Consider the following 137,618-nt stretch of genomic DNA (forward strand, 5'->3'; position numbering starts at 1 on the left):
TGAGAATGGAAAAGTGAAAGGTTGAAAAGTGAACATGAAAAATAAAATAAAAGGAAGGAAAGACAAAAAGGAAACTTGTTAAGTCCTAGAATAGATGAAACAGAAGAATCCAACCACAGATCCCTTAAAATCAGAGGATTTAAATTTTGGCTGCATGTTAAAATCACCTGAGATCAAAAACAAAGAAACCATTCTTTTTTATGGCTGAGTAATATTCCATTGTGTATATATACCACATCTTTATCTATTCATCTATTCATGGACACTTAGGTTGTTTCCATTCCTTGACTATTGTAAATAATGCTGTACTAAACAGAGGGGTGTGTATATCTTTTCAAATTAGTGTTTTCATTTTCTTTGGGTAAATATTCAGAAGTGGAATTATTATATTGTATGGTACTTCTATTTTTTATTTTTTGAGGAACCTCCATATTATTTTCCATAGTAGCTGTATCAATTTACATTGTCACCAACAGTCACAAGGTTTCCCTTTTCTCCACATCCTTGCCAACACCTGTTGTTTCTTGTGTCATTAATTTTAGCCATTCTGACCAGTGTGACATGATATCTCATTGTAGTTTTGATTTGTATTTCCCTATGATTAGTGAGGTAGAGCATCTTTTCATGTGCCTTTTGGTCATCTGGATGTCTTCTTTGGAAAAATGTCTGTTCAGCTCCTCTGCCCATGTTTTAATCAAATTATTTTGTTTTGGTTTTTTTTTTTTTTGGTGTTGTATCAGTTCTTTATATATTTTGAATATTAACCCCTTATCAGATACATAATTTGTAAATATTTTTCTCCATTTAGTATGTTGTCTTGTTTTTTTGATTGTTTCCTTTGCTGTGTCAAAGCTTTTTAGTTTGAAGTAGTACCAATTGTTTATTTTTGGTTTTGTTTCTTTTGCCTGATACAGAATCATACAGCTAAGGTTGATGTATAAGAGATTACTGCCTATGTTTTCTTTTAGGAGTTTTGTGGTTCAGGTCTTTCATTTAGGTCTTTAATCCATTTTGAGTTTATTTTTGTGTATGATATAAGAAAGTGGTCCTCTTTTATGCTTTTGTGTGTACCTGTCTAGTTTTCCCAGAACGATTTATTGAAGACAGTCTTTTCCCCATTGTATATTCTTGCCTCTTTTGCCATAGACTGACCATATAAGCATATGTTTATGTCTGGGCTCTCTATTCTGTTCCATTGTTCCATATGTCTGGTTTTTTTTGTTTGTTTGTTTTTTGGTGGTTTTTTTTTTTTTTTTTTTGCCAGTACCATATTGTTTTGATTACTACAGCTTTGTAGTATGTCCTGAAATCTCGGGTTGTGATACTTCCAGCTTTGCCATTTGCCACAATATGAATGGACCTAGAAAGTAGTATGCTAAGTGCAATAAGCCAGACAAAGACAAATACCATATGATCTCACTTATATGTGGAATCTAAACAGCAAAACAAACAACAACAACAAAAGAGAGAGAAACAGACTCATAAATATAGAGAACTAACTGGTGGTTGCCAAAGGATGGGAGGGGGGATGGGCCAAATGGGTGAAGGGGATTAAGAGGTTCAAACTTCATTGTAAAATAAATAAGTCACAGGGATGAAAAGTACAGCATAAGGAATATAGTCGATAATACTGTAATATACTTACCGTGGTGAGCATTTCTTAATGTGTATAATTGTTGAATCACTATTTGTACACCTGAAACTAGTCTAATATGCTTAAATTATGCTTCAATTGCTTCAATTAATATGCTTCAACTATGCTTCAATTTAAAATTAAAAAAAAAAAAACAGTACCGAGTTTCCACACAGAAATTCTGATTTAACTGATCTGGATTTGGTTTGAGGTATCTGATTTTTATAAAAATTTCCCATATGATTCAAATGGGCCGTAGGCTGAGAACCACCACCTTGAAGGGACAAAGACACTGTTGAAGAGGTAATAGGGACACAATCATTGTAAATATACAAAGTCAATCTCATGACTCTTATGCCCCTCCAACCCCTACTTTGTGCTACTCTGATAATTGGTATCCTTGTGATCAGGGGAATAGGTAGAAATGCATACTTGTAAGAGAAAGTGACTGAAAATGAATGGAAAAGGAAGAAGAAACAAAAGGAAATCTAGCTGAGTACTGAACAAAGATCTGGAGGGGTACCTGGCTGGCTCAGTCAGTTAAGTGTCTGACTTTGGCTCAGGTCATGATCTCACTGTTCATGAGTTCAAGCTCCATGTCCAGCTCTGTGCTGATGGCTTGGAGCCTGGACCTGCTTCAGATTCTGTGTCTCCCTGTCTCTCTGTCCCTCCCCCACTCGTTCTCTCTCTCTCTCTCTCTCTCACACACACACACACAAATAAATAAATAAAAATGTAAAAAAATTTAATAAAAAAAATGTAAAAAAACGATCTGAATTGCTCTTGAAGTCTTTGGAATTAGACTCAACACTTTTTTAATGAGCATTTGGTCGATAAGGTCTGCAAGAGGAAGGAACAGAACAAATGTGCCTAAGAGAGAACATATGGCTGGATCTGGGAATTCCTTTTACCTCATTGGGGATAAACCCAACAGACTAGATGACACTTATTCATGATCTCTATTGCCCTGACTTGGGGTGGAATATAATTTTCTATTTGATTTTGGACAAGCTCTTAAGGAAAATAACGACACTGCTCCATGTTTGTTGAGGACTGGGTTGGCATGGAGACTCAGTATGGGAATAGATTGAGGATCCGCTCCAAGAATCATCATTGAGTGAGCCAAAGGTTCTTACTTCAATGAATGGGATGAAAATAAACACTGCAATAAATGGAAGTCCCCTAAATTTCATCTTCTCAAGGAAAACAAAAATTAGTGGTATAGATGACATATTAGCAACCCCCCTTAAAGAAACCTATAGCAAATTTAGAACTAGAAAAAAAATTAAGTTTACCTTCATTCATCAGCTGTTCTTCATTTATATCATTTAATTACCATTTTAAAAAATAACTGGTCGTGAATGACACTGTATGGTGCAATGGTAAGAGTTGGACTTTGAAGTCAAACACACCTGCATATAAATTTCAGGTTACTAGGTGTGTATTCTGATGTTGACTTCATTGGGTTGTTGCCAGGATTAAATGAGATAAAGATATACAGATATTGTGCCTGGTGCATAGCTAGTGCTCAATAAAATTAATCAGCAGTTACAGTAGTAGCACTAGTAATAGAAGTATTAATACTAATTAATAACCTTTCTGAACATCACTTTCTTCATCTGTAAAGTGAGAAAAAAAAGACTCACCTTGTAAGGGTTTTGAAAATAAACATGCAAATGAAATAATTTATTTAAAATACCCAGGCCAGCATCTGGCTCAAAGTAGATATTCAATTAATATTGTCATTGGTGAGCTATTCTTTGCCCAAGACTTCATGATGTTTCCTTACTGATCCCTGCCTCCACTCATCAGACATGTCCTCAGAATCTCTGCATGTCAGATATTTGACCAATGGGCCATAGTTATTTTTCTACCATGCGGCATGTGACATGCAATTAGAAATGTATATCATCCTAATAATACAGCAGATAAGAAAGTCAGTTTGGTTTGGTCTGCACTCTGAGTTCTCTGTCCCTGATTCCTTTGGTACTCTTTCCCCTCACTGGCACTCTTTAGCTGTTGCCAACCCCCTTTAAGTCACTGCTTAAACATAAGTATTTTTATCTGAGGAAAGGAAGCAGGATTATTTCTTAAGACAAAGTCCCCAGCAAAATACAGCACCATTTCTTAATAAAAACCCTCAAGAAAGTTGGGATAGAAGGAACATACCTTAACATCATAAAAGCCATATATGAAAAGCCCACAGCTAATATCACCCTCAATGGGGAAAAACTGAGAGCTTTCCCCCTGAGATCAGGAACACGACAGGGATGTCCACTCTCACCACTGTTGTTTAACATAGTGTTGGAAGTGCTAGCACCAGCAATCAGACAACAAAAGGAAATCAAAGGCATCAAAATTGGCAATGATTAAGTCAAGCTTTCAGTTTTTGCAGATGACATGACATTATACAGGGAAAACCTGATAGACTCCACCAAAAGTCTGCTAAAACTGATACATGAATTTAGCAAAGTCTCAGGATATAAAATCAATATACAGAAATCAGTTGCATTTCTATACACCAATAATGAAGCAACAGAAAGAGAAACCAAGAAATTGATCCCATTTACGATTGCACCAAGAACCATAAAATACCTAGGAATAAACCTAACCAAGATGTAATAGATCTGTATGCTGAAAACTATAGAAAACTTATGAAAGAAGTTGAATAAGACACAAAGAAATGGAAATACACTCCATGCTCATGGATTGGAAGAATAAATATTGCTAAAATGTCAATACTATCCAAAGCAATCTACACATCCAATGCAATCCCAATCAAAATTGCACCAGCATTCTTCTCAGAGCTAGAACAAACAATCATAAAATTTGAATGGAACCACAAAAGACCCTGAATAGCCAAAGTGATGCTGAAAAAGAAAACCAAAGCGGGAGGCATCACAATCCCGGACTTTAGCCTCTACTATAAAGCTGTAATCAGCAAGACAGTATGGTATTGGCACAAAAACAGGCCAATGGAATAAAATAGACCAATTGGAATTGGACCAATGGAATAAAATAGAGAACCCAGAATTGGATCCACAAATGTATGGCCAACTAATCTTTGACAAAGCAGGAAAGAGTATCCAATGGAAAAAAGACAGTATCTTTAACAAATGGTGCTGAGAGAACTGGACAGCAACATGCAGAAGAATGAACCTGGGCCACTTTTTTACACTGTACACAAAAATAAACTCAAAATGGATGAAAGACCTAAACGTGAGACAGGAAACCATCAAAACCCTAGAGGAGAAAACAGGCAACAACCTCTTTGACCTGAGCTGCAGCAAACTCTTACTTGCTACATGTCTGAAGGCAAAGGAAATAAAAGCAAAAATGAAGTATTGGAACCTCATCAAGATAAAAAGTTTCTGCACTGCAAAGGAAACAATCAACAAACTGAAAGGCAACTGATGGAATGGAAGAATATATTTGCAAATGACAGATTAGATAAAGGCTTAGTATCCAAAATCTATAAAGAACTTACCAAATTCCACACCCAAAAAACAAATAATCCTGTAAAGAGATGGGCAGAAGACATGAGTAGACACTCTGCCACAGAAGACATCCAGATGGCCAACAGACACATGAAAAGATGCTCAGCATCACTCACATCATCAGGGAAATACAAATTAAAACCGCATTGAGGTACCATCTCACACCAGTCAGAGTAGGTAAAATTAACAACTCAGGAAACAACAGATGTTGGTGAGGATATGGAGAAATGGGAACCCTCTTGCACTGTTGGTGGGAATGCAAACTGGTGCAGCCACTCTAGAAAACAGTCTGGAGGTTCCTCAAAAAATTAAAAATAGAATTATCCTATGACACAGCAATAGCACTACTAGGAATTTATCAAAAGGACACAGGAGTGCTGATTCATAGGGGCACATGTATCCCAATGTCCATAGTAGCACCATCATGGAAAGATTCACTAATTATGGAAAGAGCCCAAATGTTCGTCAACTGATGAATGGATAAAGAAGATGTGGTTTATATATACAATGGAATACTACTTGGCAATGAGAAAGAATGAAATCTTGCCATTTGCAACAGTGTGGATGGAACTGGAGGGTATTATGCTAAGTGAAATAAGTCAGGCAAAGATATCATATGTTTTCACTCATATGTGGAATTTGAGAAACTTAACAGAAGACCATGGGGGAAGGAAACAGGGAAAAATAGTTTCAAACAGAGAGGAAGGCAAACCGTAAGAGACTCTTAAATACAGAGAACACACTGATGGTTGATTGGATGGGAGAGAGGGGAAAATGGGTGATGAGCATTGAGGAGGGCACTTGTTGGGATGAGTACTGGGTGTTGTATGTAAGCGATAAATCATGTGGATCTACTCCTGAACCCAAGAGCACACTGTATACACTGTATGTTAGCTAACTTGACAAAAAATTGTATGTAATAAATAAATACATAAATTAATTTAAAAAGACAAAATCCTTAGGGTAGTCACATTAGGAGACCTAGTTAGTCTTTTTGCTTGGACATGGAAGTAACAGCCCAAAAAACAGGTACAACAGGGAAGAACCAAACTCCTGGTCCCCTGAAACACAGGATGAGCCACGTGGTATCAGGCAGCTGGTGAAAAATGGAGACCACTTCTTGTTTTGTAGCTTATTTATAAAGCCCAAGTAACCTCCATCTTGTTGAAGGGGACCTTGAATCTTTGTAATAGAACTGATCCCAGCTTTGATTAAATACCTTTACTGTGAATTTATAAAGCACCTGAATTTATAAAATGTGGCTGTTGCAAAGCCAAATTGTGCAGAGAAATCTGACTCATGATGACAAACCCAACCAAGCACAGAAGAAACAATCATTTCCTATTCCACTCAGGTTGCTGAGGTTGCTATCTTTTTCATTTATCTTAAATTTCTTTTGGCTTTAATGCTAATTGTTTCAAATAAGGAGTGAATATAGAATAAACATGGCCTTTTTTTAAATTAGCTATTAAATCCTATAGGACTAACGTTTCCATTTTCCATTTCCTGTCTTCTGTCCCAGTTAAACACAATTATGAAATGATGTACAGCTTGATTCAATCAGCTCACTCAAAAGATATATATATATATATATATATATATCTTTTTTTCTGGATAGTAAACTAAAATATATTCATTGTGAAGGAAATGTAGAAACTCCACAAAGGCCAAAGAAGAAAGAAAAGTCTCTCACTGCCCCACCAGAGAAATAAACAGTATTAATATGTTGGTGAAGACTACTCCTACACTTTCATATGCATTTGTATGTTTTATCCAATCAGGACGATAATATACATATTGCTTTTATGATCACACTGTAAAGTCATTCAATTTCTTTCTCCATATGATTTTTAATGACTGTATAGTTTTTTCCAAGTGGTTAATTTAGATAACCAATCTCTAATTGTTGACCATTTGGGTTGTTTTGAGGTATTTTCACTATTTTAACACTTCAGGGAACATTCCTGTACACACATTTGGGCACAACCATGATTATTTCTCAAGGATAAATTCCTAGGAGGAAAGTTTCTGTACAAATGGCATGTTTATTTTAAAAGGTAATTTTTTTTTTTACTTTGTAGAACCATCACAACTACAACAAAATGACGATTCTGGTAATTATTTTTCAAATGACTGATTTGCCAAGTAGTCAGTAAGTTCTAACATTTTAGCTTCCAGTCTCTACCTCTCTCACTGTCTTTCATGTCTGAAGGAAATGTAAAAATCTTTTGTCAAGAACATGTGTCTATGTTTTTAGTTTGGGAAACATGGTGGCCATAACCACATGCCATGAAAGTAAAATGTTCAGTAAAGTCCCATATATTTGCACATCTAACACAGAGTCGAAGCTCAAAAACTTCTTCTTGAATAAATGAATGAAGGAATGGTTATCTGGTAAGGATTACATCAATTTGCATCCCCACCAATGAGAGGAACTTACACCTTATAACTTCAGTCAGCCAACTTTTGGGCAAAAATTCTATGTATTCCATGTATCCTCAATTGTTTAAGAAAATATATTTTAATTAAGCAATAAAGCTATCTAAAGGAATCACTCAGTCTCACCAAAGTTAAAAAGCATGTGATGTTAATTTATATACTCTGTTTCATTCTAGAACAGCACTGACCAACAGAAATATGATGTAAGCCACTTATATAATTTTAAAATTTTTAGTAGCCACATTAAAAACAAATAAGAGCTGATTGGAATTAATTTTAATAATATATTTTATTTGATCCAGTATGTCTAAAATATTATCACTTCAACATGTAGTAAATAAATATAGAAAATGTTAAAATTTTACATTCTCTTCTTCATACTAAGTCTTCAAAATCTAGCGTTTTATACTTATAGCACACCACAACTCAGACACTAAATTTTCATCATAAATACTTGACCCATGTTTAGATTTCATAACATTTACAGTTGTTCCATACCCAAAGTGTTCCAAATACTCGCAACTCAAGTTGTTCCAAATATACTACAAAGTTTTCCAAAAACTAAATCAAGTATCAGTTTTTTTATTTTAATTTAAATAAAACAAAAATCAGTTCCTCAGTAGTCATTTTTCAAATGCTCAGTAGCCAAACATGGCTACTGGCTGCTATACTGGACAGCATTGCAGAGGCCAGCCCTTTAAGTGAGTATGGCCTATTAGCATTTAACAAGTTATCATATAAATTAGATCTTATTATCCCTGTTTTCAGATAAGGACATGGAGGCTCTGAGAAGTTATCTTTTGTGTAAGATCACACAGCTAGGAATTCGTTAAGATTCAAATCTAGGCATGCAGACCCCAGAGGCTGAATCCTTTCCCCCATCCCACCAGCTGGAAAAATAGCAAAATGGAACATCTGTGTTAGGTGTGCAAATATCTAGGACTTTCCAAGACACTTTGCTTTCATGGCATATGGTTATGGCTACCATGTTACCCAAATTAAAAACAGAGACACATGGTTCTGACAAAAGATTTTTGCACCTCTTTCAGGTATGAAGACAGTGAGAGAGACATAGTTTGGAAATGAAAATATTGGAATTTGATGACATTTCAATAGTTTGTGGCAGTTGTTTCCAACTTCTTTTAAGCAGAAGAACCCTTTTGTCCCTGAGATCTTAGATAGAACCCCAATATATAAAATCAACAAATGTGAAGCTGCCCTATGAAATCATAGGTAAGGGCCCCCAGAGGATCAACAGCCACTCCACATGCCCCCTGTCACTCCCTCCCCTTACCATAGCAGCCCCTGAGGCAACACCCCAGAACCTTAGGACCCCATGAAATGGCATTTATAAACAACTTTCAGAAAGGACTTCTGCTTTCAGAAAGATAGAGTGGGTGTACTTTGCCCTATTTCACCCACTAAGTAAAGCTTAAAACTGTTGGACATTATATATAAAACAAATATAAGGAGACTCAGAAAAGTAGAGAAGAAGGTAGACAAGCTAGTGATCTTGAGGCCTGAAAAACAACATGGTGGTGAGTTCCTGGTTTTTTGCTTTTGGTTTTTGCTTCAACTATATCAATTTAGGTACTGGGGAATCTGGCAAACTGGAACTCCAATGGGCATGAACCAAAAGAAGCCCCCAAGGAAAGCCTACCTTCTCTAACCAAAGAAAGGATCCCAAAATGGACAACCAAGAAGGACAGAAAACTTTTAGACAATAACCACTCTACCCCAGATAAACACCAGAGAAAACACTGCAGCCTCCATGCCCATCTTCATCAGCAAAGGCCAAGTGGGAAATCCATACTTCTACACTCGCCAGGCTGTAAACAAGGACCACAAGTCCCCCAACAGGCTGTTATCAGAGAAGGCCAAATGAGGAGCCAGGACTTTCATCTCTGCTGGGCAGTAAAAAGGCTCACCAACCTTCTGGTGTCAGTGGAGACCATGTGGGGAACCTGGACTTCCACTTCTACCTGTCAGTAATGAGGCACCACCCCTTCCCCATTGGAGTTGTGTCAAAGCGGGCCTAGCAAAGAGTTAAGGCTTTTACCACCACCCAGTGGTAATGAGGCCTCCCACCCATGATGTCAGTGGAATGTATGTGGGGAGCAGTAAAGAGGCATTCTTGTTCCTCCCAGCCAGGGTGGTATTGGCAGAGGCCCGGTGGGAAAGGAACATAACTCCCACCTCAACCTAGCAGTAATGAGGAGGCCTCTCCACCCAGGTGTGAATGGAAGCCAAAGGATAAACTGGATCTCTACCCCCACCTAGCAGTAACAAGGCAGCACACCTCTCTTCTCCCTGCCAGAGTGATATCAAAAGAGGTCAGCTAAAACAGAAACTTCAAATAAGATCCACCATTTCATTACATAATACCAAACATATCCAAGTTTCAACAGAGAATCACCTGTCACACCAAGAACCAGAAAATCTCAACTTGAAAAAGACAGTCAACAGACACCATCACTGAAATGACACAGATGTTAGGATTATCTGACAAGGATTTTTTTTTAAGTTTATTTATTTATTTTGATAGTGGAGTAGGGGCAAAGAGAGAGGGCAAGAGAGAGAATCTCAAGCAGGCTCCGCACTGACAGCACAGAGTCTGATACGGGGCTCAAACCCACAAAGCCATGAGATCATGACTTGAGCCTAAACCAAGAGTCGAACGCTTCACCAACTGAGCCACCCAGGCACCCCTGACAAGGATTTTAAGCCAGCCATAATAAAAATCATTCAATGAACAATTATGAACATGCTTTAAATGAATGAAAAATTAGAAAGTGTCAGCAAAGTAAGAGAAGACATAAAGAAGAAACAAATGGAAATTTTAGAAGTGAAAATACACTAACCAATATTAAAAATTCACTGGATGAGCTCAACAGCAGAATGTAAAAGATGTACAAGAGAACTGGTGAACTGGAAGACAGAATGGTAAAAAAATTACTCAATCTGAACAGCAGAGAGAAAGTCTACTAAAAAAAATTAATGATAGAACCCGAGGAACCTGTGGGACTATAACAAATAATCTCATATTCATATCATCAGAGTCTAAAAAGGGAGGAGAAAAGTCAGGCTTAAGAAATATTTGAAGAAATAATGGCTAAAACTTTTCCAAATTTAGCAAGACACAAGCAGATTCAAGAAGCTGAGCAAACCCCAAATGGGAATTTCACACAAAGACACATCATAGTCAAACTTCTGAAAATAAAAGACAATGGAAAAATCATGAAAATAGCCAATAAAGAAATGACACATTACCTACAGGGGTAAAACAATTCAAATGACAGAAAATTTCTCATAAAAAACTGGGCAGGTCAAAAGATTTCTCAAGTGCTGGAGAAAAAAATGAACTGCCAATCCAGAATTCTACATCCAATGAAAATAAACTTCAAGAATAAAGGAAGAAATAAAGATATTCTCAGATCAAGGAAAACAAAAGAGAATGTGTCACTAGCAGACCCATGCTAAAATAACGATGAAAGGAAATTCTCTAAACAGAAAGGAAATGATAAAATGAATCTTGGAACATCAGGGAGGAAGTAAGAATAATTGAAAGGATAAAAATATGGGTAAATAAAATAGACCTTTCTTCTTCTCTTGAGTTTTCCAAGCTTTGTGTGACAGTTGAACCAAAAATTATAATGCTGTCTGGTGCAGTTCTCAATGTGTGTAGAAGAAATATTTAAGACAATTATATTATAAATGGAAGAGGGTAAAGGGAGTTAAAGAGAAGTAAGATTTCTATACTTCACACAGACTGGTGAAATGTTGATACTAGCAGACTATAATAAGTTATGTATATGTAATGTACATATTAAAGCAACCATTTAAAAAGTTATTCAGAGAGATATACTATGAAACACAATACATCAAACACAAATAAATCACAAAAACATAAATAACTCAAAATGGAATTCTAAAGAATATTCAAGTAACCCACAGGAAAACAGGAAAAAACAAAACAGAGTAAACAGAACAAAAAATAGTGACAATACCAACTTCTTTCAAGGGTGTAGAGTAAGTGGATCTCTCTTACACTGCTGGTACGAATGAAAAACTGTACAGCCCTGCTAGAAAATACTTCCACAGTTTCTTAAAAAACTAAACATATATTTACCTTATGACCCAGCAATCTCACTCCTGGGCATTTATCATAGAGAAATGGAGACTTAAAACTACACAAAAACCTGTGTATGATTTTTCATAGCAGCTTTATTTGTAATAACCAAAACCCAGAAACAATTAAAATGTTCTAAATAGGTGACTGGTTAAACTGTGGTACCTCCATACCATGGAATACTACTTAGCAATAAAAAGAAACAAACTCTCAATATACACAACAATTTGGGGCGCCTGGGTGGCTCAGTTGGTTAAGCATCCGACTTCGGCTCAGGTTATGATCTCACGGTTTATGAGTTTGAGCCCTGTATTGGGCTCTGTGCTGACAGCTCAGACCTTGGAACCTGCTTCAGATTCTGTGTCTCCCTCTCTCTCTTCCCCTCCCCTGCTCATGCTCTGTCTTTCAAAAATAAATGTTAATACACACACACACACACACACACACACACACACACCAATTTGGATGGATCTCAAGGGCACTATGCTGAGTGAAAAAGGCGATCTCAAAAGGTCACAGTCTGTATGATTCCATTTATGTAACATTCTCAAGATGACAAAAGGATAGAGATGGGAAACAGCTTAGTGATTGCCAAGGGTTAGGATGGAGTGGGGAGCGTGGTGAGTAGAACCATATAGGGATAGTATGGGGGAAATCTTTGAGGTGATGGAACAGTTCTGTATCTTGATTGTGGTTCTTCCAGTTGATCATTATTTCAAAATAAAAAGTAGAAAAAAAACAGAAGTCAGACTGAACCATTATCAAATGGTGGAAAGAATGTGGAGTAACTGTAACTTTCATGTGCCTTGTAGAGGAGTATAAATTGATATAATCACTTTGGTAAACAGTTTGGCCATTCCTACTAAAGCTAAGTGTGTGTGTGTGTGTGTGTGTGTGTGTGTGTGTTTACTCTCAGAGTAAACCTTTTGGCTTGAGATAAACACACACACACACACACACACACACACACACACAGATACCTTTTAGTTTGACAACTCCACCCCTCAATATATATTCAAGTGAAATGAGATCATATGTCCACCAAAAGATGTGTAAAAGAATGCTCATGGTACTTTTATTCATAATATCTCCAAATTAGAAATAATTCAAATATCCATGAACATTAAAATGGATGAGCAAACTGAATTATATTCATACAATGGAAATGAGACAGTCATAAAAAGAACAGACTACTGTTACACACAACCACATAGAGGAATGTTAGAGACATTTTGCTATGAAAAGAAGCCAGACACAAAAGAACACACATTGTATGATTCTATTCAGCTGAAATTCAAGAACTAACAGAACGCAACTGATACAGATGGTAGAGGTCAGAACATTGATTATCTCAGGAGATGGGTATGGTTATTGACTTAGAGAGGGCATGAAGGAACCTTCTCAGGCTATGGAAATGATCTATATCTTATTCTGGGTGGGGTCTACATGGGTGTATACCTTTGTAGAAATTCATCAAGCTGTACACTTAAGATCGTAGCACTTTAGTTTATGCAAGGAAAACCTCAATAAAAAGTAGCAAACAAACAAGAAATGACAAACCAAATCACTAGTATTGGGAGATTGTTCTGCAGTGTCCAGGCTATTGAGTCACTGTGAATGGGGCCTAAAGCGAGGAGCTGTGTGTGATGGACACAGACACACCTTCCTGTGCTTTGGGGCCTGTAGCATGGAATGCCCTTCCCACCTCTGCCACCTCCCCTAGTGGAATCACATAAGCCCCAAATCTGGTGTCTCTGACTCTTCAACCCAAGCAGTGGTTATGTTTTAGTACATTTACGTACCTTTTTAAAAATGTTTATTTATTCTGAGAGATAGAGCATTGTGTGGTGGGGAGAGGCAGAGAGAGAGGGAGAGAGAGAATCCCAGGCAGGCTCCACACTGTCAGCACAGAGCCTGACACAGGGCTCAGCCTCATGAACCATGAGATCATGATCTGAGCCAAAACCAAGTCAGACACTTGACCAACTGAGCCACCCAGGTGCCCCAATTTACTTACCTTTACTAAAGAAGTTATCATATCTTGAGTAAAAATCTGCAAATATTTGCAGAGAGATATGTGGCACAGTGCTTAGCCATGTGGGCTGTGGAATCAGATTATATTGCCTGGGTTTGAATTCTTATTCTGTCACCTACTAACCTTACTGTGGGCAAGACTTAAATTCTGTAGCTTTTCACTTTCCACCTTACAGTGGGTATGATATCCAGTAAACTCCAAATTAAAGATAGGTGAAATAGGTGTAATATGCCAGTCTCTCACTCTTAGGGACAAGAAGCAAATCTGATTCATTCCTGTGTCCCTAACAATCCAATGCTTGCCACACAGCAAATGATCAGGATAGCCTAATGGTTAAAAGAAAAGACCTGGAGCCACAGAGACTTGGGCTAACATAGTACTAGAAGTCTTAGCCTCAGCAATTAGACAACAAAGAGAAATAAAAGGCATCCAAATCAGCAAGGAAGAAATAAAACTTTCCGTATTAAAAGATGACATGATAGTCTATATAGAAAACCCAAAGACTCCACCAAAAAATTGCTAGAACTGATACACAAATTCTGCAAAGTCGCAGGATACAAAATCAATGTACAGAAATCTGTTGCATTTGTATACACCAATAATGAAGCAGCAGAAAGAGAAATCAAGGAATTGATCCCATTCACAATTAGACCAAAACCACAGGATCCCTAGGAATAAACCTAACCAAAGAGGCAGAAGATCTGTACTTTGAAAACTCTAGAACACGTAGGAAAGAAATTGAAGAGGACACAAAGAAATGGAAAGACATTCCATGCTCACAGATTGGAAGAACAAACAATGTTAAAATGTCTATACTACCCAAAGCAATCTACACATATAATGCAATCCCTATCAAAATACCACCAGCATTTTTCACAGACCTCAAACAAATAATCCTAAAAGTGGTATGGAACCACAAAAGACCCCAAATATCCAAAGTAATCCTAAAAAAAAAAAAAGAAAGAAAATCAAGAAGCATCATGATTCCAGGCTTCAAGCTATATTACAAAGTCAACAAGAGAGTATGGTCCTGGCACAAAAACAGACACACAGATCAATGGAACAGAATAGAAAACACAGAAATGGACCCATAACTGTATGACCAACTCATCTTTGACAAAGCAGGAAAGAATATCCAATGGAAAAAAGATAGTCTCTTCAACAAATTGTGATGGGAGTGGGGGCTCCTGGGTGGCTCAGTTAGTTGAGCACTGATTTTGGCTCAGGTCATAATCTCACAATTGGTGAGTTTGAGCCCTGCGTCAAGCTCTGTGCTGACAGCTCAGAGCCTGGAGCGTACTTTGGATCCTGTGTTTCCCTCTTTCCCTGCCCCTCCCTGTTCATGCTTTGTCTCTATCTCAAAAATAAAATAAACATAAAAAAATTTTTTAAATGTTGTTGGAAAAACTGGATGGCAAAATGCAGTAGAATGAAACTGGACCACTTTCTTACACCATACACAAAAATAAATTCAAAATGGATGAAATACCTAGATGTGAGACAGGAAGCCATCAAATCCTAGAGGAGAACACAGGCAGCAACCTCTTTGACCTCGGCCATAGCAACTTCTTACTAGACACATTGCCAAAGGCAAGAGAAACAAAAGCAAATATGAACTGTTGGGACTTCATGAAGATAAAAAGCTTCTGCACAGTGAAAGAAACAATCAACAAAACTAAAAGGTAGCCTACAGAATGAGAGAAGACACCTACAAATGATATATCTGATAAAGAGCTAGTATCCAAAATCTATAAAGAACTGATCAAACTCAACACCCAAATAACAAATAATCCAGTAGAGAGGGGCAGAAAACATGAATAGACATTTTTACAAAGAAGACATTCACATAGCTAATGGACACATTAAAGGTGCTCAACATCACTCATCATCAGGGAAATACAAATCAAAACCACAGTGAGATACCACCTCACACCTGTCAGAATGACTAAAATTAACACAAGAAACAACAGGTGTTGGTGAGGATGCGGAGAAAGCATCTGTTGGTGGGAATGCAAAGTGGTGCAGCCAATCTGTAGAACAGTTTGGAGGTTCCTCGAAAAGCTAAAAATAAAACTACCCTACAATCCAGAAACTGTACTACTAGGTATTTACCCAAAGGAAACAAAAATACAGATTTGAAGGGACACATGCACCTCGATGTTTACAGCAGCATTATCAACAATAGACAACCTATGGAAAGAGCCCATATTTCCATCGATTGATGAATGGATAAAGAATATGTGGGGTGTGTGTGTGTGTATAATATATATGTGTGTATAATATACACACACACAATGGCATATTACTTAGCTATCAAAAAAATGAAATCTTGCCACTTTCAACGACGTGGATAGAGCTAGAGTGTATTATGCTAAGCAAAATAAGATACATACCACATGATTTCACTCATATGTGGAATTTAAGAAACAAAACAGACGAACATATGGGAAGGGAAAAAAAAGAGAGAGGAAAACATACCATAAGAGAGTCTTAATGATAGAGAACAAACTGAGGGTTGATGGAGGGATGTGGGAGGAGGGGGATAGGCTGGATGGGTGATGGATATTAAGGAGGGCACTTGTGATGAGCACTGGGTGCTGTAGGTAAGTGATGAATCACTGCTGAATTCTACTCCTGAAACCAACATTGCACCATATGTTAACTAACTAGAATTTAAATAAAAATTCGAAAAGAAAAAAAAGCCAGCTCTACCACTTACCAGCTGTGTGGCTTTGGGCATATAACTAAACCTGTCCTTTTTTAAAGCTTTTTTTAATGTTTATTTTTGAGATAGAGAGAGAGAGCTAACACAAGTCGGGGAGGGGCAGAAAGAGGGAGACAGAGGATCTGAAGCAGGCCTCACGCTGTGAGCAGAGAGCCCCATGCGGGGCTCGAACCCACAAACTGTGAGATCATGAACTGAGCTGAAACCAAGAGTTGGATGCTTAACTAAGACACCCAGGTGCCCATAAACCTCTCTGATATCAATCTCCTTCTCATTGATTATAAAATAAGAGAACAAAATGACAATTCATAGAAAATGCTCAGCACAGTATCTAGTGCATAGTAGAAGCTCAAAAATATTAACCTTAAAATAAATATTTAACTGAATTGAACCATCACGAGATTGTAGTTGAATCTACAGTATGAACAACTATACTTCTCTGAGTAATCTGAACCTAAAGTCTGTGTGGGTTTAGAAGAAAATATTTGCCCGCAGAGTATCCATCATAGCTGAAATGGATAATGTATTATTAAGGGGAGAGAAACTTCTTTTACTTCAGACTCGGCCTCTGTGTGGAGAGGAGATGTAAAGTGTCCCTTCCACTGGAGCAAGATGGGTGGGCCAGAAGGAGGGGGACAAAGAGCTGTCCTTTCCATCCCCTCCTTGTGGATACAGGCAAACTACTGGAGGCTAGTGTGTGGCACTGGGCCCACTGAGGGGTATTGATTTGTTCTTTCCAGGAAGAAATGCACATTAGTCATTTTTTAATAGGCTGTCTTGTTCTGGAAGGCAACTCCTGTGGCTTTGAAATAATGCACTTGTGTGGTTTAGGTATTGCTTGCTTTGGAGGGAAGGTATGCTGTTTTGATTAAGTGGGTACACAGGAGACCTCTGTTCTCGGTCCCATGATTAATGGAGGAAATGTCCTTAGTCCTGTTCTCTGCCTGTTCCTTGCTTGACTCTTATGTATCCCATCTCCCCAGAGCTCGCTATGACAAATAACTTGTTCTATGGTGCTCTCTTCTCCCATTCAGTCAAGTGTGTCATTCTACATGCGGAGTTGAAAAGTTCCTAGTCCAGTATCACTTGCCTGGCACTGGTCACTTTCCTAAACACTTCTGCATCACCATATTATTTTGTCCTCACGACAAAAACCCAGTGAGGTCACATACTGACCTGTTCCACTGCCAAGGAAAGTAAGGCACAGGCAGTAGAAAATGGAGGACAGAAAGAATGAGAGATAGCCACCCTGAAGAAGGAGGAGCCATGGAGACATTTAGGACCTAATTGATCATTTATTACATAGTCATACTGTATAGCAGATGGTGCTTTTTCTACTAAGAAAAATAGATATATTGAACACTAGGAATGTCAGATACTTAAAAACACTTTTCCCAAAATGCACTGGCACAACTTTATAGAATAGGGATTCCAAAAAATTGTACTAAATATAATTTCCTATATCTGTGAGTTTATTCATTAATTATCTCTATAAATACCTACTGCATGCCTCTTCAGTATAAGACACACTGGAGAAATGGACAAATGAAGAAAACCATGTGACCTCAAGAAGATTATCATACACAGTAGAGGAGATTTTAAGGTACATAAATAAAACCGAGTATGGCAAGTGACTTTAGGTTTTCAGAGGAGGGAGAGGCCTATGAAAGTAGCAAGCAGTCCTGGGGAGCTTTTCATAAAAGGCAGTGTGAGCCTTTATGAAAGGCTGTGAGGAGTTCAGAATTGCATGCATGAAGAGGGTATGAGACCCCACCAGAGAAAGGAGCTGCCATAAATGAACGCATCAGAAGCCGGAAAGCACAGGCCTTTCTCCAAGTGTCAGAATGACTACAGCTGGGCCTGTTACTAGTGAGGCGTATTTTAGAATGCTTCAGAGAAGGAACATGAAGTAACTTCTCTCATAATGTGGGTTCTGCCCACTTGGTTTATGCGTTGTGCAAATTCAGAGCAGCGTTTGTGTGCTTTCTGAAAGCACTGGTGCAATTCTCTGCAGCAGGGATGTGGCAGAGGAAACTCTCCTAATCATATATGGATGTTAGTTTTAGTATAAATTAGTCCCAGTGAAGCTCACAAATAGGGCCTGATTGGACTTTGCACCTTCTGACTCTAGAAATTATTTGGTCTAGAAGGCTGCTTTGAAAACCACCTGGGGTTTCCAGCCAAGCAGGTTTTGTACCCTCCAAGATGTGTGTTGCCTTGTTTGGTGAGCCTGAATGTGGATAGCTGTACAGTTCTGGGCTGACAGCTCACCTACTCTGGATTTGTCCCAGGCAGCTGTTCTCCTGGCTGTCTTTGCTAGATGACCTTTTCTATTGTTGCTTCTACTCGAAGGATAAACCTGGAAATGAGGTGTAAACTCCCTTCCCAGCAGGCTGTAGGACCGGGGGATTAGGATGCCACCTGGTCTATGCCCTCACAGAATTACTGACCTCAGGGCCTGGAATGACCTCTGCAGTTATTTTTAAGCCAAGTAGTTGAAAATTAGTCATCACCTAGAATTTAGTATGTGTTTCTTGGCTTCCTAACAGAACACTGTGCTCAGTACATATGTAATATATTTACCCTTGGATGCAACATATAATAAAATAGTGCTGTTTTGTAATAGTTACTCATATTATAGTCCAGGATGATGGATCATCTTGAGCTTTAGATGCTCACTTTGGTCTCAAAAGGAAATTGATTCAAAGATCTTTTCCCACAGGTGTGCTTGGGTCAGGATGGGCCCTTATCTAGATGCCCTCCCTCACAAACCAAGATCCAACAGGGTTTTATCCTATATCAGCAAGAGGGATACAAGAGGTCTTCTAGCTTAGGGGGAGTGTCCACAGGATCAAGACTTGTTAATTTCCAGGTCCTATATTGCCTTCAGGATGACTAGTTTGGCCCCCGACCCCTACTCTGCCCAGCTACTTGGCTCCTGTGGATTCTTTGGTTCTTTACTACAAAGTCACTATTTGACACTCTGTCTCTTGCCTTCCTGGCTAGTCAGTCCCTCTGGTTGTCAGCTCTATTATACCTTCCCTGGAGCTCCTACAGTCTTTCCACAAAGGGACCATTTACCCAGCTCCTGACCCCTGGTTCTGTCTTCACCATGGACCTAACTAAATCTCAGCATCTTATAGGAGAACCACATGGCCCATTTCTTCCCAACCTTTTTTTCTCCTTCATATGGTTCTGATCCTTGCCTCAGCCCTGTAGACATGGCTACATGTCTTATCTTTGCAAACCTCCACTGCCTGTGTTGGTAAATGACACCATGTCTACATGTAAAATCTTTATGACTCAGCATCCCCACTCCTAGGTATCTATCTAAAAGAACTGATGGGGGGTGGCACCTGGGTGGCTCAGTCAGTTAAGTGTCCAACTCTTGATTTCAGCTTGGGTCATGATCTCATGGATCATGAGTTCAAGCCCTACATTAGGCTCTGCACTAACAGCGTAGAACTTTCTTGGGATTCTCTGTCTCCCTTTCTCTCTCTGCCCCTTCTCTCTCTCTCTCTCTCTCTCTCTCTCTCTCTCTCTCTCTCTCAAATAAATAAAAACATTTTATAAAAATAATAAATAAATAAATAAATAAATAAATAAATAACTGATGGGGCGCCTGGTGACTCACTCAGTTAAGCATCCAAGCCTTGATTTCAGCTCAGGTCATGATCTTGCATGCAGTTCGTGTGTTCCAGCCCTGCATTGGGCTGTGCTCTGACAGCACGGAGCCTACTTGGGATTCCCTGCCTCCCTCTCTCTTTGCACCTCCCCCACTTGTGCACATGCATGTATGCATGTACACATACTCTCTCTCTCAAAATAAATAAACATTAAAAAATCAAAAAATAGAAGAACTGAAAGTAGGGACTTCAACAGATTTCTATACGTGAATGATCATAGCAGCACTATTCACAACAACCAAAAAGTAGGAACAACTCAAGTGTCCATGGACAGATGAATGAATAAACAAAATGTAGTCTATACATACAATGTAATATTATTCACCCATAAAAAAGAAAGAAGTTCTGACGTGTTATAACATGGATGAACTTTGAAAACACTATGGTGAGTGAAAGAAGCCAGACACAAAGGAAAAATATATTGTATGATCGCACCTATATGAAATATCTAGAATAGGCATATTCATAGATATAGGAAGTAGAGGGGTGCCTGGGTGTAGTTCAGTCAAACATCCAACTCTTGATCTCGGCTCAGGTCATGATCTCATGGTTTGTGAGTTCAAGCCCTATGTCACCCTCTGCACTAATAGTGTGGAACCTGCTTGGTATTCTATCTCTCCCTCTCTCTACCCCTCCTCTGCTAACTCACACACACACACATGTTTTTTTTCTCTCTCTCTCTTTCTCTCTCTCTCTCAAATAAATAAACTTTAAAAAAAAAAAAAAGAAAGAAAGAGCGGGGCACCCAGGTGTTGGGTTAAGCACCTGACTTCGGCTCAGGTCATGATCTCATGGTTCATGACTTAAAGCCCCACATCAGGCTCCATGCTGTTAGCACAGAGCCCACATTGGATCCTCCATCCCCCTCTCTCTCTCTGTCCATCTCTCTCTCTCTTTCTCTCTGTCTCTCAAAAATAAATAAATAAATAAACGTTAAAAATAAAAGAAAAAGAAATAGGAAGCATAATAGAGGTTACCAGGGTTGGGGGAGGAGGGAATGAGGAGCTGTTGTTTAATGGGTATAGTTTATACTGGGGATGATGAAAAGTTTTGGTGATGGGTACACAGGATTGTGAATGTTATTAATGCCAATGAAATGTACACTTAAAAATGATTAACATGACAAATACTATGCACATTTTACCACAACTTTAAAAACTATTCTTAAAAAAGTCTCTATTAGCAGCCCAGTATGAGTTACCCCAAAAGGGCTTTCTTCTTTTGGTGCCCTGCACCCACTTTGCCTCTCAGTACATTTGTGGAGAGTAGTTGGCACATAGAAGTGCACAGATATGAAAAACAGATGAGCTTAACTAAGGATAGAATTGACCATATACTAAAGGCCTCGCCATTTCCAGCAGAGTTTATTCAGCAGGACTGCCACAGCCTTGCAGAGTTACAAAGACAAATGTACTCATAAGGGAAAGAGTCAAGGCCTACATCTCTTAAGAGAGCAGAGAAGAGCGGCAGAGTAAATTTAAAAGGAGAGGAGGTACCTTGCATATCCCAGAAAGCAGGAACACAGAGTTCACAGCCCCACTCTCATTCTTCAAGCTTCCTTCTGTATCAGCACAATCATAGGAGAAACCTTGTCCCTGAACAGCCATTCTGTTCCTGGCACCATTGCTTCCCCAAGAGGGCAGTGTCTCTGGAATTTGTCCAAGAGCAAAATGGATTTTTAGGGATCAAAGACTTAATTCACATAAAAAGCAAGGTTTACAGCTGGGAAGAATTACTATGTAGTGCTTTTTTCCTCTCCTTTCTGTAATTTATTTCTGGCGTGTTAGAAAGCCCTAGGGGAAAATTAATGTGATTTGTTCAAAATTAAGACTGGCTCCAGTGAAATTTTCATTATACTCCCCAAACCTCAAAATTAAAAAGACACCATGAGTACTTATAGAAATGTCCCTCAGTGCTCTAAATAATTTCTTTAAGGTGTACTCTGTAATTTTTATTGTGTCCCTGAGTTTAAAATTCACTTCCTAAAATATGTGAATGACAGTATCAGGCAAAGGATGGACACTCCATTTTGTACACAGAAAACAGAAACCTAGGAATGAACAGTAGCAGCCTGCTTTGATTTGTTTGTGGGAGAGGCGGGACTAGAGCCAAAACCTCCTAATTCTTAAAATCCAGGCCTCTTTTCAGAAATACTGTTCTGAACAGATATAATGCAGGGATTAAGATCAGGTTTCTTGGCTAAGGTCAAAATGACAAGTCAGCAGCATGAAAAATTCTGAGGAGTGAGGGATAAAGCACCCTGAACTCAAAATCTTCAGGATGGAGAGGAGCAGTTTCTAGACCTTAACTTTCCAAGCTGTGTGGGTCCCAGCCAGTGTGGGCCTAGCTACAAGACATGATGGGATATTGCCTCAGCCAAAGGCCTATCAGGGAAGCATGAGTAAGGCAGAACTGGGCAGGACTGGGACTAAGGGATCTGACCTTGCCTTGGGTGGCCTGTAGTTTAAATCAAAATGTTCTAAATAATAGGGAAGCCTTAGGTCTAGAAGGGCATCAACACAGTGAATGGGACACCATGGCAGGAATATCTGAGTAGATTCTGCATGTGAGAACAGGTAAGCAGGGCATCCTTGGGTCTCAGCCAGTGGCTGAAGATAGTCAACTCCAGCACCTTGGAGAGAGAGATAAATGTAAAAGCTGGTAAAGCTATCAAAGCCTGGTCAAACAAGGGCCTGTCTCCTGGCCAAAGGGTACACAAATCAGGAGAAAAGACAGCAGTTCAGGTACACAAACTAGACACACAGGGTGAGAGTTAAAGCATAATTTGGAAATACTTCTAGCTATAAGTAACAGAAAAACAGCTAACAGTGGCTTAAACCTTAAGAGCATTTATTGTTTAAGCAGTCCCAAAATTCGTTCAGGAGCTCAACAAGGACATAGAGATTTCAGGTTTTTTCCATCCTTCCCTTCTACCATTCCTCAGCAGATTGGCCTTTCTGCCCTTGGCCTTGCTACCCAATGGTCACAAAATGGTTGCCACAGCTATAAGCATTATGTCCTCAAATAACTGTCCCCAGAGGCAGAAAGTAGGGGAATATATTTCTCAGAAGAGTTCTCCTTATGTCTCATTGGCCAGAGCTGTATCACATGACTACCTACAAAACCATGTAGTATTTGAGTATGTACTTCTACAGTGTGAGGTAGGAAAAGGAAAAAGAGGAACAGTTATAGGATAACCAGCCAACAGTACCTGCCACAGTGTGGCAGAGAGACTTCAGGTTGATGGGATATGCTGGGGCCCAGGGTCTCCCCACCAAGCATCCCAGACACCAGACCCCGATTTCCTAGTAAGGATGGGGCTACTAATACTCTTGTTCAGATGGCACAGGGCCTGTATGAGACTAAATCTTTGGTTCAAGGTCTTTAGCACAGACATATGTTTTGGAACAATCCCCTTAACCTAAAACTGTGTGTGTAAAATACCCTCTTCATATAAGATATAATGGCAAAGTCCATCATTTATGCCCTTCCAGGAGCCTGGCTGCTGCCACCAATTCTCTGTCCATCTTTACACCCATGTCAGGAACTGCCAAGCCTGCCCTGCCCCCACCCGGTGACAAAGTGTAGTGAAACTGCCCCCTAAGACTCTGGCCTCCTTGGGTGGCCTTTGGGAAGCCAGGACCTCAAATTAGTGCCTATAATAGGCTTTCTAGATGTCTTGGCAACTGAGTGTTCTTTTATTTTATTTATTTATTTATTTTTAATATATGAAATTTATGTCAAATTGGTTTCCATACAACACCCAGTGCTCATCCCAAAAGATGCCCTCTTCAATACCCATCACCCACCCTCCCCTCCCTCCCACCCCCCATCAACCCTCGGCAACTGAGTGTTCTGATAAACCAGATGGACCCTCTCCTGGAAGATGTAATTCCAAATCACAGCAACTGTAACCAGAGGCAATGATGGCTAATTAGTGACAGCTAACACTTATGTAGCATTTACTATGAGCCAGGAACAGTATGTTCTATCCCCTTTATATGCCCAAACTCATTTAACCCTCATAACAACCCTGTGAGTAGGTAGTTATCATCATACCCATTTTATACATGAGGAAACTGAGGCACAGAGAGGTTAAGGAACTCACTCAAGGTCACACAGTTAATAAATGGCAGAGCCAGGATTTGCAGTAGCACAGCCTAGCCCCAGAATCCATGCTCTTAACCACTACACTGCCTCTTATCCAAGTAAACTTTGCAGTGCTTTGAACCAAACATTGCAAAAATGCAGCTCACAGAGACAGTAGGAAGCATATGGATGAAGAAAGAATGCTGGGCACTGTCATTCATTCATTCATTTTCCCCCAGGGTCTGGTGACTTTACCCAGTACTATTGTGGTAGGTTGTGGTGGCACCCACTGGGCAGTGAGGGCCACTCCATCTCAACAGTGGCACACTGTGTTAGTGAGAAACCTAAGTGGGGGTGCCTGGGTGGCTCAGTTTAAGCGTCCAGCTCTTGATTTTGGCTCAGGTCATGATCTCACAGTTTGTGAATTCGAGCCCTGTGTCGAGCTCTGTGCTGACAGCATGGAGCCTGCTTGGGATTCTCCCTCTCTCCCTCTCTCTGTCCCTCTCCTGCTCGTGCACTGTCTCTCAAAATAAATAAATAAACAAACAAACAAATAAATAAATAAATAAATAAATAAACTTAAAAAAGAAAACAAGAAACCTAAATGGAGAGTATCTAATCCAAATATTTGTGTAAAGAGCAGTCTCTGTAGCTAGGCTACTCTGGGCCAGGCAAGATCAGACACAGCCTCTGTTAGAATGTAGTTGTCACTTGGGTTATACTTAACATTCCCACATAATAGAGTCTTTGTGAACTTTTTATGATACATAAACAAAACATCTTGTTTCTCATGCAGTTACTTCAAAGAGATTTTATGGCTGCCTGCCTAATGCTGACATGAAATTGCTTTTGTCTTAACTGCCAGAGTCATGAGGTAACAATATTTGAAACACAAAGCTTGCTCCTGTTTTAATTGCTTTGTGACTTTTTTTATCCATGAAGTACCAAATGTAAAATTCATTTTAAAAAGGTTTGTTTATATATACAGATTTCCTCCAGGGCTCCTTTTTAAAGGGCACTCACAACTTTATAAAATATATAAAATTTGAGTTAAAATATGCAGACTGTTTCATGACCTTGGGTTTGGGGGTTGCAATGATGAAAGTCAATCACCCTCTGACTTTGGCAGAACCTTTAGGTAACTCGGCCTCTGTTGAAGGGAATACCAAAATTCTAAATGCTCAAAAATAATATTTCACCTAAATCTGGTGTTTGGGATTTGCTTCTAGATAATGTGTTAATTATAGGGCAAGTATATAATATTTTCAACCAAAGTGTGACTCCCTAATGACATCATCTACTTCTGGAGCCACCATTACCTCACCTTAAGCTGATTCACTTTAATTACACGATGGGTGACATTAATGACATAATGTGAGAAATAATCACCAATGAATACCCTAATTCAGCCTCTTCATTTAAACATTGGTTATGAAAAAATAAGCTATATAGAATGAGGACTTTGTTTTGCACTGCTAAAGTGGAAACTGAAATTTAATATTTAGGATACAGTCCAAAAGCCACCATCTTAAAAGTTCCTTCTGCCTCTGATTAGGGATCTTCTTGTGAGAGGGTCGGCCACATGGAATGGTACCAAGTAAGAACCTTCTAAGGGTCAGTTACAGAGCTAACTCTTAGGATTGGCCCTAAGCAAATGTATGAAGGTCAGGAAATTTTGCCTGTCTGCAGCCCCTTTTCTTGGCTTGGCCCCCTTCCCCTCACTCTCCCACATCTCTCTCTTGCTTTCTCTCTAGTGGAGGAAGGGATAATCAGGGAAGGCCTCAACATCACTGTCTTGACTAAACTCTTGGCTCTTATGTTCCAGTTATCCAGGTTGATTAGATCTATGTTCCAGTTATCCATGTTGCTCAGGCAACCCAGACTCAGAGGAAACGAATTTGTAGCAGCATTCTAAATTAATAGCTTTCAGGAGAAAGGCAGTTTTCAGGCTGACCAGTGGATAATACATTCCCTCACTTGCAAGACAGCCTGCTTACAAGGCAGAAGAAAACTGCAATAGTCAGAATAGCTAAGTTAGCCTGTGGTAACAAACAGCTCCAAAACTCAGTGGCTTACAACCAGCAAAAAATATTGCTCACTCACACCAGATGTCTAGCACAGCTCTGCTCCTTGCCATATTCACGCAGACTGTTGAGGCAGAAGGAAAAGAGAAATCATGAGCCACAGGGAAAGGGTACTGAAGAGAAAGAAAAAAAGGGACTATTTGGGGGAACAGTAATACAATCTGCCACAAGTACATGAAATATCTCAGAAGACCCCTAAGCTTAGAGTCAAAAAATGGGGTTCCCCTTCCAGCTCTGCTGCCTAACAAACTCTTGACCTTGGACAACTCACTTCACCCCTCTGAGCTTCATTTTACAATTAGGAAAATAAGGAGACTGAATTCCATAACTCTCAAGGCTCAAGGTAGCTTCCAGCTTGGAGACTTGAGGTTCCTGATTGCTAAAATAGGGATCCTTTTACCAGCCAGAGCCTTCAGTACTCTGCCAGAGTTTTTCTCTAAAAACTCTAAACTTTTCTGACTCTATCAGAAGGTACCTTATTTGGGCTATAAAAAGCCTGATGTCCCAACTGGGAGTCCATTTCTGAACCCCAGAACACAGAAAATGATTCATGTGATCTGTTCTCAATTCTCCCAAGGAGAACTAAGAACAAGTACCATTCTAGATGTACAAGAAAGAAGTTAATTCATTACATACAATGGATGCAAATGTACCAGGGTCTAATTCCCTCTTGGAACTCTCTTCTGATTATCACCTGGGTCTGTTCTTTGGATTTGAAGGAGCTCAGCTCAAGCTTCCCCAAATCTTGTGCAAAATTCAATGCTGTCCCCAAATGTCTGCAAATAGCTAGGAGCTCATGACTTCCTGACTTCTTCTTAGTAGAAAGTCTAGGTCTTGCGGAGTCTCACTCATACATTTCTCCCTATTCTGTCATCTCATCTCTGTCCAGGTGAGAAAGGCCTTTTCCTTCATCTAGTTGAGGGAAATTAGCTACCCCCAAAGCAAAAGAACTCTATGTTACATGTCCCAACAGTTAAAAACCCAACAAACAAAATAGATCCTTAATGCTTCATTCCCTCAACGTTAAATCTCTTGGTTCTTAGTGAATACTGCAGTTCTCTTTTTTTTAAGATTTTACATTTTAAGCAATCTCTATGCCCCAATGTGGGGCTCGAACTAATAACCCCAGATCAAGAGTCACATGCTCTATCAACAGAGCCAAAAAGACATCGCTGCAATTCTCTTTCTTTTTTAAGTAGTCACCTGAATCTTTTCCCCAGTGAACGCTCATTCTGTTTACTTTGACTCCCTTTTCAAAACGTGTACTTGAATTGCTTTTCAAAATTGCATAAATTTTTTTATGAATACAAGAGTCTCCATTCCCTGTGGATCCCAACACAGTTGCTGGAAGGGTAGGGGCATTGTCTTGGACACACACATAAATAAGGGAAGTGGTAGAGCTGATGTATTGAGAACCGAGGCAAAGTGACACGTGACTCTGGCTTGTAGGTGCTCTCCTCCTTTCTCCTTACATGAGTATTTTTAGTAAATGTCAGGTGTTGCTATTTCAAAAACTTTTGAGACTGTGGTCTCATTTCCACATCAGTTTCAACAGAAAACATTCCAAAAAGGCCTAAGTTTATAGTAAATACTGACTACTGGATGACCTTGTTCTCAAAGTTATCCACCTGCTCACTGCCAGGAATTTCTCATGAACTCAGCCTATGGCCCAATGCCCAATGCCTTGCCCACTCTTGCTCTCAACTTCATGTCCACCCTGGGCCTTGCTTCCTCACTCACTCTGTATTTCTTCTTCTCCTTTCTCCTGTCTTCACTCACTCCAGGAATTCTCATCCATCCTTCTGTAGGCAATTTTGCCAGTACCTGTGTTGTCTCCTTTTGCTCTGTCCATGTGCTTCGTCTTCCATCCCCCAAGCAGCCTCTCAAAGGATTTGAGGCCCTTCCCTAAATTCTGGTAGCAGCTGATATAATCAAATGTTCACCCTTCTGTGCTGCCTTAATACTGCAGGTTGGGTTTGATCAACCTTAGTAACCATGTCTCCCGGTTTCCTATCAGTGATCTTAGCCTCCCAGTATCTGGGAACTGGGCTTCCTGTCTATTTTGGTTCTCTCTTGTTGCATACAACATACTCCATAAACCTAGGGGCTTAAACAACCATTTACTTCTTTTTCACCAGTCCCTTGATTGACTGAGCTCAGCTGGGTGATTCTCCTACTCCACATGACATCAGCTAGGATTGTAGTCATCTGGGGCCTAGCTGAACTGGAACATTCAGGATGGCATACTCACATGGCTGGCAGCAAATTCTGGTTGTTTGCAGGGATGTCAACTGGGGCTATTGACCACTGTACCTCAGTTCTCCTTTATGTGGCCTTGCCATGTGGCTCAAGCTTCTCATACCATGGTGACCGGGTTATGGGAGGAACTGTGTCAGGAATGCACAATGCAAGAGGAAGAAGCATAAGCTGGTAGTTCTATGAATGACTGGACTCAGAATTCCCAGAATGTCAGCATGAAGCCCGTCTCAAGGCAAGCCCAAATTCACAGGGAGGGAAAAGAAGCTCTACCCTGATGTAGAGAGTGGCATGTGTGTAAAGGCAGGGGGGAAGATATTATCGGGGCCATCTTTGGAGACTAGCTAGCACACTATCTACTACTCCCAGGCACTCAGTGCCCACTTCCCCAATACATGCTGTCAGATCACTGTGATAACTAGATTTTGTAAAATCTTCTACTTATCTGATATAGCCCTACCATACTGACATTTCAAATCTTGGGCTATCCAAAGATAGTCATATTCTATTAGTCCTTTCCTTGTAAACCTTTTGGTTTGAAATTTTCTTTGCAAAGCTCCTAGAATTTTTTTGCTACTCCTGCTCTTATATTTAGACCCTTGACTATATCATTTAGGATCCAATCTGGAAAGCAGAGCCCAAACTAGTTACTTTATAGAGTAATTTAATACAGGGATTTAGTAAAGCAGGTTACTGGAGACCTGGAAACATAAAATGGGAACAATGAGGTAACACAACCACAATTAACTGCAAGAAATAGCCGGCTGAAGAAACAAAGGGAAGAAGTCAGTTCCCAGAGTCTACAGGCCCAGAGGAGAGGTCCCATGGAGCTGGGACTCAGACTGGAGGGGTGGAGGGTGCTGGGATGGCTGGTTCCTCAGAAGCATGGGAAGATGCCACTGTTGACAAAGTGTGGAGTGTAGTTGCTCGCTCATGCTGGCCACAGGAAGGAGCAGTCTCTCTCCAGCGCCCCTACAGCAGAGCCTAGCAGGGACAGCTGGCAAAACAAATGTTTGCAGAGTCCCCCACCCCAGCATCACAAAAAGCATGGAATTGAGGAACAATGGCTTAATAACCTGCACTCTGCTTTACTGTGAGTGGCAGGGGTTTTATTGAGTTATTTTATTTCCATGAATGATGTTTATAATATCATTTATGGAGATTAGTGGCAGGGGGGGTGGAGTACAGGAATTGCTACAGGAATGAAAATGTACTTTAATCTACACCCCAGGGGCAGTTAGTGAACCCTGAAGGGCTCTCATCAGTGAACCACATTCCAGGGTAGCTATGTGAATCTGAATATTCCCTAGGGCTTTTATATTAACTCAACAGATGTTAGAAATAATTGCTCATTGCTGAAATGAGTGGTGTTGGAGGTATATGAGGGGTCAGAAAGACTATATGAGCCTCATGACTCTTACATAAATAAGAAAATAAGAATCTACTAAACCGAGCTGCCTAACGTGTACATACACCATTCTATTTGATCTGGTGTCCGCTCCTTTCAAAAAGGACAGTGGGGCCTGATCTCATTAAAAGGCCTGGTCATCTGTCTTCAGAACAGTGCTGGGTCTGCCTTGGGTTAAACATTTGGGACCAGGTGCTTGTCAGAATGCCTAAGGAACCGAGAGTGAGGTCACTGAACTCACAGTAACAATTTGTCTGTTTGGTGACTATTCACTCTAAGTACTTGTATGTTTAGCAAAATTAGGTTTGCTTTTACAGTGATATTCACCTGGTTGTGGGGGAGGAGATCTATAACTCTCATCTGTCTCTGATCACTAAGTATTTCCTTATAGTAACCAAAAGCCCTGATGATGACTGAACAGTCACACTGGTTCAGGTTCCTTTACAAGAACTCTAACAGTTCTTGGTGGTGGTAGCAGCAATACCCATGAGAGAACCCCAAGGAGGTCAGATTTAGGTGAGTCAGAGAACCATGGTCAGCAGATCATCCATCTGTGAAAGTTCTCCCGGGACCTCTTCCTGGAACCCTGGAAATGTGTACATTGAGAAGCCATTTCTTCACCTTGTAATCCACAATCTTCCAGTCCTCCAGATCCAGGAACAGCCCCTCCCTCTAGCCTCAGCCATTTCTCCCTCACTTCCACTCCTCACCCAGGCCCTATCCTGCTGGGCTCCTCTCTCTGGCCACTAAAACAATTCCCACCTGCACTTTGAGAGGTTCACTGTCCTGTGAATAATGAACTGGGAAGAGGGGAAGTCTCCAAGGCCACTGTGAAGTTCAAGCAGCTGCCCTGAGAATTTCATGACAACTTTTGAAATAATTGGGAGATAAAGTGTCACAAGACAAAGGATGGGAGATGTTTTGGAAAAGATTAATCATACAATCTAGAGTTCTCCACATCTCTGCTTGGACATGTGAAGTGTTTCCACAGTCTCTTTATAACCACCTCCTACTGCTCCCAAACACACACGAACCCACTCTTCCAAAGAGATTACTGATCTCATCTGGGAAACAATTCAGTGTTGCCAGTCATACCCTTAAATTAGCTAAGAAAAAAAATCATGCTACATTTATAAAGGACCAAGCTTTATATAAGAAGAAATTCAGAAAATAGAAAAAATAAATAAATGCATGGGTCTGTACTGTAACCTAGGATGATTTGGGCCCTTTGGGGGAAACTATTTGGCAGCTTTGGTTATGATTTCTGTTCTACTGTTTGGCCAGGATGGGATTTTTCAAGGCATTCATGCAGCTCATTAAATATGTTATTATGTTGGCTTATGTATCTCTTTCAATTTAAGAACTTAGCCCTTAGAAAACATTTGCCTGAAATGAATCCAAGTAGTTTAAACCTCAGAAGCAAATCCATTTTGACTAATAAAATACTAATTCTCTAAATAAGCAAGACGGTTTTTCTTAAATGAGAATCTAATTGTGAAATCCTATATCCTTAAATTTAGCAAATTACTAACATAGACATTTCTAAGCCTATGCGACTTGGATCAGATTTCTCATCATCAGAAAAAGGAATAATTTCTCTATCATCAGAATTTGAAATGAGCTGCAAGAACACAGACCTCAGCTGGCAATCACCTCTCGAAGTAAACAAACCCATATGCTGGGACCTGGAAGATTTGGGTCTTCCATGACTTCCACCATCCTCCCTATGTACACCCAACACCCACCAGCCAATCACTTTCAGATCCTTAATTGGCCTCTTTGCCCTTCATTGGGGACTAGGAATAGCTCCTGTCCTTAATGAAATTTTCTTCCTCCAATTCCAGAGACAAAGCATTAGTGCACATATTTTCATGTAGAGCAGGTAGTCAGGTGTGACTGATCTACTCTCCCAGCCCTCAAGCCAGAATTGCATAAATTGACACACTCTAAAAGAGAAAATTAGCATGTAACATCTGGGTCTCTTCACTCAGAAATGCATCAATTAAGAATTAGTCTTCTGGCTCTAAACAAATAACTTAGAGCAGTGTATCTTAAAAAGGCAGATCCCACCATTCCCTCCTAGGGAAGATGCTTTGTCCCTTGGCATACAGTCGGCCACAAGAGCTGATCAATATTCTGGCTGCATCCTTTGAACTGTTGCAAACATTATCAGCCCAGTTCTATCTTTTTATTACAGCCACAGGACAAAGTCTTTCTTCAAACTAGTAGAGTCACCTATAGGCTGCCTTGCAATTTAGTATGTAGATGGCAAAAGTCTAACAAAGGGGAGATTTGTGTAATGAAAATAAGCAGCAGAGACCAGAGACGAATTTGAAAAAATGAAAATGCCATATACACATTTCATTACCTTGAGTCTTTTGGACAATACGTATACCTTAGACTTTTCAGAATAAATTACTTTGAGCAGACCCTCAAGCCAAATTGTATTCTCAGTTGTTTGTTCTCACTTAGGTATACATTCGTTGACTAAAAACAAAATGACTACTTACTATATGCAAGGCGCTAAGTGTATTAGTTGCTGGGGACAGGTTCATGATATAGTTACAGTTTCCAACCTCGTGAAGGTCCTAGTCAATCATGGGACACAGTCAATTACATAAGAAAAAGCAATGTCTTGTGGTAAAGGTTCTGATAAAATCAAGTGCTGGAGCTTTGGCAATGCAGGCAAGGAGTAACTAGTTCATCCTACAGGAGGTGCCATTTACACTGGCAGCCAGGAGAGGTGAATCCCCTGTGGTGAGTGGGAGCAGGGAGGTAGGGGTGAGAAAGAGAGACAGAAGAGTGCCATCAGGAGAAGGCAGTAGCATGGATGAAGCCTTGCAAGTGAGATACATCATGCCCTATTATTGCACCTGATCATCCCCTGATCATCAAAAGACTGAGGAGAATGCAGTGAGAGAAGTGGAGAAGCTGCAAGAGAAGAAGATGGAAAAGTAAGAAAACGGATTGTGAAGCATTTACAACTGGACCCAAAAGTCAAAGGAAAGTGAGGTTGATTGGATTGTTGCTCCCAGTTCTTCACTTCCTTCATGTTATAGAGAAAGGACTCAAAAAAAAAAAATCACAAATGAGAGAGGAAAGATCACAACCAACAGCACGAAATTACAAACAATTATAAGAGAATTTTATGAAAAGTTATTTGCCAATAAACTGGGCAATCTGGAAGAAATGGACAAATTCCTAGAAACATATAAACTACCCACATTGAAACAGGAATAGAAAATTTTAACAGAACCATAATCAGCAAAGAAGTTGAATCAGTAATCAAAAATCTCCCAACAAACAAAAGTCCAGGACCAGATGGCTTCCCAAGGGAATTCTAACATTTAAAGAAGAATTGAGGGGCACCTGGGTGGCTCAGGAGGTTAAGCCTCCGACTTTGGCTCAGGTCATGATCTCTTGGTTTGTGGGTTCAAGCCCTTCATCAGGCTTTATGCTGACAGCTCAGAGCCTGGAGCCTGCTTCTGACTCCATGTCTCCCTCTCTCTTCCCCTCCCCTGCTCACACTCTGTCTCTTTCTCAAAAATAAACATTTTTAAAAAAATAAGAACTGATAACCAGGACACCTGGGTGCCTCGGTCAGTTAAGCGTCTTTTTTTTTTTTTTTTTAAGATCGATTGACTGATTGATTGATTGAAAGGGAGTGCAAACGAGGAAGGAACAGAGAGAAAAGGAAAGAGAGAGAATTCCAAACAGACTCCACACGGTCAGTATGGAGCCCAATGTGAGGTTTGAACCCACAAACCAAACTGTGAGATCATGACCTAAGCCAAAATCAAGTGTTGGATGCTCAACTGCCTGAGCCACTCTGGCACCCCTAGCAACCAACACTTGATTTTGGTTCAGGTAATGACCTCACTGTTAGTGATATTGAGCCGCATTGGACTGTACACTGACAGGGCAGAGGCTGCTTAGGATTCTCTCTCTCTCCCTCTCTCTCTCTGCTCCTCCCCCACTCAGGCACATGCATGCACACACACGCACGCAGGCTATCTCTCTCTCAAAATACATAAACTTTTTTTAAAAAAAAGAAGAGTTAATATCTGTTCTTCTCCAACTGTACCAAAAAAAATAGAAATGGAAGGAAAACTTCCAAACCCTTTCTACGAGGCCAGCATTACTATGACTCCAAAACCAGACAAAGACCTCACTAAAAAAAGGAGAATTACAGGCCAATCTCCCTGGTGAACATGGGAGGCAGAAATTCTCAACAAGAGGCTAGCAAATCCAACCCAACAATACATTAAAAGAATCATTTACCATGATCAAGTGGGACTTATTCCTGGGCTGCAAGAGTGGTTCAGTATTTACAAATCAATCAACGTGATACACCACATGAAAAAAAGAAAGGATAAGAACCATATGATCCTCTCAATAGATGCAGAAGAAGCATTTGAAAAAGTACAGCATCCATTCTTGATAAAAACCGTCAACAAAGTAGGGATAAAGGCCATATACAAAAGACCCACAGCTAGCATCATCCTCAATGGGGAAAAACTGAGAGCTTTTCCTCTACAGTCAGGAAGAAGACAGGGATGACCACTCTCAGTGTTGTTATTTAATATAGAACTGGAAGTCTTAGCTTCAGCAATCAGACGACAAAAAGAAATAAAAGGCATTCAAACCAGCAAGGAAGAAATAAAACTTTCAGTATTCAAAGATGACATGATAGTCTATATAGAAAACCCAAAAGACTCACCAAAAAAAATGCTAGAACTGGATACACAAATTCAACAAAGTCACAGGATACAAAATCAATGTACAGAAATCTCTTGCATTTCTATACACCAATAATGAAGCAGCAGAAAGAGAAATCAAGGAATTGATCCCATTTACAATTGCACCAAAAAACATAGGATCCCTAGGAATAAACCTAACCAAAGAGGCAGAAGATCTGTGCTCTGAAAACTCTAGAACACGTAAGAAAGAAATTAAGGAGGGCACAAAGAAATGGAAATACATTCCATTCTCATGGATTGGAAGAACAAACATTGTTAAAATGTCTATACTAGCCAAAGCAATCTACACGTACAATGCAATCCCTATCAAAATACCACCAGCATTTTTCACAGAGCTAGAACAAACAATCCTAAAGTTGGTATGGAACCACAAAAGACCCCAAATAGCCAAAGAAATCCTGAAAAAGAAAAGCAAAGCTGGAGGCATCACAATTCCAGACTTCAAGCTATATTATAAAGCTATAGTCATCAAGACAGTATGGTCCTGGCACAAAAACAGACACATAGATCAATGGAACAGAACAGAAAACCCAGAAATGACCCACAACTATATGGCCAACTCATCTTTGACAAAGCAGAAAAGAATATCCAATGGAAAAAAAAACAGTCACTTCAACAAATGGTGTTGGGAAAACTGGATGGCAACATGCAGAACAATGAAACTGGATCACTTTCTTACACCATACACAAAAATAAATTCAAAATGGATGAAATACCTACATGTGAGACAGGAAACCATCAAAATCCTAGAGAAGAAGGAACGTAGGCAGCAACTTCTTACTAGACACATCACTGGAAACAATCACTCTTTATCCTTTCATTAGTTGATGGACATTTGGGCTCTTTCCATAGGTTGGCTATTGTTGACAATGCTGCTATGAACACTGAGGTGCATGTACCCCTTTAAATCTGTATTTTTGTATCCTTTGGGTAAATACCTCCTAGTGCAATTGCTGTATCATAGGATAGTTCCATTTTTAACTTTTTGAGGAATCTCCATACTGTTTTCTACAGTGGTTGCACCAGTTTGCATTCCCACCAACAGTACAAGAGGGTTCCAATTTCTCCGCATCCTCACCAACACCTGTTGTTTCTTATGTTGTTAATTTTAGCCATTCTGACAGGTGTGAGGTGGTATCTCATCATGGTTTTGACTTGTATTTCCCTGATGATGAGTGATGTTGAGTATCTTTTCAAGTGTCTATTGGCCATCTGGATGTCATCTTTGGAAAAATGTCTGTTCAGGTCCTCCATTTTTAATCACATTGTTTGGTTGTGTGGTTTTGGTTTGTTTGTTTGTTTGTTTCTGGTTTGAGTTATATAAATTCTTTATATATTTTGGATATTAAACCCTTATCAGATATATCATTTGGAAATATCTCCTCCCATTCAGTACGTTGCTTTTTTGTTTTGTTGATGATTTCCTTTACTGTGCAAAAGCTTTTTAATGCTTTTTATTTTGATGTAGTCCCAGTAATTTATTTTTGCTTTTATTTCTCTTACCTTAGGAGACATATCTAGAAAAATGTTGCTATGGCCGATGTCAAAGAAATTACTACCTGTGTTTTCTTTTCTTTTTTTTTTTTTTTTTTAAGATTTTAAAAAGGGTCACCTCAATGGCTTGGTCAGTTGGGTGTCCTGCTCTTGATTTCAGCTCAGGTCCTGATCTCACAGTTCGTGGGTTTGAGCCCTGTGTTAGGCTCTGTGCTGACAGTGTGGAGCCTGCTTGGAATTCTCTCTCTCCCTCTCTCTCTGCCCCTCCCTCTGCTCACATGCACGCACTCTCTCTCAAAATAAATAAAACATATTTTTAAATATTTAAAGATTTAAAAAATGTAAGTAATCTCTGCACTCACCATGGGGCTCAAACTCACGACCCCAAGATCAAGAGTCATATGCTTTACTAACTTAGCCAGACAGGTGTCCCCTTCCTGTGTTTTCTTCTAGGATTTATATGGTTTCAGGTCTCACATTTAGGTCTTAATTTTGAGCTTATTTTTGTGTGTGGTTTTAATAAGTGGTCTAGTTTCATTCTTTTACATGTAGCCACCCAGTTTTCCCAGCACCCTTTAGTGAAGAGACTATCTTTTCCCCACAATGAAATCAGGTTTTATTAGCCTGACATAATTTCAGCATTTGAGGTATCAGGCATTTTGGATATTTGTTGACACTTCTCTCCCTAGGACAGTGCACAGAAAGGCACTACCCATGTTTACCTAGCGCACCCTGCTTTTTTCTATGGCTCCATTACTGACCAGTTCTTGTTTTTGATTGACACTTGGGTTTCCAAAAAGCTTTTCAAGACAATTCCCTACCTCAAAGCCATGTAGCTCTCCCACGTGGAATGTTTAAATCCAGAAAGGTTAAATAGGCCAATGCAGTTTTTAAAAACAATCTGCAAGTGAAGTATTAATGCTAAATAAATTAAAATTTGGATGGCTCTTCTTATAAAGCCAATTGTAGTACTACAGTGCTGACACACTGATTTTCATTTGGGGTTTTACCTCCATGACAAAGCATTAGGGAAAATGTCACAGCTGTCTGTTTGAACAATCTTTAGTCTTCCAAATGAACCACAAATTAATAAATAATTCTGTTAGTGATGTATTCACCCTTACATCTCCTCCAACTTACCCCTAATTGACTAAGCAGTTGCAAGATAAAATTGCATGGTACTGAATAAAATGTAAGCATAAGCATGTAAATAATATCACCATAGATCACCATTCTTGTCAAACTTAGCCTGTCTACATTTACCCATGCATTTACTGCTCTACAGTTTACTGGAACAGACTAGCAGCTTTCAATAGGCAGTTGCTTTAGAATCACCTGATAGGGTGGGAATGGCAGTATCTTGCAACTTTCTACATTCTAACTGGAACGGGAAGTCCTTTCATATTTACTAAAAACCCTTGATTGGCTTATTAGTATTTCTGCTACAATTGGTACATGATTTCCAGCATAAATTGTTGCTTCTCTTTTGAGGTATCTGTACTCCTTAGATGTCTGGTTATTTTGGCCTATGAACTGATATTCCCATGGAGGTACTGGCTGCTTGACCTCATATCTACAGGTAATGGCTGAAGGCCAGCCCCTAATCTGGGTCAACTCCAGAGTGCAAGGGAAGCAGCAAGAGGGAGTACTCCCTATATGCAAGTTCTTACACAAGGTTCTAACTATATTATATGCTAGGGATAGGGTGGCAAAAGAGTCACCTGTTCACTCTCACCCTATTGAGCAAATTCTCAGACTAGGGGTACACCTTTGAACCCTTAGAGTAGTGGCACTTGGAGAAGGCAGTCACTATGCAGGGAGCAGGGTGATTGCCTAAGGTTAGACAGTCCATCTTGTCTCAGCCATTCAGCACCCCAGGAACACCTGGTCTCTGCTTAACTTACTTCCACAGTCCCCTACAATCATGGTTTTGTCTCACTTGATTGTGCCCCTCATGAGAAGTCCTGCATTTGCTATTTCCAAGAGCCCTGAAAATGTTCCAGTCTGCAACTATTTCTTAAACTAATTTCCTAGTTTGGGGCTGTCAGACCATAGAATATAAATTCAGACTGAAAACTACCCTGAGGAAAGTCGATGATTATTTATTCCCATGGATATATTTGTAAGTACATATGTGTGTGCGTGGGGGGTGGGGTATGTGTATTCTCCACCCCCACCCCCACTCAAAGCTCAGACAAGGGTAGACAAGCTTCTTTGTTTTCTACCTCAGCTGACGGATGGCTTTGCTTTCTACTCCACTGTGGCCCTCTCAAGAGTCCCAAGTTTATACAAGGTTCTTAGTTCTAGTTCCCCATTTTGTCTGGTCCCAGACCCTTTTCTCTGGACCTGAAAAGTTGTTAAAACCAACTTGGTTGCAAAGGTAGGAGTTCTGTCTTCCTCTTCTGGGGGAAACAGTGTCAGCAGCTGCTTACCATATGAAACTATAGGTCTAGCTCTGATTTTGGCCTCGAAGTATTTTCCTTACTATGCATTTAAAATGATACTTGCCTTCTACAGGTGCTTGGGTGGCTCAGTTGGTTAAGTGTCTGACTCTTGGTTTTGGCTCAGGTCATGATCTCACAGTTCATGAGATCGACCCCCCATGTCAGGCTCCACATTGCACTTAGTATTCTCTCTCCCCCTATCTGCCCCTCCCCTGCTTTTGCTCTCTCTCTCAAAATAAATAAATAAACATTAAAAAATAAAAATGGTTAAAAAATGATACTTGCCTTCTAAAAAATAATAGACTTTAAGAAGGGGAGGCACGGGGCACCTGGGTGATTCAGTCAGTTAAGCGTCCAGCTTTGGCTAAGGTCATGATCTCACGGTTCATGAGTTCAAGCCCCACGTCAGGCTCTGTGCTGACAGTGCAAAGCCTGCTTGGGATTCTCTCTCCCACTCTCTCTGCTCTTTCCCCATTTGAGCTCGCTCTCTCTCTCTCTCTCTCTCTCTCTCAAAGTAAATAAACTTTAAAAAATAAAATAAAATAAAATAAAATAAAATAAAATAAAATAAAAATAAAGGGGCGGGGCTGGCTGGCTTAGTCAGAAGAGCATGTGATTCTTGATCTCAGAGTTATGAGTTTGAGCCCCACGTTGGGTGTAGTAGAGATTACTGAAAAAATAAACTTTTTAAAAATGTTTACTTATTTATTTTGAGAGAGAGAGAAAGAGAGGGAGAAAGAGAATCCCAAGCAGGTTCTGCACTGTCAGTGCAGAGCCTGATGCAGGGCTCAATCTCATGAGTTGTGAGATCATGACCTGAGCAGAAATCAAGAGTTGGACACTTAACCGACTGAGCCACCCAGGTGCCCCCCAAAAATAAATAAACTTTTGAAAAAAGATACTTGCCTTATTTTATCCAGCACTTCTAGGTGTTCTATAGAAGAAGGGCTTTCAGATTATCCAAACTGCCACATGACACAAAAGGGAGGTCCTATGGGAGGCTAAAAAACATATAAACACAAACATGTCCATGCTTCAGCCTCAGAGAGTCCCAGCCTTGCATCCAGCCAGGGCCCAGGACCAGGAGTATTCTGTTTTTTGTTTAGTCTTAAATTTTTTTTAATGTTTATTTATTTTTGAAAGAGAGAGAGACAGAGACAGAGCATGAGTGGGGGAGGGGCAGAAACAGAGACTGAATCTGAAACAGGCTCCAGGCTCTGAGCTGTCAGCACAGAGCCCAATGCAGGGCTCAAACTCGGGAATGGTGAGATCATGACCTGAGCCGAAGTCGTACACTAACTGACTGAGCCACCCAGGCAGCCCAGGACCAGGGGTATTTTGAAGATGCACCATCCTCCAAGTGATTCTGATAGGTGTCTCCCCTTAAAAACCACTGGAACAGAAAATAATAAGCCTGTATCATTATAGCATGTAAGGAGACTGTTAACATTTTGTTGGAAAATAATCTCTGCCTATTTTTCAAAGGAAATGAAACCTTTATTGCATCTACAAAGATAAAATGCTTTTGCTACAGATGACTGCCTTTTGATGGTTAGTTCATTTTATAACTAATGGGATGCAGAAGAGTTTGCTGGAATTATGTATTATTATAGTGGACAATTCCATTTTCCGAAGGGATAATAAAAAATAGATGCTTGCATAATGTTTCCTGCATGAAAACTTTGCTTGGCCAAAATTTTGCTGAGTTCTGAAAACATTTAAAAATTTTTGCATCATTTGCTTTGGCCTGTCCATATGCTAAAAACCAGTATCAGAGATTTTGACCTTTGGCAGTTTTGTAGTTGAATAGATAATAATTCAGCAATTTTTAATTGTGTCACTGATAAGATAACTGAATAATGAAAAATTTTCAGTGCCAAGTACAACTGTCTAGTTTGCAGTTCTCACCAAAACCCATTAAATCCAAATGGATAAAATTTCCATTGTGAATACTGTACATATTATACAAGATTTGTCCAGAACGTACAAGCTAAATTTTTAAAGTCACCTATCAGAATTATAATTACTATTGACACAACATTTGCTTTGTGTAAAGGTGATAAAAATAGAAAGTTTTAAAATTAGCTTTCTGCAAATTTCTCAGTTATCAAAAAAATATTAGAAAATAAATGGAGGGGCACCTGGTTGGCTCAGTTGGTAGAGCATATGGCTCTTGATCTTAGGGTTGTGAGTTTGAGCTCCACCTTAGGTGTAGAGATTACTTTAAAAAAAATAAAATCTTGGGCTGCCTGGGTGGCTTAGTTGGTTAAGCGTCCAACTTTGGATCAGGTTATGATCTCAAAGTTCGTGGGTTTGAGCCCCACATCAGCTCTGTGCTGACAGCTCAGAGCCTGGAGCCTGCTTCAGATTCTGTGTCTCCCTCTCTCTCTGCCCCTGCCCCACTCATGCTCTGTGTCCCTCCTGCCCTTCCTCCCTCCCTCTCTCCCTCTCTCAAAAATAAACATTAAAAAATCAATAAATTAATAAAATCTTTTTTTAATTTTATTTTTTATTTTTTTTAATTTATATCCAAATTAGTTATCATATAGTGAAACAATGATTTCAGGAGTAGATCCCTTAATGCCCCTTACCCATTTATCCCATCCCCCCTCCCACAACCCCTCCAGTAACCCTCAGTTTGTTCTCCATATTTATGAGTCTCTTCTGTTTTGTCCCCCTCCATGTTTTTATATTATTTTTGTTTCCCTTCCCTTATGTTCATCTGTTTTGTCTCTTAAAGTCCTCATATGAGTGAAGTCATATGATTTTTGTCTTTCTCTAACTGACTAATTTCACTTAGCATAATACCCTCCAGTTCCATCCACGTAGTTGCAAATGACAAGATTTCATTCTTTTTGATTGCTGTGTAATACTCCATTGTGTGTGTGTGTGTGTGTGTGTGTGTGTGTGTGTGTATCACATGTTCTTTATCCATTCATCCATCGATGGACATTTGGGCTTTTTCCATACTTTGGCTATTGTGGATAGTGCTGCTCTAAACATGGGGGTGCATGTGTCCCTTCGAAACAGCACACCTGTATCCCATGGATAAATGCCTAGTAGTGCAATTGCTGTGTCATAGGGTAGTTCTATTTTTAGTTTTTTGAGGAACCTCCATACTGTTTTCCAGAGTGGCTGCACCAGCTTGCATTCCCATAAAATCTTTTTTGAAAACGAAAAAAAGAATTTTCTTCTCAGTTATTTTGACAACCCTCATTATAATATCTAAGTGTCTCCTTGCCCAACTTGAAGCAATCAAAAGTCCATATTCTGTATACCATGATAGTTTTTTTTTAAAGATTTTATTTTTAAGTAATCTCTATACCCAACGTGGGGCTCAAACTCACACCACCAAAATCAAGAGCCACGCACTCTACTGACTGAGCCAGGCAGGTACCTCCTGATAAGTTTTATATGAGGTATCTCATTTATTTCTTGAAAAAACCCCCTGCTCATACTATCCACATTTTATAAATGAGAAATGAAGTAATGTGTAAGATTGCACAATTGATAGGTGGTAGAGTATTGATTTGAACCTAGAGCTTGTATGTTTAAGAAAACTGCACTGTCTCTCAAAGTAAAAAAACTAAAAAGCGTCCACATAGAAGCAGCATCTTGTGTCCTTCTCGAACCTCTGTCACGTACAGCCTAATTGCCTCCAGTCCAGCCTCCACCATGTCCATCAGAATGACCCAGACCTCTGACAAGGTGTCCACCTCCAGCCCCCGGGGCCGTCAGCAGCCACTCATACACATGAGTGCACCTGGCGCCTGCATCAACTCTTCAGCCTTCTCCTGTATGAGCAGCAATAGCAGCTTCTGGGGTGGCCTGGGCACCAGCATGTGTATGGTCGGGGGTACAGCAGGGCCAGGGTTATGGGGCACATCATGCCTGTCTCCGTGAACCAGAGCCTACTGAGCCTCCTTAAGCTGGAGGTAGACCCTGACATCCAGGCTGTGAGCACCCAGGAGAAGGAGCAGAACAAGACCCTCAACAACAAGTTTGCCTCCTTCATCGGCAAGGTGAGGCACTTGGAGCAGAGCAAAATTCCGGAGACCAAGTGGAGCCTCCTGCAGCAGCAGAAAACAGCTCGGAGCAACACGGACAACATGTTCAAGAGCGACATCAACAACCCTGGGCGGCAACTGGACACATTGGGCCCGGAGAAGCTGAAGCCAGAGGTAAAGCTTGGCAACATGCAGGGACTGGTGGAGGACTTCAAGAATAAGTACAAGGAGATCAAAGAGTGTGCAGACATGGAGAATGAATTTGTCCTAATCAAGAAGGATGCAGACAAAGCTTACACGAACAAGGTAGACCTGGAGTCTCACCTGGAAGGGCTCACCAACAAGATTACTATCTTAAGGCAGCTGTATGAAGAGGAGATTCATGAGCTACAGTTTCAGATCTCAGACACGTCCATGGTCCTGTCCACAGACAATAGCTGTTCCCTGAAACTGGAAAGCATTATCGCCACGGTCAAGGTTCAATATGAGGACATTGCCAACCACAGACCAGCTGAGGCCTAGACCACATATCAGATCAAGTATGAGGAGCTGCAGATATTGGCTGAGAAGCACAGGGATGACTGCCATCATACAAAGACGGAGATTTCCAAGATGAGCCAGAATATCAGTCAACTCCAGGCTGAGATTGGGGGCCTCAAAGGCCAGAGGGCTTCCCTGGAGGCCTCCATTGCTGATGCAGAGCAGCATGGGGAGCTGGTGATTAAGGACACTAATGCCAAGCTGGCCAAGCTGGAGGCTCCCCTGCAGCAAGGCAAGCAGGATATGGTGTGGCAGCTGTGGGAGTACCACAAGCCCATGAATGTTAAGCGGGACCTGGAGATCGGGATCGCCACCTATACTGCAAGCTGCTGGAGGGCAAGGAGAGCCAGCTGGAGTGTGGGATGCAGAACATAATTACTCAGGTGGGCTGAGCTCAGCCTATGGGGGCCTTAGAAGCCCTGGCCTCAACTACAGCCTGGGCTCTTTCCAGTCCAGCTTCAGATGTGGAAGGGCTCCAGTTTCCTCATCCAAGTCAGCTCCTCCAAGGCCGTGGTTGTGAAGATCAAGACCCATGATAGGAAGCTGATGTACAAATCATCTGATGTCCTGTCCAAATGAACAGTCACTGTAGTCCCTCCCACCCACCCACCCCACTCCTGAGGCTGCCATAGAGCCTTTGGGGGAAGAAGCTGTGCATGGGGAGCATCAGGAATAGGAGACCCACTAAGGCTCACCCTGGGCCTCAGCCTACCCTTGGGGTAGTCTGCTGCCCTGGGTACTCCCTCTTGCCCATGCCCCCAGCTAAAATCCAATCTCAAATAAAGCCTCAGATGGCTCTTCTAACCCCCCTAAATTTTTTTAAATAAATGAATACATAAAATAAAAACCTAAAAAGCGAAAACACACAAATGGGAAACAAACTTAAAGAACAACCTAGGATCACAATGTTTAACATCAAGTTTCATTGGCTTGACCCTTCCAAATATATGCTAAATCCAACAACCTCTCACCCCCACTGCCTCTCACTGGGACACTGCAATCAGGGACCTCAGTGGTTCACAGAGCACAGTGTGGTCTTGGGATCAGCAGCATGAGCATCACCTGGGAACTGGTTAGAAATGCAGATTCTCTACCCCCTCTGCCACCCGAGACCTGATTATTCAGAAACTCTGGGGGATGGGAGTGGTGAGCTGTGTTTTAACAAGTTCTCCAGAGGCCTCTAGTACATAGTCAAGTTTAACGACTGGCCTAACAGAAAGATGCAGTAGTCTGTTCTTCTGACAGTTCTGCCAACTTTAGCCAGTCTTTACTGAACCATCCGTCTTTTAAGAGCTACTCTTCTGTCTTTACTGAATAAAAATTTACCTTCAAGACCACAGTGATCTTCTTCAGTTCTTCTCAAGTATGTGCTTACTTCAACAGCTGAACTAAATCTGCACAAATCCAAAACCTCAGACCTCCTGTGACCCTGAGAATTTCCGAGGCTTCGTGTACCAGTCTATGCACAGAATTCTTTTTTTCTTAAGTTTATTTACTTACTTTGAGAGAGAAAGAGACAGAAACAGAGAGAGCGCATGCACATGCGCACAAGTTGGGGAGGGGCAGAGAGAAAGGGAGAGAGAAAATCTGAATCAGGCTCCATGCTGTCAGCACAGAGCCCAACATGGGGCTCGATCTTACAAACTGTGAGATCATGACTTGGGCCAAAATCAAGAGTGAGATGCTTAACTGACTGAGCCACCCAAGTGCCCCTGCACAGAATTCTTTATACTGAAGCAGAGTTTAACAATGAAAATAGTTAAAAAGGACTTCTATTCTCTGCTTGTGCCCCTCAATGAACATTAAAGGTGACTACAATTTATTTTTGCGACAGAGAGAGACAGAGCATGAACGGGGGAGGGGCAGAGAGAGAGGGAGACACAGAATCTGAAACAGGCTCCAGGCTCCGAGCCATCAGCCCAGAGCCCGACGCGGGGCTCGAACTCACGGACCGCGAGATCGTGACCTGGCTGAAGTCGGACGCTTAACCGACTGCGCCACCCAGGCGCCCCAAAGGTGACTACAATTAAAGGACCAAAACTTTCAACTCCTTGTATGTCAATAATATCTCAACACAGCTTGAAGAAATGTTTTAAATATCAAGTCTGGCAAGGATATGGAGCAACTAGAACTCTCTCACATTGCTGGTAGGAATGTACATTGGTACATCCACCTTGGAAAAATATTTAACAACAAAGACTAAAGACACAGGTATGTCCATTCTATGACCCAGTAATTCCATACATGGACATACACCCAACATAAGTGAGTGATTATATCTACCAGCACATACATATATACAAGAATTGTCATAGCATTTATAATAGACAAACACTGGAAACACTCAAATGTCTGTCAAGTATACAACAGATAAATAATTTGTGGAATACTGCAAATAAACTGATTTTAATAAAAAAAAAATGAGGGGTGCCTGGGTGGCTCAGTTGGTTAAGCGGCCAACTTCAGTTGAGGTCATGTTCTCATGGTTTGTGAGTTAGAGCCCAGCATCGGGCTCTGGGCTGACATCTCAGAGCCTGGAGCCTGCTTTGGATTCTGTGCCTCCATCTCTCTCTGTTCCTCCCCCACTCACACTCTGTCTCTCTCTCTCAAAAATAAATAAAGATTTAAAAAATTTAAAAAATAATAAAAATTAAAAAATAACCTGCTTTTGTCACTTGCAACAATATTGGTGTCTTAAAGATGTAATGTTGAGTGAAATAAAGCATACAAGAAAGAGTATATATGATTCCATTTTTATGAAGTTAAGAAAACACACAAAAACTAATGTGTGGTGATAGAAGAAACTTAGAAGAGTGATAACTTCTTAGGGAGTGGACTGAGAAGGGGATGAGGAAGACATGTGGGATGTTCTTTATCTTGAGCTTCATGATAGTAGACATATGTAAAAAGTCATCAAGCTCGATTCTTAAGATTTGTGCACTTGACTATACATGAGTAACATCTCAAAATAAAGGAAAAACATGAAATTAAAGAAGAATATTAAAGGGGATCTGAATCATAACTATAGAAATAGCGCTAAGAGTCAGCTTTCCTCTGCTCTCCAGTTCACTAACCAGACTCCCAAACTCTCTCTGACATCCAGCACACAGTTTTTCCTTTCTGTCTCCCTTCTTTCAACCTTAATCCCAGGTTTAACTTGGCTTTTCACTAAATCTTTTCTTCTTGCTCAGCACCACCTCTCAGGTCCATCTCTTTCTAAGTCTATCTTGCTCTCCCAATTCTGCATCCTGAAAGATCTCAAACAGGAGAGCAAAGATAAAATTCTCTTTGCTAGATAGCTATGGAGAGAGAAGTAGAGAATGCTCAGCCAGTCATGTATCTCATCTTCTCACACACTCTTAGTTATGAAGTTAATTAAACTTTCCTAGGGAAATGGTACCACTGAGTAATTATTACTCTTTAATGAGAGTGTATACCCATACAAATAACAGACTCTTCACTTAAAATGCAGTAAGCTTTGACCTTGTTCTTAGCAGTATCTACTAGCCTATACGAGGAATTCCATGCAGCATGTTTTTTGCTGAAGATTATAAAGCTGAAATTGGGAAACAGCAGGGCTTCTGGAGAATGGCAGAAAAGCTAAATTGCAAATTCCTAAAATATGAATATTGGCAGCACATGTCAACTTTAAAAGGAACTGGTCATGAGCACAGAGGACAGAAATAATCAATAGCACTTCCCTGGTGTAACTCGCCAATGTTAAATTTATAGTCTCTGACCATTTTTTTTCTCACCCTAGGATCTGAGAATACCTGAGGTTCAGCAGATATATTCTTAAAGATCTGCAGTAACTTATCCCTTTAGAAAAGGCCCATAGGAGGCTACCAGGGGCTGAGAGGAGTGGAGAATAAGAAGCTATTATTTAATGGTTTCAGAGTTTCTATTTGCGATGATGAAAAAGTTCTAGAAATAGTGATGATGGTTATATACCATTGTGACTACAGTTAATGCCACTGAATTGTACACTTTAAAGTGCTTGAAACAGGGATGCCTGGGTGACTCAGTCAGTTAAGTGGCCGACTCTTGTTTTCAGTTCAGGTGATGGTCTCACAGTTCATTAGTTCGAGCCCCACATCAGGCTCTGTGTTGACATTGTGGCACCTGCTTGGATGCTCTCTCTCTCAAAATAAGTAAAATTTTTAAAAAAGAATTTAAAATGGTTGACACTGTAATTTTTATGTTATGTATATTTTGCCACAGTTTTTAAAAAGGTCTGTAGGGACTTCCAATTCCAGTAATATGGCATATTAGCTATCCTGAAAATGTTCCTAGGACAAAAATACATGAAAGGTTAGAAAAGTCTTTTAAATATTTAATAAATGCATGGTTGAGGTAGTGGAAAGTAAGTGAAATCCTCAGAGGTTTAAAAAAAATTCAAGATGAGGGGCACCTGGCTGGCTCAGTCAGAAGAGCATGCAACTCTTGATCTAGGGGTCTTGAGTTCAAGCCCCACGTTGGACATAGAGATTACTTCAAAATAAAATCTTTAAAAAAAAATTCAGGATGATAAAAGGTAAATTCAGTGAGGGGGCTAAGCTCTAAAACTGGCAGCTGCCCTGATGTCATCTGCTGACCTTAGCTATTTTAATGGACCTTCATTAGAGACAGAAGATAATGCCCAGAGATGTGGAAACTGGGCCTCAGTGAGTGAACTAGACATGACCAATCATCCCCAGAGTGTTACCTTGAAGAAGAAACTTCGGCCTTCGCTATAGATGGAGGAGAAAAAAAATCTCTCGTGAAATTTTTTTTCTTAAATTTTTTTAATGTTTATTCTTGAGAGAGAGACAGACAGAGCATGAATGGGGGAGGAGCAGAGAGAGAGGGAGACACAGAATCCAAAGCAGGCTCCAGGCTCTAAGCTGTCAGCACAGAGCCTGATGGGGGACTCAAACCCATGAATGATGAGATCATGACCTGATCCAAAGTCGGATGGTTAACCAACTGAACCACCCAGGCACCTCTCTCATGGAATTTTCTGATTACAAACTGGCCTCCAAGCTTTGGAGCCTATAAGTCTTGATAATTCCTATTGCTCCTAGATTAGACTTCTTTCCCACCATCTTTTTTTAAAATGTGAAAAATCATAATAGATAAATTTTTTAGGTACAACTTCCCTAATTCATTCACCTGTTGTTCATATAACATATTTTCCAGACACATTTTCCAACAGTCTTCCTTTGGGTACTTTCTGGTGTGTTCCAGTATCCTCTTAAGGAATCATGGCCATGATGGGAAATAGTTACACAGATTTGGCTCAACCTGTACAGAGTAGAGTAGGACTATTACTGCTTGTGATTGGTGTAATACTTATCTACTACTGGATAACAAATAACTCTAAAATTTAGTGGCCTGAAACAACATTTATGATCTCACAGTTTCTGTGGGTCAGGAATCTGGGTGCAACTTAGCTGGGTCCTCTTGCTCAGGGTCTCTCACAAGAAGGCAGTCAAGTCATTAGGTGAATGGCAGTCATCTCAAGGCTCAGCAGGGGAAGAATCTGCTTCCAAACTCACTCATGCACTTGTGGATAATATTCAGTTTCTTCAGGCTGTTGGTCTAAAGGCCTCAGTTCCTCACTAGCCGTTGACCAGAAGCTGCCCCCAGTTCCTTGCCTCTCAACAGGATAGCCTGTAACACAATAGCTTGCCTCATTAGAATAAGCAGGTGAGAAGAGCCTGAGAGAGAGAGAGAGAGAGAGAATAAGGAAGATGGAAGTCATGGTCTTTTATGACCCCTCATTTTTGCAGTCTTCTATTTATCAGAAGCATATCACTAGTCCTAGCCCACACACAAAGGGAGGATTACACAAGGCATGATTACCAAGAGGCAATGATCACTGGGAGCCATTTCAGAAGCAGCCTACCACAACTGGACATCACACTTCTAATCCACCTAACTGGGACCTTAAAAAGCTGTACATTAATGATTTGGATTTAAGTAAACCATCAGGTTAGTGGGGCTCTTAGGTACTTGGCAAAAGTAAATGTCAATCCCCTCTGGAGGAACTTACGTTAAGCTGAGGCATTAATTACTTCCACCAGATAGAATTACAACAAATAGGAGTTTGCAATAAAAAAGGAGAAAAAAAACACACTACCATAAGCAATAATTAGCAGACACAGAGGATCAGAACTGCCAATGTTATAGCTACTGGAATCATCAGATACACAATATATAATAAACATGTTTAATATGTAGAATTGAAAATATAGCTAAGGAAGAGAAAGTTAAAAAAGCAAACCAGATTTGAAACAAAAACAAATATAATTTCTAGAAATTAAAAATAAAATAATTAAAATTGTAAAATCAATAGACTGGTCAGAACAACAGATTAAACACAACTGAAGTAAGAAATAATGAACTCAGGGGCATCTGGGTGGCTCAGTCAGTTGAGCGTCCGACTCTTGACTTCAGCTCAGGTCATGATCTCACGGTTCATGGGTTCTAGTGCCACGTCAGGCTCTGGGCTGACAGCATGGAGCCTGCTTGGGATTCTCAATCTCTCCCTCTCTCTCTCTGCCCCTCCCCTGTTGGAGTGCATTTTCTCTCTCTCAAAATAAATAAATAAACTTTTTTAAAAAATGAACTGCAAGATGGATTTCAAGAAACTACTCAGAATGCAGGAAGATAAAGACATGGGAAATATTAAAGAGAGGGGAAAAGACATGGAGGATAAAAAGCAATTACATCTAATGGGACTTTCAACATGGGGGGGGGAAAGCAAGGTAAAAAGAACATTCAAAGTAAGAATGGCTAAGAATTTGCCATGTTTGATAAAGATGACAAATCCTAAAATTCAACAAGCTGAATAGTGCTGGGTACCTACCTAGCCTTCAGCTCCACATTCATCCTTCTATCCCTGGCAAAGTAGCACTGGGATTGGGTGTTTGTAAAATGCTTTTCCAGGCTCCTTTAGCAGGTGGCTTCCTCCTGGATTCTACCAATAAGAGGCACTGGTACCTAATCATAAGTAGGAAGAGGGTAATAGCAGAAGTTTTTCTCATACTTGCTCTCTTCCTTTTTCTCCTTCTGGCCACAAGCGCTTAGCGATATTTCCTCCAACCATCCAGCCCAACCATTCATGAGATGGTGGATCCCTCCCCCACCCCCCAAGGTTCTGGTAGCATAACCTCCTCCCTTTGGTGCCTTGAACCCTAGGGATAGGCTAGCTACTTTATGCTTTCTAATCTCCCAGCTACTTCACCTTTGTTCCGCTTTCAACCTTCCACTATATATGTAGCCAATTCCCTTATAAAATCCTCTCTCTTTTGAAGTACCTAGGATGGTTTCTGTTTTCCTGCCTGGACTCTGACCGATATGCTAACAAATGGCAAGCAAGTTAAATAAAAAGAAATGCGCATCTAGACACGCCAAAGTGGAACACTAGAAGGAAGACAGACTACCTAAAACAAGAGACAAAGTGATGCCAGACTTCTCAACAGCAACAATGGAAACCAGAAAATAAGTAACATTCTCAAAATGCTGAATGAAAACAAGTTTGAAACTAGAATTATATGCCCTATGAAACTATAATCTAAACTAAGAGGGAAATCAAGATATTTTCAGACAAGCAGTAAGAGATTACTCTTACAGCCTGCTGCGTTAAATAACAGGGATGCACTGAAGTTTGTTTAAACTTTGAAACTTGGGGTTTGGGATGTTGTTTCCCCCTGGGACTTGCCTTTAGAAGTCCAAAAGGCTGAAGTGCAGCAAAAGATAACACTCCAGAATATACTTCTTCAGCATATTGATTATTTTAAACTATTTTTTAAGAAGCAGCAGATACAGGAGAAGCTCTGAAACTGAACAGAAGTTACCCTTTGAAAGAAACAGTTACAAGGCAAATCTCCATTTGTAGGGTTGTCTCCCTCTCTGTACCAGGAAGAGGAGGATGATTCTCAATCTTTAGAAACTCTTATCAGTGCAGAAGGCAACAACTTAAATCTGCTTAACAACCTTACCTTTGTTTATTGTGCTTTTCCTGGTAACCTCCCATAACTGGCTCCCCCCACCAACATCTTTTATCTTTAGCTGAAGATGATATTTAAAATGGTAGCCTGGTTCAGCTGCAGACTAGCCAAGGCCACCAGCATCATTTCAAACAACTTCTGACTGGAGAGGATCGTGGGTGTGAGATGTTTGTCATAAATAAATAACAAAAATAGCAAAAAAATAAAAATAAATAAAGTGATAGCCTGGGCCATTTCAAGGAGTTACTCAGTTTTCCTGGATCTTTCCCATGTATATAGGAGGTATACACATTATTAAACTTCTGTTTGCTTTTCTCCTGTTAATCTTTTATTGGGGGGGGGGGGGGCGGGGCTCTTAGCCAAGCACCTAGAAGGGTAGGGAAAATTATTTTTCCTCTCCTATATGGCCAAATGCCTACTTCAACATCATTTCTGGAACCTCTAAAAATTTGCACAACCAGTGATCATATGATGGAGTAGATATCATCATATATAATTTGTGAAACAATGTCAATAACATGCATAAGGTGTGTCACTTGAATGTATTGAAAATATTCACTTTCTTTTTTATTTATTTAAACAAAAATTTTTAACGTTTATTTTTGAGAGACAAAGCGTGAATGGGGCAGGGGCAGAGAGAGAGGGAGACACAGAATCCAAAGTAGGCTCCAGGCTCTGAGCTCTCAGCACAGAGCCTGATGTGGGGCTTGAACCCACGAACTATGAGATCATGACCTGAACCAAAGCCGGACACTTAACCAACTTAGCCACCCAGGCACCCCAATATTCACTTTCAAACATACACAGATTCTAAAATAACTTGAGGTGAAAAGATTTTTTATGTATTTTCTAAGGTTAAATCCATCACTTGATTAACAAATGTATACCCATTACTGAAGAGTAAAATGCTGTGATAATTATAATTTTTAAAACTATTAAGCTTATGTAGAAAACCAGTTAAGAATCTACATTGCTTGGCTTTTGCTAGGTTATGCTGTGGCAACAAACTCTAAAACTCTAACAACTGTATTTAATTTTTTGTTCTTCACGTCCACTTAGGTTACAAGCCTTACAAGAAAAAAGCGTCACTAAGCAATTCTTCACATCTTACAGGAAATCAGTTTGCCACTTCAAAATTTCACAAGTAGGAAAAATTCCAAAGTCATGTTCAACAGCATCCTTGATAAATCATCTTCAATTTATATATAAAAATAATATAAAGTATATGAAGAATAAAGAAAGTATTAAAGCAAAATGAGATCTCAAAACCACATTTTATTGCCACTTATTAAATTTCAAAATAATAGGCTTCTTGAGAAAGCTTTAGGAAGAGAATTCCTTATAGTTCTATGCTTAGGGAAGCTAATAGTAAAAGAAAAATCTTATTGACAATATTACTATAGACCACAGGTCAGCATGCTTTTTCTTTTAAGGACCAGGTAACATTTTAGGCTTTGCAGGCCATTAGGTGTCTGTCACAACTATTCAACTCTGTTGTGGTGCAAAACTACCAGGGATAATACACAAACAGAGGAGGATGGCTGTGTTCCAATAAAACTTTATTTACAAAACTGGCAGTGGGCTAGATTTGAGCCTTAGGCTATAATTTGACATCTCCTACTAGATACTATGAACTATTTTCAGTAGTTGAAGATGAAGGATTTTTTTGTATTTGCTGAATCTATAAATGCTAGTTTTTTAAGTTCCTTCTAAAAAATGTGTTCTCAAAAAAGTCCTCGAGTAGTATTCTGCTGTAGATGGAAAGGCCATGATACTGTTAAATGTGCTACTTTATCTAGGACATGAGACGTTTGGATATGCAGAAACAACTACAGGTCATATTTAAGTCTGATGAAATGATAGTTTAATAATGAATTAAACTCTGCTGCTGTTCGGTTGTTCAGAGACTGCTGAGGCCTCACGCAGCTATCAACACAATACATTCTGACTGAAGAGCTACTTATAGGATGGAAAATCAGTTTTACAATGTGCCAACTATTATTAATAATAGAACAGACATGCTAAAGGCTGAGAGTGATTTAGGAATCAGAAGTATACAATGTTTTGTTCAATCACACTTTAGTGCTATAATCAGAAAGCAGTTATCACTGTCTATAAGCAGAAGGATAGTGAGCCACTTCCTCATACTTCAGTCAAAGACAAAAGTACACGATGTCCAAAGACTTTGGAATTGCCTTGTCATACATTTGACAAGATGTTGAAACAACATGGAATAGCAGCCACTACATGTTTAAAAGCCATCCTGAACAAAACCAAACTAATATGCTTTTTAGATGGAAGCAATATATCTTATTAAAACTGCTTGCCGAGAAAGTACTTTGCTTGCTGGAACCTGAGGAAGAAGTAACCAAACTGATGCTTTCAGAGTACAAGTACTTCTTACATGATAGCTGCTGAAAAGATTCTCTTCTCACTCCAGAAAGATGCAGACACTCATGTACATGAAATGAAAATGAAATGCAGATGGAAAAACCTAGATGACTGGTTTCTTGAAAGCCAATTATATTGCTCTATTTGGACATTTTTAGAGCCAAGGTTTATAAGGACAAACATTATTTACATGACTGTAAAGCAGCAATTGCTGGCAAAAAATCTACATATATTAGGAATAAAACATAAGTGAAGGCAGCACTTTCAGAATAGATTCATAAAATATTTTCTTCAACTGGTACTAGAAACTTCCATTTGTGGGACTGCTTCAACCAAACTGCACCACCTTCAGGAACCATACCAGGACTAAGATTTAAAATGAAGAAGTCTTTGCCTTAGTTGGTTTCTATTAAAGAGAAAGGGAAGGCTTAATAAATTGTGTGGCCGCATCAATACTAGCAGTACCCCATAATGGCAGCACTAGGCAAACATTATGTGCGATTATACCCTCCATAGGTGAAAGTGAATATCTACTTCCGTGGTAGATAATGCTACTGTTTATTTCCAGGTATCCTTCTCTCCTTCCAGGTGATTACACTCCCTCTACCCTTTACATTAAGCACAACTATTTGACTACTTTTGGCTAATGAAACATGAGTGGAAGTAATGTGTGCACCTCTGGGCTGTAGCACTTCACTGCCAGGGGTAGCTACTCTAGTCTTCTCTTTCTCTGTTGTAGTGAACTCTGAAGCTCATTGTGAGATGTGAGCATGATAAAATGATGGAGTATCCATCAGCGCGCCAGCCCATGATGGATACATAGCACAAACAAAAAATAGTTCTTTGTTGTTTTTAGCCCCTGGGATTTTGGAATTTGTTACCCAAGCATGATAACCTAGCTCATTCTGACTAGTATAATTTAGTGTCATAAATGCACAGTGTAATGACCTGAGAAGCAAACTATCAGCTCACACTGATAAGAAATAAATATTCCACTGGGGCGCCTGGGTGGCTCAGGTCATGATCTCACAGCTCCTGAGTTCGAGCCCCACATCGGGCTCTGTGCTGACAGCTCAGAGCCTGGAGTCTGCTTTAGATTCTGTGTCTCCCTCTCTTTCTACCCCTGCTCCGCTCATGCTCTGTCTCTCTCTGTCTCAAAAATAAATAAACATTAAAAAAAATTTTTTAATAAATAAATAAATATTCCAGGGTGCCTGGGTGGCTCAGTCGGTTAAGAGTCCGACTTCGGCTCAGGTCATGATCTCACGGTCCATGGGTTCCAGTCCCGCATCAGGCTCTGTGCTGGCAGCTCAGAGCTTGGAGCTGCATCGGATTCTGTGTCTCCCTTTCCCTGCCCCTCCCTTCTCATGCTCTCTCTCTCTCTCTCTCTCTCTCTCTCTCAAAAATAAATAGGCATTAAAAAAATTTTTTTTAATTCCAGCATAAAACGTCAAACTTTATTTAAAAATCTGAATACTAATGTTTTTAATAATAAATTTATAATAATATTTGTAAATTAATATCTAATGCTATATTTCATGATGATTCTGGTATCTGAGAAGTTCATTATATGATTATATATTTTGCTTCAGCCAAATATTGATTTTTAATTTGAGGCTATTTTGCATTCAGCCAAAATAAAAATCTAGTGCCCCCTCTAAAAATAATATAATAAATTAAAATTGTATGAATAAAAGTTTGGCTCTGTGTCCTTTATTTAAAATTGTTACCTGACAGGGGCCTCTGGCTGGCTCAGTTAGTAGAGCATGTGACTCGATATTGGAGTTGTGAGCCCAAACACCACATTAGCTGTAGAGCTTCCTTAAATATATACACACATACATACATACATACATAACTGAAAGAAACCCGAAATGATCTGTAAATTATGTCACAAATTTATTTGAAGGAAAAAAATACCTTGATCTTATGGAATTCAGGCAGTTTTTAGCCTCCATCTTGCATCCTCTAGCTGGTCTCTTCAGCTGCCACCAGCTGGCTTCCACTACTGATAAGTTCCAGAAACCAGCAGGAGTCAATTCAATGTTTTGTTTTGACTGCTGGGTCCCTGTTGAGAACACCAAGTCAGCTGAATAAGTAAATTTTTAGGGTGGGAACAGAAAAACACAATCAACTCATTTCCAACATATTTTGGGTAATCAGATGGCCACACAGTAGCCGGTACTTGTCCCAGCAAGGAGCCTAGACAAGGCTTCAGCCTCACAAAAAGATCTTAAATTAATATTCTTTTCCAAGGGAAGAACAGTGTTAAAAACTACAGTCATTATGTAAGAATGAACAAAGGTCAGCTCAAACACAACAGCCTACCTACAGTCTTTGTGTAGTTTTAAGCATTAATAACTTCAGAATTACTAATTCTACAAACTTAAAACATCATTTGAAAGTAAAAATACCTAAATTTCTTTCATGCTTTAGTCTTGGGAATTTTTGAAGAATAAATGTATTTCAATTTTTTGTTTCAATGTTTGTTATCTTCAGTTGATAGACTAAAGAACTTGAAATTTAAAGTTATTCAAAATTCACAAAATGAAATAAATGTAAAAGAAATTTAAATAAACTTTCAAGTGATGGTTTTTACAAGTTTACAGCAATTATACTTCTGAAATTATCAAAACCTAAAACTGCACTAAGACTGTCAGGGCACCTGTACATGGAAAACTGTGTGGTCACAGAGTGCTTGAATATAAACTTTCATAATTTACACCCAGTTATGTCCAAAATAAGTTGAAATATTTTGTAACAACACATATCCATACATATATGCAAAGAAATGTAAAACTGAGTCATAAGATCTCTTGAAGCTAGGACATGGTGTTAAATCATTAAAACTTTAGGAAAAGGATAGAAAAATAAGACAAATTAGTAGCAATATCTGTAATACAGCTTTCTAGTATTATACTACCATTTTTTTTCTTTGGGGGCTGTTGAGGGTCCATTTTTATTTGGGATACTTGTTATTAAATACTATTATGTTCTCGATACTAGTACTGGTATTATTATTGCTAATGATGCTTTTCCAGAAAAGTTAACTTACAAAGACATGAACATTAAGAGAGAATGCAGAAAAACACTCTATGAGTTTTCCTTCCCATTAGAAGTCATCCAGTTCAGTGATTCTCAATCTTGCCTGCACAGTGGAATGACCTAAGGAGCTTAAAAAAATACTGACCCTTGGGTCCCACTCTGAGATTGATTCAATTAGTCTAGGCTGCAAAAAGGCATCTGAAATTTTAAAAGCCCTGCGATGATCCTTTTATACAGTCAAAGGCTCAGCACCACTACTCTAGGTCAATATATAATCATATATAGATAGGCATAAAAATCTGTGCAAATATTCAGAGCTCCAATTTTTAAAACATAGCACCAATCTCAAATTATATTATGGAAGGGGTTGCTAAATGAACCTAATCTAATCAACATGGATGAATCTCAAAAATACTACGTTGAGCTAAATAAGCCAAACACCAAATTGTATACTGATTGTATGCCTCTAGTTACATAAAGTTTAAATAAATTAGAACGGGGGTAAGGGGGCAAGTACTGACTCGGAAGGGACACGAAGGAAATTTCTGAGATGAAAATGTTCTCTGTGTTGATTAGGATAGACAGATAAATAGTTATCAAAACTAATAGAAATGGACAGTTGAGACCTGCATTATGGTTTAGCTATATGTAAATTACACTTCAATTTTAAAAAATAGAAGAAACACAATTAATTTAAATCTGGATACCTAGGACAGGGTTTAAGAGGCGAAGATGATTATTACTTCAGATGACCCCAACCTCTCACTAGCTTAAAAGGAATGGCATTTGTTTCCTTTATCCCAAGAAATTTTCCACTTTCCCTTGTTATTATTTTTCTTAGTCCGTTATTTAAAAATGTATTGTTTAATTTCCACATATTTGTGGATTTACCAAGTTTTCTTCTATTATTGATTTCCAAATTTAGATTGTGGTCAGATAATATACTTTGTACTCCTTCAGTCTCTTTAAATAATTGAGAATTATTTTATGGCTCAACATGTTGTCTTAGAGAATGTTTCATGTGCACTTAAGAAGAATGTGTATTCTGTTGTTGAACATAGTGATCTAAATATGTCTATTAGATATAGTTGGTTTACAGTGTTGTTCAAGTTTTCTATTTCCCTAATCTTCTAATTATGGTTTTAATTATTGCTGTATTATTAAAAATGAAGTATTGATGTCTCAAAATATTATTTTTGAATTGTCTGTTCTTCAGTTCTGTTGATTTCTGCCTCACATGCTTGTTAAGTAAATATACATTTATAATTCTTAGATATTCTTGAATGATTGACTTTTTATCATCATAAAATGTCCTTTGTATCTATTAATAATTTTGTCAGAAATCCTATTCCATTTGGAAAAAAAAAAAAAAAAAAAGGAATGGCAAACCCAAGGCCAGAACCAGAGAGTATAGAGAGCCAACAGCAGGGAGGGCCAAAGCCTAAGAAATCGCTAGACGGCTGGCAGCAGGAGCCCAGCAAACACCCAGACCTCAGCGCCCCAGTGTCCCATGAAAATAAGCCCCCGCGCCCTTTTCCGGTGCGTACAAGTCCGTCTGTGTGTGCTATTCGAAAGCGTCCGGAGGGAAACGGCGCCACCGCGAGAAAGGAACCGGTGGCAGCTTGGTTCCTGCGCGGATGCTGGGGCTGTAGGCGCCGAGCTTTCAGCTGGTTGCAGCTCCCAGGGAGGAAGACGCCGGGGCTCGCCTTCCCTACGCTGCCTCCGCCACTGCCATGATTCCGGTGTCGCTGGTGGTAGTGGTGGTGGGCGGCTGGACTGCCGTCTACCTGACCGACTTGGTGCTGAAGGTGAGGGCCTCGGGCCTAAAGCCGAAGCCCGCGGTGTCCAGGGCTGAGGCGCAAGGCCCGAGGCCTTTTCTCTTCCCCTGCCTCGCGCCTCCCGGGCTGGAAGCCGCGCGGCCGATACCCACGTGCGCCTTTCCGCGTGGCGCCCCGGCCTCGTGGAGTAAATAAAACACCACGGGGCCCAGGCAGGGGTGTGGCGGTCTGCACAGCTACCGCAGTCGCATTGCGGGGCAGTGCAGGCCCCGCTGCTTTCGGGGCCTCCTGCCCGGGAGGCGCCAGTAGTGGGTTGGGGGGGGCGGGCCGATACCACACCCCGCGGCAGTGCACCTGGGAGGAAAATAAAAAGTCGCTTAGCAAAGGCATTGTTTTCCCTCATTGTCTTTAAGGCCACGACCCTCCAAAGACTCTCGTACTGGAATGAATCTAAATCAAGTTGTAATTTAAACCTGTAGTCTCAAACTTTAAAGTGCATACAATCATCTAGGGTTCCTGTTTAAATTCGAATTCTGATTAATCAGGCTTGGGGCGGGGCCTGTGATTCCGCGTTTGTAACCAGTTCCCATGTGCTACCAATGCTGTTAGTCTATGGACCCTACTTCAAAGTAGCATCATCAGGTAACAGGATTTAGATAGCTAGTTTCTGACTACTCCACTTCTAATCTGCACCCTGTACCCACCCCACACATACGCCCTGGGTGTACGGTCCACTCGAGTTATTTGGGAAGGGTAGCAAAAATTCTGCACAATTGTCTGACCACATGCTTCTAGCAACCTTTGGAATTGAATGGGGGAGGTGGGGCGGGGAGGTAAAGTCATTATACAGAGTTTATTCCACAATACCGTTCTCAAATGTTTAATAAAACCTTCATGTTATGAATACCGTTTTAAATAGAATATTATAATTTAGTATTGTGTGCTTTACGTGTAACAGTAAAATGAAATGATACTTGTGCTTTTTTGTTACATTTAAACTTGCAAAGTGAGGAGATTATAGAGTCTTTAGAACAATGGCTGAGTTCAGCCACTTCCCAGCCTTTGTGCCTTGGCCAAATTACTCTCTGTGCCTGGGTTTCTTCATTTTCAAAAAGTAAGGATCTTCTGAGATAGTAGAAAGGATTACATTAGCTCACACACGTAAAGGTTTGCTACTTCACCTGAAATTCAAGAACCAGCAGCTCTTGCGTCATCAGGGAGCTCTTCAGAAATGTACAATCTCAGCCCTCTCCCTGACCTACAGAATCAAAATCTGAATCTTTACCAGATCCTTTGGTGCTTCCTCTGCAGGTACTTGGCATAGTGTTTAGCCTATCATAAGCAGTACAGGCCACTGCTTCCTTGAACAGTGATTTTATTGTCTAGAAAAAACAAAGCCACATCATTTCCTCATGTTGCATATGTGACAAAAATCCAAAATAAAGGGCATCTGGGTGGCTCAGTCAGTTAAGCATCAGACTCTTGGTTTCAGCTCAAGTCATAATCTCACAGTTCATGAGTTCAAGCCCTGCATCAGACTCTGTGCTGACGGTGTGGAGCCTGCTTGGGATTCTCTCTCCCCCTTTCTCTCTGCCCCTCCTTTGTGCTTGCTCTCTCTCTCTCTCTCTCTCTCTCTTTCAAAATAAATAAACTTAAAAAAAATTTTTTTTAATCCAAAATAAGAACTTTTCAAACCTCTCCAGTCTCTGGTCAAGTGTGTGAGGTGATGAGGTTACTTTAATTTCAGTAACAACCCCTAGATCCCCAACAGAGTACTATTCCTTGAGCAAAAGACCTCACTCTCACTCAGAGTCACTGTCTGGGCAATGGAGAGACCTCAGGCTTTAGGAGTCTGTACCTTCAGCGTCTCTGCTACTAACTTGATCTGCTGTTCCACGTTTGGTTCTTCTAGGATTTCCTCAGTAGACATCTATTGAAGGGGTGTGTCACTCTACTTTTCTAAGCCTCAGAAAACAAGCAGGTTGAAAAACTTCACCTGAAGACTGAGAACAGAGGACATTATAGATCCAAAGACAAACGGATACCTATATCAGTCAGGTCATTTTTTATGATTGTGATAGGACTGAAATATCCTACAGACAAATTCCTCAAATGGATGGGCATCAATATGATAAAATACTTAACTGTATTTACTGTAACTAAGGGGTAAAAGGGGTCATTGTCAGGATATATAAAACAACCTTATATCATCCAAAATCCTACATTACTCAAGGACTTCAAACTTCCCTAAAGATAAAACTTGTTTGGGTGTGTATAAGCAGCTATCCCATCAACCCTGGAAAATGTAAGTTATTAAGACCAATTTGGTTTTACACAAGTTTTGTACTTCCACATGATCAAAGGCAGCTTAAGGTCTCAGGGTGGTTGCTAAGAGGATAGAAAGCACTGATTGCAGCTAACTTGTCCTCTGAGTTGGATTGGTTGGAGGTCTTTTTAGATTATAACACAAGACCTCTTTCTGTGATAACAAGGCTTCTAGACCTCTGCTGTCCAGTGTGGGAGCCACTAACTACATGTGGTCATGGAGCATTTGAAATGGGGCTGGTCCAAATTTGAAATGTGCTGTAACACACTGGATTCAAAGACTTATGTACAAATAAGTAAATGAAATGTAAAGTATTTAAATAGGTTTTTTATATAGATTACATACTGAAATGATAATATCTTGGATATTTTTAGTTAAAAAGTATGTTTAAATTAATCTGTTTCTGTTTACTTTTTTAAATCAGCTACTAGAAAATTTAAAATTACATATGTGGCTTGCATTTGTGGCTCACATATGTCTATTGGACAGCGCTGTTCTAACTTTGACAAACTTTTTCTGTAAAGGGCCAGATGATAAGTATTTTAGCCTTTGTGAGCCACATAGGCTCTCTGATACATATTCTTGTTTTTTTGTTGTCTTTTTTTATAACCCCTTAAAAGTATAAAAACTATCCTTAGCGCATAGGCTATACAAAGAAACAGGCTGTATGGGGCACTTGGCTGGCTCAGTTGATAGAACATGCAACTCTTGATTTCAGGGGCTGTGAGTTTGAGCCCCACATTGGGCGTAGAAATTAACTAAAAAAACAAAAAACAAAACAAAACAAAAAAAAAAAACAGGCTGTAGACCACATTTGGCCTATAGGCCATACTTTGCCAGACTCTAACCTCAACAGACCAGCTAGTCTGAGATCTTTAATATCCTGAAAAAGAAACATAAAGCTTTAAAATTATAAGTATTTGGGCAGTCAGTATCTTCCTTTCCTGTAGAAAAGACTTCTTTTTGATTTTCTTAAACATCATACATGTTCTTCAAAACTGAGTGATGTGGAACTTTTTCTCTCCTAGTCATCTGTGTATTTTAAGCATTCTTATGAAGACTGGTTGGAAAACAATGGATTGAGCATCTCCCCATTTCACATAAGGTGGCAAACTGCTGTTTTCAATCGTGCCTTTTACAGTTGGGGACGGCGGAAAGCGAGGATGCTTTACCAGTGGTATTCTTCATTTTTCTTTTTGGTTTAAAGTAATCATTGTGATCATGAGAAATGCTTGTTAAATGAACTATTTCCATCATTTTCAATCTACTGAGTTTTAAAATATTGACAGTATAAAACGTCTGGTTCTCTATAAACTTAAATGGGATTACATCATTGTGCTTTTGCATACATCAAAAATCAAGGTTCTATACCTTATCTGGATAGTAGTACATGGGTGCACATGTAAAAATTCAGTGAGCAGTACATTTGACACTTGTGCACTTTACTGTGTAAGTTATTCACTAATAGAAATGCCAAAAAATTGGAACATTTTCCATCATGAAATTAATTCTGTAGAATTCTGTCCCCTATCATAACACATAGAAACAAGGGTCCTGGGAGTCATAGGATACCCAAAAGTCTGCAGGATTTCCCCTATACTTCTTTTCTGATAGCCCTCCAGGGTAATGGTATTTAAAATATTTCACAGCCAGTAAAGCATATGCACAAACCACTAGGCAAAATGATCAGCCAGATTGTAGCAGCAGGGTTCTGGAGTCCCCTGGCCATGCCAGGTCTACCCCTTTTAAGTTCTTATTTTTTTTTAATCAAGGAGCATATAGTTTATTGTTAGGAGGTTTATAATGATCTCTGGGCCACCCTAAGGACCAACACATTTTGTCATTGACAGAATTTCTAGTATGGGTATAAAGGGCCTTTGTCTAAATTCCTTTTTGCTAAAATTTTAGCGCCACATGTTACAGAGCTAAATGTAAACAGATCATTAAAAAGCAGAAAATGCAATAGCAAATCAAAGCAAGCAAAATAGAAGGAAATAATAAAGAGCAGAAATCAGAGAAATAAAAACTATACAGTAAAGAAAATCAGCAAAGCCAAATGTTGGTTCTTTGAAAAGATTAATAAAACTGATAAACCCCTTCCATAATTCTGAAGAGGAAAACACAAGTAACAAAAATCAGAATTGAATGGTTAGTATCAAAAAGATAAGTAACAAGCGTTATTGAGGATGCTGAGAAAAGGGAACCCTCGTGCACTATTGATGGTAATATAAATTGGTGAAACCACTGTGGAAAACAATATGGAGGTTCCTCAAAAATATTAACAACTGAAATACCACCAGATGGTAGCTACACTTGTGGTGAGCATAGCATAATGTATAAACTTGTTGAATCACTATGTTGTACACTGAAACATAGTGTGTCAACTATACTTCATTGTGTGTCAACTATACTTCAATTAAAAAAAAAGAAATACCATATGATCTAGTAATTCCACTAATGGATATTTACCCAAAGAAAATTTACCCAAAGAAAAACCCTAATTCAAAAAGATATATGCACCACTATGCTTATTGCAGCATTATTTACAATAGCTGTGATACAGAAGCAACCCAAGTGTCCGTCAATAGATGAATAGATAAAGAGGATGTGGTATATATACATAGTGGAATATTACTCAGCCATAAAAAAAAGATCTGGCCATTTGCAACAACAAGGATGGAACTAGAAGGTATTATTCTAAGTGAACTAAGAGAAAGAAAAATACCATATGATTCCATTTATATACGGAATATAAAAAACAAAACCAATGAAGAGCCAAACAAAATATGCAGAGCCTTAAATACAGACAACAAATTGGTAGTTACCAGAGGGGAGGTAGGTAGGGGTATGGGTGAAATAAATAAAGGGGTTTAAGACATACAAACTTCCAGTTACAAAATAAGTCACAGAGATGAAAAAGTACAGCACAGGGAATATAGTCAATAATACTGTAACAATATTGTATGTCGACTACACTGTACGTGAGGAATCTTGAATAATGTATAGAATCCATATGTTGTACACTTGAAAGTAATGCAACAGTGTATGTTAATTGCACTTCAATTTTTAAAAAATCAGAATTGAGAAAAGGGAACACGACTGCAGATTCCATGTACATTTTTTCAAAATGAAACGATTGTGAACAACTCCATGCCTATAAATTTGACAATGTAGACAAAATGGACAAGTTTGTTGAAAAACACAACTTACCAAAAAGCGAGGAAATGTAATAGATTATTCCCAACTATAGAAGGGTAATTTGTAATTATTGTAATTATTAAAACAGTAGAAGAAGGAAACTGTTGTTAAATTTTACCATGTTAATATTTAAGCTCATCACAAAATAATAGCTAAAATAAAATGCAAACAAAAGAATTGGAGATAAAAAAGAAATGGATGTCTGTAATGTCAAAAGAGCTTTCATAATTATGTGAGAACAAGATCAAAACAATTCTATGTAAATGGACAAAAGAGAGGAAAGAAACTTTATTGGGAACAATATTCAGCCTCTTCAGTTATGCAAGAGTTGTAAATTAATACAACTGCTTAAAAGAGACCAGTGCCTGTGTTTCAGTCATGTATCTCAAGTTCAGGTAGGAAAATGAAGCAGAGTTATTGAAATTTTTAGCCATTATTTTGAAGCTATGAAATGTGGCTGGTCGATAAGTTTGCTAACCCGTGAATTTTGAGGAAGTGTATGTTTATGCAATTTTGCTTCCTCCCGACAGGTTCAATTTTGGAATGGTGTTTGGCGTAATTGCTATGTTCAGCTCTTTTTTTCTCCTGGGGAAAACGCTGATGCAGACTTTGGCACAAATGATGGCTGACTCACCCTCTTCTTATTCTTCTTCCTCTTCTTCCTCTTCCTCTTCTTCCTCTTCCTCTTCTTCCTCTTCCTCCTCTTCCTCTTCTTCCTCTTCCTCCTCTTCTTCCTCCTCCTCCTCACTTCACAATGAACAAGTGCTACAAGTTGTGGTAAGTACCTTCTTTTTGCTTTAAGTTTATTGCAACATGAATATAAGATATTTCTTCTGGCTAGCATAACTCCTATCCATGTTATAAATATGGAAACAGATGAAAAGTCTCACGATTTCTCAAATTACCTGCTTAAACAAAAATATTAATAGGAATGTAGCAAAGATTTGTTGGAATATGTAGTAGGGGTGGTAGTAGTAGTAATAGAACAAATGGACCATCAAAACTGTCTACAATTACACAGATATTTGAATTAACTCAGTATCTTCTTGAGGTGTTAAATGATTGTTTCTATCAAGGAATAAGCATGCTGATTTAAGATCTCTATAATGTAGAAATAAATTGCATTTTAACCCTATGCAAAGTGTTGCCTTTCCTCTTCATGTCTTTCAGACTCTAACCAATAATATCCTTTTAATTAAAGATATAAGACCTTGAATGGTCACTGTGATCTCCTGATGTGAAGAATAATGTGCTGAGTTTTACTCCTTAGACTGTAAGCCATTTATAATAATTCTCATTTCAAAGCACATGTATAAACAAACCTATACCGTATTGATCCATGTCTCCAGGGTTTAGAAGGGTGCTTTACCATTGACTTTTATTTCAAATTTTTCACATGTGTAGTTTTTATTTTCATGAGTCGTGGATGTTATGTTCTTAATCATGCTCTTATTAATGGAATAGACTAAGAGCTAATAATACATTTTTTAACTCATTTTTTGTGGTTTCTAGTAGGCTGGGTCACTATGGGGATATTTAGAAGTCATTAGTAGAGAATGATAATGAATCTCTCTTATGGTAATAGCTCTTTTTTAGGGGTTGAAAGGATTTGCCAGGTATGGCCTTAGAAGAGATGATTAATTTCCTCAACAATTACTAAGTATATTCTGCCTACCGGCCATATGCTGAGTCCTGCTTATATGGGGAACAAAATCCAATCCTAGCACTCATGAAGTTTTAGTCTAGAGGGAGAGCTGCTGTGATTGTGCTATAGTTAGACAGAGTACAAGGTGCTGTGAGAACAGAGAAAAGGCATGCTGAGATGTGCCTGGCACTGGGAAGAGAGGAGAGGAGAGCTTCAAGGGAAGGGTGAGGAGAGTCCTCAAAGCCTCTAAGAAAAGATGGCAATTGAGCATCCCAATAACAGAGGGAACCTTATAATATGGAAAGGTGGGGGATTAGGGGAGAATAATAGAATAATAATAAAACCTAGGTAATATACATGCTTTCTATGTGAGGTTTTTGTGCCCATTTTATTTTATTCTTTAACAATCTATGGGTAAGTATCTCATCACAGATAAGAAAAGCAAGGCAGAGAGATGTTAAGTCACTTGCCTGTGGTCACAGCTCATAAATAGTGGGTCCATCACTCACCCACCACTGACCTCAGAGCCATCATGCTCTATTCCCTTAAGAAAGACCACTAATTCTTCAAGGAACTATAACTTTGACCTGTGTCTAGAAGGTATATGGTGGAAGGTATATGATGCAGGAGATAAAATAGGAAATACCGATAAGGCCTGGGTTATGAAAGATCATCCTAAGGAGTTTTGATTTTGGGCGGTGTCTAGCTAGCTCAGTTGGTAGAGATGCGACTCTTGATCTTGGGTTTTGAGTTCAACCCCAGTGTTGGGTGTGGAGATTACTAAGTAGTTTTGATTTTTACTTGTAGATAACAGGTCTGTATAAAATGGACCAAAGGAGGGTTACACTGAAGATGGGAAGAGCATATTAGAGGGCACTTTGGAATAATTCACTGTAGAAGTGACACAGATCTAAACTAAATTGGTGGTAAGAAGAATGAAGGAGGCAGGTTCAAAGGGTCTTTTAGAGTGGAGTTCTCAGGCCTTGGTGTTTAAGTGAATGTGAGGCTGGAACAAGAGGGAAGAGTTAAGGACGACTCTCAGGCTACATGATTGGTTATTGTTTGCCAAAGAAGAGGATAGTAGAGAAAGAAGCAGGTTGGGAAGAAATGTGATCATTCACCTGTCTGCCTAGGATTAGAATGATAAAGTGTAGCTCAGAGAAGAAATTATTTCTTCTTTCTGCATCTCAGTTCATTCATAGAGCTCACAAAAATGTTGACTCTGTTAGGAGTCCTGCTTTGGAATCATGAAGAAGTCAGTTGCCCGCTGTAGTACACTGTGCATGTTTATGTATATATCTAAGAATGTTCTATCTCCTGGGGCGCCTGGGTGGCTCAGTTGGTTAAGTGTCTGACTTCGGCTCAGGGCATGATTTCACAGTTCGTGGGTTCGAGCCCTGTGTCAGGCTCTGCACTGACAGCTCAGAACCTGGAGCCTGCTTCAGATTCTATGTCTCCCTCTCTCTCTGTCCCATCCCACTTGTGTTCTTTCTCTCTCAAAAATAAATAATAAATGTTAAAAAAAGAAAAAAAACCAATGTTCTATTTCCTAGCTTTGATATGAGTTCTTGTAGCTCAGAGAATATATTTTCTATTTACATTGTAATTACCTACAGCCTTATTCAGTATTAATTCCCAAAAACCTGGCACTCTGTCACTGAGAGATCAGAATTCTGGTACATCTAATACCCTGTGTGATCATGGCCAGGACAGATGGGCAGTCACATACTGTTGCCAGAAAATAAGACCTACCATCTGTTAGTATAATCACTCACTCAAATCCTTACCTTATCTCATTATTACATCCATAAGATAATAAAGCAAAGGAACCAATGTCCTATGGAATCAAGCCTACTGATTTATTTGAAATAAAGTTAAGATAACCAGGATATATTGTGATATTGAGAAAATCTGTAAGAATTAACCTTGGGGTTCCTGGGTGGCTCAGTTGGTTAAGCATGGCTCAGATCATGATCTCGAAGTCCCTGAGTTCGAGCCCTGCGTCAGGCTCTGTGCTGACAGCTCAGAGTCTAGAGCCCGCTTCAGATTCTGTGTCTCCCTCTCCCTCTGCCCCTCCCTTGCTTGCACATGCTCGCTCGCTCTCTCTCTCTCAAAAATAAGCATTAAAAAATTTTTAATCTTAAAAAATCTTAAGTACATAAATTTAGAGAGGGGTCAGAGAAAGGGAAGCTACTTATCTGAACAGGCAGACACCTGACAACATGGAAATAGAGCAGATATGTAGAAGAAGGTACCCTGATATTCTTAAAAAGAATCTCTTAGTAGGGTCTGAGTAAAGAGAACTTCAGATAATGAGCATCATAAAAATGTCCATATCTTTTGACCATTTGCTTGCATACCACCATCTAGGACTCTAGCTTTAAGTAAACACTTCCAAATGTGGAAAAAATAGTATTCATCAAATTCTTATCCTAACATTGTTTATTATGAAGAATTGGAAATAACCACAGTGTATAATTGAGGAATGCTGCTTAAGTTGTGGGATTGTCATTCAGTGAAATGCTATGTATACATTAAAGGTGAAGGTTATGAAAACTAGTTTCATAACTAGGGAAAGGACGCTTGGAATTCATGAATTTAAACAGCAATCCAAGCAACATAGTTTGAATCTTCTCTTCAGGTACTAAAGGAGTCTTAAAAGTAAAATTCCTCTATGCACAAAAATAAATTCCAGTTGAATTAAGATTGAAACAAAGTCATAAAAGACCTTGAAAGACAAAAAATAAGTTTCTGCTTATATGAACACAGAATGAGGAAGACATAAGCATAAAACTAATGGCAGAAACCATGAATATTGATAGATTTTACTACATAAAATTTTTATATATCAAAAAACTAAAAGAAAAAATTAAAAGGCAAAAGAACTTGGGAATACATCTATGATATGTATTACAGAGGACTGATAATTGATATTTGAAGTGATCCTACAGAGCAATAGGAAAAAAATAAAACACTGTAGGAGAAAAAAATAGACAAGTCATGAGTAGGCTACTCACAAAAGACCTATCAATGGTCAGAAGTAGGGGAAACGTTGAGCTTTAATAATAAAGAAATATAAATCAAACAATGAAATACTTTTTATTTTCCTAAAATTTCAGATTTGAATAAATAAGCTTGCTCAAGGCTACAAAGGGTCTACTTTTGGAGAACAGTTTGATATGTATCGAAGTCCTTTAAATTTTGTGTAATGAAAGCATATGTTACTCTCTTTTTTTAGAGAGATAGAGTGCAAGTGGGGGGAGAGGGGCAGAGGAAGAGAGAGAGAGAATTAGAGAATCTCAAGCAGGCTCCACACTCAGCACTGAGCCCAACACAGGGCTCAATCCCACAACCCTGGGACTATGACCTGAGCTGAAATCAAGAGTCAGATGCTCAACCACCTGAGCCACCCAGGAGCCCTGAAGCATAATGTTAAATATGGGACAAGGATTATTTCATTTAATCCTCAAAATTACCTTTTTATGTAAATGTAAATGTGGTTATTTCCATTTTAATGAGGAAATTGCACTGGTGGGAGGAATAATCCAAATTTCCTTGAGGTCACTTAGCTAGTTAATGATGGATCCAAAATGTCAAACTGAAGTGACCTGTCTCCTGAGCCTGAACCAACCATGCTTAAGAATTTTTACCCCCAAAATATTTGGATATATGTGTCCAAATATGTTTATCACAGTATAAGAGCAGAAACTTTAAACTTTAAAACAATTAAATGCCCAACAGTCTATTTTATAGAATACAGTACAGTTCTTAAAAATCATGTTGAACCCTTTTGCACTGCTGGTGGGAATGCAAACTGGTGCAGCCACTGTGGAAAACAGTACGGAGGTTCTTCAAAAAATTAAAAACAGAACTACCTATGGCCCAGCACTTGGCACTACTAGATATTTATCCAGAGGACACAGGAGTGCTGATTCGAAGGGGCACATACACCCCAATGTTTATAGCAGCACTATCAACAATAGCCAAAGTATGGAAAGAGCCCAAATGTCCATCGACTGATGACTGGATAAAAAAGATGTGATATATATACACAATGGAATACTACTTGGCAATCAGAAGGAATGAAATCTTTCCATTTGCAACAACATGGATGGAACTAGAGTGTGTTATGCTAAGCGAAATTAAGTCAGAGAAAGACAAATATATGATTTCACTTGTGTGGAATTTAATGTACAAAACAGATGAACACAGGGAAGGGAAGCAAAAATAATATAAAAACAGAGGGAGACAAACCATAAGAGACTCTTAAGTACGGAGAACAAACTGAGGGTTGCTGGAGGAGTGTTGGCTGGGGGGATAGGTGAAATGGGCAAGGGGCATTAAGGAGGACACTTGTTGGGATGAGCACTGAGTGTTACATGTAAGTGATGAATCACTAAATTCTATTCCTGAAATCATTGTTACACTATATGATAACCAACTTGGATTTAAATTTAAAAAAAATAAAAATAGGGGCACCTGAGTGGCTCAGTTAAGCGTCCAACTTCAGCTCAGGTCATGATCTCACGGCTCGTGAGTTGCATCGGGTTCTGTGCTGACAGCTCAGAGCCTGGAGCCTGCTTCAGATTCTGTGTCTCCCTCCCTCTCTGCCCCTCCCCCACTCACTCTGTCTCTCCCTCAAGAATAAACATTAAAAAAAAAATTTTTTTAATACAAATAAAAAAATGTTGAACCAGAAAACACTCATGGAAAAAATGTTTGTGATACTATTAAGTGAGAGGGGCAGGTGTCAAAACCATGTTTATAATAAAAATATAATTCTTAAAAATATATGTATGTGAAAAGACTAGAAGAACATACATTAAAACATTGAAAATGGTTTTTGGTTTTGTGTTTGGGGAGCAGGAGTGTAGTCTTCTGTTTTTCTTTTGAGTTTTCCAGTTTTCCTGCTTTAAACACATTTTGTAATTAAAGTAATAAGAGGAAGAATTTCCTCTAGAAGGATACTTTTAGGGTCCCAACTCCTGGACTGTGAGAAATAGATGCTCAGTATGTGAATAATATAAATGATGTCTGGTGTGCCCCTACTTAACCTAATTTATAGACTCCTTAACAGATGACATAACTCAAGAGTGATTATTTATCGTATGAGAAGATTCTTGGGTATCTACAAGACTTTACCATGCAGCTCTTACAATAGCAAACTTCCCTTGTGTATGCAGTGATACATACAAATGCATCATCTTAGGAGCATGTGATTGCAAGACGACTTCTTCATAGGTCCTTAATATGTCTGTCTATTCCAGACAACTTACTTTCTGCATTAAATTTCAATTTTAATATAATACATATCATTTTGATACTCTTTTTCTGACCACTCTACTACACAAATTGTTGGAATCCAAGAAATGGACAGCACAGTGCTCCCACACCAATAAGGCACTTTATTACAGTACCCTTAATTACTAGCACTCATGTTACTTGAGAATACTAAAATGAAAACTCATTGATGAGGGGTAGGAATATCCTATATTACTCACTTAAGTATCTGGAACCTTGCAATAACAATTCAGAGGCAGGATTAAGATTGTAACAAAAATTTCCAAATCAGGCTTCTAGCCTTTGAGGGTAGAACAGTTGCTGACTCCTTGTCACTGTCACTCCACATTCCCTGGCACTTTGCCAGGCTCCCTAATTCTTTCCCATGGTGAAGACTCCAGGAAGCCAAAGTTTCAACGTTTTTAACCTTGTGTTTCCTGTTCTCTTTATATTAGTGCTGTGCTTAGTTCAAAAACTGCCTAGTTCAAAAAGCTGATTTCTTGCTTCTATTGTGAAAGAAGTAGAGAAGTGAACTATTGATATTCATATCACTTTTAGTTTACAGAACCTTCAGCCTGGAAGTTTAAGCTTTAATACAGAATGAACATCATGGTTTCTTGGTCCCCAACTGTGTATTTATCATTGTGTCTATGAACAGGTTCCTGGTATCAATTTACCTGTCAACCAACTGACCTATTTCTTCGCTGCAGTTCTCATTAGTGGTGTTGTGCATGAAATTGGACATGGGATAGCAGCTATTAGGTAATGATATTTTTCTTTCTACTAATGCAAAAAAAAGCTTTTTACTTAGTAGGGTTTATTACTAAAATCTGCTTCATTTGATACTTTTTCTTTCTGTGGATATTGCCTAATGCAAATCCACATTATTTTGAGGTAAATACTCTTTTATAAAGATTAATATATTGATGAATATAGTCAATTAACCATGTACACACTGTAATCATTTGACAGCATGGTTATATCTTCATGGTGTTTCAAGATTTTAATTGAACCCTGAAACCTAATCTTTCTATTCATCATTAGGTCAGAATGATAACCACTGCACTTGGAGCCCACCGACCTGCCTTCTTATTACTTTGTTTGACTTATTGGCCAAAATAAGCCTGCTTCCACTAATAGCCTCTGCTGGCTAGAGCAGGAACAATGAAAGCTCTGAATTTGTTAACAAATAATCATAGCCTATCTAGAAACCTAAGTAAAAGAAGACAAGAGAGGATGAGATACTTTCTTCAAGTATCACGCCCTGTTCTTGTCTTGACTACTCAAATGTATATTGTAATTATGCCTGAGCATTTTAAAGGCTCCTAAACTTATAAATTTGTGATAGGGGAGCACAATTCCCCCTTCGCTCCTACTGGTAATTACTGCCATGATGAACACACATACTGATGGGAATGTGTTTTATCCTCTGGGTATGTGGACCAGATAAAAGATTTTATAGGAGAAGATGTAATCACTTCTTACTACTTTCCTGTTGCTTATGAACAGAACTCTGTTGACTGCTAATAAACTCTCATCTCGACAAAGCATATACTGCTACATGTAGTGGTTTAAGTGGGCAGCTACTTTTTCTTTTTTAATCTCTCATCTTTGCTTCCATACTTTTAGCATTGTAGCTTTTAGAGTTTTACATATAAAATCATTGTTATTAACGGTTTAATACTTCACAGTATGTTTGTGAAATAGTATGGGTAATCTTTTATAAAAACCAACTGTCAAGTAAAAGCAAATTTTACAGTCATCTTAAATATATAGTACTAAATGACAGCACAGTATATTTAGGGGATGGTTTTTTTAGAGTAGCTGTTTGGTCTTATGAGGCTGTTAAGTATAATTCCATTTTTAGAGACTGAATTGATAATAAATGGTTCTCTTAAGGACAATGTGAACATTATGGATATTTAGGTATACTTATTTTAACATAAATAGGAATACACTTATATAAACCTCCACTTTTGTTTATATTAGCCAAGATAAATATATTTAGATACTTTACTTGAATTATATTTTCTGTTGTGTTCTTCTCTGAAAATAATTCAGAGTAAACAGTTGAAGTGTTTTTCATTTAGTTCCTCATGGAAATATTAACCATTTCTTTATATATGTGACTAATTTCAAGTTATTTGTTCAGCATACTGGTTTCTAAAAGTTTTGAAGTTTTAAGTCTATTTCAGAATACCCTTATTTTACAAAATGCAATTTCGCAGATAACCAAACTGGTATGCTGTTGTGAAATTGTGAGATAAATATATATCATATATTTGGAAATATTTTTCTTGACTGTCTAGAGAGACTTGTTTTTTAACCAAGAATTTATAGTGGGAAGTTTTAAGATTAAATACATTATTAATTGGAAAAATGCAATACTAGTAGTAAATTCCTTTTTTTTTATTTGATTTCTTAGGGAACAAGTTCGATTTAATGGCTTTGGAATTTTTCTCTTCATTATTTATCCTGGAGCATTTGTTGATCTGTTCACCACTCATTTGCAACTTATATCACCGGTCCAGCAGCTAAGGATATTCTGTGCAGGTAACAGACTTAAATTTCTTTATTCATCTGTGTGTTGTTATGGAAAGTATTCACATCACAAATGAAAACATCTCACTTTTTGGTTGATAAATTCAGCTTATAAGATTCTCAGTCAAAAGTAATAAAGCAAGGGGCACCTGGCTGGCTCAGTCTAAGGAGCATGTGACTCTTGAGCTCAGGGTCATGCATTCAAGCCCCACATTGCATGTAGAGATTACTTAAGTAAATATTAAAAGAAAAAAATAAAGCAAAATTATTTATACACTCCAGTTTCTTCAGTAAAAACAACAAATTATTTTAAAAAGGTTGAAAGTAAAATTAACAATATACCATGCAAATGTGAACAGAAAATATGACTACATTAAGTTAGTTAGACATAGGGGGTCACTTAATAATCATAAGGAGTGTAATCCACAGTGAAAATGTAATCATTGTGAATCTTACTGCATCAAGTAACAAACTATCAAAACGAAAATGGAAAAGTGCAAGAAAAAAAAACAACAAATTTAATAAAGGAAGTTAATCTCATCTCTCAACACATGGCAGTAAGATGAGAAGTCAGATCATCAAAACTAATTAGTAAAGTAAAAATCAATAGATATGTCAAACCCTATACCATGACAGTTTCTTTTCAAGTGACCATGAAACGTAAAAATTGACCAATTTAATTCAAAACATAATTGTTTTATACAATTATACTACATACATACATACATTTATACTACATAATTGTAGTATATTTAAAAGTGATAATGAAATAATGTATAAAGTTTTGCTAAAAGGAAAAGTCACTCCCTTATGTAGTTACTATGAAATAAATGAAAATAAATGTTAAACATTCAACTGAAGAAGTGAGAAAAGAACTATAAAATAGTTAAGAGATGATGTCATTAATAAAGATGTAGGTAGAAAATAATAAATAATAATAAAAAAAATTTTAAATATAAGAGGTTTGGGGCGCCTGGATGGTTAAGCGTCTGACTTCGGCTCCGGTCATGATCTCACGGTTCGTGGGTTCGAGCCCCGTGTCGGGCTGACTCTGTGCTGACAGCTCGGAGCCTGGAGCCTGGAGCCTGCTTTGGATTCTGTGTCTCCCCCTCTCTCTGTCCCTCCCCTGCTCACGCTCTCTCTCTCTCTGCCTCTCAAAAATAAATAAACATTAAGAAAATTAAAAAATAAAAATATAAGAGGTTTTTTGAAGAAAAAAAGATTATACTGGGAGAAAGCATCAATAGAATTTATAGTCAGATTGGGGAATGACAACTGATACAGAGAAAATTAAAACAGCTATTTTAAAAAGTGTTCTTTATTCATCTCTGCAAAAAACTTTCAAAACCTTGGGTGATTATTAAATATAAATGGCGTAGACTCCAGGGAACAAAGAAAAAAATCTCAATAGCCTAATTACAATGGGAGAAAATAAGAAAGTTGATGAAGAATGCCCCCAAAAGTTTCATAGGGGTAATTCTTTCCAATCTTAAAGGAAAAGGGTTTTTTTTTTTAATTCCAATTTAGTATAAACTTTTCAGATCACATGGAGAAGGAAACTTAAAAAAAAATTTTTAAGCTAATAGAGCACTGATACAACATCTTGGAAAGTACCAGAAACTCTGCCTATGGTGTATCTAAACAATACAAGGATGGTTCAACATTAGGAAATCTATTTTAAGGTGGTAAACATTATTTACCATTGGGGGGAAAAGAAATCCTCATCTCAGCAGGTATCGGACTGAGTAACAAAATTCATCATCCATTAATGGCTAAAAAGCAAAAATCCGTAGTAAAGGTTAAAAATAGCTGGATACTTCTTAATGGTTAACACTTGAAAGTATTCCTATTAAAGGATAAGGCAAGCAATCCCATTATCAATTAACACTGGTACTGTTAAATGGTCTCTAAATGTGGGTCAGTACAATAAGAGAAAAAGACAAAAATATTATAAAGGAGTAAGCCTTTTTTTTTTTTTTTTAGATATTGTTGTATGCCTTGCAGTGGGTGGAGGGGGGAAGAAAACATGAAAATCAACGGAAATGTAGAAAACTTCAGGGAAGAAGCTGGTTACCGAATTAATATTCAAACAACAGCGTGGTGGCGGGGGTGGGGGGAACGTGTGCGTGAGGGCTGGAGCGTCCACGAGTGCGTGGGTGTGCACGTGAGCACGCACTTGCTGAGGCGCTAGGAAGCGCATGCGCCAGTGGCACCCAGAAGCCCCCGCGTCTTCCGCGTTCTCGGCGTCCTCGCGTCCTCGCGTCCTCAACCGCTTTCGCGTCTTCCGCGGCTTTCGCCTCAACCGACGCTCGGTGGGGCTCGCATTTTTCTTTCTCAGCCTTATCCGCAGCCTTCCAGTCGCCACCTGCTCTTCCAGGAGCCAAAACCGCTGCCGAGCCATGGCCTCAGAGGACTCTCTCAACATCGCCCCAGAAAATTCAGAGTTACTTAAAGATATTACGGAGCTGCGCCAGATCCACGTGGAAGCCGTGCCTGTGGAGACCGTCCCTGTGGAGACTATGTCGATGGAAACCATCACAGAGTACGAGATTATCAACGGCAGTTGGGTCCACGGAGGCCACCACCAACCACCTCTGATCGCGCTGCAGCCGCTGTTTACCAGCAACTCGAGCCAAGGAGACCACGACCAGGACATAATCATGGTACAGACGCAGGAGGAAGTGGTGGGCTACTACGAGTCAGACGACCTGCAGGCCAGCAACAATTTCGACGACCAGATGGTCATCCCGCTCGGTGAAGACAACGATTTCCAGCAGACCCTGGCTTCCTTGGCAGCTTCAGCGTCGTCGTCAGCGGTCAGCCACAGCAGGAAGCGCGGCAGCCAAAGCAAGAAGTCAAGCGGTAAGAAGAATTACACTAATAGTGAGGCCCACGGGGGAAGTAGCAGCTCTGAGATTGGCAGCAGGAAGTGGGAGCAGAAGCAGGTGCAGATCAAAACCCTGGAGGATGAGTTCTCCGTCACCCTGTGGCCCCCAGATGACCAAAGAGACCAGGAGACAGGGAAGATTGAGACATCAGCTCCTGATTATTCAGAGTACCTGACGGGGAAGAAGCTTCCTCCTGAAGGACTACCTGGTATTGATCTCTCAGATCCTAAACAACTAGCAGAATTTACTAAAATGAAGCCAAAAAAAACCAAAGAAGATGCTCTAAGAACAGTAGCTTGTCCTCATAAAGGTTGCGAGAAGATGTTCAAGGATAACTCTGCTTTGCGAAAACATCTGCACACCCACGGTCCTAGAGTCCACGTATGTGCAGAATGTGGCAAAGCTTTTGTCGAGAGCTCCAAACTAAAACGGCATCAGCTGGTGCACACTGGAGAGAAGCCCTTTCAGTGCACATTTGAAGGCTGCGGAAAACGCTTTTCCCTGGATTTCAATTTGCGTACACATGTGCGAATCCATACCGGAGACAGGCCCTACGTGTGCCCCTTTGATGGTTGTAATAAGAAGTTTGCTCAGTCAACTAACCTGAAATCTCATATCTTAACACATGCTAAAAACAAAAACAGCCAGTAAGAAGGGAAGACCCTTCTCAAAGTTGGGAAGTGTCTTCCAGGAGCATGATTGAAAATGAATATGCCACTTTTGTGTATTGTTTGTAGGAAATAATATTTTTATTGATTCCTGTATATATAAGGGTCATGTTTTGATGGAGTAGTAAAAATAAAAGTAAAAAGTAAAATATATATATTTAATATATATACCTTTATATAACGTTGTTAGGGTGCTATATCTTGTTCTGTAATACTATTTGAAAAACATAGTGTTTTGTAAAGTTTGGTCCCAACAAGGATAATTTATGAACCTCACATCAAAAGATGGTTCTTTATACAACTCTTCTAAAAATGGGACTTCTTTTCACGTTTTTTAAAATACAAAGTTCACCTATTGCTCACAAATTTTTAAAGTTGTGTATTTTCCAAATGTTCATATTTATAGTTTTAGAAATATGTTTAGTAATTCTTTGTATGGTTTTTCTGAAGGTTGATAACTTTGCTTGGAATAGATTTTCTTTAAAACAATGAACAGTAACCTACATGAAGTATTTTCCTGTTTAAAAAAAAGTTATGTAGGCTTTGTGTGCTCTTAATTTTGGTTGTATTCTTTGATGTTAAAACATTTTTCATAACTATCTTTTAGCTGCATTGATTTATGTAGTATTGAATATTAGATGTGACTTAATAGTCAAATTCAATCTATTTTAGTCATTTTATTTCCCCAAAATACTGCCAGGTGGTGTTTAGTATAACTTCTTTGCATGTTCAGTTAAGAGAGTGGTACTTAGTTGTAGAATGTATTTTGTATGTATTGACTTTTAACACTTGATAACACTTTTTAACATCTTGTGTAACAGAATAAGCAGAAATAAAATAACCTAAAGATGGAAAAAAAAACTTGTCTGTGTAAATACCATAGCTAGAAAATAGAGAAAATGGGCAGGTTGTTAGTGGCATCAGGTGGATAGAGGCTAGGGATGCTGCTAAACATCCTACAATGCACAACAACATGTTCCCCACAACATAGAATTATTTGGCTCAAAATGCCAATAGTGCTGTTAAAAACTCCTGTTCTAGAAAAAGTAAAAGAACAAATATTCCTTTGGTATACTTATAAACAAATCATTAATGGACAACACGTTGTTTAAATAAAGGAAACGTGTTGTACCACCCTGCTTGCCACTTAGCCATCATGGGCAAATCTGGAATCCAGAGGGGTGATCTCATACCAGCTGCATCCCTGACAAGTCCCTGACGAGAGATAAGAGGCTGCTCAGAAAGTCAAGAAAGCACTCTGACTGTTGTTTGGGTGGGAAAACAGCATGGTCTGTGCTATGACTGTGTGGTGGGACTATCCTGATAAGGGAGTGATGGTGAGAGTGCAAGCATCTAGGCAGTTCTGGTAGAGCTGGGAGAAAGCTGAATTTAACATAAACATAACAGTGGCAAATGTAATAGGCTAGGGTTGTGGGGGGAGGGGTGGAAAATGGATAATTTTGTGAAATTGTGTTGGGACCAGCTACTTGGTGGGGCAGTGGGGAGGAGGGCGGTTATAGCTGTATCCCTAAGTTAGTTTCACTAGAGAGTAAATTCCACTAGGCAAAAACAAGTTTTTAATTTTGTTTTTTTTCAAATGAAGCTATGAAAGCAATACAAGAAAACCCTAGGTGAGTATCTTCTATAATTTTGAACTGGGAAAGGCTTAATGCAAAGGAGCAATTTGACCATACCAAAATGTAAAATGTCTGCATAGGCAGAACTATAAACCAAGCCAAAATACAAACTGGAGGAAAAATTGTAATACTCTTACAAAGGACTAAATTTTTCAATATATACATTCAATACATTCAATAATGATACATACAAATTAGTAAAAAAAGATAAATGCAATAGATAGAAATAGTTCTCAGACAACAGAAATACAAATAGCCTTTTAATAAACATGAAAGATGTACAAGCTTACTCAAATCACAACAGATTTTACTTTTCACCTAGCGGATGACAAAGTCTAACATTTTCCTAGCATCTAGGGTTATTTACAGGGTAGGGAAACATGCCAGTTATGAGAATATCAATTAATGCAGACTCATTGGAGGTCAATTTTAATACACATTGTTTTTGACCCAGCAATTCCATTTCTATGGAATTTTCCATACCCTCACAGATGCATAATTAGATATATAACAATATGAACAAAGCTGTTTATTGTAGCATTGTATGAAAAAGTTAAAGCAGCCTATGTTATCATTAGTAGGGAACCTTATAAATAAGTCAATATGTTTTAAAAAAATGAATTACTCTGTAATGGTTATAAGAACTGGGCATTCTGATAAACTAGTAAAATAATGGTTGTAAGAAAATTAGTAAAGTACTAGATGTAAGAAATGGGATAAATAGAATATGCAAATAAGGAAAAAGTCCAAAGTTCAAAAATGTAAAATCAAAATACAGTTTCCAGTAGATGCTTTGATACAATGGTGTATTTAAAAGATCTCTTTCTGTATAGAACCGAAAAGATTGTTTACCCATAATGTCCTGGACTAGAGTTGCCCTGGATATTTCTGGAATTAAAACAACTTACAACACTCAAAAAAAAAAAAAAAAAAAAAAAGAACATCTTAACAGTATGAATAAGGTACATGAAACTTGTCTTGGGTATCTGCTGTAATTAAAAATAACAATGGCTTAAACTCTCATACAACATTCCAAATGTAAGTAGTTCAGCACTGAAATGTTAATTGTGTTATTTGGAGGACTCAGGCTCTTTCTGTCTTATTAGCTCACTATTCCCAACATGCAGCTTTTGTGTCATAGACTCAGGCTTGTCTCTATCTTAGCTACATTCCAGCCATAAGGACAATGATATCCCCATCACCTCCACTCATATCCTGTTAGCCAAAGCAGTCATATGGCCGAACTCAGATTCCTGCAAGTCTGGGAAATGTCTTTAGGTTACATTTCTATCACTATAAAACATTGGCTCTCAACCACTGGTGCTGTCACCCTCCTGTAGATGTTTGGAATGTGTGGGGGCAGGGAGCATTCCTTGGTTGTCTCAGTGAAGGGAGAGTGGCATTCAGTGGGTGGGAGCCAGAAAGGCTAAATATCCTGGAGTGCGAGGGACAGACTTGCACAAATAAGAATTGCAAGGTTCAGAGTGTTAGTAGAGCCCCCACTCTGCCCCATGAGAAAAACTGGTAGAAGAAGGAAAGGATCGGTATGGGGGAGAAGGATATCTAGTGCTATGCTAGTGATTGTTTAACCCCTGGCTCTGGAAGGGAGAGTGAGGAGCTCTGATATGTAGCATTTGCTGGTTTCTGTGGTATAATTACTCCTGCCATGGCCAATTTTAAGGTACCAACCCAAAGTCCCTGAAGGAGGAATTAGGAAGAGATGTACACAGTCTGCTGTGGCAAGCTGGCAGGACCAGCCTCCAGCACACCACTGGGTTCACCTTAACCATTTCTGCATATATGATAGAGATGGTTATAGTCTGTGACATGGTGTAAGATACATACTCTATTTAGTTCGTCAATAATACTCTCCTTAATAGTTTAATTCTTAAAACAATCTCTTTTTCTGAGTACCATTTGGATTTCCTTTATATATATAAACATATATGTGTGTGTGTGTGTGTTGAAATTTATTTTTTTCCATTTTATTTTATTTTATTAATATAATTTATTGTCAAATTGGTTTCCATACAACACCCAGTGCTCATCCCAACAGGTGCCCTCCTCTATTCCCATCACCCACTTTCCCCTCTCCCCTACCCCCCATCTACCCTTAGTTTGTTCTCAGTCCTTAAGAGTCTCTTATGGTTTGCCTCCCTCCCTCTCTGTAACTTTCTTTTTCCACTTCCCCTCCCCCATGGACTTTTGTTAAGTTTTTCAAGACCCACATATGAGTGAAAACATATGGTATCTGTCTTTCTCTGCCTGGCGTATTTCACTTACTATAATACCCTCCAGTTCCATCCACGTTGCTGCAAATGGCCAGATTTCATTCTTTCTCATTGCCAAGTAGTATTCCATTGTATATATAAACCACATCTTCTTTACCCATTCGTCCATAACCCAGCTCAGCAAGAATGTTTTTTATTTAGTCTTAACTTTTATTTGAATAGCTCTGAAATTTTTTTCAAAGATCAGAAGTATGTTTTGATTAATAATGTATATGTTTTCTGAAAAGAGGATAAAGTGAGTAGAAATTCAATTTATGTTTTATATGTATATTAGAATATAGATTCTCTTAGTGTTAAGTCATATTAGTATGTCGTCTTCTTAATGTGGTATAAACATGCTCATTTTACATTTCACTATCTGAAATGGAAGGGGCCTCTAACTGAACATCTGTCTGCTGTACTAGTAAGTAGATCTGTCTGCTTCGCGGCTTCTTCTGGTTACTTCAGTAACTTATCAGAATCCCCAGGTGTTATGAAGTCCAGATACCTAGATCATTCCTGCCCTTGGTTGAGCTGACTCCTTTTTTTTTTTTTTTCTCTTTTCAGGTATCTGGCATAATTTCGTCCTTGCACTCCTAGGTATTTTAGCTCTCGTGCTTCTCCCTGTAATTCTCTTGCCATTTTACTACACTGGAGTTGGGGTGCTCATCACTGAAGTTGCTGAGGTAAATAATGAGGATTATTTGGGGCATCCTTTTACCAGATTGTGATGTAACACAGCATTTTATGATGTAAGGAACTTTTATTCAAGTTCTCATATACAGAATGCTCAGTTTTTCCTGAAGAAATTGCTGTCATCCTTTTAAATTGAACAGAAAGTTTTGTGGATTGGCTTTTTAAAAATACTTAAATTTGTTTCTGTTCTGAGTTACAAAGATAGTATCAAGGTTTTCTACCTGTACTTTGTTGATAAAATGCATCATTTACCTTTACTGTTTATTTTTATAACTGTGCTTTTGAGACAAATGTCCTTACTCCTAAGTAAGAAGATTGAAACCTAGGCTAGCCAGCTGGAACATTTCATGGGAGTTAAGTAACTGTCTTCAACTCTGTATTTCACTCCCTTAAACAATAATTACTGCAGTGGCATCAAGTCTTCTGTTCAGGCTTTCAGAAAAGGAAAATTACCTTTGTGAACAACTGACTCACATATTCATTGTGCTGTGGTATTGTCTGTATATTTGGGACTGTGTTTAGATAAGGACTTGTCTTACAATTTTATCCACCAAGGATATATAAGATAATGAAGGCATTCTGGTGACTACTTTCACAAAAAATTTTAATTAGCAGGTTGGGAAAAACTTTATCATTTTAATCTTCATAGTTGGCAGGTGGGGTTTCTTCAGTTGTGAAAAATTCAATTAGAGAAGTAGGAAAAGTAACTATAATTGTTAGGTTGATTTTGTTAATGTTCTAGGACTGTACATCTTGGATTCAAAGATGGATTATTTTCTGCATTAGCCAAAATATTCTATTTAATTAAATCAGAGTCTTTAATTGGTCAGATAAATCATAGCTTGTCTTCATATATTATCTGATTTGGTTGTACCCTCTTCCCAAGGACTCACCTGCCATTGGACCCAGAGGCCTTTTTGTGGGAGACCTTGTCACCCATCTACAGGATTGTCCTGTTACTAATGTACAAGATTGGAATGAATGTCTAGATACCATCGCCTATGAGCCCCAAATTGGTTACTGTATTAGTGCATCAACTTTACAGCAGTTAAGCTTCCCAGTTAGAGGTGTGTATATTTCTTCAGTATAATATCATGTTTCAGGGGCGCCTGGGTGGCTCAGTCGGTTAAGTGTCCAACTCTTGATTTCACTTCAGGTTATGGTCTCACAGTTTATGAGTTCAAGCTCCTCATCGGGCTGTCAGCACAGAGCCCTCTTGGGATCCTCTCTCTCCCTCTCTCTCTGCCCCACTCTCGCTCTCTCTCGCTTACTCTCTCTCCCAAAATAAATAATAATATTTTAATAATATTTTTAAATAATAATAACATTAATAATAATATGCTTCAGGCAGCAGTACTTGGCCATTCACCAATTCTTAGCCCATGTCTATAGATTTATTTTGTTCTAATTTTTTTAAATAAATCAGTAAAGTAATAATAGGCACAAACTAGTATCTTGGTAAGTTGGATGCTAATATTTATATATTGTTCAATGTCTAATTTCATAATATCATAGTTGACTTTCAAGACTCTAGTATCTAATTCTTTCCACATTTAGAAGAACTTGTGTTAAGTCAGCATTCAAGCTCAACCGTAACCAATTAACTAAATTCCAGTAATTAAATGCTCCCATGCTATATGGATGGTGTCATATCCAAAGCTATTTGGGGTAGAGTTATTTTATGTGGCAGGCATCCAGAGGAATTCATGTTGGTATCTGAAAATATCCTCTGAAGTCAGATCTGTTGTTCTGTGTAGCAAGCGACAAGGTGAAGCAAGTTTATTCTCAGATGCTCCCAAATTTAGAGTTCTTTCAGCTCTGAAAAATCAGCCTCCCAACTCTTTATATAAAATCATGGGGCCCAGATTATTTGGAGTGTTTAAAAACACAAATTATATTCACAGATTATATCTTTAGGTCAAGAAATGCCCTGGAATGCTTGTCCACATCTACTGGGGTTAGGAAATATGATAAATAATCAGGAATAACTTCACTGAAGTACTATGTACAACAGTGGCAGAGTAATAAGAATTGATTTAAAATTTTTTTCAAATATAATCTTTCATATATTACCCATTTTTAAGAACGTTTATTACTGTAAAAACTTCTCAAACATACATAAAAGTCAAGAAAATAGTAGAGGGGTGCCTGGCTGACTCGGTCGGAGGAGCATGCTACTCTTGATCTCGGGGTTGTGAGTTCGAGCCCACGCTGGATGTAGAGATTACTTAAGTAAAACTTAGGAAAGAAAAGAAAAGTAGTATAAATGGAACCTTATACATCATTCTCCCAGCTTCCGTAATTATCAACATTTTTCCAACTTTTTAATCTAATTATCCCACTTTTGAGGGGAGTATTTTTAAGCACATCTCAGGCATCATATCATTTCATCCATGAACTTTAGCATGTCTTTAGTACATGATGACTTTTTAAACATGACCACAGTACTGTTATTCACACCTAACAAAATTAGCACTAATTCCTAATATCTAGTCAGTATTCACTTTTCTCTATTTTTTTTTTAATTTAAAAAAAATATTTATTTATTTATTTATTTATTTATTTATTTATTTATTTATTTATTTTGAGAGACAGGGGAGAGGCAGAGAGTGAGGAGAGAAGAATCCCAAGCAGGCTCTGCTCTATCAGCACAGAGCCCAACGTGGGGCTCGAATTCGCAAACCATGAGACCATGACCTGAGCTGAAATCAAGAGTTGGATCCTTAACTGACTGAGCCACTGAAGCGCCCCCTTACCTGTTTTTTTTAATAGTTGATTTAAGTTGGATGGTATGTCTTTTAAGTGTCTTTGAGCTTGGAACAATTCCCCCTGGTGTTTTTTTCTTTTTTAGGTTTTTTTTTTTTTTGAGATCTCATTTAAGAAACTGTCACTTGTTTTGTTGAACTGCCCATATTCTGGATTTGCCTGGCTCTGTATTATGCTTATCATGTCACTAACATGTTCAGATAGCCTCCAGATTTTCTATAGATGGTCATTAGGTGTAGACACTTGATTAAATTCAGGATCCACTTTTTGAGGGGGTGAAAATACTTCATAGGTGGCGCTCACTACTTCCTATTGCATCATGTCAAGAGGCACCCAATGTCTAGTCTTCTCCCTTGTGGTAATGTTAACATTGTTCAGTGGGCTAACCTGATTCTTTAAGGTTCAAATATTTATACATTTTTACTATTCTCAAGAGCCACTTAGCATCTTCCCAAACATTTCAGATGATGGAAGGTTGGTATATGACCTGTAATGTGTTCTTCTCTGAGAGAAATGATCCATTATTTCATACTTCTTAGGTCCTTTATCATTTTCCTCCAATTTCTCTAAATTTGGTGTAATATGTATTGAATTACAAAAGCGAAACTGACCCAGTAATCAAAGTTCTCTCTAGTAGAATTGTTTTATTGTTTTATTTAGGACATCTGCATTTCAAATGTTTAAGGTTTTGCCCCTTTCCTGGCATACAAAATGAAAATGAAAATTTTCCTGGAAATACTCTGAAACTCTTTTCTTTCCTTTTTTTTTTTTTAACATTTATTATTTTTGAGAGAGCGAGACAGAGTGCAAATAGGGGGAGGGGCAGAGAGAGAGGGAGACACAGAATCCAAACCAGGCTCTAGGCTCCAAGCTGTCAGCAAAGAGCCCAACACAGGGCTCAAACCCACAAAGCACGAGATCATGACCTGAGCCGAAGTCAGATCTTTAACCAACTGAGCCACCCCGGTGCCCTTCTGAAACTCTTTCGTTGTCAACTTTTTGAGTATTTCACTGTTATGTATTTGGGAGGTATTTGTGTTAAAACATAAAGCAGATATTACTCTTTCTACTTAATAAAAAAAATCAATCCCAGAGTAATTCTTCAATATCTATTTCATCTCCTTAGGAGTGACTGTATTAGGATACATGTTGATTTTACATGATGACTGTTGACTATGTCTGATAAACCTGTACCTCTATTTAACCGTTTTTAGATGGAGTGAATACATTTAGCCAGTTTATAGGAATCTTAATGACTGTAAATTTAAATTAAATTAATATACATACTAAATTAATTTTAATGGCAGACTTGACCACTGAGGCTGTAGATATTTTAAAGAAAACTATGGATTATGGTGCCTGGATGGCTCAGTCGGTTAAGTGTCTGACTCTTCATTTCGGCTCATGTCATGATCTCACTGTTTGTGGGATCAAGCCCCACATCAGGCTCTGCACTGAAAGCATGGAGCCTATTTGAGATTCTCCCTCTCTCTCTGCCCTCCCTCCCTCTCTCTCTCTCTCTCTTCTCTCTCTCTCCAAATCAATAAATAAATTTTTTTAAGAAAAGAAAGCTATGGATTAATAGTATTTTATATGTATCTAGGTACATTTTTTTATCCTTAGTTATAAAGAGAGGGAAAAGATACAATTAAATATGGTAATACAAAGTGGGCAATAATCCAAAAGTGATTCATGTTCATTTTGGAGTGGACTTTAGTATACATAATTAAAATTCTAGAAATTTACACCACTGCAAAAACAATAAAGCCACCTTGGAAAAAAGATCTGACCCTGGAAGTGCATGTAAGCTGTCCCAACCAATTGTTTCTGGCCACTTACCTCTCATAGGTGTATTATTAAGTTGTTTAAGATATAATTAAGCAGACTGGATGTTCTCCTCAAAATATTAACAAGTAGATTTTTGTCAAATTAGATTTTTTAACGTTTTATTTTATTTTTTGAGAGATAGAGACAGAGTGTGAGTTGGGGGGGACAGAGAGGGGGGAGACACAGAATCCGAAGCAGGCTTCAGGCTCTGAGCAATTTCTGTCAAATTAGAAAAAAATGTCGTTAATCTATGATATGAAATTGTTTAGACCTGCTTTTCTTCTGTTAATCCTTTCCTTTTTGATTTTTAAACATTAACTAACTAAACTACAAATGTCACTGACAGAGGTAAGGCTGATTAAATTCCACCTCTTCCCCTAGTACATGGGGCCAGCCTAAGGAGCTTGTCCCATACACTCCTTGGAGATTGAATGGCCTTTCCAGGAAGCCCCAAAAAAGGACACTGGGTCAGGAATTGGAGCCCATTGCACCTGAAATAGATCTCTGATCTCATTCTGGGTCAGAACAGAAAACAAAACTTTACCCCCATTCATAGTCAAGCCTCTACTTTTACAATTGCTGGGTGTCCATATGCCACTTTGTGATTTGAGTGGAATTGAAAGTTACAGAAAAGAACTAGTCTGGCTCTTTATTTGGGACTATTTTCCTAACAAGTAGCTTGCATCCTCTTTCTTTAGTATGAGAGGAATCCTTCATTTCATATACACATAAAGCTAAATTCCTTTTTTCTTTCCTGAAAGCATTATCTCGAATAAGAAAGACTGTACTCAACAAGTCCAGCATTTGAACTAGGTTTCCAGGAGCATGAGATTGAAAACTAAAAGCAACTGCTCCCTAAAAAGAAGCTTTGAGCTCAGACTCAGCCATCCCCATTGAACAGCCTATATTCCTATTCAGAGGAGGCGTGGGTATATCCCTGTAACTGCCTGGCAACAGGAATATTGTATTCCTGTCTTATGTATCTATACATATGTATCTATAACTGAAGTGAGAAGAGACCCTTTCCCACCTAGTTTAAGATAATAAAAGAAAACTTCCAGGAATCCTTTCCATGTATTTTGAGTACTCAGATTGTTTTTATGCCTAATCTTTTCTACTGGGAAAAGTATCTTGTTTTTTCATTGTGAACATCAAGTTATGATCCAGAGGTTTTTTGCTATCCTAAATTGAAGAGAGAATGTGTGTATATGTGTGTGTGTTTATAATTTTTTTTAACTACTTATTAGGTGATGCTGGTATAAATTCTATAGAACTAAGAACAAATAAAGAGGAGGGGTGCCTGGGTGGCTCAGTTGGTTTAGCATCAGACTTTGGCTCAGGTCATGATCTCGTGGTTAGTGAGTTCAAGCCCTGCGTCGGGCTCTGTGCTGGCAGCTTGGAGCCTGGAGCCTGCTTCTGATTCTGTCTCCCTCTCTATCTGCCCCTCCCCAACTTGTGTTCTGTCTCTCTCTGTCTCTTAAAAATATTAAAAAAAAATTTTTTTAAAGAATAAATAAATAGGCTTGCCTCCCTGTGTTGGAGCTCTAACTACATTTATATATTTAATAAGCTAGGATAAGAAAATTATTCAGCTCATTTTAGTAATAGAGAAGGTAGTGGGGACTGTGAACTATACATTGAAAAAGGTTCCAGTCTTTTTCTAAAACTAACCTCAGGGCACCTCAGTGGCTCATTAGACGTCTGACTCTTGATTTTAGCTCAGGTCATGATCTTGTGATTCCTTAGATTGAGGCCCATGTCAGGCTCTGCACTGACAGCACAGTGCCTGCTTGGGATTCTCTCTCTTTCTCTCTCTCTCTGCCCCTCCCCTGCTCATGTGCACATGCGCACTCTCTCCCTCTCTCGCTCTCTCAAAATAAATAAACATTTTTTAAGTAAATAAAAAAATGAAATTAACCTCTGGTGGACGCCTGGCTGGCTCAACTGGAGCATGTGACTCTTGATCTCAGGGTTGTAAGTTCAAACCCCACATTGGGTGCAGAGATTACTTTTAAAAAATTAACCTCTGTTCTAGACTATGCTTTGGAGGCTAAACTATTTCTACAACTATCTTAGGACCCATCTTAGGGTTCATTCAGAATATGTAGGTTCTCCCTATGGTAGAATGAAACTGATCTGTTCTTGAATTACCTAATTGTCTCCCAGACTAAGATTTAAGGGAGAAGTCTAATCTTTCAGAGTTAAATTCAACCTACAAATGCCTCTGGGACCTTTCAATGCAATCTTGAGTGCTTCTTCGAAAGTAGAATTGGATTGGCCTGTCATGCTTAGTAAAAAAGTACATACACTAATATGAGAATTGTCTGTGGCATCCCCATTTATAGGTTAAGAATCGAGTTACAGAAATTGGCTTAGCAACTTGTCCTTTAATGTGACCCAGTAGAAAATATTCTAAAATAAAGTTTTTTTAAACGTAGAACTTTTTTTTTAATTGATAAACAGAGAAATATCAAATTTACCTCTCAAATAGCCACAAAATATGTAACTCTTTATTGGAAAATTCTGTTTGTCAGGAGATATTTACACTTGTGAGGATGGCCACAGCCATGGATTTATGTTTTAGTTAGAGTAATCATCATAGGAAGAAGCCATAACATAAAGGTTGCAAATTGGTGGTAGCCCAGAGACCAAATCCAGCCTTGGCAAATGTATTTGGTCTGGCTTATGTGGTATTTTTTTATATTAATTAGATGCCAATATTTAAAATTGAAGAGGTTTCACATGAAAGTCCAGATTTCAGATTTCTCTTGTAATAAAATCAACAGTCCGTGGAATCAGGCCCCCAAGTTGAGTGCCTGGCTGCTAATCCCATAAAGCAGGGTATACATTTTCTAATTCATCGCAGTCCCTCTACTCCCTATTTTTTTCCCCACACACTATCTACTTCATTTATTTGAAACCTGCTTGGCCTGTTTCGGCATTTGTGTTTCCGTACATGCTGCATCAATAGTGATATCAAATTCTTGACTTTAAATTCTGTATTGTATATATTCCTCCAAGAAAAGTTAGTGATCAAGTATCAGATGTAAATTTTCTAGATTTCTAATACAAAGGAAAGTGGCACAGAATATCATATATGTATTCAATGTATACTGAGTTATATACCTTATGTAAGATTGAGAAACTTTTTTCTCAAGGAGCTCACAGTCCAGTCAAAGAAACAGAGCATTTGATAGGGATTAAGGAGTGTACCTGTGATGAGCACCAGGTGATGCATAGAAGTGTTGAATCATGATATTGTATACCTAAAACTAATATTATACTATATGTTAACTAACTGGCATTTAAATTAAAAAAAAAAGCAGACCATGCCCACGTTATTACAGTACAAGGTTAATTGCAGTACAAGGTTAATTGTAGGTAATGACAGGAATCGGTGGGAATTGTGGGAGTTGGTGGTGGTCAGTCTTCACTGAGAAGATGAGAGCAGGTTTCATAGCATCACCCCTTGAGTTGGGCCTCAACAGTGAGTCTAATTTCAGGAGGCCAAAATGGAAATAAACCTTGGCACCAGAACCTAGAAAGCAGTTAGGGAACTGCTAGTAATTTGGTTCACCAAGATGATAGTATGAGATAAGATGAGAAAAAAAGCAGCAATCTTTCAGTTTTAGGCTATGGAATTTAGACGTTATTTGGGAGTAGTGCAGTCCTTGGAAAGTTTTGATCAGAGGAGTTACATTCTCATAGTTTTACTCAGGAAGATGAATCTGAAGCATTTGGTATGTAGGAAAGGCTTGCGTATGCTAATAGGTGGTAAGCAAACAAGACTTCTTAGGATTCTTCAAATGGGTCAGGTGAGAAGTTAGAGCCTGCACTCAAATGCAAATATATAGGAGAAAAATAATGAGGAGGTAAAAATTGGTAGGACTTGGCAACTGATCAGAGACAACCCTGAAACTGTAGCCTGGATTGGTAAAAAAAAAAAAAAAAAAAAAAAAATCCTAAACAACTTTGTACTTTATACTTTACTCTTAAGGGTGACGGATTATTGATTACAGGCACAGGTTTATCTGTACCATTTGCTACTCACAGTTTGCCTTCATATTTCAAATACAAATCCTCATTTAAAATTTAAATACCTATTCAATTATAAGAAAACAACAGAGAAAGAAAAAAGAAAACAAAACTGCCCACACAGCCAAGCAATGCAGAAGAGAAACTGATTTATCAGTTAGTTTGTTTCACCTGTTTTGTTCTTCATTTTATGTAGACCAAGGAGAGAGAGCCACAGTGGCTGGGGGGGATCCACTCTAACCAATACAAGATGTCTCCCTCAAATAACCTAGTTTAAAAAAAAAAACTGTTTGAAAACCAAACAACGACCGATGACTAAAATACAAAATCCTTGTACAATCATATTGCATATCAACTAACATTTTCCTGCCAGTGCTCTTGAAGACACAATTGTAATAGAAAAGCTTTTTGTGGTACTAGAAAATGTACTTTTTTTGGTAGTTCTCTGGTAACTTTGCTCTTCAATCTGTCTTCCTTAGCACATCTATGGTAGCATACATATAAGATTCTAAGTTTAATTGGTCCCTGCTACACATCAGTTTATGCTTTACAAGTTTGATATGCTGAGTGCAGGAAACCTTCCAAAATAAACACATGGAATCATTTTTATTCCACCTGTATAAGTGATTTAGTTTTCTTATTCTGCCCCAGATGCAAGTGAGGGAGTACACCAAAAACCTTTGAAAAATAAATGAATAATGAGAATAAACAGTTACCCTGTTTGCATTGTCTTCCAACAGTGGTAACTGGATTATTGGTATGCAGGCAAATATGTGCACATCTCTGGGGTCAGATTGGGCTGCCCTGATTTTATGAGGAAAGCCGTAAGGTAAGCAAGGAGGCAGGATAGATATTTGATCTAATGGGGATGTCTTTAGGGATGAGAGTCTTTAAGGCATCCTCTTGCCCACTCTGCTAACACCGCATTGCAGGAACTTTAGTAATACTGGATCAGTAGCATTAGGACAGCTAATAGTGGCTCATTAAATATTTGTGCTTGACTAGCTGGAGTTACTGCAAAACCTACTGAGACCCTGGAACTCTAGCTTTATTAATAGGTAAGTTTATAGGAAGACATAAATCTATGGTAAGTGCTGCTTCTTGATTTCAAACTGGACAAGTCTTTTTGTAATATCGTGTCTCTTTTTGTAACATAAAATCACTGCAGTGAGTAGCCTGTCAGACTGAACTAGGAATCATACAATTGTTTCCAAGTTCACATGCATTTTACTTACTCTTTTTGTGTTGAAAGCAAAATTTTCATTACAAATGTATTTCTATATAACAGATTCTAATTCACTATTTCTCTTTAGCATACAAACGGCTAGATGGTTCGACTGAATGTTGTAACAATCACAGCCTCACAGATGTGTGCTTTTCCTACAGAAATAACTTTAATAAGCGTTTGGTGAGTTGTCCCTGAAGCAATCTTGCTTGTCTGATATAATTTTTATAAAATAAGCATATAGAACTAAAATGTAATCTATGAACACTTTTCCCTTTTGTTTCATATCGTTTTATTAAAATTTCTATATTTCACTTGCCACATTTCATCTGAGAATCTTTAAAAATTTATAGGTATAATATCTTATTTGGCCGAAGTAGAATACTTGAATCTAATTTATAGTAGGTGCACATAAATGGCATTTCTTTTAAATGAACTTTGTTCCTAATATGCTCTGTAACATGAAAGATACTGAGCACTGGAACTTGCTGTTTTTCTTGTTAGTAAATTATTTTGGGTATTGACTAATTAATATTTTACTCATAGCATACATGCCTACCCGCCCGGAAAGCAGTTGAAGCCACACAAGTTTGTAGAACCAATAAAGACTGTAAAAAAAGTTCAAGTTCCAGTTTCTGTATAATACCTTCTTTGGAAACTCATACTCGCTTAATAAAAGTGAAACATCCTCCTCAAATTGATATGTTGTATGTAGGCCATCCACTGCATCTTCATTACACAGGTGGGTACTTATTATGGAAGACCCTCAGAAAATCATTAAGATGTCATATATTCTTCATGGTAGAAACTCAGTACAAATCCTTGCATTAATTTTATTTATTATAAATTTGACTACTTTTTAAAGTCTTCTTAACTTGTTCTTCAGTATTGTATGAAATTTAGGCATTAGGAAAATAATCTGAATTTTATGAAACAAGGTGTAACTGAATCCCATGTCTGCCTATGGAGAGTGAGATATTTTCTTCACTACCATTTATGTCCAAGTCACATAGATGATCTCTCAGATGTTCTCTGAGAGTTTATTAAACCTACCCAAGTTCCCAAAACAGTGGCAAGAGCAACATACCCCAGAGAATGCCAGGAGTTATAGTGGTAAGACTATCATTTATGTATAACACATGAATTTTATGTTAATATAATTTTCATGTTTTTTTATGTTTATTTTTTATTTTTGAGAGAGAGCGAGTTGGGGGGGGGGGGAGGCAGAGAGAGAGGGAGACAGAGAATCCCAAGCAGGCTTCCCATTGTCAGTATAGAGCCCCACATGGGGCCCAAACTCACAAACCATGAGATCATGACTGTAGCCATGATAAAGAGTAGGATGCCCAACCACCTGAGCCTCCCAGGTGCCCTAATGTTTATTTATTTTTGAGAGAGAGTGAGAGAGAGGGAGAGAGAGAGAGAGAGAGAAAGAGAGAGAAAGTACACATGCAAGCTGGAGAGGGGCAGAGAGAGAAGGAGACAGAGGATCCAAAGCAGGCTCCGTGCTGTCAGTGCAGATCCCAATGTGGGGCTCAAACTCATGAACCATGAGATCATGACCTGAGCCAAAGTCATATGCTTAACTGACTGAGGTACCCAGGTGCCCTTGAATATAATTTTCAGAACTGGGCTGGCATAATTGTTTTAACAGTGGCTACATTATTGGGACTAAATAGATAGCTTCTTCATATTGCTGAAGATCATATAGTCTAATTTTGTTGTACAAGATTTTTTTTAAGTTCCTTTTTTTATAATGGTTTTGTGGAAATATAATTCACATGCCATGTATTTGAGCCTTTTAAAGCATACAATTGAAGGTTTTTTAATATGTTCAGAGTTGTGCAACCATTACCACAATCTAATTCTAGAATATCTTCATCACCCCAAAAAGAAACCGTGTATTCACTATCAGTCACTTCTCATTTCTCCCCACCCCCAGTCCTTGGCAACGACTAATCTACTTTCTGTTTCTATAAGTTTGCCTAGTCTGCACATTTCATATAAGTAGGATATTTTGTGACTGACTTCTTTCACTTAGCGTAATGTCTCCAAGGTTCGTCCATGTTGTAGCATGTCTCAGTAGGTCATTCCTTTTTATGGCAAAATAATATTCTGTTTAATGGACATATCACATTCTCTTTATTCATTCATCAGTTGATGGACATGGGAGTTTTATATTACTCTTTAAAAGGCTGTCTCATTGTTTCATAGTCATAGCCTGTAACCTGGGTCATTCTTCTTATTTATCATTCTTCTTATTTATGATAAATAAGACTCTAGAATGCAAGTCACTAAGTGACTCTAGAATGCAAATATTAATTTTTTTAATGTTTTATTTCTTTTTGAGAGAGAGAGACAGAGTAGGAGCAGGGTAGGGGCAGTTAGAGAGGGGACATAGAATCGGAAGCAGGTTCCAGGCTCTGAGCTGTCAGCACAGAGCCCGACTTGGGGCTCAAACCCATGTGCCGTGAGATCATGACCTGAGCCGAAGTCAGACGCTCAACCGACTGAGCCACCCAGGCATCCCTAGAATGCAAATATTAAATATATCCTCAACAAATGGAAAGGAAGTTCCCTTTTAGAATAATTCAGAACTATGTACTATGTAATTCAGAAATATGTACTATATGTTCTACCTAATTACAGAGAAGTTTGTAAATGTTTTGAGCAAAAACAGGATTACGGAATGCACAGAGTGGAAGAGACCAAAAATTTCCCCTAGTCATAATCCTTGTTTTAGTAATGATTTAGTAAGAGAAAACCAAGACCAGAAAGAAGTTAAGTGGCATAATAGTTAGAGTAAATGTGATTTTCAGGTTATGCCTCTTTGAAGGATAAGGACTCTTCATAAATTCTGCCATAGTTTTTAAGTCAGTCTCTTTATTTGGTAGTCATGCTTGGTATATAGTCAGTTTTATATTATTCTTACCTCCAAATATAAGTACATACTGAGACATGAATTTCTGTATTCCACTATATTTATTAGATGTTCTAGAATAATTGTTTTTATATGTGGGGCATATAGGCTGCCTGCTTATGTTTGGGAAGAGCTTTCTCAACCAGTTTAATGACTAGCCCAATTGTTGACCACATGGAAAAATTTATAATGCTGTTGCTTCTCTATATGAACAATATTCATTATTCCTTGTTTTTCTTTTTCAGTGAGCATCACCAGTTTTATCCCACGCTTCAACTTTCTAAGCATAGATCTGCCTGTGGTTGTGGAGACATTTGTCAAGTATCCTTTCTGGTGTAAAGAATGTTTTTAAAAGGTGTTCCTTGGAATGTGATTAGGCTTACCTTGAATAGAGCATGCATAGACCTTACAAGTGTCCATTGATTGCTAACAACTGAAAAAGAGACTTTAAAGTTGAAAAAGATCAGATTGTATATAGGAAGGAAGAAGTCAGAGGAAAGAGATTGCTCAGGGAAGGAGAAAAGTTAAGATATGGAAGGGAGGGAACCCAGAATGTAATTTGAGAGTTGAATTTACAGATCTAAGACCTTTTAGTAAGTTTATAAAGAATGAAAGCTCAAAATGCCAGTGAGGTGATATACTCTGCCCCTTGTGAACCTGTTACCTTGGACTAAGTGGAAGAATGCATAAGGGAGATCAAACTGGTTTCCACTACTAAAATAGCAATTCAGAGGACAAAATCTCACGTGTTCTTTAGCATATTATGTTGGAATATAAAACTTGACATTTTTTTAAATTTGTTATTATGAAGAATTTGCACACTTTGGAAGGGTTCTTTATTTTTGTCATTGTTTTTTCTTTTTTACCCTCTAGATTTTATTACTAAAAATGGATTTTTTTAAATTCCAGTATAGTAAACGTATGATATTATATCAGTTTCAGGTGCACAATACATATTTTTGTCACTTTTAAATCATTTTCATTTCCTTCCTCAATAATTTGCGAAAACATGAAAGGGAAAACAAATGAACAGTTAGTAAAAAATATGTACAATCAAGATAGTACCTTGTAGATTGCAGCTTTGTCTCAGAGATTTATGACATATATAAGCTTTTAGATGGCAGTAAAATACAGTTATATTTGTGTTACAGTTAATATTTTTACTACTTATAGTGTACACTAGTTATAGATAATAGTAAAATAGAGTTGAAGGGGCCAAAATCCTTATGTTCCCTAAGATAAGGTAATACTTTGTAGGGATCAAAAAGTAATTTTTCCCTTATTGCTAATTGCTTCCACACTCCTTTCTCTTGTTGTGTCATTAAAGTATTACAAAGACTCAATCTTCCTTGGAGTTTGTTATAGATTGTCTTAGTTTACAAATGGTTGGCCTTTATCTTTCTAGCCAAGATTTTTGAGCTTTGAAATAATATGAATAATGTATTTTAAATGGTAGAGATCTAAGAAGGAATGTCCTATACTTGTGGGCAGAGATTTAAAGAAAGCAGCTATAATCTCAAATCCAGCCCTAGTAAAACATTCTCTTCTGACTACCAGAAATGTGGTTTCTTCTCAGACCTCACAGTCAGATCCTTAACTGATTTTACCCAGGTACCTGATTTCCCTCTCAGGAGCTCTGGCTATTGTTAATGCAGTGCCCTGCTTTGCTTTGGATGGTCAGTGGATTTTAAACTCTTTCCTAGATGCCACCCTTACCTCAGTGATTGGAGACAATGATGTCAAAGATCTGATAGGATTTTTCATCTTGCTTGGTGGCAGTATACTTTTGGCTGCCAATGTGACCCTGGGACTCTGGATGGTTACAGCACGGTAATATTTGCATTCATCTGGCAGAATGATCCTTGGTATGAAATATAAAGTGTTTCCTTAAAATTACATTTTAACTAACAACTTTAAGCTCCTCGTGTATCAGAATATCCAAACTCTGGGATGGAGGATAAACAGAAGAAATGAAAGGCATAGTCTCTGACTACATTCTGATTCTAAAGATTGAACTTAACAAATTTCAGATGCTTGTGGAACAATTGCTAAACAAGTGAAAATTCATGTTAAACCATTTTGTGCAACTCCGGATCATGTTGCAGTAGTGTAAAGGAGAACAGAATTAGGTGGAATTAATTGGGGCAAACTTTTTGAAAAAACATCATGAATCCAGATTTGAAGAAGACCAGAATCTGGCCAAGTGGAAGGGTGAGCATTTTCTTGGCCTGTATCTCTTGTCCTTTGTCTTGTTTGAAAAGAATTTTAAGATTTAATGGTGTATTATTTTGTACTCTGACAACTGAGGTCTGATTGCAGTTAATAAAATTCTATAAAAGTATCTGCTGACATGAAAGGAGAAATTTTTGTCAAATGATGCCAAATAAGTGAAAAAAGTAGGAAGTAGGGCCTACAATACCATGATGCATGTTTTGCCCCACAGGAATTGTCTCTTTGATGTGTCCCCATGCCCTCATAAAGCAGCACTAGCCTTAACATTTAGAGCGAGCTGCAAGAAGTGTCTTTCACTTGCAGCCTGTGAGCTGAGGAAGTTAAAGTTGAACCTCAGAACTGAGCCTGGTCTTCTAACAGATCACAAGACAGATCTGCTACAGTCCTGGTTACCATTCTCTACAAAGCTTTGAAGCTCGAAACCCTTCCAGGGTAGACATTTTCTCTTGTGCTGCTGGGGTTATCTGGGGCCTAGGTCCCGGGTTCCTGTCTTCAAGAAGCACCTACCTTAAGCTCTCAACCATAGTTTGTCCTCACCAGCAGCTTCCATGTTTCTCTATATTAAGTAATTAAATGCCCAGGCCTTGCTTTCCATCTTTCCTCTAAGCTACCTCTATGGGTCCACGGAAGACTTGGTAGTACAGTGAGAATGGCTACACGGGAGTACAGATGTGGACTTACCAGAGGCTGGGAACTGACTCTTGAGCCCAAAAGTGCCCTGAGTAGTTCAAGGTCTTTTGCACTGGAGATGCAGCCCTGGAAGATCCAGAAAGTCAACAGGCCACTGTGAAGCTATTGGTCTTCTAAGTGTATGAGCATGCAATTCTTTGATGAAAAATAAGTGCTTCTCTCGTGCACTCAAGAACATTAACACCCATGTACCCAACTTCTTCACTAAGTGAGATATTCCATGGTGTTCACCTTTTTCCCATCATTGAGTTGCTCTTCAGGCACTAAAACTTTTTAATCATTTTTAAGAAACTCTTTAGACTGTATTACAAGTTTGCCTGCCTTCTTAAATAGAAATTATATATGGAGTATGTTAAGATGTTATTAATGACTTGAGGTCATCAGTTATTACCGCTATTAAAACCGTACACATTATTCGTTTATCCCAGAAAAAAAAGCTTTTGTTGTGTTCTTCGGTAGATAGTCATTTGGGATCAAAGACTGTTAGCAGAGTGAGCTCAGACCTGTTTAGGTAGTAGAGCCTGGGAAATGCCATGAAATACTTGTATAATTAATTTGATTACATAAACTAAGCAATTTACTAATCAACATGTATATGTGCAGCTCAGTTTTTTGAAACTGAGAAAAAAATCTTAATAGAGGAAATCCTACCCCTTAACTTCTTTTTCTGGGGAAAAAAATACTAATTTTCTTGTAGAATTTGAACATTGTGGTCTGTTGCTCTCTAGGGTCAGGATTTGGGAACCACCCTTATTAGGATATTGAGCAGATCCATCGCATTTGTATAGAAATGACCTTATCATGCAAGAAAGGAAATGTTATCTGTGTCCAGCTTGACTGTGGGCACTTCTGGAGTAAGGACCATGTCATAATCATCTTTGCATCCCTGGGACAGTGCATGAGACATCATAAATACTTAATAAATGTGGTTGAATGGATGATGAATAGTGTTACTTATGGATTAGAAAAGCATGTTTCTATTTAAGCTACAAATAGTATTATTGAATACTGTATATATATGTTAACATAAAAAATAACTTGGAAGGTCTTTGTGTCCCATAAAGATATTATCATCTTTATGAAAACAATCCATTTTGATTTCTGTAGAGTGATTAGAAAAATGAATTATTTTGAGGATTTGAAGAAAATGTTCTTTCTGTGTTGTCACGTTGTTCAACAGTAAAACTTTATTTTCAGTGTTCCTACTCTACATTGTTTACATTTTCAAGAGGTTTTTTTTTTTAATCCCCTATAATCTGTATAGAAGGTATATATTTTTTCATCTCAGTTTGAAAAGACATGCAGTTAAACTTGACATTTTGATAATCGCCCTTATAGGTCATGGTCATCTATTCTAACAGCAAATTTCAAACAAGCGCTTCATGGATACATGGCTCTCAGTCATCAGTCTGTCCTATGGTATTTATTGAACATCCACATACTAATTAATGGTGCACAGGTATTTTTTCCTACAGATCTTTCGACTGTGCTGTAATTCATTCTTAGTATTTAACTTGAAGATACCATGGTTCCTGGCATTTGATGTTTAGCAATAAAAGAATAAATGTGTACCAGCATTGTATGTTTTACCATCATCTATGTGTTGTCTTTTTTCAAAAACTTCTTTTCTGTCAAAATTGTTCCCTTTACATTACAGTATGATCTTTGTTGTTCTTAAATTCTTGATTCTAAAAGCAGCCTTCAGTTTTCACTCAACCAACCTGTATATGAAAGTTGTTGCAGGCCACAGAAAGAAGGCTTTTTTTTTTTTACATTTATTTATTTTTGAGAGACAGAGCACAAGTGGGGAAGGGCAGAGAGAGAAGGAGACAGAATCTGAAGCAGGCTCCAGGCTCCGAGCTGTCAGCACAAAGCCCGACACGGGGCTTGAACTCACAAACCGTGAGATCTTGACCTGAGCCGGAGTTGGACGCTCAACCAACTGAGCCACTCAGGCACCCCAAGAAGGCTTTTTTAAATAAGATTCCTGTGCTCTCTCTATTGTTTTGGAAATGGCCTGTTTATGGGTGAAGAAAGAGGACTATCATGTTTCCTTTCAATAGTGTCTGACAGAAGTCTTCTCTAAGTTAGTGTATGTTTCTTAGGAATTCGTGGAAAAGTATTTCAACTCTGACATTTGATTGATCTTGACCTTTTGCTCTAGTACTTCCTCCCTTGTCCACAGAGCCAGGCTCTCCCACCCCCTTTCTCTCTCTCTTTCCCTCTGTCTCCCCTTTCCCTCTTTCCCTCCTCTCTCTCTCTCTCTCTCTCTCTCTCTCTCTCTCTCTCTCTAACTGCCCCCCCACACACATGCACATGTTCTCTTTCGAGATTACTTAAAGGCCAAATACAATAGGATGGAAATTTAGCCCAACTCTTGATTGGCTAGCCTCATTCCACTCCTTTTTGCCTCTGATTTCATTCTATTATAATTAAGAGCCACAAGACTAGATGACTGATTATCTAAACCACTTTTTTTTAGCAGCTTGAGATACAATTAAATACCATAAAATTCACCTGTTTAATGTGTACAATTCACTGTAAACTATTTTTCTTTTAATGACTACTCAAACAATAGTATACATATGCTTTAGTGTAATCTAACATTTTAAGCAAATGAACATGTGATACAAGACTGAGAAGAAAGAAAATGTTTCATTTATTTCACAGCTTTTTGAACTCTGAAGTGGTTTTCAGTACTGGAAGTAGAGTTGAGTCACAAATTATTTTTAAGGTAAAACATGTAGAGGGGTACCTGGCTGGCTTAGTCGGTGGAGGATGTAACTCTTGATCTCGGGTTGTGGGTCATAAGGTCAAGCCCCACGTTGGGTGCAGAGATTACTTAAAAATAAAATCTTTAAAAAAGTAAAAAAGGTAAAGCATGTGGATATATTTTCTTTGAGACAATAAGCCATTTTAATCAGTGTTTTTGCAAGCTACTTTTGCTGTTTAGGCCATAATAATTTGAATAATCCATTGTATATTTTATCAGACTATGGCAAATGAATTCAATGAAAGGAAAGCCTCTATTTCAAAACCTAATGCCACAATAGATTTTACTCAGGGTGGAGGTAGGAAAAAAATGGCTAAAGGAAGTTGCAATTCTAATTACCAAGCAGGTTATATTGTCTAATTTAGTTTTCCATTGAAAAGAGAGAAAAACATCCTTATATCATAGTTTTATTTAGCTAAAGATTGATGGATATTCAATAGTTGTCCCTTCTTATTAACTGACCATTTCTCACAGTTTTCTACTGACATGCTCCTGACACCTGAGAGGAGGGAGAACGCAGAAAGGTCTAAGAGCAGAACCCTGTAACTGTCTGTCTATCCTACAAAATTGAAGTCTTGCTTTATCTTACATTTATGTAAATTTTACACTCCATTCATCAGTATCATAAAGCCAGTTGTCTTAAAGACATGAAGCTCTAAACTGCAAAATAATTAGAATGCTAAGAATATTAAGATTTTTTTCATGTCTAAAACACATTGGTAGAAAGTAGTTTATAATAGCTGGTCTGTAGACTAGTGACAGTCTATGATGGTGTTTTTATCTGTTTGTAGTGAAAGGAGAAAAATTATGTTGTATCTAATCACAAAATAAGGAAAATGTTCTTGTGTTGTTAGAAAGTGCCTGCTGCCCTTTATCAAAGAGCTTTCCTTTATTCAGATTATGGAAACACATACTTAAGTTCACTTAGCACTTCTAGATTGCTCTGCAGAATGTCTCTCTAGAACTGACATTCATCAGCAGGGCATGAGGATTCCATGTTTCCCCATGCCCTTTCCTCCACCTGAATTGTCTGACTTTCATGTTCTCACAAATGTGTTGGGTGCAAAATGGCATTTCCTTTTAATTTGCATTTCTCAGATTAATAAAGTTGCACATCCATATACTTGTTTAGCCATTTAGATTTTTCATTTTGCCAATTGCTTATTGATATCTTTTGCCTAGTTTTCCATTGAGTTTACTAAATTTTTCTTGCTGATCCATAAGAATTTTTTGTATATTCTAGATTAGGGGGTCAACAAACTGCAGCCTGTGAGCCAAATCCTGCTTACCACCTATGTTATAAAGTTTTCTTAGAACACAACCACATTCGTTCATGTTTATATTGTATATGGCTGCTTTCATGCTACAACAGCAGAGTTTAGCAGTTGCAACAAAGACCATATCACCCAGAAATCCTAAAATATTTACTGTCTAACTGTTTACAGAACAACCCATGTTCTAAATATCATCTCTTGGCCATTTTAGATGTTGCAAATAATTTTTCCCAGTCTGTCAGCCACCTATAAATTTTATTTATAAGGTTTTGTTGTCGAACAAGTATCTTTAGTTTGATGTAGTCAAATACATTAATTTTTTGATTCATTATCTGTGTTTTGTGGGTATTACTGAAAAACTGCTGTCCTTCCCAAAGTCACAGTAATATTCTATACAATTTCTTCTATTTGCTTTAGAGTTATACTTTCACAATGAGATCTTTGATTTCTAGAATATATAGTGTAGGGCACCTGGGTGGCTCAGTTGGTTGGGTGACTGACTTCTGCTCAGACCATGATCTCGCAGTTTGTGAGTTCGAGCCCCGCGTCAGGCTCTGTGCTGATTGCTCAGAGCCTGGAGCCTGCTTCAGATTCTACCTCTCTCTATCCCTCCCCTGCTCATGCTCTGTGTCTCTCTGTCTCTCAATAATAAATAAATGTTAAAAAAAATTTTTAGAATATATGGTGTGAGGTAGGAAATCCAGGTTTACTTTCCTATATAGCATGAACTATTTTATAAAATAGCTGTAACAGTATTTTCTATAAGATTGTTAAAGAAGTGTACATGAAGTTCTTAATATGGTACCTGGCATGCTCAAGATATTATGTACTTACATTACTTATTTTCAGAATGCAGAATTATGACATAAATTTGCCCTCATATCCCCATCCATACTGGTGTTCGATCCTGCCTCCTTCTGGTATGCCTTCTTGGCTTCCACTGCCTTCAGACTAGCTCTGGTTGTCCAGAGTGTCTTCCAAGACTTGACCCTTTTTAGTATTTCTTCCTCCAATCAAAATAAACCAAAACTCATCATATTTAAGATGTTGGCTAAAGATTTTGCTCACTGAAACTATTCAAAATAACCTGCGTTTGTGGGTATGTTCATTGATAGTAACTTAGGCATTTAAATCTGATCTTACCCAAACAATATCTTAACTGAGAAGGAGGCACTGTGACAAGCCATTATGAGAGAATTTGAGGTAGAATGGACTTTGAGGACTACATCAGACAATAGAAAACTATCCCCTGCATAGTTTGGGATATTGCATTTCAGAATAAGCTGTTTTTTTAATGTTCATTTTGTTTTGCATTAGTTAGAAAAGAGGCTAAACTTTCTTTTTTAATGTGTGTTGTTTTGTAGATTTTTCTTATCTACATCCTTTGTCCGTATTTTCCTGCAGTGATCATCACCTTCTTATCACTTCTCATTACTACAGACTCATATTTGTTCTGAGGCTTTGCAAACATATCTGACCATACCTCAGCTTCTTTTCCAGGTTCCTGACTTTAATACTTTGTTCCTATTTATTGTTTTCTTCCCTTTCAATTTGTTTCCATCCTTTAATGGCGTCTAACTTTTATCCTAGGCTGTATGTATCACCAGAAATCTACAACGGGAGGTAGCACTTTGCAATTTACAGATCGTCCATGTCTCTACTACAGGGCACCCCCTTTTCTGTTATGGAAATACCTGGGGGAAACAAGTTGGTAATCGGGAGTTTGCTTGGAGAGTATAGAATTGGAGCAGGAGAGAGCTAATGTGATTTCCTTGGCCTTTATAGAAAAATAATTTTCTTACTAAAAAAAGAAAGGGGGGGTGCGCCTGGGTGGCTCAGTCGGTTAAGCATCCGACTTCAGCTCAGGTCATAATCTCATGCTCTGTGAGTTCAAGCCCCGCATTGGGCTCTGTACTGACAGCTCAGAGCCTGGAGCCTGCTTCAGATTCTGTGTCTCCCCGTCTCTCTGCCCCTCCCCTGCTCATGCTCTGTCTCTCTCTGTCTCAAAAATAAATAAAAACATTAAAAAAAATTTTTTTAATAAAAATTAAAAAAATAAAATAATAAAGAAAGGGGCACCTGGGTGGCTCAGTCGTTTGAGCATCTGACTATGGCTTAGGTCGTGATTTCACGGTTCATGGGTTTGAGCCCCATGTTGGACTTGATGCTGACAGTGCAGAGCCTGCTTCAGAGTCTCTGTCTCCCTCCCTCTCTCTGCCCCTCCCCAGCTTGCATTCTCTAAGATTAAAAAAAAAGATACACATTTATTATATAAAACATGTTAAATGAAAGTAATTTGTAATTGAAAAAAATAGGATTATATTATACATTAACTGGTAAACTGCTTTTTAAACTTGATGTAAGCATTTTTCAATGTTATTAATATTCTAGTGTCATTGAAATGGATATATAATATTGCAGCATTGACTATGCCGTAATTTTCTCTTTTCTTTTTTTTTTTTTTTTTTAAAGTAAGGTTTACACCCAACCTGGAGCTTGAACTCACAACCCTGAGATAAAGAGTCATGCTATACCAACTGAGCCAGCCAGGAACCCCTGAATGTGCCATAATTAACCGACCCCTATTATTTCCAATGTTGCAATGTTATAAACAAAGCTGTGAGGAATATCCTTATAACTAAATCTTTTGGCATATCCAAGATTTTTTGGGTAATTCTAGAAACTCTTAAGAAAATCTTAAAGGAAAAATTACTATCTTTCAAATGTGAACATTTTATATATACATACTGCCTTGTTGCATTTACATTTTTTCCTCTTAATTGGATATGTGAAAATGGCATCTCATTTTAATTTGCATTTCTTTGATTAGAAAAAAGGTTAAACATTTTTAAATGTATTTATTGGTCATTGTATTGTTTTTGTTTATCCCCATCTTTTGCCCATTTTTCATGGAAGTGATTATTGTCTTACTGCTTTTCATCATAAGCTCCATTCTATTATTTGATTTCTTACATGTGAATAAATTAAAACCTCATTTAATGGGACGCCTGGGTGGCTCAGTCATTTAAGCTTCTGACTTTGGCTCAGGTCGTGATCTCGCAGTTTGTGAGTTTGAGCCCCGCATCAGGCTCCACGCTGACAGTGTGGAGCCTGCTTGGAGTGCTCTCTCTCCCTCTCTCTCTGCTCCTCCACTACTTGCATGCTCGCTCTCTCTTTCTCAAAATTAATTAATTAATTGATTAAAAACCTCATTTAAGAGGTGCCTGGGTAGCTTAGTCAGTTGAGCATCTGACTATGGCTCAGGTCATGATCTCATGGTTCATGAGTTCGAGCCTCACATCGGGCTCTGTGCTGACAGCTCGGAGCCTGGAGCCTGCTTCCAACTCTGTCTGCCTCTCTCTCTGCCCCTTCCCTGCTCATGCTCTGTCTCTATCTCTCAAAAATAAATAAACATTAAAAAATTAAAAAAAAAAAAAGAAAAAAACCTCATTTAAGTCTAATGCTAATGTTTATTTTTATGTTTTTATATATCATGATCTCTCAAGCTTTGCCTTATGTTTTCCACCTTTGGTGAAATGTTTTCAAATGCTTCTAAAGATTTTATAAATATTCACAAATATTTTATGATAGTTTTATGATTTTGGTTTTTCAAACATTGTCATCTTTAATTTACATGCACTCTGTCTTGATGTTGGTGCCAAATAGGGATAGAACCTTGTGTTTTGTTATCCCCAAATGTTTAGCCAGTCATCCATCTCAAAGGAGATTTTTTTCTTTTTAATGTTTTGTTTATTTTTGAGAGAGCACGAGTCGGGAGGAGGCAGAGACAGAGAGGGACAGAGAATCTGAAGCGGGCTCCATGCTGACAGCAGCAAGCCCAATGTGGGGCTTGAACCCATGAACCAAACCATGAGATCATGACCTGAGCCGAAATCGGAGGCTCAACCCACTGAGCCACCCAGGTGCCCCTCAAAGGAGATGGTTAGTCTTAGGAGATTTTTTTTTTTTTTAGAGAGATAGAACGAGCAGGAGAGGGGGGGGGGGGGGGGAGAGAGAGAGAGAGAGAGAGAGAGAGAGAGAATCCAAAGCAGGCTCCAAGCTCAATGCAGAGCCCGATGTGGTGCTCAAACTCAAGAGCCATGAGATCATGGCCTGAGCTGAAGTCAGATGCTTTACCGACTGAGCCACCCAGGTGCCCCAGGCAATCTTAAGAGATATTTCATGCCAAGAGGAAGAGACATAAATTTATATCCTTTGGAGAGAAAAGATACAATAAGTGAAATTATCTCTCACTTGATAAATCATTCTTATTTGTATAGGATGCAACTATTATTTACTTTTTCAATTTAGTAATACAGGGAATTGAGAATATATCTCATACTTTAGTTGAAAAGAGTCCTTAAAACATTTTTTCCCCTAAGGTGTTTTTATTTTTATTGAAATTGTGTTTCTCATTCCTAAGCAGTATAGATTAGCATCTGGAGATTATCCTTAATATATATCATTATTTAAAGATACTTTTTTCATCAACTTCTTAATGAAAATACTTTTTTGCTTCTTGGATGTTCAAATTTAAAATTTTCTCTCTGTAGGTTATTTAATATTAGTCTTTAAAGGCTAAAAAAACTACCTTTGGAATAGACATCCTGATTTTAAAGTAAGTATCTTATCTTCATCTGTTTTAATTATATAATGATTAAGTTTGGAACACTGCATTAATCATAATTTAAAATCATGAAGATAAGAGGTAATGAGGATACTCTGAATTTGTATTTTGTTTCTTGTAAAATTTAAACAAGTGTGCTTTTTTCCACATTTAAAATGTTTTTCTTCTGAGATCACTGTAGTTGGTTTTTAAATTTGCTAGATCTTAGAATATGACTCTTATAAATATGCTACTCTAAGAGATGCTTATTGAATTAGAAAGTTTCCATTTTTCTTGCTTATCCCCATTCTATAGTCACTAGAACTGATACATATATTCTTTCATTCATTTAAGAAATATTTATTGCTCACTTACTGTGTTCTTGGCACTATTCTGGGCTCTGGGGATACAGCAATAAACAAGACAATTTTTCTTTTTTGTATTTTGTAAGGAAAAATACCATTTGTTTAAAAATAAATAAATAAATATAGGGACGCCTTGGTGGCTCAGTCGGTTAAGCGTCCGACTTCGGCTCAGGTCATGATCTCACAGTTTGTGAGTTCGAGCCCCGCATCATGCTCTGTGCTGACAGCTCACAGCTTGGAGCCTGCTTCAGATTCTGTGTCTCCCTCTCTCCCTGCTCCTCCCCCTCTCACACTCTGTCCCTGTCTCTCTCTTTCAAAAATAAACTAACATTAAAATAAAACAATAAATATAAAATATATGCTAATCACTACTAAGTGTTTCAGGCATGGGGTAGCAAGAGATTAAGCTAAGAAAGTTATCAGAAGCCAAGTCTTAGAAATATGTTATGGACTTTAGCCTAATTGCAAATGGGGAGTCATTGAAAGTTTCAAGTAAGAGAGGGCCATAATCAGATTTGCATTTCAGTGGATCACCTTGACTGAGGATAAAGCATAGATTGGTGGGAGGCAAGTCTGGTGGCAATGAAATTGGTTAGGAGACTATTTTAGTCATTTAGGCAAGTGCTGATGATCTTGGCAGTAGAGGTTTGAAAAAGAGAAGAGGACAAACTCAAAAATAGGATCCACTGTATTTGATGGTTTCATGTAGTTTAGGTTCAGGAAGGAGTCAAGAAGACTTCCAGTTTCTGGCTTGGACAATTAAATGATGGCAGTGCCATTAACAGCCAGGGAACAGCAGAAAAGGAGCAGTTCACTTTGGAACTTTTGAGTTTGACTGCCTGGGAGAACTTCAAGTGGATTCTTAGATACTGTCAAGAACTCAGTAGAAATTAGTTGGAGACATCATGTATGAGCTGATGCACTCCATATATGTAATCCAACCTATGGGAATGGATAGTCTGGGGAGAAGATAGAAGAATGAAAAGGAAAAAGGAGGTATGCTGGAATAGAGCTCTCAGGAACACCGGCATTTAGGTTTAAAAAGGTACAAGGAAGAGGAAACAATGAACTTTAGAAAATTAGGAAGAAAACCACAAATGAGAGTTTGGTATTAGAGAAACAAAAGGGAAGAGAATATATCAAGAACATGTCAATAATATGAGATGTTACTGAGAGAGGCTGCCAAATGTCCTTGGGCTTTAGCAGGAGTTTATAGGCAATCTTGAGAGAGCAGCCCCAGTGCATCAGGGAAAGCTGAGCCAGGTTGCAGTGGGTGGAGGAATGGTGGGGTTGGGGGTGGGGGTTGGGGGAAGTGGCTGCAGGGAGAGACTGCAAATGCAGAAAATGCAGTCAAGAAGTTTCATTTGGAAGGCGTGGGAAGAAAGCTCATGGGACTCGGTGAAGGATGTAGAGGAAAGCATCGTTGTTGTCATTGTTTTAGCAGTGGGAAAATCATTGGTATGTTTTTGGTGCTGATGGGAAGAACCCATCAGGAGATGGCATCTAGAGCACAAGTAGAGTAGTAAGTAGTCTTCAGCAAGAGGGATGCCCTTTCTAAGAGGGGGGAAGAGGAAACACAGATGCAGATACAGTTATCTTGAATCCTAAGTGTCTAGAACAGTGCTTGGAAGAGAGTAGACACTCCAGAAATCTTTGTGGAGTAAGGTGGAGTCCTCACATAGCTGCAAGGAACAATGGAGCCAACCTCACTTCTAGGTAAGACATACTGGCAGAGGCACTTGAACAGGTAGGTACAGAGTGCTCAGCTCTGGGATAATAGCATTGAATTTCCTGATTTGAGAATGTTGTGTGTTTACCTAAGTTCTCAGGAAACACAGGGCTGAAGTATAGAATTTTAAAGGGTCCAGAATAAGGCACTGGGGCTAAAAAATGATTTTGAGCTGAAGGCATTTGAGTTCCTAAAATGCCTTACCTGCCTAAAAGCAAAGCTTCCCAAAGGAATTCAATTGTCATCAGCCTCCTCCTCAGAAGTACCCCTAATCTTCTCAAGCAGACATTGACACAAAACTTTCACATCTTCCACCAGTTTTTCTGAGGGCCTATTCATCTCTCCAAAAAGTCATTTGTTTTTTCATAAGTGCCCTTCCTTGTCCTTCTAAGAAGTCATTTATTCTGCCAGAAGTGACCCTCTGTCCATACTCATCCCCTATTTGATGGCAGATAAGCCCCACATTCTAACTACCTTGAATCGCAATTCTTTGTGAACTCCTGTGCACATGTGTAAATAAATCTCTTTTTTCTCTTGCTCATCTGTCTTTTGTCAGTTTCATTTGCAGGCATCAAATCATTAACCTTAGAGGGTAGGAGGAGGGGTGCCTGGGTGGCTCAGTCAGTTAAGCATCAACCTCTTGAGGTTCAGCATCAATCTCTTGGTTTCTGCTCAGGTCACAATCACGGTTCTTGAGTTTGAGCCCCGCCCTGGGCTCTGTGCTGACAGTGCGAAGCCAGCTTGGGATTCCCTTTCTCTCCCCCTTGCACATTCTCTCTTTCAAAATAGATACACAAACATTTTTTAAAAGGGGGTAGAAGGAAAAGTTTTTTTTCTCTCTGATAGATTAAAGTGGCATGATGTTTTAAACTTCCTCTCAGATGGTTCACAGAGAGAGATAGCAAAGCCAGTATGGCAAAATATTAGAAATTGTTGAATCTGGATAAAGGGCATGAGGGAGTAATTTGTACTCTTTTTTTTTTCCTTTGTACTCTTCCTGAAACTTGCTTGAAATTGTTTCAAAATAAAAAAAAATATTTTAAAAAAGAAGCAGCTTCTGCATTTATTATCATCTCTACTTTTTCATTTTCTATTTTATTCTATTTCCAATTTCAACACTTTTTATTTTCCAACATAACTATGAATGGGAATAAGGAACTTGAGAGAGAGAGCTGCTTTTTGGGTTCAGGCAAATTATATCTCTATGTCTCAATTTCTTTTTGAGAATAATACCTTCAAAACTATGCTATGTTAACTGAAATAATCACACAGCAATCACCCAGTAAATGTTGTTCCTTCCCTTTCCAGGACCAATTCAAATCACATTGCCCTTATGAAACCTTCCCTCATCACCTCCACGACAAAACTTACTTTGTATTGCACCATACATTTAACTAAGTGGCTTTTTCATACATTACATCTTTCAGTTCTCCCAATAACCTTACAATCATTTTCTTTGCCTTATAGATTAAGACATTTAATGGCCTTAAATGACTTGGCTAGGGTCAAACAGTCAGTCAGTAAAAATGCAAGGATGAGAACCAGGTTCTTTTCGTCCTAACTCTTGCGTTCTTTGTTTTACCGTAATTTGACATTTTTCTTCAAGTGTTTTTTTTTTTAATTATAGTAAAATATACCATAATTTACATGACATAAAATTTGCCATTTTAACCATTTTAATTGTACAGCATTAAGTACATTCATATTGTCATGCACATTATCAGTACTGTTCATCTACAGAACTCTTCATCTTGCAGAACTGAAGCTCCATCCCCATTAAGCAGTAATGCCCATTCCCCCCTGTGCCCCAGCCCCTGCAAACCATCATTTTACTTTGTGTCTCTAGGAGTTTGACTATTCTAGGTACCTCATATAAGTGGAATCATATTTGTCCTTTTGTGACTGTCTTATTTAACTTAGGCTAATGTCCTCAAGGTTTATCTATATTGTAGCCTATGTTCTTCCCAAGTTTTATAAAACTCTGTGCTCCTGGCATTCACCTGTGACTTAATGTGCCCTATTTCATTTCCCAGTTTATAAACTCCTTGAGGACTGTAACTCTGCTTACTCTTGGCATGGCCACCCTCATAGTGCCTAGTTCATAACAGTAGTCACTGAGCTCTCTTGACTGGACGGCTACCGGCCACTCTAAAGTAGAAAGTGATCCTCCTCTTATATTGTCCATTCCAATTTCATGCCTCCTCTCAACTGCTGGAGACAAGGAAATGGATGAGCATAATTGTTCTATTATTGCAGTGGAAGGGCAGATACAACACCAGAAGTTTCCCTGGGTTGGAAGGATGGCAGAAACATGAGTTTTTGTCATGTACAGTTAGCTCCCTGCTCACTGTAAAAATCACATATGCAATATTCTTTCAAAGAGGAAGGGGGTGGGGTGCCTGGGTGGCTCAGTCCGTTAAGCATCCAACTTCGGCTCAAGTCATGATCTCATGGTTCGTGAGTTTGAGCCCTGCATCTGGCTCCGTGCTGCCAGCTCAGAGCCTGGAGCCTGCTTCAGATTCTGTGTCTCTCTCCCTGCCCCTCCTCCACTCGCGCTCTGCCTCTTTCTATCTCTCAAAAATAAATAAAAATGTTTAAAAAAAATATTTAAAAAATAAAAGTAAAAAAGAAAGAAATCTTTTAGTATTATGAGGTAAGTGAGAGTTTCGTAATGTTTTTTTCCTCCCCTGAGAAAAATAAAAGTGACTCATCGCATTATGGTAAGAATGAACTCTTTGGATGATTGATCATCCATTCTTGATGTTATCCGAGGGTGAAGTCGCATTTGACTTGTCATGCTAATTATTACATAGTTCCTATAAACATTAAAGGACAAAACAAGGAGAAATGGAATAAGAAATATTTTGAGTCCAGGTTTTAGCTCTGCCACCTACTAGTGACTTTCAGAAGGGGAAGACTTTGCAATCCCTTCTCACTAGCACACCCGTGCTTCCACCTCTGTGGAGCGGCAGAACTTCAAGGGCAAACATGGCTTCAGAGCCCAAGAGAGAATGTAATGTGGTCAGGAGAAGCCCCAAGAAACTCAAAGACCTTCATCTTATCTGACAGGAGATGCTGCTGGACCACATGCCACCAGTCCCACTCCTGAAGCAGAATGTTCAAGGAGTGTGTCCGAAAAGCAGAGGCTGGCTGCTCCAAGGAAGAAAGGCTATGCTTCAACCAGCCTCGCTCTACTTGAAGAAAGGGCTCTCCCAGAAGAGAGGCAACCTGAAGGATTCACCCAAGTGTTTCTGAGCCAGGACCTCTAGCACACTTTGGACAGTGGTGGCATAAAATAATTGGAGGCAACCTGAAAAGTAAAGTTGTTGAATATACTAAATGACTTCCCTCTGTGTGTCTACAAAAGCCCCAGTAGCACATTTTTCAAATACGCAAGCTCTGAGGAGAATAGGCAACATACAGAATTTTAAAGGACCTCCCTTACTAAAGGGAAATCAAGCAGGCTTTTATTTTAGCAACCTACTTATAACCTTAATCTACTTGTGGTTGTTTTATGTAGTATAAAATATTTGTCATACTGGATTGGGTTTATTAAATCTCATTTTTTTTCATTTTTCATTCTCAAATCAAAATGGGAAATGTAGAGAAGAGGGAGCTATTTAGAATGCTCAAAGGGGCTCCTGGGTGGCTCAGTTGGTTCAGCCTCCAGCACTTGATTTCGGCTCAGGTCATGATCTCACAGTTCGTGAGTTCAAGCCTGGCAACGGGTTCTGCGCTGACAGCATGGAGCCTGCTTGGGATTCTCCGTCTCCCTCTTTCTCTCTCTGCCCCTCACGCACATGCACACTTGCTTGCTCTCTCTCAAAAATAAAACTTAAAAAAAAATAAAGCTAGAATGCTCGTAGAACTTTGATAACATCACAGGTTTTTATTTTTTTATTTTTTTATATATAATTTATTGTCAAATTGGTTTTCATACAACACCCAGTGCTCATCCCAACAGGTGCCATCCTCAATGCCCATCACCCACTTTCCCCTCTCCCCCACCCCTCATCCACCCTCAGTTTGTTCTTAGTATTTAAGAGTCTCTTATGGTTTGCCTCCTTCCCTCTCTGTAACTCTTTTTCCCCCTTCCCCTCCCCCCTGGTCTTCTGTTAAGTTTCTCAGGATCCACATATGAGACATCACAGGTTTTGAGACTGAGGAACATTCTCCCAAAATATCAATTGGCACATACTTTTGGTGGCCTACTAAAAAGCCATTCCTCTCTTTTACCTGCCGGCAAGGTCTGTCTTCTATAATAGAGGCTAAAAATGCCAGATACTCCCTCTCCCACCCTCTTTGCAGGTAATGCTGGCCATGTGGCCGAGGTTTGGTCAGTGAGCCTTTCAGCAGCACTCTCTCTAGATGCTTCTGGAAAGATTTCCCATCCTGATGAAAACAAGATATTCAAGTAGAGCTTTCTTTCACACCTCTTCCTTCCTGTCATTTCATAGGCTATTGGAGCAGTGAACACCATATTGCAGCCAGCCTTTCAGCAGCACTCTCTCTAGATGCTTCTAGAAAGATTTTCCATCCTGATGAAAGCAAGATATTAAAATAGAGCTTTCTTTCACACCTCTTCCTTTCTGTCATTTCATAGGCTATTGGAGCTGTGGAGACCATATTGCAGCCATTAAGCAGTAGAGAAAAGCAAACATGCTGAGAACGGCAACATATGGGAATGGAAAGAGCCTGGGTCAGTGACAGCACTGTTTAGCTCAGGATGACCATCTACCTCTAAACTTGTTAGGTAAGACAATAAAACTTCCTGTTATATCTGCCACTCTTAGTTGGGTATTGTTATTCACAGATGAAAGAAAGCATCTTAACTGATTCAGGAAGATTTTAAATACAGTTCAGAGGAAACTATTTTACACCAAATATTTACTAATTCTCCCTCACATATTGAGAAGGCATGTTAGTGAACATAAGCATATGAGAAAGTCCTTATAACATTGGGTTAAAGGGAGGCTCCCAGGGGCACCTGGGTGGCTCAGTAGGTTGAGCGTCCGGCTTCGGGTCAGGTCATGATCTCGCGGTTTGTGAGTTCGAGCCCCGTGTCAGGCTCTGTGCTGACAGCTCAGAGCCTGGAGCCTATTTCAGATTCTGTGTCTCCCTCTCTCTCTGCTCCTCCCCCGCTCCTGCTCTGTCTCTCTCTCTCTCTCTCTCTCTCTCAAAAATAAACATTAAAAAAAATTAAAAAATAAATAAGTAAATAAATAAATAAATAAAAATAAAGGGAGGCTCCCAGCATAGAACCCTGAGGGTTGATCTGGTGATGTCTCAGGTTTTGTTGTTCAGAATGTCTGAGAAAAGACATACTATAACAGTGAAAATGTATGTTAGGAAAATTTTTTGGTTTAGCCAAATTTATTGACACAATTATTGGAAAACCATTCAAAAATAATTGGTTTAGGTTTTTAGAGCAAAGATGACTGCCAATCTTAATTATTCAAGATTTTTCTTAAGGATTTAATTCAAATGTGTCATTTATTCTGATTGTAATGAGAATTTTATTAAAAAATTTTTAATGTTTATTTTGAGAGAGAGATAGAGCATGAATGGGGGAGGTGCAGCGAGAGAGGGACACACAGAATTTGAAGCATGCTCTAGGCTCTGAGTTGTCAACACAGAGCCCGATGCAGAGCTCGAACTCACGACGTGAGCCAAAGTCGGACTCTTAACCGACTGAGCCACCCAGGAGACCTGTAATGAGAATTTTAAATTGTCCTATTTGAAATGCCATTTAAATTTTCAAGATTGAAAATAGAATTCATAAACAAAGCAGCTTTGAAATTGTTTCTGTAATGCCGTAGAAAACTCAGATATCTGACCTTATATTACACTTAGTAAAACAGAAAAGGCCATTTGCTGATAAAATATTGTCATTCACAGATAATTACATTATGGAAACTTTAGATTTATGTAATTTATGTGGAACCCACACATTCTATTTATAGATTTGGAAAACTTTATACTTAGCAATTGTCCATTTTACTTCTCCATTTATTTGTTGTGATAAGACATACAATTTTCCCAAAATGTATTAGATCAAGTTGAACAAATGAAATTAATATGAAAATATCTATTAAAGGATGTTAGTGTCCAAGCTGTCCATCTTTTCTGTCTGTCATCCATCTGGACATAAAAGAGTTTGTTAAATAGAATTAAATATACCCTATGTACCACACCAGTGGTTCTCAATCAGGAAGATTGTATCCCCTAGGGAACATTTCACAAAGTCTGGAGACACTTTTGATTGTCACAACTGGGGAGGGAGCAGGGTGCCACTGGCATCTGGTGGGTAGAGGCCAAGGATGCTGCTAAACATCCCACAATGAACAGGACAGCTCCCCAAAAGGAAGAATGATCCTGACCCAAAATGTCAATAGGGTTGGAAAACTCTGGTCTACAACAAACACTTTGATGTTTAAAATATAATACAGGGGTGCCTGGCTGGCTTAGTCAGTAGACCATGTGACTCTTGATCTTGGGGTCCTGAATTCAAGCCGCACATTGGGGGTAGAGTTTACTTTAAAAATAAATAAATAAAAGTAAAAATCAAAATATTAAATAAAATGTAACACAAACTCATTCTTCATAATCCCTGCAGAGGAAAGAATAGGTTATTATTGTTTTAAAGTCATCTCAAGAGATTCTCAGGGGAAGCCTTGATTCTTAGAAACTGTAAAATATAGGTTGAAGCTTGTATGCATTTTTTGTTTCTTTGTGTGTTTTTAAGTTTTTTAATGTTTATTTAATTTTTGAGAGAAAAACGGAGACAGGGAGCAAGCAGGGTGGGGGCAGAAAGAGAGGGAGACACAGAATCCAAAGCGGGCTCCAGGCTCTGAGCTGTCAGCACAGAGCCCAATGTGGGACTCAAACTCATGAACCGTGATATCATTACCTGAGCTGAAGTCAGATGCTTAACCAACTGAGCTACCCAGGTGCCCCTGGGTTTTTTTTTAAAGTAATCTCTACACCCAACATGGGGCTCAAACTCACAACCCTAAGATCAAGACCCAGATGCTCCACTGACTGAGCCAGCCAGGCTCTCCTGTATCATTTGTTTTATATGAGAAATTCCTTCTTTTTATGTTGTAATATCTTCTTTCAAGTAGATAGAACTTAGATAGAGCCTTCCTTCCTGGAACTCCATCTTTAAAAAATAATTGTGGGGGCACCTGGGTGGCTCAGTTGGTTAAGCATCCAACTTCCTCTCAGGTCATGATCTTGAGCTTGGGGAATTCGAGCCCCACATAGGGCTCTGTGCTGACACCTCAGAGCCTGGAGCCTGCTTCGAATTCCGAGTCTCCCTCTCTCTTTGCCCCTCCCCCACTTGCACTCTGCCTCTTGCTCTCTCAAAAATAAACATTAAAAAAATTGTTTTAATAATAAAATAAAATAAATAAATAAAAATTGTTGTTGGGGCGCCTGGGTGGCTCAGGCAGTTAAGCATCCAACTCTTGATTAAGGCTCAGGTCATGATCTCCGGGACATGAGATCAAGCCCTGAGCGTCAGGCTCTGCACTGGGCATGGAGCCTGCTTAAGATTCTCTCTCTAAAAAAAAAAAAAAAAAAAAAAAAAAAAAAAAATTGTTTATCTCATCTGTCTGGAGGTGAACCTGAACTTTACTAACATTGCAAAGTGTTCTTCCTAAGGCATGAATCTATAGATGTGAGTTTAGTGTAAATTATATAGCAACAGGAAAATGAATTAGAAAACTTTCTTTGTGCCTCTGTATTTCCCTGTCCATAGACTAGAAACCTACCTTTCTTGTACAGACAATGTGAAAACATTTTACTTGGAAAGAAAGTGACCATTCAAATCTAAGATCTGATATGATAGAGAATGTCAAGAACACCTAGTTCATGTTAACATTCTTGGTATTCATAATTTAAACGTCTTTTCTTTTTAATCGAGAGTTGGCATACATTTTGTATGCCTTTGAAAATTTAATCTGGAACACAGAGAAGGAAATTTGTTTTCTTTTTAAAGATCTCTAAGGAAAGTTGTTCCATAATCCATCAGGTTGTTCTAATATCTAACCTGTATGAGATATCACATATTATAATGTAGACTGATATAACTAGTTTGGAAGGCAATTTAGCAATATTTATCAACTAACCTCATAAATGTCCATGGCCTTTGAGGCAGTAATTCCTTTTCTGAGAATTTATCCTGAAGTAATTATCCTAAATGTACACTAGGCTTTCTACATGAGATGTTCCTAAAAGTGTGTTTTACCCCAGTGAAAAACTAGAAACTCCTAACTGTACCACAACCAGAATAGTAGAATGGGTAGATTAAATTGACTAACTTTATGTCAGCTTTATATCCACGTAAAGATATTAAAAATTGGGGTGCTCTGCTGGCTCAGAAGAGCATGTGACTCAATCTCCAGTCATGGGTTTGAGCCCCATGTTGGGTGTAGAAATTACTAAAAAAATAAACTTAAAAATTGTTTTACAGAACACATGTGATAACATGGGGCAATATTTTTTCAGTAAAAAGTAAAATAGGATATGAAACATTGTTCGCTGCATGATTATAATAGCATAAGAAAAAAATCATTTGAGCCCACACAGGGAAAGAAAGAAAGAAAGAAAGAAAGAAAGAAAGAAAGCAAAATCCTGTAAACTCATGTAATCAAAGCTATTTACCCAGAAATTCCACTTCTAAGAGATTATCCTAGGGGAATGATTGGTATAAAGAAATTAATCACTAAGCAAGAAAGTATAAACAACCTTAACGTTTTTTTAGTAAAAAAGTGGAAACAACTCAAATGTCATGTCTATGTGGATACCCCATACGTTCACTATTAAATTTGATTTTCTCCTATTAATCTGTCTCATGTCAATTTGATTCTTAGTACAGCTAGAGGGTCTTGAAGGGCAGAGGAAATTCTTTCTCCCCAACGGTTGGCACATTTCACAGTATACTTTCTACTCGCTGGACACCTCTTGACCTGACATTGCTGCAGTTGAGAGATCCTTGGGACAATTACATTCAGCTGGAAGCAGGTGAAATTTCTTACCAGGTGAAATTCCAGCCTCCTGGAATGTCTGTGTGTGGAGGTAAATGGAGCCAGAGTGGTAAGAGGTCTTTTTATCTCTTTCTTAATTTAGATTAGCAGGAGAAAATCCTTGTGGAACTAGTTTCTTGGACTAGGTTACTCTTTGGTTAAATTTAGTAGAGTACTCTTTGGTTCCTGATCCATTTCCTCCCAGAGATGGTCTTTGTTTTCCTCTGTGTCTTTGGTGTCTTTAATGCACACATGAAGTAAAGGCTGTTGCTCACGGACATGTTGGAAGCCAAAGCTGCAAAATTGGTGGGCACCGGTCGAGCACTTAAAAGGTGTTAGAGTGCTTGCCGCCTCAAGAAGACTCCCATGTTAGGAAAAGTTGGTCACAGAATGGGTTAGATTGACACTAGGTCACCCCTAAATTTCAAGAAAACTTCCATGCAATGAGATATACTGTAAAACAACACAAAATCCCCACACATCCCTCCTAGGTATTAGGGTGGCTGTGGCTCCTAGAGACCCAAGGCCTAGCCAAGGCTGTTAATGTGCACATAAGAGATTTGTCCTTTCATCTTGTTCTATGTTCTAAGAATGTAGCCGGTGTGAAGGGGTGCAAGAGCACCTGGCTTCAGGGGTCCCAAACAAGATCCAGAGGCAGAGAGATGAGTGCTGGTGGAACAAGAAAGGAATGTACTTCAGTGAGGCCACCACCCAGAAGACAGCAGACTAGCATCTCAGACTGTCTGCAAAGTGCTACAAACGCTTCCAGGTTTATATAAGGAAAATGTGGGGCAAAGGTGGGTGGGTACCTGTAGGTGGGCAGTGAAGGTCAAGTCTATCACTGTCTTGGAGTCAGTCATGGTGGGGTCTTGCTGGTGCGGGGGCAGTCCTTATTGCTAGAGGGGCTAGTTTTGGTTCCCATCAGGGGATGCTTTGCCCACAGGATCTTCTGTCTGAGTTAAGAGATAAGCTAGAAAGAAGAACTTAATCAATTAGAAAATTTGAGGTCAAAATAGAAGTAGTCGAAGTCCTCTTTCAAGAGCTTGACTTTGTGACCAGTGAGAATATTCTCTTTGGTCTCCACCATTCAGAGGGTGCACTTTCCAGAGTTCTGCAGGGGATCAGTCAAATAGACTGGGGATCCAAATATCTCTCCTCCGCCTCACCAACTGTGGGAAGTTTGTCATAAGAGGTTCCAGCCCAGAGGAACCTTTGTTATATCAACCTTAGTTGCTTGTCAGTGTTGGAAAGTTCCATTCCAGTAGCACCTGCCCTGTGTCATAAATGAGGGAGTCTTTGACTAAAGGGATCTCACCATTTTGTGAGGACTAGAGACACCATTTTCCCTACACCATCCTCACCGCTTGTGCAATGAAGGCCTTTGCTTTGTTAGGCTAATTTTGGGAGTAAACTTTTGAATCATGGGGGCCGTGTAATCTATATCCTCTTTGGATGCCTTACATCACTGGTTAAACCATTAAGGCTTATTGGTTTGAGTCGCTGTTAATAGATCCTGCTCATCAATGGCTGGAGGATGGATACTTTAAATTGGCTATGTTAAAAAAAAGTCTTTATAGAGAGCTCTCAACTGTCTTATTAGTATAGTGGCAAGCCTTAAGGACTCCCTTGATAAGATGACATAACAGAAATCAGACTTAAAAATAGGGGCACCTGGTAACTCAGTCGGTTAAGCATCTGACTCTTGATTTCGGCTCAGGTCATGATCTCACAAGGAGCCTGCTTGGAATTCTCTCCCTCTCTCTCTGCCCCTCCCCGACTTGCACTGTCTCTGGCTCTCAAAATAAACTTAAAAAAACTTCTTTTTAAATCTCCCTGATATAAAGAAGGAAATTTAGTTAAAAAGATAGGCCAGTCCCTTGATATTCAGGATATAATCTAGTTCTTTAGACAATTAAAAATAACTGTCTTACAAATCTCTACAAAACCAGAAATGCAACTCTAGAAACAAGTCAAAGCACACCTATCTTTACCACTCCCTGAACCTCACCTATTCCTCTCAAAATGTTTGTAGATATTATAAAAGGTCTGGATATTGGAACAAAATTGTCCTGTACTGAAGAGAAAAAAGGAAAATTTGTAAATCACAGTTATCCTGAAATTCTAAGAGAAAAAAAATTTTTTTTAGATTCTCTGTCCCTTGAAATCAAAATAAATCTTATGTCTTTGAAATGTAAACAGAGTGCTCACTTTGGCAGCACACGTACTAAAATTGTAATGATACAGAGAAGAATTAGTATGGCCTTTGAGCAAAGATGACACACAAATTGATGAAGCATTTCAGATTTTTTTTTTTAATTAAAAAATAAAAAAATAATACGGGCACCTGGATGGCTCAGTCCGTTAAGCTTCTGACTTCAGTTCAGGTCATAATTTCACAGTTCTTGAGTTCGAGCCCCACATCAGGCTCTCTGCTGTCAGCACAGAGCCTGCTTCGGACTCTCTGCCCCCCCCCTTGGCCCCTCCCCCCCAAAAGAAACATTTTTAAAGAATTATAAATAAAATAAAATAAAATAAAATGTAAACAGTGCCTACTCAAGAATGGGGAAAAAAAGGGCTATGTGTCAGTGTGGGATCGGGGAGGGAGAGGACTTTTTAAAAGGCAAACTGCTGATAGAGCTCTTAAGCCCAGACTCTAGTGGCTCTGATAACAGGCAGATATGTTCCAAATCTCAACCTTGGAGAAAACTTGTATACTCTGTGCCTTTGTGATGTAAATGTTCAATTCTCATCCTTTCTAGGATGTAAGTCATTTTTTGAAATGCAACTTCTGGGGAGAAATTTTTCAATAGAAAAAAAAATGGTGGCATTTGGAAATTGAGCTCCTAATGTTTTCTCCACAAAGATTAGTAAAAACAAGCTATAAGATTTTTTATTGCATCTTGTCTGTGTATGTGTGTCCATATATGTTGTAAATGTGTAATAGTTTTGCTACCTCTCGATAGTCTTGCCAAAATTAACTTGTAAAAAAGCTCTATGTGGTTGGTTTGAAGGTAAGCACTTATAAGATTGGACATTTAAAACTCAGAAAGACAGAAACTAACCCAAATGTTTTTCAGGTTCACATGATCTGGGGAAATATTCAATATTAAAGCTAATTTAAGATTGTTGGTTAAATTAAAATACACGTTTTTAGAGTTACTAGCATTAAATATAGAACTTTTAGTCTGCCTATGTTCACTGAAAGTCAAATAAATTCATTATTTCTATTGCAAAATTTGTCCAAAAAAACACCCACAATCATGGTTGACTTTGTCTAATGCCTCATAAAGTTTTGTGACTAATCTAAACATAATTGTTAGAAACGAGTAAATTAAATAGATGTAAATAAAGTAAAAAGGTAAGTAAACTTTTAAGTAGCTTCAAAATCTTTGATAACATGAAACTTTAAAATTTTGCTGTTAAATAATGAGTTAGGTTAAATTTATTGATTACCTAAATCACTTCGAAGTAAGATAAAATAATAAAACATCAAGTATGAAACATAAGTTTATCTGTTTTTGTCTTATCGCAGAGAAACTAAAGATAAATATGGGTCTGTTAGTAAACTTGGTTTGTGCTTTATTTAAATACGGTGCTATGAATAAAGCACATGTATAAAAATTAGGAAATGTATTCATAAGTTTGCTAATACAAAGAATAATCGTATAACTGATGGTTCACAGTTACTACTTTGTTTTCACTAGAAACTAAGGTTTCTAAAAGTTCTGAATTCTAATAAATGTAAATAAGACTACTGGAAATAATCAGGGAAACAACTCTGTTTGCAGGGAAATAAGATGTGTGTTTTTGGTAAGAAGTAGCATAAGAGGGGCGCCTGGGTGGCGCAGTCGGTTAAGCGTCCGACTTCAGCCAGGTCACGATCTCGCGGTCCGTGAGTTTGAGCCCCGCGTCAGGCTCTGGGCTGATGGCTCGGAGCCTGGAGCCTGTTTCCGATTCTGTGTCTCCCTCTCTCTCTGCCCCTCCCCCGTTCATGCTCTGTCTCTCTCTGTCCCAAAAATAAATAAAAAACGTTGAAAAAAAAATTTAAAAAAAAAAAAAAAAAAAAAGAAGTAGCATAAGAAATAGAAATACACTTTTGTTGAGGGAAAGAAAATAATTTCGTCCTAAAATGGGGCCAGTTGTTTAAACTGAGGACAAAATGTGAATGTAAAAACAGTTGTAAAAGATTTACTGAAAAAGAATCTTTTGAAAGGAATTTTATGTGCGGTCAGTACTGGCTAAGATTAACATAAATTTAAGTTAGTAAATGAATTTTAATATCAAATATTAAAATTGTGTTTTCTCTTTGTTAAAAGGACAAAGTTTTCTTGAACTATTATTCATCTGTTTTTTTTTTTTTAATGTTTATTTTTGAGAGAGAGAGTGCAAGCAGGGGAGGGGCAGAGAGAGAGGGAGACACAGAATCAGAAGCAGGCTCCAGGCCCTGAAACTGTCAGCATGGAGTCTGACTGGGGGCTTGAACTCACAAACCGTGAAATCATGACCCCAGCCGAAGTCGGACACCCAAGCGAATGAGCCACCCAGGCATCCCTATTCATCTGCTCTTAATAAGAAATTATAAACAAAAGTTTTTCTTTATCGTTAAAGGTATCTGCCTAAAAAACCCAAGGATTCTGTGTTTTGTCAAAATAATTTCCTATTTTTATCAGATCTATGATTACTTAAAAAAAACTGAGTCTTAATATTAAAAAAGCTAAATTTTGCTCACTACTATGTAACCTTCCGTATTTGCCTTTAATACCTTTTATTGTCACTTTGGTTAAATGGATAAATATTGTTTCATAATATTTTATGATTTTATTTAATCACATTTTCAAACCTTTTAATAGTTTTTTGACATACTTCCCAAAATCACAGTCTAAAATTAAGTCTTTTGACCCCAATCTCACCAAGATGTTCCAGAGAGTTCCTGGAACATTTCAAAGATTGTATGAGACATTAAACAAATTAGGCTTATTTAGTATGTTAAATTACATCAGAAGCCTTGTCAAATAAGTGATACTAAACCCTCTTAAGATTATATTTGTGTAGATGTTATTGTGTATAAATGTTATTAGGATAATTCTAAAAACTGTATGAAACTCCTAGAAATCTGAAGTCCTGGTATGTTATCAAACTTGAAATGTTGTGTATCACAGACATAACCAAATTTTCTTCCTTTTTTTTTTTAATGTTTATTTATTTTTGAGAGAGTGAGAGAGAGCAAGCAGGGCAGGGGCAGAGAGAGAGAGGGAGGGAGAGAATCCCAAGCAGGCTCTGCGCTGTCGGCACAAAGCCTGACTCAGGGCTCATTCTCACAATCCATGAGATTATGACCTGCACCGAGATCAAGAGTCAGATGTTTAACCAACTGAGCCACCCAGGTGACCCCATAACCAAATTTTCTTGTCAATTACGTTGTAATGAACTGTAATTACATCTCTGACCATGGCCACTTTTAAGTCTGGTCATTTACAGTTACTGTTTTACTCTGATGATGTTGCAAATGTGTTTCATATTCAAAGTTATTCATAGAAAACCTCAAAGTATAGGTTTCTGATAATCTTACGATCCTAAACTGATCCTAAACTGAACTAAGAATTTCTAAAACTAGAGGGAAAACTGGATTTAAGCAGAATGAAAATTAAGAACATGAGACTCAATGAAGTGAGGAAGTAATTGTAATTTTTATGACTTTCTGTTTATTTTTTAAATTTTTAAGAAATGTTTTATTTCTGAGACAGAGAGAGAGAGAGCACGCCAACGTGCACACACACCCGGAGAAGGAGCAGAGAGAGGGAGACAGAGTTTCCAAAGCAGGCTCCACACTGACAGCAGAGAGTTCAATGTGAGCCTGGAACTCATGAACTGTGAGACCATGACCTGAGCCAAAGTCGATGCTTAACCAACTGAGGCACGCAGGGGCCCCATGACTTCTGTTTAAAATGTTGCTGACTCTTTAAAAAAATGCTTTGTTTTTCCAATTAAAAAAAATTTTTTTTTTCTCATAGGGTGAGAAACTGACTGGTTGGCTCTTGATCTCACCTCAGGTCATGATCTCACATGGTTCTGGTTCTGCACTCACAGCACAGAGCCTGCTTGGGATTGTCTCTCTCCCTCTCTCTCTGCCCCTCCCCCATTTTTGTGAACACTCTCTCTCAAAATTAATAAACTTAAAAATATTTTTTCTCTTAAGCTTACTGATTTACAGCAATTTGATAAAATATACCTTTGTGAACAAATTGAAACATTTATCTTTTGTTCCTACCTAATGTCTCCAGAATTCAGAAACTGTCAGATGAATGTTCTTATATTTTTTTTTAAGATTAAAAAAAAAAATTTAAAGATTTTATTTTTAAGTGATCTCTATACCCAACATAGGGCTCAAATTCACAACCCTGAGATCAAGAGTCTCATGCTCCACTGACTGAGCCAGCCAGTCGCCCCGAATGTTCTTATATTTTACTTTTTTACAAGTTATTTATTTATTTTGAGAGAGTAAGCTTGTGTGCAGAGGAAGGGCAGAGAGAGAGGCAGAGAGAATCCCAAGCAGGCCCCACACAGTCAGCACAGAGCCCGACATGGGTCTCAATCCCATGAACCATGAGATCATGACCTGAGCCGAAATCAAGAGTCAAAGGCTTAACGGACTGAGCCACCAAGGTGCCCTTCAACTGATCTTCTCACTGCACTTATATAAATGATCAGGCCAAGGTGTTTTGAAACTAGACTTATTTAGCAAATAGATTAGTATTAATTAGGCTATCTTTGGTAGAATGAGGGTGATTATAGAGAGAAAATATGTTTCAATAACACACCAAGTAAATATTAGATTCTAATACTGTTTCTTATAAACTAGACCAGATCCTGATTTCTTCTAGTTTTTTCCAATGCCTGGCTACCGTCCTCCAAAGTAACATTTCTGAGTCTTTTCCCATCTTTCTGAGTTGGATACATTTGAGAACTAAGACTATCCTTTCTCCTGAAGCCCTGCGAACTAAATAGGAATTGACTTAATGTAAACTTCAGAGAAATCTCCACAGTAGCTCCCATACAGACAACCTTTATGCCTGTTGCTCTGTGGGCCTTTCACAAAGATCACCACAGGCCACCTGGCTGGCTCAGTCAGTGAAACAAAGGAGTTTTGATGTCAGGGTGGTGAGTTCAAGTCCCACATTCAGTATAGAGCTTACCTAAAAAAAAAAAAGAAAGGAAGGAAGAAAGAAAGAAAGAAAGAAAGAAAGAAAGAAAGAAAGAAAGAAATTAGGTTTCCATAAGTATGTAATTCTAACAGAAAGAATGTCAAATAAACTTCTCTTTAAAAAAAAAAAAGAAAAATGAAAAAAGATCACTACAAACACTTGAACTATAAACCGAGAAAATCTATCAGACTGCCACCACCTGCTGTCACTCTATCCACAGATGATTCAGGCTTGACATCTAGAAATCTCAACTGGATACCCTCAGAACTCACAAACTGGTTTATAATTTGATCCAATCATTAACCATTTTTTTTCTTTTGTTTCCATAGAAATGCCTCTTATTTAAAACCTGATTGCTTAAACCATAGGCCCAACTTTGAGAACACAGCTGCATCACTGTCTCCTGAAATGGGTCTAACTGAACTGACTTATTGCAAGGACTGGTCCACCAAGACAGAATGATCTACCTGCTCAACTTTTATACGTGAAGCTTAAGGGAAGTGTCAGAGGAGGGAACTACAGGGGCCAAGGGCAGTACGCTCCAAGATGGCCCACTCTGGCATGAACATTATTTCGAGTCAAAAGCAATCAAAACCCAGCAGGGTAAGGAAAAACTCTTTATCCCCCCTCAACTGCCTGCTGGTACCAGAAAGACAGCTATTTACAGAGATTCCTCTCTACCTAAGAAACTTATCCACATAATAAGACAACTTTGTTTTTTTTGCAAAACAAAACTCCTCTCACCTTTCTGTTAATAAGTTTTTCTCCCCCTTTGTATCCTCAGACCCCTACCCTGCTCCTGAGCTCATATAGCCTCATGTTGCTTGACTATCTTTGGAATTTCCATGTCTGTGGATTCCCCCATACCTATGGAGTTAAATTTGATTTATTCCTGTTAATCTGTCTCATGTCAGGGCACCTGGCTGGCTCAGTCAGTGTAGCATGTGACTCTTGATCTTGGGGTCATGAGTTCAAGCCCGACACTGGGTGTGGACCTTATGTAAAAAAAAAAAAAAATTCAATCTGTCTCGTGTCAATTTGATTCTTAGTCCAGCTAGAAGGATCTTGAAGGGCAGAAGAAATTTTTCCTCCCTGACACAACCTTTCAAATTTACTCATAATATCCTTAGCTTGGCTAAAAATGTAGCTTTCTTATGTAAGTCTGCTCTGATCTAACTTAACAAGCTTCCATATTCTAGGTGGAAGCTGGGAGGAGGGACAAGATCAAGTTCAATTTATTTTTTATTATTTTTTAATGTTTTTTTTTATTTTTGAGAGAGAGAGGGAGCATGAGCATAGGAGGGGTAGAGAGGAGGCACAGAATCTGAAGCAGGCTCCAAGCTCTAAGCTGTCAGCACAGAGCCCAACGCGGGGCTCGAACTCACACAAATGGCTCATGACCTGAGCCAAAGTCAGATGCTTAACTGACTGAGCCACCCAGGCACCCCCCAAGTCCAATTTATTAACCTCAATTCAATCCTATAATTTAAAATGTTTTTGTAGGTGAACAGTCTCTACTTGGATAACTCTGTTAAGAACTCAACCTCTAAGATTTCTACCCCTCCCTAAGCTCCTCTCCAAGAAGACATCCAGGTGTGAGAGGGAGTGTGGCTTTCATGACCTCAAAATGGCAAAGGGCAGATGTTAATCCTCCCAAAGAAAAGCACAATCCAGACCTCACCCCTTCTGTCTTCTGCTTTCCCAGCAACCTAGCTAACCTACTTTCTGCCCTAGTACTTTAACCTGGGAGGAGATCGGGACAGTTGTGTCTTGTGACTTCCCTCCCAGACTCTACTCCCCTTTTCCCCTATAACTGACCCAGAATTGCTTTTCCCTTCATTCTTTACAGCCTGGAGTGTCTCCCTTCCATTCTACACTCAGGCCCTATGTATTAAAAAGGAAGCTTTGTCATTTGGAAATCCCTTTCTCCAAAAAGCTTGGGTTTTATGTACATTGTCTTACTAAAAAAAAGTGAAGAAAATCAGCTTTGAAATTCAAAGCGGATGAATGGCCTCTCTGTTATGAGCAGCACCTGTCTGTCCTTTCTTTCTTGGGACAGTAAGCTTGATGACTCTATCAGAAGGCTAACAAGAAATAGGATTTAAAGGGGGGAATCAAAATGCATTGACATAATTCCTATAAAATATGTTCCCCAGAGAGGTGAAATTGCATGAACTAAAGAAAGGAGATTCATTTTCTTGAAAGGCTGGTGAGATTCATCTCCTTTTCTTCATAGAGACAAAGTTTAACTTTGAAAAACATGACCGTAATGAAAATATAGGATGATTACGTGTCACAGGTTTTATGCATTAATGAAGAAAGAAGGAGGATGATAAATCTGGGACAAAGGAGAATTTGAAAGACAGAGATTTATATGTTCAAAAAGGGAAAGCATGCTAAAATAAGTTTGCTAAATTAGAAGCAAAATAGGACCATAAAACCAGAAATTCTGCACAGAAATCTTTTGCATCTCTCCTGGACAAAAATCTACAAGTTAACATGTCTGAGCTTTAATCAAGCAACAGTGCATTCCTCTGAAGAACTAAATAATCCTTGGGTGGGCCTATTAGATAAAGACCTTGAAATAAAGCTTTAGTCCAACATTCAAAGGACAAGCAGTCATCCTTTTGCTTTTGTTCCAAGTGTTGGGTAATTTTTCTTCACATTATCAAGTGTTGCATACACTCCACCCACCTTAACAGATACAAACTCAGTATGGTGGAAGCTGATGAAATAAAGAGCCACGAATGGATTTATAAAGAGTCTACAGAAATAAAACATGTGGCTTAAAGCAAGGCCAGTTTTTGGCCTTAGAGACACAAATGAATAGGTATCTTTAAAAACCTAAAATGGTGATGTTGCCCCCAACCTACAGATTTTAGAGATATCTTATTACTCACAAATTACCCTTTCCTTAGCATCATAATCTAGATATATCTAACTGGGTATAAATGATTCCATTACCAAAGCAGATTAATCAGGTTAAATGAAACCATAAGGGCATGTGATGATTTTTAAACGATAGGTTACATAAGTTACCACAGCCCACTTAACATATGCTATCCTATTAGTTTACCACAGTGACAAACATGATTTCATCAGTAATGCATATTCAGAGTTGGCTTACCTTTAAGGATTTTAGCACAGTTCACATATAAACCACTCTCCAACTGAAAGTAGTTTCCAAAACAGATCTGGTTTTTAAAAAGTTCATAACCGCTCATTTTTAATCCCATCCTCCCCATTCAGATGGTAATTGAAGTATCCTCTTGATTACAGACCAATGAAAGAAAATGAAGATTATAAAAGAACAAAGTCTATCTTGACTAGCAGTTTCCCCATGGAATTTTATTTTCTGAGTAGAGCACTAGATGATCTGATTAAAAAGCTCAAATTTTCTGAAACTTTCTATTGATGTCTATGGTGTGTAACATGAGCACGTTTCCATATTAAGGTTATTCAGCTGTGGAAAACACAAGAACTCATTCAAAGCTTTTCCTTTAAAGGTTGAAGAAACCTAAGACCACATGTTGGTGCAGCAATGAGAAATCTTTAAATGTCTGTCAGCAACTGGTCGGCATTGGGTTTTGTTTGGTTGGTTTGGTTTTTTTTTTTTTCTTTTTTTTTTCCTTTTTGTCCTGCAGGAAAGCAAAGACAAACATTTCAAAAAGCATTGTAACTCAAAAGAATGACCAAAGCTAAGAAATTTAAGTAAGCGTGTCACAAACACAGGAACATGGATTTTGTTGGCTAATCCAAATAGATAATTAATCATGTTCCTGACAGTGTGGAATGCAGATTTGCCTGCTATTTGCAGAAACATTAACAAGCAGGCCAAGGGCTTTCTTGATTACTGGAAACTGGAGTGGCTTGAGGAGCTGTAAGTCAGTGATTTCAAGATCTACAGATTTTTTGGACCAGTAAAATTTCAAAATAATGTTGAAGACCAACATGGTGTTAACTTCTTATTTAGCCAAATAATATTGGGGGAGATATCTTAATATTTATAATTGATATCCAATTATAAAATAGCCTTAAAAAAACAGGTTGGGTTTTTTGGGTTTCTTTTTTGAGGCTAGTTCGTAAATGGATTCACCAGTAGATTTGGGGGTCAAGATATCTTTAAGGTAACCTTAATTTCTTTCCCAAACCTTGCCTTAGTGACTAACAAGCACATTCAAGTACCTGCCATCCATGACTGATCAAAATGAATGCTACTCCTGAGACAAGTGAATGTGACAGGATTAGACTTTGACTCTAGATAGGGTCTTGGTTCTTGAGAATTCCTCCTTAGGATCATCCTGTCTTGAGGATTTTTTCAAATGGTGAGGAGATGGGAGATGTAAGCATTAACCAAATTCTGACTGAGTCATGTATTTGGCTTTCTTCTGATCTACATGACCTTAAAACAAAAATCAAGTCAAATTCCTTGAATGCCTATTATTAAGAGTGTTGTGCTGAGCTTTGGGGCAAGATTTCTCAAACTTAAGTCTTAATAAATAGAGCCTGAGAACTTTCCAAAAGGGCAGACTTCTGGGTTTTGGTGCCATAGGTTCTGAATGAAGTTGAGATGGCAGCCCTGTAATCCCAATTTTTAAGAAGCATAATGTGATTTTGATGCACCTGGTCCATGGACCCCCATCTTGAGAAATGTTCTAGGAACTCTGAAGAAGTAATACTTCCAATTTCAGTAGTGGCACACTAGCTAATTCTGATCACCCTTCCTGCTGAACATAATTTACTAAAAATCTTCTTAGAAGCATCAAAAAGCTAACAAAATGGGAATGCAAGCTGGTGCAGCCACTCTGGAAAACAGTATGGAGGTTCCTCAAAAAACTAAAAATAGAACTACCCTACGACCCAGCAATGGCACTACTAGGTATTTATCCAAGGGATACAGGTGTGCTGTTTCGAAGGGACACATGCACCCCCATGTTTAGAGCAGCACTATCCACAATAGCCAAAGTATGGAAAGAGCCCAAATGTCCATCGATGGATGAATGGATAAAGAAGATGTGGTATATATATATAATGGAGTATTACTCAGCAATCAAAAAGAATGAAGTCTTGCCATTTGCAACTACGTGGATGGAACTGGAGGATATTATGCTAAGTGAAATTAGTCAGAGAAAGACAAATATCATATGACTTTACCCATATGAGGAATTTAAGAGACAGATGAACACAAGGGAAGGGAAGCAAAAATAATATAAAAACAGGGAGGGGGACAAAAACATAAGAGACTCTTAAATATGGAGAACAAACAGGGTTACTGGAGGGGTTGTGGGAGGGGGGGATGGGCTAAATGGGTAAGGGGCACTAAGGAATCTACTCCTGAAATCATTGTTGCACTATATGCTAACTAATTTGGATGTAAACTTTTAAAAATAAAAAATAAAATAAAAAAGCTAACAAAACATTCACAAATTACTAGGATGAGATCTGGAAGAAAATGGAAATGCAGAGGGGTGAGCCTGGCCATTTTCAAACATGTTTACCTTAGGGTCATTAGCTGATCCTGAAGAGACATTTGAGAGGGTGAGGTGTCTGTTAGGCAAACTTATGGGATTAGGGAGACAAAAGTCAGATCAGGACCTGACAAACGTGGACACCTGATAAACCACACCCTGTTCCACATGCACACAGTCCCCTACGAGTAAGGGTGAACTGGAAGTGGCTTGCTAAGAAAATCTCAAATCTTGAACTTGAACTAAAGTGATCCTGGAAAAAGCAAATGGCCATTCTCTCTAGAAGAAACATCAAACTGGGCATCAGTTTTTTCTACAAATAATTTTTCTAGCACATAGTCAAAGATAACTAAGTCTTAATAAGAGATAAAAAACCATGAGCAAGAACCACTAGAAAAAATTAACAGCAAAACATGGGTAAGTTTAAATGAACATTGACTATGAAACTGTTATTATGATGTCCTGTGGAAATAGATATTTAAAATGCATGACAATAATAGCATAAAATTTTAGGAGGGGGTTAAATATTCTAAATTTCTCACATTTAGAGGGGAGGAAAGATATCACTTAGCATTAGATATTTATAAGTGAAGGGTACATGCTATAACTAGGATAACCACCAAAAGAATAGAAGAAAAGTCAAGGATATCTAAACTAAAAGAGACTTTAAAATTGAATGATGAAAATTACCAATCCATGGGCACCTGGGTGGCTCAGTCAGTTAAGCGTCTGACTTTGGCTTAGGTCATGATCTCATGACCTGTGAGTTCGAGTCCCCCGTCAGGGTCTGTGCTGACAACTCAGAGCCTGGAGCCCGCTTTGGATTCTGTGTCTCCCTTTCTCTTTGCTCCTCCCCTGTTCATGCTCTCTCTCTCTCTCTCAAAAATAAATAAACATTAAAAAAAATTAAGAATAAAATTATCAGTCCAAAAGAAGTCAAGGAAGAAAAGAAAATGGAACACAAGACAGGAAAAGTGTCTAGGTGCCCCTGGATTGCACTTTGGGTTGTCTCCTGAGGGGAGAGATTAATGTATTCTATGTGTGTAAATAAAGGTATGCATGGGTATTTATTTAGATGGCCAGGGCTTTAGAAATGTCAAAGTTTGCTAATTGTTCCCTGTGTCCATTATCCCTTTCTACATTTTAGTTACAGAGCCCCTGTGAGCGTGAGCTCATCACATGGCTGCCCACCAAGATACTACATTTCTCAGTCTCCCTTGAAGGTAGGTGTGTGGTCGTGTGACTGAGTTTAGATGAATGGGATGTGAGTGAGCTCAAGTAATGTGTATTTATCTTTTTTTTTAATTTTTTAATGTTTATTTATTTTTGAGAGAAAGGGAAACAGAGCGTGAGTGGTGGAGTGCCATAGAGAGAGGGAGACACAGAATCCCAAGCAGGCTCCAGGCTCTGAGCTGTCAGCACAGATCCTGACGTGGGGCTCAAACCCACGAACTGTGAGATCATGACCTGAGCCGAAGTCGAGCGCTTAACCACCTGAGCCACCCAGGAACCCCAATGTGTATTTATCTTTATTAAAGATGAAGCTTTGGGGTGCCTGGGTGACTCAGTCGGTTAAGCTTCCAACTCTTGATACCAGCTCAGGTCATGACCTTGTGGTCAAAATCTGCGGTCATTAGATTCAGCCCCCAGTCGGGCTCTGAGCTAAGCGCCGAGCTTGCTTGGGATTCTGTGTCTCTCTTCTGCCCTTCCCAGCATGCGTGCACTCTCTAACTCTCTCAAAATAAATAAATAAATCAACATTTTTTTTAAAAGATGAAGTTTTCTTGGGGTGCCTGGCTGGTTCAGCCATTAGAGCATGCGACTCCCAGGGTTGTGAGTTCGAGCCCCATGTTAGGGGTAGAGATTACTTAAAAAATAAATAAACAAAAAAGATGACGCTTCTTGCCCTGATTTTTCCCACACCAATTGGGAAATGGCAATGATTGGAACAATCCCTTGGGTCCTAAGAGGCATGCCAAGAATGTCAGACCTCACTATCAGTCTATGTTCCTATATATCTTTATGGAACAGAGCTGCCCTACAGGCCCTGAACTGTTATATAAGAAAGAAAGAAACTCCTGTAATCTATAGCTATTGTACTTTGGAGTTCCTTTGCTACAGCAATCTTGCCTGTGTCCTAACACAGAGATGTGTTATGGAGTAACAAAGGTTAGTGGGAGAGGTGAGGGTGAGGAGGAAGCTGTTGTGAGCCTTAATAGCAAGCTTAGGAGTCAGGCTTCAAGGGGATTGGTGAGGTGCAGCACTGCAGAGGGACCACCAGGTGGTGGTACTATTGGTGGTGGTGGGGAAGCTGATTAAATGGCTTCAGCCACCTCTTGTGATTTTTATAATTCTGTATCTCCAGAGATATCTTTCTCCAGAATTCCATGCCCTTATTTCCAAGGGCTGGCCAGACTTTCTCTCTGGAGGTCAAATAGGCTCCTCAAATTCAACATCACAAATCTTAGCTTTCCTCCCCAGAGAGCCTTTTCTTCTTCTTTGTGTTCCCTATTCTGGTTAATAATTGCTCCCTTCAATACCACTCTGCACTCAGTTGTCCTCACTAGAAACTAGGGTCACCCTTGATTCCTCCTTCATCATCACACAGAGTTTCTTATAGAGATAATCTACTTCCATTCTTTTTATTCATTTTGCTATTCTCATTGCATGAGATGTTTTGATTTGGGTCTCCATTATCTCTCACTTCAAATGTTGCAGTATCCTCCTTCCTAACTGATCTTTAATTCAGTTTTGTGTGTGTGTGTGTGTGTGTGTGTGTGTGTTTGTTTTTTAATTTGAGAGAGAGAGAGTGAGAGCATAAGCAGGGGAGAGGGGCAGAGGGGGAGAGAGAGAGAGAGAGAAAGAGAGAGAGAGAGAGAGAGAGAGAGAGTCTTAAACAGGCTCCAGGCTCAGTTGGAGCCCAATGCAGGGCTCCATCTCGTGACCCCAGGATCATGACCTAAGCCGAAATCAAGAATCGGATGCTTAACCGACTGAGCCACACAGGTGCCCCTCTAACTGGTCTTTCTCATGTTTCACATTGCTCTTAGGCCTATTTATCCAAAACAAGCTTGACCATGTCACTTCAACCTGTTTGTACACTTTCTCCCTTTTCTTATAAGCCAAGGAGCCCAGACTCAGTACAGATCTGGTCCCCTTTCAAACTCCTACCAAGCCCCTTAATATGCTGGGTCTGAGCACACTGGGCCTTGTCAGTGTCCTCTCTACCTGGAGTGTTCTTGTCCTGTCCTTACTTAATGGACTCATACTCAGCCTTCAAAACCTAGCTTAAGTATGACTCATTGGAAAATTTTTCCAGGATCCTCTGGCTTAGTTACTTAGTTATTCCCATCTCAATAACTGAAGTTAATGAATTAATTAAAGATAGAATACTAAGAACTCTCTCAAAATAAGTAAATAAACTGTAAAAAAAATTGGGGGGCACCTGGGTGGCTCAGTCAGTTAAGTGTCTGACTCTTGATTTGGGCTCAGATCATGATCTCACAGTTCATGAGTTTGAGCCCCACATTGGGCTCCTCACTGACAGTGCAAAGCCTGCTTGCAATTCTCTTTCTCTCTTTCTGTCTCTGCAACCCCCCCACCATATGCTCACTCTCTGTCTCTCTCTAAATAAATAAATAAACAAACAAGTAGACTTTAGAATACTAAGAACTGAATCCCAAAGAACACACCTAGCAAAAAAATACACAATTTCAGAAGTATAGAATTTTACAACAGGAAAAGGAACTTATAGATTTTACAGATTATTTTGATGTGTTTAGCATTTATTTATTTATTTATTTATTTAAGAGAAGCACAGGGGAGAGGGGCAGAGGTTGAAAAAGAGAGAGAGAGAGAGAGAGAGAGAGAGAGAGACAATCTCAAGCAGGCTCCATGCTCAGTTCAGAACCTGATGTGGGGGGCGCCTGGGTGGCGCAGTCGGTTAAGCGTCCGACTTCAGCCAGGTCACGATCTCGCGGTCCGTGAGTTCGAGCCCCGCGTCAGGCTCTGGGCTGATGGCTCGGAGCCTGGAGCCTGTTTCCGATTCTGTGTCTCCCTCTCTCTCTGCCCCTCCCCCGTTCATGCTCTGTCTCTCTCTGTCCCAAAAATAAATAAAAAATGTTGAAAAAAAAAATTAAAAAAAAAAAAGAACCTGATGTGAAGCTCAATCCCAGGACCCCAGGATCAACACATGAGCCAAAATCAAGAGTTGAACACTCAACTGACTGAGCTACCCAGGTGCCCTCTTTATTTATTTATTTTACAAATATAAATACCTTTAATGAAAGCCAAGGGCAGTCCACAGAGCCCCGACAGCAGCTACCAGAGCAGAGTAGGAGGCAGGGATGCAGATTATCTTAATGTGTTTATAGACGAAGTTTAGAGAAGTTACATGACTTTCCCAGGATCAGGCAGCAGAACTAGAAGACATAGGTTTCTGGTTCCGTTTCTGATGCTGTTTTCCTACACTTTGCTGTGAAATTGTTAGAGAATAATTGAATAGAAAGGTTTGCGTGGAAGGTTGAGTTTAAAGTCTTGGGCATTTTGTCTTGTGGACTAGGTTGCATTTGGTATGAGATATGGAATGATGAAAATGTCAGTGTAACCTTGTCACAGAGATATTTATCTAAGTTATGGGCCATTTTCCCAGAGGGACAGATAGAGATCATGTGTACATACCAATGTGAACATTGAAAGCCAGAGTATCCAGTTCAGAGGCTCTAACTACTTTTTTGACCCAGGGGCCCTTTCGATCTGGCTTCTAGAATAATGCTTTTTTAAAAAAATAAAAAAAGATTTTATTTCTAAGTAATCTCTACACCCATTGTGGGACTCGAACTTATAACCCGAGATCAAGAGTCACATGCTCCACCGACCAAGCCAGCCAGGAACCCCATAATAATGTTTTTGAATGCATAAAACATCAGACATAGGAATATTGCTATATGTACTTCTTCATTTAATCTACAGAATACAAGATCTAACAGCAGTCCGATAACTACCATGATTTTGAAGTAGCAATGAGCATAAACAATATTTTGATATCTGCAGCAGTCATGTGATATAAATGTATTTGTGATTTCTATTGGTGACAAGTCACAGGACCTGCTAACAGGACTGTGGTTTGATACTTAACATTTGTAGTTGAAGGAGACACTTTTGTTAGAAATCACTGAAAATGAAGAGGAAATGTTTTTCTCTCAGATTCACTGATCTGCTAAACCCCAGGTTGAGAACCCCTGGGTTAGTCCAATCTCTTCACTTTAAAGGTAAAGAATCTTTTATCTGCAATATGTAAAATGAGTTCAAATAAAATTAATTCAAAGAAAACCGTTGATGGAGTCTATGCAGTTGGCCTCTCTCAAATCAGCATACTTCCCTTAAGGAACTTGGAGTTAAAAAAAAAAAATACTTGGAAAAGTTGCCCTTAAACCATTTCAGCTTTTTTGAAGTATAATTGAAGTATAATTAACATATAATGTTACATTAGTCTCATGCATACAGCATATTGATTCAACAATTCTGTATATATACATACATATGTACGTGTATGTATATATATATGTATGTATGAGAGAGAGAGAGAGAGAGAGCAGGGGAGGGAGCAGGGGAGAGAGGCAGAGGGGAAGAGAGAGAATCTTGAGCAGGTTCCACACTCAGTGTGGAGCCAGACAGAGGGCTCGATCCCATGACCCTGGGATCATGACCTGAGCTAAAATCAAGAGTTGGACACTTAACTGAGCCACCCAAGCGCCACTGATTCAACACTTTTATACGTTATTCAGTGCTTGCCATAATAAGTATGGTCACCATCTGTCACCAAACAGTGTTATTACAATAATATTAACTATATTCCCTATGCTATACTTTTCACCTTTGTGACTTGTTTTATAACTGCAAATTTGTATCTCTTAATCCTCTTCATCTATTTTGCCATCTCCCTCCACCCACCTCCCCTCTGGCAACCACTAGTTTGTTCTCTGTATTTAAGAGTATTATGGGGTTTGTTTGTTTGTTTTCTTTGTTCATTTATTTTGTTCCTTATATTCCACAAATAAGCTAAATCATATGGTATTTGTCTTTGTCTGTCTGACTTACTTCACTTAACATAATACCCTCTAGGTCCATCCATGTTGCCACAAAGACCATTTCTGCTTTCTGCTCAGGGTTCCTGGTCCCTAATGCCTGCTTGGTGCAAAGGCCCTTGGGGAAGGGGGGTTATAAGAATGATTTTCAACTTAGTATCTCAATGAATTATGGTGCCACCATACTAAGAACAAGAAATATGACACAATTAATTTTTGAATAAATGCCAATGAGTAGATAAATGATATATACAAATATCAAATCATTATGTTGTAGGCCTGAAACTAATATACTGTCATATGTCAATTATATCTCAATATAGAAAAAGGAATAATGTGACTATAGGTTTGGGATGCAAATTCACCTGAACTGTATTCTGGTTATTTTTAAAAAATACATTTTGTAGGGTGTGGAGTAAAGCTGTAAAATATTTTTTAAACCAAAGAATTGACTAAATGTGCCCAAACAACTTATTGGATTCATGTCTCTACCATTGATTTATAATGCCTCCTTTATCATGTATTAGATTATTAAATGTACTAGTATCTACTTCTTGAGTATGTAATATGTAATTCTTTAATTCTTGTGCTACTCTACTCATGTGCTACACATAGGCTCATTTAATTGTATCTCTGAAATTTTGGACATTTGAACAACAATAATAATAACAATAAAATAATAATAATAATATTTAAAAAGATAATATTTAAAATATTAAATATTTAAAATAATATTTAAAATAATATTTTAAAATGCCCTGATAAAGAACAAAATACCTAGCCTTGAAGTGAACTGTCATTATCCCAAGATCCTGAGCAGCTGTGTTTTTCGAATCATTTTTGAGTACCACCAACAGTAAGAAATACATTTTTTCATTGGAACTTAGCACACACATGCATGCATACGCATATATGTGATTCAAAGAAAAGTTTCCCCAAACCGACCTCTCTCTTTTTTAAATTTTTCTTCCTCTTCTTCTCCTTCTCCTTCTCCTTCTTCTTCCTCTTTTTTTTAAGTATGCTCCACACGGAGCCCAATGTGGGGCTTGAGCTCTTGACCCCGAGATCAAGACATGAGTTGAAATCAAGATTTGGACTCTTAACCAGTGGAATCACCCAGGTGCCCCTAAACTGACTTCTCTTAGTAAGTGATGAGGCCCACTGATAACTTTTTTTTCTATGACATTCTATTCCATTCAAAGAAATCCTGGCCAGTGACCTGCTATTTATGACCAAAGATTAAATTGAAGCTCATAGCTTGATAAACATTGGACTGGATGAATTCTGACATTCTATGAGATATGTATGGATCACATAAATAAGTACAGTAATAGAGGGGGCAAATGTTTTCAAGATATGCTTTTGTTTTATTTGTATCTCTAACTCTTTATTTTGAGAAGTTTTTTATCTACAGAAAAATTTGAAATAGTAAAATAAATGCCCTATACCACTCACCAAGATTGACAATTATTTTACCACATTCTCTCTTTCCCAATACCCCCACATGTGTGTATTTAAGTTTATTCATATTATTTTTGCTAAATTACTTGAAAATAATTTGTAGATGTTATTTTTTAATTTTTTTTTAAGTTTATTTATTTATTTTGAGATTGAGAGAAAGCAAGCAGGAGAGGGGCAGAGAGAAAGGGAGAGAGAAAATTCCAAGCAGACTCCACACTGTCAGCTCAGAACCCGATGCAGGGTTCGAACCCATGAACTGTGAGATCATGACCTGAGCCCAAATCAAGAGTCAGGTGCTTAACTGACTGAGCCAACCAGGAGCACAGGCAAACATTATATTTTATCCT

General features: G+C 38.6%; 2 protein-coding genes, 1 non-coding gene and 1 pseudogene across 3 annotated transcripts; all 4 read left to right on the forward strand.

Annotated features, from left to right (window-relative positions):
* The first annotated feature begins 42,339 nt into the window (after positions 1 to 42,339).
* Positions 42,340 to 43,805, forward strand: LOC125932338 (keratin, type II cytoskeletal 8-like; annotated as a pseudogene).
* Positions 43,806 to 58,258: 14,453 nt separating this feature from the next.
* MBTPS2 (membrane bound transcription factor peptidase, site 2) lies at positions 58,259 to 98,257 on the forward strand. The gene is made up of 11 exons (XM_049643582.1): positions 58,259 to 58,464; positions 61,789 to 61,937; positions 64,489 to 64,735; positions 71,542 to 71,645; positions 73,309 to 73,436; positions 81,455 to 81,573; positions 82,470 to 82,650; positions 91,525 to 91,619; positions 91,983 to 92,178; positions 94,602 to 94,677; positions 95,968 to 98,257. Exons 1-11 carry the CDS (start codon positions 58,390 to 58,392, stop codon positions 96,188 to 96,190), a joined length of 1,593 nt encoding a protein of 530 aa, XP_049499539.1. The 5' UTR covers positions 58,259 to 58,389; the 3' UTR covers positions 96,191 to 98,257.
* Positions 73,361 to 78,794, forward strand: YY2 (YY2 transcription factor). Its single transcript, XM_049643583.1, has 2 exons — positions 73,361 to 73,436; positions 75,763 to 78,794. The coding sequence occupies exon 2, from the start codon at positions 75,824 to 75,826 to the stop codon at positions 76,961 to 76,963; it is 1,140 nt and encodes a 379-aa protein (XP_049499540.1). The 5' UTR covers positions 73,361 to 73,436; positions 75,763 to 75,823; the 3' UTR covers positions 76,964 to 78,794.
* Positions 98,258 to 119,254: 20,997 nt separating the features above from the next.
* On the forward strand, positions 119,255 to 119,362 carry LOC125932424 (U6 spliceosomal RNA). The gene has a single exon (XR_007460596.1). It is a non-coding gene; the product is annotated as a U6 spliceosomal RNA (small nuclear RNA).
* Positions 119,363 to 137,618: the final 18,256 nt, after the last annotated feature.

Source organism: Panthera uncia, chromosome X, assembly GCF_023721935.1.
Source record: "Panthera uncia isolate 11264 chromosome X, Puncia_PCG_1.0, whole genome shotgun sequence".
In the NCBI taxonomy this organism is placed as follows: Eukaryota; Metazoa; Chordata; class Mammalia; order Carnivora; family Felidae; genus Panthera; species Panthera uncia.

What these genes read in the sequence shown, in the direction of transcription:
- MBTPS2 (XM_049643582.1), top strand. Translation starts at nt 58,390, where the DNA reads ATGATTCCGGTGTCGCTGGTGGTAGTGGTGGTGGGCGGCTGGACTGCC. An exon ending in CATGGGATAGCAGCTATTAG is followed by an intron (nt 71,646 to 73,308) that starts GTAATGATATTT and finishes TTGATTTCTTAG; the next exon opens with GGAACAAGTTCGATTTAATG. An exon ending in GTTAAGCTTCCCAGTTAGAG is followed by an intron (nt 82,651 to 91,524) that starts GTGTGTATATTT and finishes ATTTCTCTTTAG; the next exon opens with CATACAAACGGCTAGATGGT.
- YY2 (XM_049643583.1), top strand. Translation starts at nt 75,824, where the DNA reads ATGGCCTCAGAGGACTCTCTCAACATCGCCCCAGAAAATTCAGAGTTA.